The sequence below is a fragment of the Brassica napus genome, chromosome C4 (genome assembly GCF_020379485.1).
Source record: "Brassica napus cultivar Da-Ae chromosome C4, Da-Ae, whole genome shotgun sequence".
NCBI lineage: Eukaryota > Viridiplantae > Streptophyta > Magnoliopsida > Brassicales > Brassicaceae > Brassica > Brassica napus.
This window is the reverse complement of record NC_063447.1, coordinates 49739264-49856390: the sequence shown is the minus strand read 5'-3', so window position 1 is coordinate 49856390 and position 117127 is coordinate 49739264. Positions and strand designations below refer to the sequence as shown.

The 117127-nt window shown below is 34.0% G+C and overlaps 14 protein-coding genes, 1 non-coding gene and 1 pseudogene across 23 annotated transcripts; 11 read left to right on the top strand and 5 right to left on the bottom strand.

Moving 5' to 3' along the window:
• Positions 1-9796: 9796 nt before the first annotated feature.
• LOC106449905 (transcription factor LRL1-like) lies at positions 9797-13017 on the top strand. Of its 2 annotated transcripts, XM_013891570.3 has the most exons (6): positions 9803-10253; positions 10358-10528; positions 10679-10744; positions 11095-11160; positions 12034-12090; positions 12386-13017. In XM_013891570.3, the coding sequence occupies exons 1-6, from the start codon at positions 9957-9959 to the stop codon at positions 12773-12775; spliced, it is 1047 nt and encodes a 348-aa protein (XP_013747024.2). In that variant the 5' UTR covers positions 9803-9956; the 3' UTR covers positions 12776-13017. The 2 variants fall into 2 exon arrangements, with proteins under 2 accessions (XP_022556907.2, XP_013747024.2); XM_022701186.2 differs by lacking the exon at positions 11095-11160 and having other exon boundaries at positions 9797-10253.
• A 3470-nt stretch (positions 13018-16487) lies between these two features.
• Positions 16488-19113, top strand: LOC106449903 (F-box/kelch-repeat protein At1g64840-like). Its single transcript, XM_013891569.3, has one exon. It carries the CDS (start codon positions 16949-16951, stop codon positions 18131-18133), a length of 1185 nt encoding a protein of 394 aa, XP_013747023.2. The 5' UTR covers positions 16488-16948; the 3' UTR covers positions 18134-19113.
• Positions 19114-22307: 3194 nt separating this feature from the next.
• On the top strand, positions 22308-23763 carry LOC125586358 (F-box/kelch-repeat protein At1g64840-like). The gene has a single exon (XM_048756385.1). It carries the CDS (start codon positions 23193-23195, stop codon positions 23619-23621), a length of 429 nt encoding a protein of 142 aa, XP_048612342.1. The 5' UTR covers positions 22308-23192; the 3' UTR covers positions 23622-23763.
• Positions 23764-34077: 10314 nt separating this feature from the next.
• Positions 34078-34440, top strand: LOC106448599 (glutathione S-transferase T2-like). The gene has a single exon (XM_013890464.1). It carries the CDS (start codon positions 34078-34080, stop codon positions 34438-34440), a length of 363 nt encoding a protein of 120 aa, XP_013745918.1.
• Positions 34441-36362: 1922 nt separating this feature from the next.
• LOC106449902 (F-box/kelch-repeat protein At1g64840) lies at positions 36363-38278 on the top strand. Of its 2 annotated transcripts, none has more exons than XM_013891568.3 (2): positions 36363-36583; positions 36895-38278. In XM_013891568.3, the coding sequence occupies exon 2, from the start codon at positions 36911-36913 to the stop codon at positions 38051-38053; it is 1143 nt and encodes a 380-aa protein (XP_013747022.1). In that variant the 5' UTR covers positions 36363-36583; positions 36895-36910; the 3' UTR covers positions 38054-38278. The 2 variants fall into 2 exon arrangements, with proteins under 2 accessions (XP_013747022.1, XP_013747021.2); XM_013891567.3 differs by having other exon boundaries at positions 36374-36679.
• A 7434-nt stretch (positions 38279-45712) lies between these two features.
• On the bottom strand, positions 45713-47829 carry LOC106449901 (cytochrome P450 705A1). Its single transcript, XM_013891566.3, has 2 exons — positions 46804-47829; positions 45713-46562 (listed from the first exon to the last, which is right to left on the bottom strand). Exons 1-2 carry the CDS (start codon positions 47719-47721, stop codon positions 45885-45887), a joined length of 1596 nt encoding a protein of 531 aa, XP_013747020.1. The 5' UTR covers positions 47722-47829; the 3' UTR covers positions 45713-45884.
• Positions 47830-55836: 8007 nt separating this feature from the next.
• Positions 55837-59047, top strand: LOC106446633 (probable LRR receptor-like serine/threonine-protein kinase At2g24230). Its single transcript, XM_013888413.3, has one exon. The coding sequence runs from the start codon at positions 56347-56349 to the stop codon at positions 58900-58902; it is 2556 nt and encodes an 851-aa protein (XP_013743867.2). The 5' UTR covers positions 55837-56346; the 3' UTR covers positions 58903-59047.
• Positions 59048-60276: 1229 nt separating this feature from the next.
• On the bottom strand, positions 60277-63298 carry LOC106450126 (annotated as a pseudogene).
• A 3362-nt stretch (positions 63299-66660) lies between these two features.
• LOC106446632 (leucine aminopeptidase 1) lies at positions 66661-69371 on the top strand. The gene is made up of 10 exons (XM_013888412.3): positions 66661-66920; positions 67011-67422; positions 67504-67698; positions 67786-68011; positions 68083-68209; positions 68292-68387; positions 68464-68541; positions 68627-68687; positions 68800-68987; positions 69096-69371. Exons 1-10 carry the CDS (start codon positions 66870-66872, stop codon positions 69225-69227), a joined length of 1566 nt encoding a protein of 521 aa, XP_013743866.1. The 5' UTR covers positions 66661-66869; the 3' UTR covers positions 69228-69371.
• A 10631-nt stretch (positions 69372-80002) lies between these two features.
• Positions 80003-85387, top strand: LOC106446629 (DNA-directed RNA polymerase 3, chloroplastic). The gene is made up of 19 exons (XM_013888410.3): positions 80003-80895; positions 80974-81162; positions 81240-81373; positions 81479-81548; positions 81634-81692; positions 81835-81952; positions 82041-82154; positions 82237-82368; positions 82440-82856; positions 83043-83093; positions 83192-83262; positions 83371-83455; positions 83534-83686; positions 83775-83849; positions 83950-84039; positions 84148-84195; positions 84289-84403; positions 84498-84601; positions 84860-85387. The coding sequence occupies exons 1-19, from the start codon at positions 80101-80103 to the stop codon at positions 84968-84970; spliced, it is 2931 nt and encodes a 976-aa protein (XP_013743864.1). The 5' UTR covers positions 80003-80100; the 3' UTR covers positions 84971-85387.
• A 232-nt stretch (positions 85388-85619) lies between these two features.
• LOC125586356 lies at positions 85620-86908 on the top strand. The gene has a single exon (XM_048756384.1). It carries the CDS (start codon positions 85918-85920, stop codon positions 86374-86376), a length of 459 nt encoding a protein of 152 aa, XP_048612341.1. The 5' UTR covers positions 85620-85917; the 3' UTR covers positions 86377-86908.
• A 305-nt stretch (positions 86909-87213) lies between these two features.
• LOC106446628 (50S ribosomal protein L35, chloroplastic) lies at positions 87214-88682 on the bottom strand. Its single transcript, XM_013888409.3, has 3 exons — positions 88185-88682; positions 87916-88032; positions 87214-87414 (listed from the first exon to the last, which is right to left on the bottom strand). Exons 1-3 carry the CDS (start codon positions 88434-88436, stop codon positions 87337-87339), a joined length of 447 nt encoding a protein of 148 aa, XP_013743863.1. The 5' UTR covers positions 88437-88682; the 3' UTR covers positions 87214-87336.
• A 5153-nt stretch (positions 88683-93835) lies between these two features.
• Positions 93836-93942, bottom strand: LOC125586723. Its single transcript, XR_007323259.1, has one exon. It is a non-coding gene; the product is annotated as a small nucleolar RNA R71 (small nucleolar RNA).
• A 684-nt stretch (positions 93943-94626) lies between these two features.
• On the top strand, positions 94627-95663 carry LOC125586158. The gene is made up of 3 exons (XM_048755978.1): positions 94627-94833; positions 94889-95275; positions 95337-95663. Exons 1-3 carry the CDS (start codon positions 94627-94629, stop codon positions 95661-95663), a joined length of 921 nt encoding a protein of 306 aa, XP_048611935.1.
• A 3737-nt stretch (positions 95664-99400) lies between these two features.
• Positions 99401-103466, top strand: LOC106446627 (QWRF motif-containing protein 4). Of its 5 annotated transcripts, none has more exons than XM_013888406.3 (6): positions 99401-99726; positions 101170-102469; positions 102544-102663; positions 102729-102845; positions 102915-103112; positions 103190-103466. In XM_013888406.3, the coding sequence occupies exons 2-6, from the start codon at positions 101234-101236 to the stop codon at positions 103301-103303; spliced, it is 1785 nt and encodes a 594-aa protein (XP_013743860.2). In that variant the 5' UTR covers positions 99401-99726; positions 101170-101233; the 3' UTR covers positions 103304-103466. The 5 variants fall into 5 exon arrangements, with proteins under 5 accessions (XP_013743860.2, XP_022556904.2, XP_022556903.2 ...); XM_022701183.2 differs by lacking the exon at positions 99401-99726 and having other exon boundaries at positions 99744-101374; positions 101465-102469; XM_022701182.2 differs by lacking the exon at positions 99401-99726 and adding an exon at positions 99745-100950.
• Positions 103467-103920: 454 nt separating this feature from the next.
• Positions 103921-105751, bottom strand: LOC106446626 (translation initiation factor IF3-2, chloroplastic). 3 transcript variants are annotated; one of them, XM_013888405.3, is made up of 8 exons: positions 105343-105751; positions 105189-105248; positions 105061-105113; positions 104913-104962; positions 104785-104818; positions 104633-104705; positions 104461-104553; positions 103921-104379 (listed from the first exon to the last, which is right to left on the bottom strand). In XM_013888405.3, the coding sequence occupies exons 1-8, from the start codon at positions 105655-105657 to the stop codon at positions 104131-104133; spliced, it is 927 nt and encodes a 308-aa protein (XP_013743859.2). In that variant the 5' UTR covers positions 105658-105751; the 3' UTR covers positions 103921-104130. The 3 variants fall into 3 exon arrangements, with proteins under 3 accessions (XP_013743859.2, XP_048612340.1, XP_048612339.1); XM_048756383.1 differs by having other exon boundaries at positions 103921-104189; positions 104232-104379; positions 105061-105248; positions 105343-105728; XM_048756382.1 differs by having other exon boundaries at positions 105061-105248; positions 105343-105728.
• Between the last annotated feature and the right edge of the window lie 11376 nt (positions 105752-117127).

Sequence of the window (117127 nt, the reverse complement as noted above, 5' to 3'; positions counted from 1 at the left end):
CGGCTCGTCTCTCACTCAACATTCTCTGCATAACCGGGTTTCCCACGGCCATCACGTCTAGCAAATCCTCAAGAGAGTCTAAACTAACCTGCTGGCTATCCATTTGAGCCTTCTGGCTATCCATTTGATTCATCTGAGCAGTCTCTTCATCCCTCCTCGAAGTGTATGACGAAGTTGCCCTTGCAACTTCGTTAACAGAGCCTATACCGACTATCCGTCCCTTCTTTTTAGGAGCCACCTATAAAATCAAAACATATATTAATATAGTTAATTATGTTAAAATATTTAAAATAATGTAAACTAAAATTTTAAGTTACCTCTTCGAAGATTCTGTCGACCTCTTGGGTGGACAATGTGACTGGTAATCCATCGGGAGACTCCTGGGTTAGTTGCGTCTCCCGTTCTTCAATCCGACCAGCCACTGTTTGGAAGAGTTTCTCAGATGCATGATCCACAAAAACTCCGTCGGATGTGGCGTGAGTCATCTTGAATAGGTCAGACAGAGAAGGTAAGACTCCCGTCTTCTCGAACTACAAAAAAAAAATTAAATTAAATATTATAAATTATATTAATTGAATATTTTAAAATATATATTTAAAACAAAACTTACAGCTTCTAGACGGACTCCTGCATGAGGTTTTTGTCCGGTTCTGTGAAGCATGGGCAAATGACCATCTTTATCCTTCGTCCTTCGAGAAGCCGAGCACGAATTGGCCTTTCTGATCGAAGAGGGGTGCTCCCAATAGGCGATGAGGCCATCCCACACATCCGTCGTGAGCTCAGTGGGCTTTCCCTCATACCCGTAGATCTCCCACTTGTCCTTCCAATCAGAGACTGTGTTGCAGAGGCGTATCTTTGCCTTTGCAACGAATTCCGCCTTCACCCTCTCGGTGATTCCCAAAGACCAATGCCACTTTTGCTGAAACATAAAAATTTTGAAAAAATTACAATTAATAATAAATATTAAAAATATATATATATATATATATATTAAAAGTGAAAATTTAATTAAATTTAAAAATCTTACCGCAAAACATTTAAACCACGTGATCTTAACGTGATTTGGTGTCTTGCTCCAGTTCGGGTATGCCCCGTCGTAGTAACCCTTAATCGTCGCCGAAACGCTCCGGCTAACACGGTTGTTAGCCCCAAACCTGAAAAAAAACAATTTAACCGTTACAAAATAAAAATTAATTAAATTTTAAAGTAATAAAATTAATTAAATTAATAAAAATTAATAACTTACCAATAAGTTCCTCGGGGTCTATCGGGGTCTAGAACATCCAAACCCTCCCGTCCAGGCTGGGCAAGCAAATCCTCCACCGTATATCTCGCGAAGGGAGCATATGAAGGCACACGCAAATCCGGATGAACTGCACCTTCTGGGACAGGCTCAGGTGCAGCCGCTGGAGGAGGAGGTGGAGGCATCTGCGGTGGAAGAGGAGGACTCGAAAAAACTCTCTGAGAAGTCTGAGAGTCTGGAACTGCATCGGAAGACGATGGACCGGAAGAAGATGTACCGGAACCATCGCCAAACAACTGGGCATAAGTAGGTGCTGCTGGTTTCCTTCTAGGAGCCATCTAAAAAAAATTTAAATAAATTTAATCAATTATGACGACATAATTAAAAAATTATTCCGTTACCTAACTAATCACCTAAACTATAGGATTCCGTCATCTAACTAATCACCTAAACTAATTATCTAAATAATCACCTAAACTAATTACCTAACTAATTAATAACCTAAACTAACTTAAAAAAAAAAAAAAAAAAGGAGGGAAGAGAATGTACCTTAGGGAGAGGAGAGGAGTTTAGGAGGAATGGACGAGGCAGCCTCGTCTCGGCGTCCCAATATATAAAAAATGTTTCGTCGTAAACGCGACGTAACATTACGACGAAGTTACCAGGCCCGCGTTTTTTCATTTACGACGAAGTTACCAGGCCCGCGTTTTTCGATTTACGACGAAATTACGTCGAAACATCGGTTTACGACGAATTTACAAGGCCCACGTTTACGACGAAGTTACCAGGCCCGCGTTTTTCCATTTACGACGAAATTACGTGGAAACATCGGTTTACGACGATTTTACAACGCTTAACCCTAAACACCGAGAATGAAATCCCTAAACCCCAAAGTCACATATCATCTAACATCATATCTCTTCTTCTCTACTACTTTGTGCTCTTTCTCCAACATAAACTCTAAAACCCTAAAACTCCAAATATTTTTTTTTTAAATTAACACAAATACATATTATATAAAACAACATTTGTTACACATACATTAGGATGGTAAAAAACAATATTTCTTTAAACATACGTTACAATAGAGAAATACAACATCAGAGACATATATTACATCACTCTAAATCGTTTTCGTTCTCATCAATATTACATCACTCTAAATCGTTTTCGTTCTCATCACTATCATTACAATCATCATCGTCGCTTCTCTCGAACTCGTCTTCACGTGCTTCATCTGTCGCATCTTCGGGAATATCTTCATATTGAAAGTTTTGCGGGTCGATCAAAAGGATTTCATCAGTTGGTTGTTCTGGTACCTCAACTTCATTGATAGCGTCTTCTTCTTGCAAGGGCGGTTCTTCTCCAGCGACAATGCGTCCACGAGGTGTAATTTTGATAGCAGCTAACCAGTTTATCCCGGAAGTTCGAAGCCGAGGATAAGGAAGGAAGCTTACTTGCTCGGCTTGTGAAGCTAAAATGAAAGGCTCAAATTTGTTGTATCTTCTCCCAAAATTGACATCCACAACACCAAATTTGTTATACCGAATCCCTCGGTTCACAACAGGATCGAACCATTCACATTTGAAGAGGACGCATTTTAGCTTCAATAACCCCGGAAATTCCACTTCAATAATCTCCTGCAAGATCCCGTAAAAGTCCGTTTCACCTTTCACACATATTCCGTAGTTACTCGTTGCCCGATGTCTCCCATACTCGTATGTGTGAAAGGTAAATCCTCGTGTGAAATACATAGGTGATGTGGTGACCTTTGCAACTGGACCTTGAACCAATTCGTGAAACCATACGGGATAATAAGGATCGTCATAATCAACCTGCCAAAAGCAGTTATTCTTAATTAATATTGAAGTATCAAAACACTTACTTAATTAATCAATGTATGAGATATATTACGTACCTGTGATTTTAACCACTTGACAAAGTGCTTATCTTTACGTGTGTCCACATCAGTTGCAGATATTCCTGGTATTGCTTCTTCAACTTGAGATACAAACATGCTGCAAATTAAACAAATAATCAAGTCATACATAATTAACTGCAATTCATATAATTAACATTCACAAAAATATTTACCTTTCAAAGTAACGGGTCACTGCATCCTCGCAGTTGAGCAGAATATAAGTGTGGGCACTATGTTTATCCTCTTCACATGACCACCATACTTCTTTCGTTTTACCACCAAACCGTGCAATTTCGCAGAAAATGTCAGGAACACCATCAATTGGATATGATGTCGGTACTCCACCATCATCATATCTTCTAGGAACTCTTTTCCTCGTACGAACAGTTGGAGCAAAGTAGTATGATGTGAAGTTAGATGTTTCGGCTGTCAAACTTCCCGCAACTATTGAACCTTCCACCTTTGCAAGATTTCTTGCTTTCCCCTTCAAATGTTTCATCTGTCGCTCATACGGATACATCCATCCGTTGTGAACAGGTCCACGAAGCAATGCTTCATACGGTAGGTGGACAACTAGATGCTCCATGACGTCAAAAAATGAAGGAGGAAATATCTTCTCCAGGTTGCACAATATGATCGGAATGTTATGATGAAGTTGTTCGATGACTTCTTCCTTGAACGTACGTGTGCTGAGATCTCTGAAAAAAGCGCCGATGGCTGTATATTGCAAAAGTAATCAAATTAATAACATTTCATAACATATGTATATATATTAACGTTTTATAATTACCTGCAAGTGCTTCATGGACATTTGCTGGAAGGAGCTCGGCAAAAGCAAATGGAAGTAGTCGTTGCATAAACACATGACAATCATGACTCTTCATTCCGGAGAACTTTTGACCTCGTTCAACACATCTTGACAGATTTGAAACATAACCATCAGGAAACTTAACTTCTGATGCAACCCAGTCAAACAAGGTTGTTTTGGCTTCTGATGACAACCGGAAGATGGGAACAGGAACGTTTCCATTGCTCTTGATATGTAACTCACTTCTTGAGCAAATATCAGGTAAGTCCATCCTTGACTTTTTGTTATCTTTTGTCTTCCCAGGGACGTTAAGTAATGTATTCATGATGTTCTCAAAAAAGTTCTTCTCAATATGCATGACATCCAGATTGTGGCGTAAGAGAAGATCCTTCCAATAGGGTAGCTCCCAAAATATACTCTTCTTATGCCAATTGTGAGACACACCATATCCATCAGGCATATTTCCAGGAACATGCCAATTTCCTCCAACTTTAACTGTTTCCTGAGCTCCGTAATAATCAATGTCTGCTTCGATCTGCTGGCCGGTGAGATATGGAGGAGGACCGTCTCTGACAATTTTTTTGTGCCGAAACAATGTCTTATTTCTTCTGTACGGATGGGCAAGTGGAAGAAAGCGACGATGACAGTCAAACCAACAACTCTTCCTACCATTCTTCAGTTGAAAAGCATCCGTCGATCCAAGACAATATGGACAAGATAATCTTCCATGTGTTGTCCAGCCAGACAACATCCCATAAGCAGGGAAATCACTTATCGTCCACAGCAGAACTGCTCGCATCGTAAAATTGTTTTTCAAGGAACAATCGTACGTCCTCACCCCTTCTGACCACAATTGCTTTAGCTCTTCTATCAACGGTTGAAGAAAAACATCAAGAGACCGTTTTGGATGCTTCGGCCCAGGGATTAATATGGTCAAAAATAGAAATTCTTGTTCCATGCACATATCCGGCGGTAAATTGTACGGCGTAAGAATGACTGGCCACAAAGAATATTGTCTACCAGACATTCCAAATGGACTAAATCCATCGGTGCATAACCCAAGATAGACATTCCGAATATTTGTAGCAAAATCTGCGTGTACCTTGTTGAAATGTTTCCACGCTCTTGCGTCTGATGGATGTGCAACCTCACCATCTCTCTGGACATGTTCCGCATGCCACCTCATCGATGCAGCAGTCCTCTCAGATTGATATAATCTTTTCAATCTGTCTGTAATTGGTAGGTACCACATCCTTTGGTACGGTACCCTATTCCTCCCACGGCCTTGCGGTTTGAATCGTGGTTTTTTGCAGAATCGACACTCTTCTAACTTGTCATCTTCTTTCCAGTAGATCATGCAGTTGTCGATGCAAACATCAATCATCTCCGAAGGCAACCCAAGACTATAAACCAATTTCTGAATCTCATAATAAGATTCAGCAGACACGTTGTCTTCTGGCAAATACTCTTTAAACAACTCCGCCCATGCATCCATGCAATTCTCAGGTAAATTATGATCCGTTTTAATATTCATCATCCTAGCTGCTAGAGACAATTTAGAGAGACCTTCTCTACAACCAGTGTAGATTGGTTGATTTGCAGCATCTAGCATTTCATAAAACCTTTTTGCATCCAAATTAGGTTCTTCTACATTTCCAGTTCCATCAGCTATTGTTGTAGTTGTTTCTAAAAATGCATCACTAATCATATCTTGAACCCTATCATGATCTACCATCTGCTCATGATCTTGATGATAATTATATTCATTATGCAAATGATTCGGTTCTTCACTATGATGACCATCCTCAAAATTATTATTACTACTACTAGCTTCATTTCCCCCATAACCCTCTCCATGTTGATACCAAATGTAGTACTGTGGTGTAAATCCTCTGTTTACTAAATGCTTCCATACAGTTTCACTACGTGCAAATTTTGAATTCTTGCATTTCCGACAGGGGCAGAACATCTTACCGCTTTCCTGTGTGATCGGTGTACAGCCCGCCTGGTGCATGAATGTCTCTAGCCCGCTCAGAAATGCGTTCGTCACCCTCCCGTCGGAATCTTTGTGCAAATACATCCAACTTTGTAACTCGTAAATACTACCGCCACCGGCCATTTTTTTCTTAGATTTTTTTTGAAATCTTTTTTTTCTGATTTTTTTTCGGATTTTTTTTCTCCCGTTTGTGTGTTGTGAGGAAGAGAGTTGTGGGAAATGACATATATATAGAGAAATTTTCGAGTTGGGTAGTTGAAATATAACAACGATTTTACAAGGAATATTTTACATGGATTTTACATGGTTTTAACATATTATTTACAACGACTTTACGACGAAATTAGGTAAGTTAAAGCACATTGAATACACGTTTTCACCTAAATATAACGGTAACATGCTTCGTTGTAATGTCGATGTAATGATTACGACGTATTTCTCATTCCACGTACATTCGTCGTAAACTTACATGGAGTTTACGACGAAATCAGTTCGTCGTAAATTTACATGGCGTTTACGACGAAAGTTATATTCCTTGTAATTTCGTTGTAAAGACCATGTAAATTTACGACGAAATATTTTCGTCGTAAATGTTCGTTGTTACGGGCACGTTTTCTTGTAGTGAATATTTGTGTGTTTTAATCAAAACAACACTTATAATTTGAAAAAAATACGGAAATAAGAGTCTTTCAATTCAAAAACTTGTGCTAATAGATTCGTGGATCTAGATTTGGTAAAGATGATAATATGTTACAAAATTTAAAGCATATCAACAAATATGTTGCATTGGTTTCCTCACAAACTTAATCAAGTAGGACTCATTTCATTTTGTTAAGATGTCATATTATAAATTCAAAAAACATCTATTATAACGATTTTGTTTTCACCGATTTTAAACCTATAAGGCGATAACACGAACGGTGGGAAGTGACGCTGACGCCAACACGAAGACTCCATATGCCTTAGATTATTTTTGTTAAAGAATGTCCCGCACATTGTTGGTTTATAAAGTACGACATGTATACGTATTTCGTATGTGTATGTGCACATACGTAGGCATATATGAAACGTAGATAAGCATATATATTTGTTCAGTTATAAACATGAGAGAATCGTGACTTGGAAAGATTATTCATTGAATTTGGTCGAATGCGTGAACCAGTATATATATATTTATATATGCGTGTGTGAGCGCGCATGAGTGTGGCTGATATACGTGTGTGTTACGTGAGGACATGTTTATTGGAGGTTCTTAGGATGTGGTTCTTGACGTAATTTAAGAACCGTCTCTTAACTTTAATTAAGAAAAACTAAGAACCGTTTCTTAAATATTTTTAAAGAATGAAAAACTTCCTCACCTATAATTTGTTTGATGATAAATAATTCATATTGTGGCAATGGAAAAGGAAAACAGCAATTTTCAGACTACAGAAATGTAACGCTACAAACTAAATGTATAAATGGATCCAAAGAGAAAGTGATAAGAACCCGGATACTGATTCACAATATGTATTTATCAGAATCTGTTTAATCTTTAGAAAAACTTGTTATTTATTTGAAAATAAAGAACGGTGATTGTGGCACACTTTAAATAATATCTAGTTTTACGTAGAAAATTAGTTTGATGTCGTGATTACTTATAAATATTTCCAAAAGATAAGTTACTAAATAGTCTATATTGATACTGAATCTCTTTTTTCGTTTAATATGGAATTTCATTTATATTAGTATCATATATATTGTGATTATAAATTTCAAATAGCATCATCTCGGGATAGGATGTTTGTAATCTTGGGGACAAGGCAAAAACAGAAGAATTTCTAGAGAACACTTATATGATAGGATTGAGAATCAGTGATGAATGTACCAAATCGAGTTTTAATAATCTTAGATATTTTCATCGTGAAAAGATAAAATATGTGTGTAGTTTATTCCATTTAGTATATATAGATGAAATATGGTTAGTTTTTCCCTGTAATGTTGAATATGAAGAATTCGATGTTAGATTTTTGAAAGAAACTCGAGGAGTATAAAAATATTGAAATTCGCAGAACAAATTTAAGTCGTTAATAGACTATCTTAAGATATAAAAACAGATGGAAACCAACTAGAGAAGAAAATATTTAATCTTTTGCTATTTGCCGTGTTATACATTATATGTTTTTCTTTTCAACTGTTATACATTATACATTAGTTATACATCCCTTATATAAATTAAAATAGAAACATTGTAATAAATACGTTCACACTAAACTGAAAACATGTCACATGTAAAAACATTATAATAAATGCGTTCACACTATAAAATAGACACATGTCAAATGTAGAGAGTTTTTTAGCCAAACGCTACATAAATATGTTCACACTATGTACTTTACGTTTTTTAATATAAATCTCACATGCATTGTTCTTATTTACGTTATTTTTACTCTTTACGAATAGAGCTGGACAAATTATTCATAAATTTTGATTCGATTCGTTATCCGTTTTGATTCGAACCGAAAAATCCGGATATCTTTTACTCTACGAAGCAAATCAAATACTAAAATAAAATATCCGTAAAAAAAAAAAGCAAATCACAAATATCAATATTTATAGGAACGGATATCCAATTTGATCCGTTATATGCATATATTTAAAGAATTATATATAAGTTAAATATTATAGTTTATATAAATTTGACAATATTTTTTCAAAAAATAATTTCATTTTAAGAATTTTATTTTTCATGTATTATTTTGAAAAATATGTCATTTAATATTGATTAACAGTATCTTTACATATTTATCAACCATCTTTATATACTTTTACATATACATACATGTGTACATTGACGTGAGCACCTTATAACTAAGTATTTACCACAATTGAAATATCTAATTTTTTTGGAAGTTAAAATATTCTTTTTCTTAATGCTTCTTTCGCTATCGACCAAATTGTAGTAAAATAATTTGTCTTAATAATTTTCTTTTCTTTTTTAACTATTATCCGTTTAGAAACTATAATATGAAACCATTGGTTCGACATCATGACTATCTAAGATTCATAATATGAAAACAAACAAATAATAGTAATTTTTAATTATCACAGGAAAGAAAAAAACCAAAAACATCAAACATTTTAACCGAACAAACAAAATAAATACTGATTTAAAATGATAGGTATATTTTAGGAGATTAAAAACAAAAAAACAACCTAAAACCGAACCGATATCCAGATTAAACAGATTAATGTCTCCTTATTAAAAAATGACAAAACTAATAATCACATTCTGCGTAAGTCGCAGGTTATTACCTAGTTATATGTTATATGTGAATATCTTCTTCAACGACTATTTGAATTTTTATCAAGCTGTAGGAAAGAATAATTAAGATAGTCTATAAAGGTAAACCAAAGTTAAACGGAAATTAAAGGCAATGATAGTCATCTATTAATCATCATACAGTATGGGTTGCTAACCAGAAAAAGAAGTGTTTTGATTCTTCTTTTCAACCAATCACAAAAATGATATTAGTTAATTTTTTATCATTATTTTTTTCAATCCCTAAACCTTTTAAATAATAGTTTTTTTTCGGTAACAACTTTAATAATGTTGTGAAACTTAGGATTTAAATCCGTAAGTTTCTGTGTTATTTATGTTATTTCATTAATCATAAAGTGTTTCCTTTATATAGGGGATTACAAGATAGATAAAAAGAAAGATTACAAATTATAAACATAAAGAAAAAAAGAAATCCAAATCATACAAAGAAAAGGAAATTGAGTTTCTTTTTCTCCTAAACCATGTAGCCGCCTCTCTCTCTTCTCAATAGACCGACTCTCTCTCATCTCTCTCCTGCGGATGGGCTGGTTTATGGATCGGGCCGGTTATGGATATCCATCAATTGATTTATAACAAATAAGAGTATTAACCACATTTCTCTTTATAATAGTTAAGCCCAACCTCTCAACATTTACAACTCCTTCCTCCTAAGAAAAAGTGTGGAAGATGCTGGACTCCCTTCTAACTCCTTCAACTTCTTCCCATATGCAAACTTCGGCGACTACTTTCGACCACGAAGACTTCCTAAACCACATCTTTGCCTCCGCTCCATGGCCCTCGGTCGACGAAACTCATGCTCCTCAGCCTCCTCCCTCTGATGTCTTCGTGGACTCGAGGAATCAACAGATCATGATGATGCCTTTATCATCTCATCATCAAAACGACAACGTTGATGGCTCCTCCGCCCATGCTCTTTACAGTGGCTTCTCCGCCACCGGGTCTCGTCCTTTCCACATCCCTCAGGTAATAAACCTAAACAAATCTCTCTCTCTCTCTCTCTAGGTTTCGATCTTGATGGATTTTGTTTTTGGGCAACCGATCTTGATGGATATTTATGATGAATTTAGGGGTCGGGAGGTGGACCGATGCACCAACAAGGCCAAACGCAAAGGCAACCACAACAGCAAGCGAGTGCGTCCACAGATACTGGTGGTACTGCGGTGTCTCCGTCCCAGAGTAGGACTAAAGTCCGAGCTAGGAGAGGTCAAGCTACTGATCCTCACAGTATCGCCGAGAGGGTTCGAACTATTTTTTAATCATTTTTTATCCTGAATGTTTTTCGTTGCATTAACTCGTATCTGTTACCGAGAAAGGCGTAGACATTTTTAAATTTGAGAAGAAAGTTTAAATCTTTTTTACTATTTTCTGAAAATTGTTTTATGGGGCAGTTACGGAGAGAGAGAATTGCGGAGAGAATGAAAGCTCTTCAAGAACTTGTTCCTAACGGCAATAAGGTATTTTATTTAATTCAGTTTCAGTTTTTTTTTTATATATAAAAGAGAATCGATCATTTAAAAACTAATTCACTACTCTGATTGAATATGCATGATCCAATATCATTTTTATGGAAAATTACAATTTATCCCAAAATTGGGGTTTAGCAAGTAAAATTAGTTTTTTTTTTTTCATTCTCATATAATTGGTGGTTTACACTAAATATAAAAATATCAGTCAAATGATTAAACACTGATCAGATTATTAATTAGGCTACAATAACAAAGCTAATTAATGCAGTAATAAATGTGTTAGGATCTCAGTTCTGACAGATTGTTTTTTGTGTATTTACATAAATAATAATTGGCAGACAGACAAGGCATCGATGCTCGATGAGATTATAGATTATGTTAAGTTCTTACAACTCCAAGTCAAGGTGAATCTCTCTTTTATATTTCTCTTACACATAATTTCATTTGGTTTCATAGAACAAGATATAATCTTTTTTTTTAGAAACTAAATTTACGATTTATCATAGTCACTTCAGTATTGATGGAAGATTCTTTCTTTGTCTAGTAGTAGTTGACATATTAGACAAAAAGAAAAGCTGACGTATTTACACTATTTACATAGCAGTTAATCAAATATGGGCCTCTGCAACTAAAATTCGTTATGCTCCCTCTGCTTTAATTATTATTCTAGTTTGTCATCTACACTCCTTGCTTAATGTCTACAGTATAACCTCTATAAATTAATGTTCGATAAATTAATCTTCGATAAATTAATAAATTTCACCGGTTCTAACTTGGACCGGTTTAAAATTTGACATAAATCGATAAAATAATAAGATAATAATTTTTTAGAAAATTTTATGTAAATATATGGTCTCATTAAAATTATAAATTAATAATTTATATTTATACACTATGGAATTATCTTTATATTTTCTTAACAATTAATATATTTTGATGAGATTTAGTAATATTATATCTAAAAATACATTTAAACTCTATGCAATATATATTATATACACCAAATATTATAATAAATTTAATATAAATTTCAAATTTTAAAAAATAACAATTAATTTATATATACTAAAATCAATATTTTTCTTATCGTAGAATAAATATATCTTAAAATAAAAAATCTAAATAAAAAAACTTTTGTAAATTAATATTTCTATAAATTAAATAAATTTTAAATTCTCAATATTATTAATTTATAGCGGTTCTACTGTATTTCTTTAGATTAAATAATAGTGAGTCGGTGTACTAATCCGGTTTTGAATTAAATTATTGCGTTTTAGGTACTGAGCATGAGCAGATTAGGTGGTGCTGCTTATGTTTCTTCTCAAAGCTCTGAGGTAATTAATTTCACTACAGCTCTTCCTTTCAAAATATCTAGTAATTAGCATCCAAGTTAATGGAGATAATTAAGAAATATATCATATAAATTTTGCCTAACAGTGCATTTCTCATATAGTTAGATATGTTCTGCGTTACGTATATTTTTGTGAAAATAGATGTCTTGCAAGAAGTTCAAAACAGCGAAAAGACTAAAGAGAAAACATGCGTGCCAACTATAACTCCTTAGGGTTTCATCTTTTTGTCTTTATCTTTTAATTTTATTTTGAAATGTCTTTATTTATATTTTTTCAGGCAGGTGGGTCCCACGGGAGCGCGTCATCCGCCGTCGCCGGGGGTAACCAGCCTACCGGAAACTCCAACGACGGATTGACGATGACGGAGCATCAAGTGGCGAAGCTAATGGAAGAAGACATGGGCTCGGCGATGCAATACCTTCAAGGAAAAGGTCTTTGTCTCATGCCTATATCTTTAGCCACTGCCATCTCAACCGCCACGAGCCACACGCGTAACTCTTTGATCCCTGGAGCTGGCGACGTCGGAGGTCGCCCTTCTTCTTCCAATCTATCCGGCAAGACCGTACAGACAATGAACACGTTGAAGTTAAATAGCAACGGTAACTGCATGGCTGAGGGATCGTCGTCTATCGCCGTCAAAGAGGCGGTATCCATTTCGAAGCCGTGATAACCATTCTCTTTTTTACTTTTGCGGTTATGCAAAGAGATACCAAAACAAAACATAAAAAGTGGGTGTTTTGATGTGTACTCTCTCAACGATGCCATATTTCTCGTAGAGTTTTGGTTCTTTTATTTGCTACTACAAAACCACATTACATTTTCCCCTTTAAATACTTATGTTTTAATATAATAAGAGCATAATTATTGCTGAAACCGGTGGCACGGTTTCTTAGGAAACTTTTTTTGATTTTTTTTTGTGTGAAAAAAAAATTCAAAAACAAACCAATCGCGGGCCGTCACGTGTCAATGGGGTCCGCGAACAGTACAAGAAACACTCCAAAATTGGTCTTTATTTCATAACTTTGTGACCGATTCTTATGGTTTTTGTGGGGTCCATGCAATAATTTTTTTTTAGAACCCCACTAAGGTTCGGGGATAATGGTGGCCAAAAGTAGGTTAACGATAAACTACAATTGTCAAATATTATAAATAACACTAGAGCTTGACCCGTGCACCCGCACGGGTATTTATTTTTTGTTCTTATATATTCTAATTTCTGGTAATGTTATCAACTTGGTCTTTTGTGTTCATGTTGTAGATTAATATGTTATTTAGTTTTGACATTTGTGTATCATGTTCAATATGTTTAGCTTCCAAATTATTAGAAATTTTGTTTTCACGTTCTTCGGACTTTTATTCAATTTATTTTGATATATTAAACAACAAAATGTAAATATTAGAGATCTAGATATATTTTGTAAGTTTTATTAAATTACATTCCAAATATTTTGATTTATATATATATATATATATATATAAAGTTCATATCTGATCTATTTGACCTGCGCGCTGATGCAGCTATTTATTTTAACTTGTAAAATCATTGTTACCTTATAAACTATTGGTAATTACTGGATTTTATTAACTGTGATCAAACAATATTAGATTATTGTTTGATTATTATCGTATTGAATGTATTAGTATCACAAATAAATGATTACTAATACATTCAAGTATAATAATTATTTTTTGTTTCTACTAATTTTATATTGTGCTCAAACCCTAATATTTAAAAAGGTAATTTTCTCAATATCATTTTTTTAAGTTTTTATCACCAAAATGTCTTCAAAGAAGAAAAAGATTAAAAGACATTTGAGAGAATATTGTTTAAAGGAGGTAAAAAAGACTCTTCAGTGGTTTTTAATATATAAATATAAATTAATATAGGAAATTTCTCTATTTTACATGTATTAGTAAAAACTAAAACAGACAATTATAGAAAAACTAAAACGGGCTATTATTAGAAATTTCTCTATTTTAAATGTTAAAATTAGTAATTATATCTATATTATAAATGGACAACTTATTTTTTGACAAAAATATATGTTCAAATATTAAAAAGGAGTCATATTGATTTTATATATTAATATGTGTATTAAATGTTTTTTAGTTCGTATAAAACAGCTAGTAATACAAAATTTTATTCGAAATTTTCGTTTATGTCGAATTTATGTTACTCACGTACAAAATTATAATATTTTTTCAGTTAGTTATTGTAAATTATAAAAATGGATTATTTATTTGTACCTGAAGATTTTTTAAATTAAAAAAATTGGAATGGTATTTAGGAGTAATCACACATAGGATCTACGTGATCTAATAATGGTAATGTAGTTTATTTAGATGATAATAAAGTATTAATCATGTTTTAGATTTACATGGCAATATAGTTTTAATAATAGCGAAATATATGGCAAGATAATAAATACGTTTTTGATTTATATGGCAATGTAGTTAATTAAAGCGAAATATATGTTAGAGAATCACGTTTTGGATTTGCATGGCAAGATAATAAATATTATTTGTGTATGTGTTATATTTAATTAGATAATCTTAATTAAAAGGAGTGGCATGGAATGGTAAATATTGAGTAAAACTCAGGGTTAAGTACAAAATGTATTCCTATTTTAATAGATTATATAACTACATGATCTTATTGGTTTGTGTCGAACAAAGAACAAAGAACTTATGTTCAAATATATATTCGCAAAAATTAGAGTTTTAAGCGAACGATAGTTTAGGAAAATATATATGGGGTTAAATGAATTTTAGTATCAACAAATTCAAAGGGTTCAGGATTGAATCTCATACGGCCGGCGGCTCAGGGTGATGATGATTAAACTTGGATCCTCATAAAGAATGTAGAATTATCGGTTGTAATATCGTTTATGATTCTCGTAATTTGTAATAGTATATTTGACAAAATAAAATATGACGTAAAAATGAGTTTGAATACATAAAGTATGAATTAGTTAGTTTCCTCCTCCTGTGTTGCTTTTTTACCAAAACTCATGCGTTATAGGAGACTCTCTATGACAATATAAGTAGGTAATTATGACGTTGTATATTTTCTTAACACTGGATAATTATGATATTATAAATTATGAAAAATATTATTTCACCTTCAATGATTCTAGCTTTGTTATATATGAGGGTTTATGTCTGATTGTATCACATTAGCCACCCTATAAAATTCACGGTTAACGATATTCCTTTCACCATGCTACATATTTCTTTTGTTTTTGTTTTTAATTTATTAGAAGGTTTGGTCCGAAGCTCTAATTTCCCAAAACCCGAAACTACAGCATATAATATTAGTTTTGTCCCGGGGAGATTATTCAAACTGAGAACCTTTGACACAATGACCAGAATTCTTTCTAATTGAACTAATGATCTATGGTAATGCTACTGATCTCGAAATCCATACCTCCTGATGTATATCTTTATTGCTATTTGACATAGTTTATGGTTTCCAAGTAACAACTGTAAAGTTAAACCGTTGTCAGCAAACAAAAAAGGAAGGCCGATATTCTTCGGCTGAAACATACAAGCAAAAAAACTAATATAATCAAAACATTGTATATATCTGTGAAGAGAAATATGTAACTAAAACTTACATGTAGATAATTATGTTGTATATCTTTGTTGTAACCAAGCTTGGAAAACAAAACAAGGAAGGCTCGGCCGGATGCTATTCTTCAGCTGAAACATGCAAGCAGAAAACAAATATGATTAAAACATTGTATTTTTGAAGAGAAATATGTAACCAAAACTTACATTTAGATTACAAAGAAATGAATATGAAATCTGAGAATATGTAAAAATTAATGTTTCATAAATCATTAAGTGGCAACTAAGCGTTTTTATAAGAGATTGTTGATTAGACGGATGTTTAAATTAAATCTTTTAGCATAAAAAAATTATTTTGTCGAAGTCATATTTCCAGATTAAGCGTACGCCTAGACCGATTTAAGAACACTGGTAAAAACACTCATATAGTGAATATAATACACAAATGAAAAATGATTCGGCTAAACTAATTATAGGTGGTGTTAAGAAATTCACATAAATTAAAAATAATATTTATTTCCAAAATAATGTTTTTACTTTATATATATTAAGGATATTTGAAAGATTGAGTGAATAATTATAATGTTTTAAAATTAATAATCTAATTTAGTTTGTGAATAGTTATTTACTTTTTGAAAAGTTTGTTTCCTTCATATAATACTTACATATATTTTGTTTCGTTTTTGAAAGATTTTTTTTTTAATTCCAAATTTGTTTAAATTTCTTTCTTTATGTTAATATTAGTGGTAAAAAATTTTAATATTTAATTTTAGTTGATAGACTTAATATATACGTCTACAATCATGCCAATTACTTGACACCACGTATGACCTTATGTTAATTACTTACCCTTACTTTTTACGTAATAAGATAAGGTTGTAATAAACACTACATTTGACTTCCGGGTTACCAAAATAGCATGAGGGGAAGAGGGGAAGAAACCCTCCTCTTCATCAATAGCTACTTCTCGACCTTTTTTTTTTTGTTTAAGGAGAGATCTTGTCTGACTTCTAAGGCTCTAAGACTTTGGTCCAGTTTGTTTGGTACGTAAAACTAGGTTCTCTTTTTATCTTTTAGTATTGGATTTGATACGTTGTTTTCATTGTTTAATGGCAAATCTCATTGCTGTAGTAAATTCGGATCGGTTTTGGATCGTAGAGTGTTAAGATATAAACCATCTGTGCTCGATATGTTTACAATTTTAGTAAAACCCTAAGAATTCTATTTATTTATTTTCAGATTCTTTAATCGCAGCTTTTCATCAACAACCATGCTACAATCTGCAATAAAAAAGAAGACATCATCATCATCATCATCATCATCCGTTTCCATGATGCCAGACTGGTCTCGTCTGCCAGAGGAGCTACTGCACATTATATCCGAGAATGTGGAGGACTGTTTCGATATTGTTCATGCTCGTTCTGTTTCCAACTCGTGGCGATCCACATTTTCCTTTCCTTGCACGTTACGCCGCCAAAGTTACTCTCTTCCTTCCTTCGCCAACTTCCCTAGCGAAAGCAAAGACTTGTGCACCCTTGAGAAGATCCCTTTGTTCCTCTTTAGAGTCCAAACTCCTCCTCCTGCCTCTGCTTCTGAGTATTTTCTAGGAGGGATAGGCCGAGATGAGTCGGATCTGACAGAACTTCCATCTCCTCTTCAGTGTTCAGTGAAAGTGAAGATCCCAGGATCTGATCCAACTTTGATGAACATGCGTGACGGCCAGGTCTTCCCTCTTGGCCATCAGTACAGAATCAGTTGTGATTCTAAAGACTACAGAACCGTAGCTTTTCTTCAGCTAAACCAGGAGGGAAGAGAAGAATTCATTGTGCTTCTCGGCTTCGGTAGATTTTTTTTGGCGTTAAGAAGTTTTGAAATGAAGTGGAAGCTGGTTATGGGATTCAGAACTCCTTCATCTGACGATATAGTAACTTTCAGAAGCAGGTTTTATGTAACCGTTCGTGATACGAGTATGACTATGATGTATACTTTCAGGATAGATCCTTTCTCGTTGCGCATGACTCCCTTGATGCCCATGAAACCTGTGGGCTCACTAAAATATCTGGTGCCATGTGGCAATGATGACGAACTTTTCATGGTTGAGAAATTCCTCTGTTTTTCTAATGTATTAGATTTTTGTCGGTTAACATGCAAAGTGAGTAGGCTACAAGAGGAGACGGGTATATGGGTTGAGGTCAGTGACTTAGGAGACCGCGTGTTGTTTATTGGACGCTTTGGAAATGTCTCATGCTCGGCTAAGGAGCTTCCTGATGGTTGTGGTGTGAGTGGGAACTCAATTCTGTTCACAAATGAGCTAGACAGTGGAACATCCGTCTATAAATATGGAGTGGATACAGGAAGAGAGGAAGATGATATCAACTGTTGGAGTTTCTCAGGAGAGAATCGTGTGACTATCCTCAGTACATCTCCCGTGGTGAGTTTCCGTGTTGAACACTAAGCGGGTAGAAATTTTACATTGGACTTCGTCATATGTTGGTGTTGTTTTTTATTTGTTGAAAACAATGTTTTTTTTATTGGACTTAGTCATCTGTTGGTTCTGTTTTTAATACTTAAGGTTAATTTTTTCATGATTCTTGTTTTAGTATATTTTACTATTTTAGTTCTAAACGTTAGGGTAGGACGTCGATACTTGTTACTTGGTTTATCTGTGCTACTTGATTCGTACCCTTGAAAAATTAAGTGTTCGGCGTTGTTAATTCAAGTAATAAGTCCACGAAGTTTAATATATGCAAAAATAAATCAAGTATCAAGTATCACGACTTTTTCAAACGATCGGCCGTTATTTGTTTTATTACTTGGCGTTGGTGTTGGATCTAAAAATATGTATTACCCATTAAAATAATTTTTTAACTACTGCACTGTAATAAAAAATCAAAAAGAATATTAGTTTTAGGTATTTAATGACACACTAAAGAAAATTACTTGAACGAACTAGATAGAGTAACATGTATATGAAAATAAAAGTATTTATTCCAAATTTAACTATACTTATAAGTTTCGGTACATTTCATATTAAAATTTTAAATATAAATATCAAATATTACCAAACAACTTCCAAATATTTTAAAATAAAGACAAGTGCTTGACTAACAAAGTACTTGATTGGAACACGTACAAATACAAGCCACAAAAGTATCTATCTTATTAAAGTAAAAGTATCTTTAGAAATTGTTTGGAAATATGTATAGCAGTAAGAAAAAAAAATATAATATTGTTTGTAAATATGGATATCAGTATACATTAAGAAAAAAAGTAATAAGCTTATGTTATTAAAAAAAATTGAAAATTCATTATGTTATGAAAAACTATATATCTACCAACTTTAAAATATATGAAAATACCCCAATCTAATTACCTAAAAAAATCTTTTTTTCTAAAATAGTCATAAAACAAAATTTAAACTTTATATACATATTTCAAAACAAAATATTAATTTAAAATTGTTTTATATCAAAAATTGATTCAAAATATACATCTATTCAAAAATTGATTTTTACTAAAATATTTTCCAACAAAACATTATAAAATTGCTTTAAATTTATATCAGAAAAATACAATACATACCCCAATTTCAAACACCAACTTAAATTATGGTTTTATATTTCACATTAATTTTTAAATATATAATATATATGATTATTTATATGATGATACATATAAAATACTATTAATTTTATGATTACTTATATGATGATAGATATAAAACATGATTAATTATATAATGACACATATATGATATATAATGCTGACATGAAAAACAAATAGCAACATATTTTGAAAAATATAATATATTATACTTATAAGAAAAACAAAATAACATTTAGTAAAAAATAATAATATAACACTTTCAACTTACAACAAATATATATATTTATATAACAGATGAAGTAAACACCCGTGCGGGTGCACATTCCAAATTTAACTATAGTTATAAGCTTCGGTACATTTCATATTAAAATTTTAAATAGAAATATCAAATATTACCAAACAACTTCCAAATATTTTAAAATATAGACAAGTGCTTGACTAACAAAGTACTTGATTGGATCAAGTACAAATACAAGCCACAAAAGTATCTATCTTATTGAAGTAGAAGTACTTTTAGAAAGTGTTTGGAAATATGTATAGTAGTAAAAAAAATATAATATTATTTGTAAATATGGATATCAGTATATATTAAGAAAAAAGTAATAAGCTTATGTTTTTTTTTAAAAAATGAAAGTTCATTATGTTATGAGAAACTATATATCTAGACCAACTTTAAAATATATGAAAATACCCCAATCTAATTACCTAAAAACATCTTTTGTCTAAAATAGTCATAAAACAAAATTTCAACTTTATATACATATTTCAAAATAAAATATCAATTTAAAATTGTTTTATATCAAAAATTGATTCAAAATATACATCTATTCAAAAATTGATTTTTACTAAAATATTTTCCAACAAAACATTATAAAATTGCTTTAAATATATATAAGAAAAATACAATACAAACCCCAATTTCAAACACCAACTTAAATTACGGTTTTATATTTCACATTAATTCTTAAAAATATAATATATATGATTATTTATATGATGATACATATAAAATACTATTAATTCTATGATTACTTATATCATAGTACATATAAAATATGATTAATTATATAATGACACATATATGATATATAATGCTGACATGAAAAACAAATAGCAACCTATTTTGAAAAATATAATATATTATACTTATAAGAAAAACAAAATAATATTTAATAAAAAAATAATAATATAACACTGTCTACTTACAACAAATATATATTTATATAAAAGATAAAGTAAACACCCGTGCGGGTGCACATGTCAAAATATATAACAGTAAAAAAAAGAATATAATATTGTTTGTAAATATGGATATCAGTATATATTAAGAAAAAATTAATAAGCTTATGTTATTAAAAAAATTGAAAGTTCATTATGTTATGAGAAACTATATATCTAGACCAACTTTAAAATATATGAAAATACCCCAATCTAATTACCTAAAAACATCTTTTGTCTAAAATAGTCATAAAACAAAATTTAAACTTTATATACATATTTCAAAACAAAATATTAATTTAAAATGGTTTTATATCAAAAATTGATTCAAAATATACATCTATTCAAAAATTGATTTTTACTAAAATATTTTCCAACAAAACATTATAAAATTGCTTTAAATATATATAAGAAAAATACAATACAAACCCCAATTTCAAACACCAACTTAAATTATGGTTTTATATTTCACATTAATTTTTTAAAATATAATATATATGATTATTTATATGATGATACATATAAAATACTATTAATTCTATGATTACTTATATGATGGTACATATAAAATATGATTAATTATATAATGACACATATATGATATATAATGCTGACATGAAAAACAAATAGCAACCTATTTTGAAAAATATTATATATTATACTTATAAGAAAACATAATAATATTTTATAAAAAATAATAATATAACACTGTCTACTTACAACAAAGGACGGACATGTCAGTAAACAGATGATGTAAAAATGAGTTGAGTACATAAATTATGAATTAGTTAGTTTCCTCCTCCTGTGTTCTGATTTTTACCAAAACTCATGCGTTCTAGACGACTTTCTATGACAACATAAGTAGACAATATATTATATATTCTTTTTTTAACATTAGATAGTTATGTAGAATTATTGTTTTACATCAGACAATTCTATCTATCTTATGAGGGTTCACGTTTGAGTGTATCACATGACTTGTCCTATGAAATTCACGTTTATTGATACTTTTTGCGTCTTGTTGTAGATCTTTTCTAAGCATTTTCTCCATTCATTTTCATAATTATGTCTTTTATAGAACTCGGAACCCAAACTTCATGGTGTATATATTTGTTGCTATTTAACTTAGTTTATGGTGGTCAAGTAACAAATGCAAAGTTAAAACCATTCTTAGCAAACAAAAAAGGAAAGCCGGATACTATTCTTCAGCTGAAACATGCGAGAAGGAAAACAAATATAATCAAAACATTGTGTATATATATATATATCTGTGAAGAGAAATATCTAACCAAAACTTACATGTAGATATGTTTTATATCTTTGTTGTAACCAAGCTTGGCAAATAAAACAAGGAAGGCCGAGTCGGACACTATTCTTCAGCTGAAACATGCAAGCAGAAAAACAAATATGATTAAAACATTGTATTTTTAAAGAGAAATATATATGTAACCAAAACTTACATTCAGATTACAAAGAAACAAATATGAAATCTGAGATTATGTAAAATTTAATGTTTCAGAAATCAATAAGCGGAAATTAAGTGTTTTATACGATATTACTGATTAGGCAAACGTCTAAATTAATTCTTTTAGCGTAAAAAAAAAGATCATTTCGTCGAGGTCAGATTTCCCAACTAGGCGTACACCTAGACCAATTTAAGAACACTGGTAGAAATACTCATCTAGTGATTATAATACACAAATGACAAATGATTTGACTAAACTAATTATAGGTGGTGTTAAGAAATTCACATAAATTAAAAATAATATTTATTTCATAACATAATGTTTTTATTTTATATATATTAATGATATTCAAAAGATTGAGTGAATAATTATAATATTTTCAAATTAATAATTGCTGAATTATCTAATTTAGTTGGGAAATATTTATTTACTTTTCTAATAGTTTGTTTCCTTCATATAATACTTACATATCTTTTGTTTCCTTTTTGAAAGATTTTTTTTAGTTCCAAATTTGTTTAAATTTCTATCTTTATGTTAACATTATATATAAATCTAAGTGATAAAAGTTTTTAATATGTAATTTTAGTTGATAGACTTAATATATACGTCTACAATCATGCCAATAAGTTTTTTTAATATGTTAATTACTTAGCCTTACTTTTTATGTAATAAGATAAGGTTGTAATAAATACTACATTTGACTTCCGGGTTACCAAATTAGTATGAAGGGAAGAAACCCTCCTCTAATCTACTTCTCGACTTTTTTGTTTATATTACAGAGAGATCTTGTCTGACTTCTAAGTTTCGAAGACTCGAAGAGCATGTTTATTCGGGGTCATTAGTGAGGTTCTTAGTGCGTGGGCTCACACAAAACCCTTAAGGATCAGTTACAAAAACTACTAATTAAGATCTGATTTTAGTGAGTTTCTTACATTGTTCGCGGGCCCTACTGATTCGTGGCGGCTGGTCCAGTTTGTTTGGTACGTAAAACTAGGTTCTCTTTGTATCTCTTAGTGTTGGATTTGATAAGATGTTTTCATTGTTTAATGGCAAATCTTATTGTTGTAGTAATCTCGGATCAGTTTTGGATAGTAGATTGTTCTGATATAAACCATTTGCGCTCATATATGTTAAAAAATTTAGTAAAACCCTATGAATTCTAATTTTTTTTCAAGATTCTAGAATCTGCAACAATAAAAGAAGACATCGTCATCATCATCCGTGATGCCAGACTGGTCTCTTCTACCAGAGGAGCTACTGAACATTATATCAGAGAATGTGGAGGACTGTTTCGATATTGTTCATGCTCGCTCTGTTTCAAACTTTTGGCGATCCACATTTTCCTTTCCTTGCATGTTACGCCGCCCAAGTTACTCTCTTCCTTCCTTCGCCAACTTCCCTAGCAAAAGCAAAGGCTTGTGCACCCTTGAGAAGATCCCTTTGTTCCTCTTTAGAGTCCAAAATCCTCCTCCTGCCTCTGCTTCTGAGTATTTTCTAGGAGGGATAGGCCGAGATGAGTCAGAGGATCTGACAGAACTTCCATCTCCTCTTCAGTGTTCAGTGAAAGTGAAGATCCCAGGATCTGATCCAACTTTGATGAACATGCGTGACGGCCAGATCTTCCCTCTTGGCCATCAGTACAGAATCAGTTGATTCTAAAGAGTACAGAAGCCTAGCTTTTCTTCCCCTACACAAGGAGGGAAGAGAAGAATTCATTGTGCTTCTCAGCTTCAGTAGATTTTTTTTGGCGTTAAGAAGTTCTGAAATGAAGTGGAAGCTGGTTATGGGATTCAAAGCTCCTTCATCTGAAAATATAGTAACTTTCAGAGGCATGTTTTATGTAACCATTCGTGCGAGTATGACTACGATATATACTTTCAGTATCGATCCTTTCTCGTTGCACCTGAGTCACGTGTTGCCCCTGAATCATGTGGGCTCGCTAATATATCCGGTGCCATGTGGCAATGATGAAGAACTTTTCATGGTTAAGAAATTCATCTCTTATTCTAATGTATCAGATTTTAGTCGGTTCACATGCAGAGTGAGTAGGCTACATGAGGAGACTGGTCAATGGCTTGAGGTTAGTGACTTAGGAGACCGTGTGTTATTTATAAGACAGCAGGGAAATGTCTCATGCTCGGCTAAGGAGCTTCCTGATGGTTGTGGTGTGAGTGGGAACTCAATTCTCGCTACAAGAAAACATATTTTTTACTAGGGCAGTATTCGTTGTAAATTCGTCTGAAAGATGTTTCGTTGTTAAACGTCCATCGTAACGGAGGTTTCGTCGTAAACGACTCGTTACGTTTACGACGAAATATATTCCTCGTAAAGCGCATGGAAAGAATTCGTCGTAAACGACACGTAAGATTTCGTCGTAAAGCCCACGTAATGATTTCGATATAAAGCACACGTAAATACTTTCGTTGTAAATCACTCGTAAACATTTCGATGTAAAACCCTCGTAAATCTTTCGATGTTAATCACTCGTAAACATTCGATGTAAACTCCATGTAATGTTTACGAGGAGTTTACATCGATTCTTATTATATTATTATTAATTAGTATATAATAAATTTTAATTTATATTTAATATTCAGAATTTAAAATAATTTAAATTTTAAAACGAAAAGAAATTGAAAAACATATTTTAAAAAGGCATTTAAAAGTCATACAATAATATTTAAATTCATAATACAAACAGAAATATAAAAAAAAACTACATATCCTCGAAGTAGTTGATGAGGTTGCTCGGCTGTTGACGGGTTGGATCGGACTTTTGGGGATCTCGTACTGGAAACCCAAGAGCGGCTCGTCTCTCACTCAACATTCTCTGCATAACCGGGTTTCCCACGGCCATCACGTCTAGCAAATCCTCAAGAGAGTCTAAACGAACCTGCTGGCTATCCATTCGAGCCTTCATCTGAGCAGTCTCTTCATCCCATCTCGAAGTGTATGACGAAGTTGCCTTTGCAACTTCGTTAACAGAGCCTATACCAACTATCCGTCCCTTCTTTTTAGGAGCCACCTATAAAATCAAAACATATATTTATATAGTTAATTATGTTAAAATATTTAAAATAATGTAAACAAAAATTTTAAGTTGTACCTCTTCGAAGATTCTGTCGGCCTCTTCGGTGGACAATGTGACTGGTAATCCATCGGGAGATTCCTGGGTTAGTTGCGTCTCCCGTTCTTCAATCCGATCAGCCACTGCTTGGAAGAGTTTCTCAGATGCAGAATCCACAAAAACTCCGTCGGATGTGGCGTGAGTCATCTTGAATAGGTCAGACAAAGATGGTAAGACTCCTGTCTTCTCGAACTACAAAAAAAAATTAAATTAAATATGAAAAATTATATTAATTGAATATTTTGAAATATTTATTTAAAATAAAACTTACAGCTTCTAGACGGACTCCTGCATGAGGTTTTTTTCCGGTTCTGTGAAGCATGGGCAAATGACCATCTTTATCCTTCGTCCTTCGAGAAGCCGAGCACGAATTGGCCTTTTTGATCGAAGAGGGGTGCTCCCAATAGGCGATGAGGCCATCCCACACATCCGTCATGCGCTCAGTGGGCTTTCCCTCATACCCGTAGATCTCCCACTTGTCCTTCCAATCGGAGACTGTATTGCCGAGGCGGATCTTTGCCTATGCAACGAATTCCGCCTTCACCCTCTCGGTGATTCCCAAAGACCAATGCCACTTTTGCTGAAACAGAAATTTTTTGAAAAAATTACAATTAATAATAAATATTAAAAATATATATATATTTTTTTTTTTAAAGTAAAAATTTAGTTAAGTTTAAAAATCTTACCGCAAAAAATTTTAACCAGGTGATCTTAACGTGATTTGGTGTCTTGCTCCAGTTCGGATATGTCCCGTCGTAGTAACCCTTAATCGTCGCCGAAACGCTCCGGCTAACACGGTTGTTAGCCCCAAACCTGAAAAAAAACAATTTAACCGTTAGAAAATAAAAATAATTTAAATTTTAATGTAATAAAAATTAATAACTTACCAATAAGTTCATCGGGGTCTATCGGGGTCTAGAACATCCAAACCCTCCCGTCCAGGCTGGGCAAGCAAATCCTCCACCGTATATCTCGCGAATAGAGCATATGAAGGCACACACAAATCCGGATGAACTGCACCTTCTGGGATAGGCTGAGGTGCAGCCGCTGGAGGAGGAGGTGGAGGCATCTGCGGTGGAAGAGGAGGACTCGAAAAAACTCTCTGAGAAGTCTGAGAGTCTGGAACTGCATCGGAAGACGATGGACCGGAAGAAGATGTACCGGAACCATCGCCAAACAACTGGGCATAAGTAGGTGCTGCTGGTTTCCTTGTAGGAGCCATCTAAAAAAATTTAAATAAATTTAATCAATTATGACGACATAATTAAAAAAATATTCTGTTACCTAACTAATCACCTAAACTATAGTATTTCGTCATCTAACTAATCACCTAAACTAATTACCTAACTAATCACCTAAACTAATTACCTAACTAATTAATCACCTAAACTAACTTAAAAAAAAAAAGAGGAAAGAGAGTGTACCTTAGAGGGAGAGGAGAGGAGTTTTGGAGGAATGAACGAGGCAGCCTCGTTCTCGGCGTCTCAATATATATAAAATGTTTCGTCGTAAACGCGACGAAGTTACCAGGCCCGCGTTTTTCCATTTACAACGAAGTTACCAGGCCCGCGTTTTTTGGTTTACGACGAAATTACGTCGAAACGTCTGTTTACGACGAAGCTACCATGCCTGCGTTTTTCCATTTACGACGAAGTTACCAAGCCCGCGTTTTTCCATTTACGACGAAATTACGTGGAATAGATTTAACCATTTACGACGATTTTACAATGCTTAACCCTAAACACCGAGAATGAAATCCCTAAACCCCAAAGTCACATATCATCTAACATCATATCTTCTTCTCTACTACTTCTTGCTCTTTCTCCAACTTAAACTCTAAAACCCTAAAACTCCAAATAATTTTTTAAAAACTAAAGAAATACATATTATATAAAACAACATTTGTTACACATACATTAAGATGGTAAAAAAACAATATTTCTTTAAACATACGTTACAATAGAGAATTACAACATTTGTAACATATATTACATCACTCTAAATCGTTTTCGTTCTCATCAATATTACATCACTCTAAATCGTTTTCGTTCTCATCACTATCATTACAATCATCATCGTCGCTTCTCTCGAACTCGTCTTCACGTGCTTCATCTGTCGTATCTTCGGGAATATCTTCATATTGAAATTTTTTGCGGGTCGATCAAAAGGATTTCATCAGTTGGTTGTTCTGGTACCTCAAATTCATTGATAGCGTCTTCTTCTCGCAAGGGCGGTTCTTCTCCAGCGACAATGCGTCCACGAGGTGTAATTTTGATAGCAGCTAACCAGTTTATCCCGGAAGTTCGAAGCCGAGGATAAGGAAGGAAGCTAACTTGCTCGGCTTGTGAAGCTAAAATGAAAGGCTCAAATTTGTTGTATCTTCTCCCAAAATTGACATCCACAACACCAAATTTGTTATACCGAATTCCTCGGTTCACAACAGGATCGAACCATTCACATTTGAAGAGGACGCATTTTAGCATCAATAACCCCGGAAATTCCACTTCAATAATCTCCTGCAAGATCCCGTAAAAGTCTGTTTCACCTTTCACACATATTCTGTAGTTATTTCGTTGCCCGATTTCTCCCATACTCGTATGTGTGAAAGGTAAATCCTTGTGTGAAATACATAGGTGATGTGGTGACCTTTGCAACTGGACCTTGAACCAATTCGTGAAACCATACGGGATAATAAGGATCGTCATAATCAACCTGCAAAAAGCAGATATTCTTAATTAATATTGAAGTATCAAAACACTTACTTAATTAATCAATGTATGAGATATATTACGTACCTGTGATTTTAACCACTTGACAAAGTGCTTATCTTTACGTGTGTCTACATCAGTTACAGATATTCCTAGTATTGCTTATTCAACTTGAGATACAAACATGCTGCAAATTAAACAAATAATCAAGTCATACATAATTAACTTCAATTCATATAATTAACATTCACAAAATATTTACCTTTCAAAGTAACGGGTCACTGCATCCTCGCAGTTGAGCAAAATATAAGTGTGGGCACTATGTTTATCCTCTTCACATGACCATCATACTTCTTTCGTTTTACCACCAAACCGTGCAATTTCGCAGAAAATCTCAGGAATACCATCAATTGGATATGATGTCGGTACTCCACCATCATCATATCTTCTAGGAACTCTTTTTTTCGTACGAACAGTTGGAGCAAAGTAGTATGATGTGAAGTTAGATGTTTTGACTGTCAAACTCCCCGCAACTATTGAACCTTCCACATTTGCAAGATTTCTTGCTTTCCCCTTCAAATGTTTCATCTGTCGCTCATACGGATACATCCATCCGTTGTGAACAGGTCCACGAAGCAATGCTTCATACGGTAGGTGGACAACTAGATGCTCCATGACGTCAAAAAATGAAGGAGGAAATATCTTCTCCAGGTTGCGCAATATGATCGGAATGTTATGATGAAGTTGTTCGATGACTTCTTCTTTGAACGTACGTGTGCTAAGATCTCTGAAAAATGCGCCGATGGCTGTATATTGCAAAAGTAATCAAATTAATAACATTTCATAACATATGTATATATATTATAAAATTATAATTACCTGCAAGTGCTTCATGGACATTTGCTGGAAGGAGCTCGGCAAAAGCAAATGGAAGTAGTCGTTGCATAAACACATGACAATCATGACTCTTCATTCCGGAGAACTTTTGACCTCGTTCAACACATCTTGACAGATTTAAAACATAACCATCAGGAAACTTTACTTCTAATGCAACCCAGTCAAACAAGATTGTTTTGGCTTCTGATGACAACCGAAAGATGGGAACAGGAACGTTTCCATTGCTCTTGATATGTAACTCACTTCTTGAGCAAATATCAGGTAAGTCCATCCTTGACTTTTTGTTATCTTTTGTCTTCTCAGGGACGTTAAGTAATGTATTCATGATGTTCTCAAAAAAGTTCTTCTCAATATGCATGACATCCAGATTGTGGCGTAAGAGAAGATCATTCCAATAGGGTAGCTCCCAAAATATACTCTTCTTATGCCAATTGTGAGAGACACCATACCCATCAGACATATTTCCAGGAACATGCCAATTTCCTCCAACCTTAATTGTTTCCTGAGCTCCGTAATAATCAATGTCTGCTTTGATCTGCTGGCCGGTGAGATATGGAGGAGGACCGTCTCTGAAAGTTTTTTTTGTGCCGAAACAATGTCTTATTTCTTTTGTACGGATGGGCAAGTGGAAGAAAGCGACGATGACAATCAAACCAACAACTCTTCCTACCATTCTTCAGTTGAAATGCATCCGTCGATCCAAGACAATATGGACAAGATAATCTTCCATGTGTTGTCCAGCCAGACAACATCCCATAAGCAGGGAAATCACTTATCGTCCACAGCAGAACTGCTCGCTTCGTAAAATTGTTTTTCAAGGAACAATCGTACGTCCTCACCCCTTCTGACCACAATTTCTTTAGCTGTTCTATCAACGGTTGAAGAAAAACATCAAGAGACCGTTTTGGATGCTTCGGCCCAGGGATTAATATGGTCAAAAATAGAAATTCTTGTTTCATGCATATCCGGCGGTAAATTGTACGGCATAAGAATGACTGGCCACAAAGAATATTGTCTACCAGACATTCCAAATGGACTAAATCCATCGGTGCATAACCCAAGATAGACATTCTGAATATTTTTAGCAAAATCTGCGTGTACCTTGTTGAAATGTTTCCACGCTCTTGCGTCTGATGGATGTGCAACCTCACCATTTCTCTGGACATGTTCTGCATGCCACCTCATCGACGCAGCAGTCCTCTCAGATTGATATAATCTTTTCAATCTGTCTGTAATTGGTAGGTACCACATCCTTTGGTACGGTACCCTATTCCTCCCACGGCCTTGCGGTTTGAATCGTGGTTTTTTGCAGACTCGACACTCTTCTAACTTGTCATCTTCTTTCCAGTAGATCATGCAGTTGTCGATGCAAACATCAATCATCTCCGAAGGCAACCCAAGACTATAAACCAATTTCTGAATCTCATAATAAGATTCAGCAGACACGTTGTCTTCTGGTAAATACTCTTTAAACAACTCCGCCCATGCATCCATGCAATTCTCAGGTAACTTATGATCCGTTTTAATATTCATCATCCTAGCTGCTAGAGACAATTTAGAGAGACCTTCTCTACAACCAGTGTAGATTGATTGATTTGCAGCATCTAGCATTTCATAAAACCTTTTTGCATCCAAATTAGGTTCTTCTACATTTTCAGTTCCATCAGCTATTGTTGTAGTTGTTTCTAAAAATGCATCACTAATCATATCTTGAACCCTATCATGATCTACCATCTGCTCCAGATCTTGGCGATGATTATATTCATTATGCAAATGATTCGGTTCTTCACTATGATGAGCATCCTCAAAATTATTATTACTACTACTAGCTTCATTTCCCCCATAACCCTCTCCATGTTGATACCAAATGTAGCACTGTGGTGTAAATCCTATGTTTACTAAATGCTTACATACAGTTTCACTACGTGCAAATTTTGAATTCTTGCATTTCCGACAGGGGCATAACATCTTACCGCTTTCCTGTGTGATCGGTGTACAGCCCGCCTGGTGCATGAATGTCTCTAGCCCGCTTAGAAATGCGTTTGTCACCCTCCCGTCGGAATCTTTGTGCAAATACATCCAACTCCGTAACTCATAAATACTACCGCCACCGGCCATTTTTTTCTTAGATTTGTTTTTGAAATTTTTTTTTTCTGATTTTTTCTGATTTTTTTTTCGTTTGTGTGTTGTGAGGAAGAGAGTTGTGGGAAATGACATATATATAGAGAAATTTTCGAGTTGGGTAGTTGAAATATAACAACGATTTTACAAGGAATGTTTTACATGGATTTTACATGGTTTTAACATAATATTTACAACGACTTTACGACGAAATCAGGTAAGTTAAAGCATATTGAATACACGTTTTCACCTAAATATAACGGTAACATGTTTCGTTGTAATGTCGATGTAACGATTACGATGTATTTCTCATTCCACGTACTTTCGTCGTAAACTTACATGGATTTTACGACGAGCATATTTCGTCGTAAATTTACATGGCGTTTACGATGAAAGTTGGTCTCCTCGTAAATGCGTTGTAAACACAATGTAAATTTACGACGAAATACTTTCGTCGTAAATCTTCGTTGTTATGGACACGTTTTCTTGTAGTGTATGTTCACAAATGAGCTAGACAATGGAACATACGTCTATAAATATGGAGTGGATACAGGAAGAGAGGAAGATGATCTCAACTGTTGGAGGTTCTCAGGAGAGAATCATTCGTCGTAAAATCCATGTAAGTTTACGACGAAAGTTGGTCTCTTCGTAACTGCGTTGTAAACACCATGTAAATTTACGACGAAATACTTTCGTCGTAAATCTTCGTTGTTATGGACTCGTTTTCTTGCAGTGTCTGTTCACAAATGAGCTAGACAATGGAACATACATCTATAAATATGGAGTGGATACAGGAAGAGAGGAAGATGATCTCAACTGTTGGAGGTTCTCAGGAGAGAATCGTGTGACGATCCTCAGTACATCTCCCGTGGTGAATTTCCGCGTTGAACACTAAGCGGTAGAAAGTTTACATTGGACTTGGTCATCTGTTGGTGTTGTTTTTATTTCTTGAAATTGAAAACAATGTTTTCTATTGGACTTACTCATCTGTTGGTTTTTTTTTATCAGTTAAAAATATTTTATTTTCATGATTCTTGTTTTAGTATATTAAAGAGATCTCAAAATCATGAGAGAATTCTCTCAAAATATCTCCAAAAATATAAAATTATACATTTTAATAACATATTGCTTTAATAAATGTGCTTACACAATGAAATATGAACCTGTAAGTAGACCTTGTCAACTTTTTTTTTTGTTTCATGGCTGATCTTTTTTTTTCAGTTATTTTTATGGATTGACGTTTGAGTTCATTTCAAATTTTTTTAGTTTTTTGGTGTTAAAGATTTAAATGTCATTTGGATATTTTTAAAATTTTAGTTTATGTTCTAATCGAACTTTTGTGGGTTTAATTTGAGTACATATTTAAATTTATGTAAAAATATCAACTCAAAGTTCAAAAATAGAATAATATACAGTATATAAACTTGAATAGTGTATGACCAAATACCAAAAAATTAACATGAAAATAGGTTCATTTTGAATATTTGAATGGATTTCTGAGTATTTTTTTTACAATTTTCGATTATTATTTGTGGTTATTTACTTGTTTTAGATAGTTTTTAGATATTTTCAGGTATTTTAGATGATACTGAATATCTTTGATATTTTCTAAATATCATATCTAGAATAATTAATATATTTAAACACGTATTGTGATTCGCATATTTTGAGTATTTTAAATATTAGTTTAGATCGAATTTAGTAATATTTTGGTTTTGATTTAGATTCGATATAATTTTTTCGGATGGATCATATTTGGTTTACTAAATCCGGGTACTTTGGTTACCAAACCCTAGTTATTCCCGATAAAACAAACGTAATAATATCCCATATAAATAAATAAATAAATATGTAATAAAATCAGACTTGCAAAATCTCAAAGAATGTGGAACACTACACTACACCTTTTTACTACGCCTGGAAATTTTATCTTCGATCCGGATCGCCGGGATTCTATCCGGATCCAGATCCGATCCGGGATTAGATCCGGATCCGATCCGAAAATCCGGATATCCGGAGGGACTAAATCCGGATCCGGATAGTAAAATGTTGGATCCGTCAAAGTCGGATCCGGATCTGAATATTTTAATTTTTTAGTCCGGATATCCTGATCCGTAAGTTTTATTAATAAATATTTCAAAAATAGCAATATCTATATATAAAAATTAATTTTATTTAATATATTTTCATTTTTATAATAGTATATATAAATTTTATGTAAATTTTGTAATATTATACATAGAAATAATTAAAAACATTATATATATTTTTATTTTTAAATTATTGTTCATATTTTATATATATTAATATTATTTTTTATTTATTTTAAAATGACGGTCTACATTACAGGCAACCATGGGTTATGGGTGTGCAAGAAGAGGTTGAGAGGCACAAACAGAAAGTTCTCCGCCATGAGAACCTTCTTAGAGAGTGTGAGGCACTTAAGGTGAGTTTATATTTTTTTCAGTATCATAAAATTGGTGTTTGTACTATCTTTCTAACCCATGTGTTTTGGTTTGTCTTATGTCTGTTCAGGCACAGGTTAAAATGTTGGTAAAGCGGATGTCTGAACTTGAGCGACTCCTCTGAGGTTAGTCTTTAAACTCAACCACATTAGTTTCCTGGTTAGAGAACATAGCTGTTTGAATTGAAACGGATAGTACTGTCGGTAACTGTGTAGTTAGGAAAAAATAACTTTGAATCACACTTCATTAAATAGACCCTAACTGCAGTTTGCAAACTAAAACTTCATTAAATTGTCTCTAGCTGTTCTGATAAGACAGTTTTCTACTAGGATTCAATGTAGAATCCCTTATTTAATCCTAGTAGAATACTAGTAGAGAATCACACTTCATCTTAAATGGCAAGCTCCTCTAGTTTTGTTAATCTCTTAGCGAGCCAAGGGTCAGTTGACCATGACTTTGCAGAGACTCCTTTGTTTAGTACCCAATCTCCGCAAGAGTCAAGTGTCAAAGAAAGGAGAAAGTGGTCTGTGAAGTAGGATTTAATCCTGATAGGTGCTTGGCTCAAAACTAGCAAAGATTCAATCGTCGGTAACGAACAAAAAGGTGATGCCTTCTGGAAGAGGATTGTAGAGTACTACAACTCTAGTCCTCTCCTGGTTGGGACAGTGCCAAGAGAACTAGGGCAATGCAAGCAAAGATGGGCTAGGATCAATGATTTGATCTGCAAGTTTGTTGGCTGCTACGACACGGCATTGAGGGAGTAGAGAAGCAGTCAAAGTGACAACGATGTGATGAAGGCTGCCTTGGATATCTTCAACAGTGACCAGAACATGAAGTTCAACTTGGAACATGCGTGGAGGGAGTTTAGGCATGATGTGAAATGGTGTTCCACCTATCTGGAGAAGGACAATGATAAGCGCAAAACTGCGGATACTCTGGTTGCAGAACCAAAAGATAGACCATTAGGGATTAAGGTTGCGAAGGCTGCGGGTAAGAGGAAGAAAACTGGAAAAGATGAAGAATTAACCAAGCTTGAAGGGCTGATGGAGATGAAAAAGAAAATCTCAAGGCAAAGTTTGCTTGAAAGTTTGCTTGCAAAGCCTGAGCCACTGTCTAATATGGAATTAGCACTGAAAACGAAACTGTTGTCATGATGGTTTGTTAGCTTTAGTTATCTTTGTTTGCATGATTAGTTTGCTTTGAGACAGTTCAACCAATTCTCCAAGCTTTCCTCTTGTTCAATTACTTCTCAAATAACTACTTATCAAGTAATGTTTTTTTTTTAAACTCTAAACATGATTCTAAAACCTGATTAGTAATTTTTTTTTTGATTTTTTTAACTCTAAACATGATTCTAAAACCTGATTACTAATTTTTTTTTTACTCTAAACATGATTCTAAAACCTGATTAGTAATTTTTGTTTTTAACTCTAAACATGATTTTAAAACTTGATTAGTAATATTTTTTTTAACTCTAAACATGATTCTAAAACTTGATTAGTAATTTTCTTTTTTTAACTGTAACCATGATCCTAAAACCTGATTAGTAATTTTTTTTTATTTTTTTAACTCTAACCATGATTCTAAAAGCTGATTACTAATTTTTTTTTTTTTTGCAGTATGGGAGATGAAGTCGATCGAAGGTTGAATGCGACATTGGATAAGGCTGTCGATGAATATTTTGAAGACACATACAACAACATCGTCAAGAACCAAACAAAGAAACAAAGCAAACGTGCATATGTCGAACGAAACCGCGAAGAGGGCCATACAAGACTATGGAATGACTACTTCAGTGAAAATCCTACATTTCCGCCTCATTTATTCAGACGGCGTTTCCGCATGAACAAGGCGGTATTCATGCGTATTGTCGATCGCCTCTCAGAAAATTTTTCATTCTTTCAACAAAGAAGAGATGATGTCGGAAGATTAGGTCTATCTCCACTACAGAAGTGTACGGCAGCTCTTCGTATGCTTGCTTATGGTTGTGTTGCTGACGCCGTTGACGAATATCTCCGACTTGGTGAAAGCACATCACTTTCATGTTTAAGCAATTTCACAGAAGGCGTAATACAATTATTTGGAGATGAGTATCTACGAAGACCCACTCCAGAGGATCTTCAGCGAGTACTCGATATTGGAGAGATACGCGGCTTTCCTGGGATGATAGGAAGCATCGACTGTATGCATTGGGAGTGGAAAAATTGCCCAACCGCCTGGAAAGGACAGTACACACGTGGATCAGGAAAGCCAACAATTGTCTTGGAGGCTGTAGCTTTACAAGATCTTTGGATATGAAACGCTTTTTTTGTTGTCCAGGTACCTTAAACGAAATTAACGTCCTCGATCGATCTCCTGTTTTTGACGACATTTTACAAGGTCGAGCTCCAAGGGTACAATATGTGGTCAACGGGCACCAGTATGATTTGGCGTACTACCTCACAGACGGCATATATCCAAAATGGTCAACATTTATCCAATCTATCTCAAACCCTCAAGGTCCTGAAGCAGAGTTATTTGCTAAAGTTCAAAAAGCAACCCGAAAAGATGTGGAGCGTGCTTTTGGAGTTTTGCAAGCTCGATTTGCAATAGTGAAAAACCCGGCTATTTTGTGGGACAAGAGACAAATAGGGATGGTTATGCGAACATGTATCATACTGCACAATATGATAGTAGAAAATGAACGCAATGGATACACTCAGTATGATACATCAGAGTTTGAAGAAGGAGACTCGAGTAGAAGTTCACAGGTGGATATGTCATATTCTCCGAAGCCTTCAAGTCTCCGTACTATGCTTGACATACGGAGTCGTGTTCGTGACCCGCACATACATGGACAATTGAAATATGATTTGATTCAAAATATTTGGAACAAGTTTGGTAATGATGAAGATGTTTAATTATTGTATGTTTACATTTTGTTTTTCAATAAATGAAAATTTTTAATTTCAAATTTTAAAATTTAAAATTTCTAAGATTAAAAAAAAAAAAATTTAAAGACTCCATATTGGATAAACCATTGGACCTATAATTATGATAAGAGTCCTTAACTATTAAAAAAAAAAATTATAATATAACATTCCAATGGTGGGTAACACCGTTGGAGTTCATCAGCTTACTTTTTTTGGAAACACTACTGAACTTTGACTTACGGTAACCAAAAGAAGGCAAATGGGAATTGCCAATCACGAGAAGAATCTATCTCTCCACTCCATAAATAGCTCCTTCTCGATTATTGGTTTATTTACTGAAGTGATCTGTTTTTAGCTTTATTAGAATCATAAACTTCTAATCCAGGTACGAAATGATTCTCTTACCAGATCTAAGAACTGGATTTTATACTCTGTTTTCACTCTTTTGTTGGTTAATGGATCTCGATTCTTGTTATAGTCGGTACGTATCAGTTTTAAACTTTTAGTATTTTTTTTTGTTCAAAGAACCTGGATTTAATACTTTGTTTTCATTGTCTGGTGTTAATGTTGTAGTGAATTCGATTAGGTTAAAATAATAGATTGTATATTTGATAAAATTAAATAATAGACTTTTATGCGATAATTCTTCTTTGTTAATGTTTTGTCATATGATAATTCTATTTTTTTTTTCTTTAGTTTCCAAGAGATCGTCATGTCATCAATGATGCCAGACTGGTCTCTCCTACCGGAGGAGCTGCTCCATTTCATATCCCAGAACGTTGAGAACTGTTTCGATGGTGTTCATGCTCGCTCTGTTTGTACCTCGTGGCGATCCAACATTCCGTTTCCTTCTTGCCTGTTACGCACAAGTTACTCTCTCCCCACGTTTGCCCAGTTCCCTCTCGAAAACAAAGGCTCATGCACCCTCGAGAAGATCCCTCTGTTTCTCTTTAGAGTCAAATCTCCTCCTCCTGCTGCTGCTACGTCACCTTGTGAGTATTTCTTAGGAGGGATAAGGCGAGATGAGTCAGAGCATCTTATGGAGCTTCCATCTCCCCTTCAGTGTTCAGTGAAAGTGAATATCCCAGGAAATGATCCAGCCTTGTTGAACGTGCTTGACTGCCAGATCTTCCCTCTGGGTCATCAGTGCAGAATGATTGGTTGGGATCTTGAAGAATGGAGGACGACAAACTACAGAGGTGTGGCTTTTCTTCCACTAAACAATGGAGAGTTCATTGTTCTTCTCAACTTCACTAAATCATTGTTTATGTCAAGAAGTGATGAAATGAGGTGGATACAGCTTAAGAAATTTTCAGATGCTTCGTGCGAGGAAATAGTTCCTTTTAGAGGCAAGTTTTATGGAACCATTCTCAATAGGGATCTTTTCGTAATTGATCCTTATTCGCTGGACGTGACTTCGTTGACGCCTTTGCAGCCTCTACGCTCGGTAAAGTATCTGGTTCCATCTGGCAATGATGATGAACTTTTCCTAGTTGAGAAAATCCTCCCTCCTACTGGTGTGTTAGATTTTTGTCGGTTCGCATGTAGAGTGAGTAAGCTAGATGATGAGGCTGGTAAATGGGTTGAGGTCAGCGATGTAGGAGGCCGTGTGTTGTTTATTGGATATCCAGGAAATGTTTCGTTCTGTGGTAAGGAGCTTCCTGATGGTTGTGGTCTGAGTGGGGATTCGTTGTTGTGCACCGGTGGGCCAGGGAATGTCACTTACTCTTATAAATATGGAGTAAACACAGGACGCGAGGAAGACGACCTCAACTTTTGGAGGAGATTCTCAGGAGAGAACCGTGTGACGATCATTAACACATCTCCTGTGGTGGCTCTCCAGGTTGAGCGCTAAGGCTGTAAAGTTTTACTTTTTGATACCTTAAGTCATCTGTTGGCATTTCCTATTGGTTTTTCTTAAAGATTTTTGTCATCTTATGGTACGGTTATATGTGGAAAGGTAGATCACTCGGTGTTCTAGTTTTAATGTATTTTTGTTCTTAAACTATACCCCACGATGTCAACACAAGACAGCCATATGTAAACTATAATTTAAAACTCTCATGAACTCTCAAAGCCGTGTCTGACTGTGTTCTTTGTTATTTGACGCCAAAGTTCTTCAAGTTTGCAAATGTTTAAAGAAGTATGTTGTCTTTCCAAAAACATATAAATACTTGATTTCAGGCATATGCATACAGCCACCTTCCATCAATTAAAAGGACCAAAGTTTACTCTACAAACAGCTATACCGAGTTGGCATTGTCAGAGTCAAGAAAAAAAAAGGATCTCCGACAAATCTTTTGGAAACAATGACGGGTAGAGGACTTGGTCTCAATCTGAAAGATAATAAGCCAAACGTTGAAAGTGTTTGTTAAAAGTAGAGATGGCAAACGGGTTTTTCCGTCCCGGCCCGTCTCGTTCCGCAGGGGTCTTCAATTCCAGTAGGTCTTTGTGCGTCGTCCCCTTTGGTACCGCGGTCCTGTTAGGGCATGACCAATCCCGCCCCGCAATTAACATGGGTTTTTGCGGGCCGGCCCACGGTACACGATATAACTTCATTTCCTGCAAAAACAAGTCACAACATTAGCAATTCTTCTTAGCATGTAACTTCACTGGAATTAACATACGCTCGTCTTGTTCTAAAAGAACGGAAGAATTGCAGTAAAAATATATATGTAAGTTGAATTTGAAACCATATACCTCTTCAAAGTTTTTGAGCTCTAGAATCTTTGAACCCCGACCCGATCATAAGGATATTTTATTGAAGACGAAAACCCTGTTGATTTGTGAAGAGTCTTGTTCCACCATGAAGCCCATACCCTTATTGTGGTATAGGACCAGCCTCCCATCTTGAAGAAGACACAAACCATGAGTCATTGTCCTTCTCTACGTCCAAATCAAAGAGAATGCTAAAAATCCTTATTGAAGCATAGTTTTAAGCACGGTATTTCCAAGTCAAAGCAAAGACCACATAATGTAGCTTGTGAATAGATGAATGATACAGAAAATAAGCATCTTCTTACAGTTGCTGGTGGTGTGCCCATACGACAGAGATGGTTGTATATGGACATTTACTTTCTTGTATCTTATCAAAGGAAGGCTGCAAGAAAACAAAAACAAACACTAACGAGAAGAAACAACTTGAACCTTTAAAGGATCAGACACATAACGTCAAAGAAAGCGATCTTTGTTTAGTGCTTGTGTGATCAAGCATTTGGAGTTAGTGGTGTGCTCTAGTGGGAGTTTTAGCTTAGGATTGTGATTATCCGAAATAATATAATAGCAAAAAAAAAATTATTTAACGGATTGTACATCATCACTTTTTTTATAGGAAAAAAATCAAAATCTAACGGTGAGATTTGCTTCTAGGATATAATCTAATGGTTAAGATTTAGTTTAGGAACAAAAGAATAACGTCGAGATGTGACGGTGAGAAGGTGCTGCAAGTGTGAAACAAACTAAGCTGGATATGTTAGCATCTAAATTTGAGAATTTAAGGATAAATGAAGAGGAAATTGTGGCTCGGTTTAGTGCTAAGTTGTGTGACATTTTGAATGAATATTTTTCACTTGGAAAGCAATACAATGACAAGAATTTGGTGAAGAAGCTGAATAGAAGCTCATATTCTGCATGAGATGACTTTTGATGAGTTTGATAGATTCTTCAAGCGTTTGATAATAAATTTACTTTATAAATATTTATATACGTACATGAGCACGGAAAAATTATATATTTAACCTTTGTAAATTAAAAATATTACTCAAATATGTCGTTATTAAGAATTTTTGTGTTATTAAGAATTTTTGTTATGTTTCCTTTTTCTTTATAGTAATGGAAACATGGTTAAAAAACTTAAATATAGACTGTATATATTACGTGAATTCAAGAAGAAAATTTCACAAAAAAATATGTATAACAAAGGAGCCACTTTCACCCAAAAAATAAATAAGCATCTTAAATAACAGAAATATTTTTAAAAGGTTCCCTTTTTGGGTTCATATATATATATATTTAAAAGGTTCCCTTTGAAAAAAAAATTAAATAACATAGGCATCTTATATTTATTTTCATACAAGATGACAAAACAAATTATTTTAAATTGCAAAACGACTTCTAATTTATAGAAAATGAAAGAAAAATATTAACTAATTTTTATTATGCTTCAATCATTTTATAAATATTCATATTAATGTATGAGACTATAAAGAATTATTAATTATGTTAGCTAATGTTACTCCGTACCGAATTGAATTTATTTCCAAATGATCTAAACATACAAATCTCATTACGATGAAAGTATAAATTAAATAAATGATCAAACCGATCATCAAAGTCATAAATATAATTAATACATAAAAGGATCATAAAACCGATCATAAATCACCAAACTGATCAAATTGATTTAAATGATAATATATTATTGTTTATAATATTTTTTATATTTAGCGGTTGCACATGTAAATAAAAAAATGACTTAAAATTATAGATAAAAACATAAAATTAATTAATTTTATTTAAGTTTTATAAAATATTTAAATCCATATATATCAAAAACATTATTGGTTATCAGCTATTAGATTATAAATAAATATATAGAAATATATATATATATATATATATGTATATATTCTCACGAAAAAAACTAATTAAAGTACATATAATATAAGTATAAGTAATTTTCTTAATAATAAAGAAAAAAATATTTAGTTTGAATATTTATAAATATATATATGCACAAAAATCAACTAAATACAATTAATAAATTAATAAAATATAGAATACAGGAAATTTTGATTTAGTTCAAAATGCAAATATTAAATTTAGTTTACCTAAAATAACTAAACCAATCGATTTTTTTATACCATAGTCATATGTTCAAATAATATAATAACATAAATATCCAAAATAATTTTTACTTATTTTCCTCATGTGTATTCTAAACAAATTTTAGTTAGAAAAATAAAGTAAAATACTAAACAATTTGTATAATTTCTGCATATTATAAATATTACTAGTTCGTCTACTAATCAATCTTCTAGACATGAGATATTTTTGCCTTTTTAAAGTACCATTGATTCATATATTCATTATTATAATTTATATAAATCAATTAATCATTTTTAAATACAAAAAATACATTCGTTTCTTTTATCAAATTGTTTGTAGATGATTTTTGTTTTCATGAATGGAGCTATCAAAGCCATCTAAACATATGTGGACGTCTTAGGGAATATTTTTTTGGGCTCTTATTGATAGATAATACCAACATGTTAAGATATTTATTTTAAGTAAAACTAAATTTTGACCATTGCGACCACACAAAAAAAATATTCTAAGGCTCCGATTGGTGACATTTTCGGGAACACGAGGAACGAATAGGAAAAGAACGTATAGGAATAAAATTGCAGGAATGAAAATGAATGTTTGTTCCTTATCAAATTTAACAAGAAATGCTTTTGTTCTATATTTCTCTACAAAAAAAATGAATGAGGAGGAACAAGAAGGAAAAACTATTCCTTGTGAATGGTGATTTTTTTTGGGAATGATAAAGAATTCAGTGTTCCCTTTCGTTCCTTGGTCACCATTCAAAGCCTTAAGTATTTAATTTATGAGTGATCATTTTTAATTGGATCTTTATAATAAGTTTTGGCTGTTGAAACAATAAAATGATATATTAGATAACTCTCATTTATCATTTGACCATTTCCTAATGTATTTGTGTATGAAACATATAATTTAATATAATTCAGTTTTAAATACACAACTAGATTTTGACCCGCCCTTAAAAAGGGCGGGTATATTTTTTGTCTAACATTTTTTAAAAAAATTAATTTTTATATTTGTGTTTTAGTCATATTTGTGTTTTTTGTATAATATTTCTCTTAAATGATTAATAGGAGGTTTTAATAATTTTATTAAAATAGTTGTATCACACATATATCAATAAGTCATGTTCTTGTTTTAATAGAATATATATATTATTTTTTTTTTACATTTTTTAAAAAAAAATTAATTTTTATATTTGTGTTTTAATCATATTTGTGTTTTTATTTGTATAATATTTTTCTTAAATGATTAATAAGAGATTTTAATCAATACTATTAAATTAGGATCATGATCCATTGATATATGTTGTGTCCAACTTAAAATTTTAAAAATACATACTTAAAATAATGTAACTGCATCAAATTATATATTGTGGATGTAACCACCACTTTAATGGCAAGAAAATCGGGATCTACTTTTTCTAACGGCAACTAAATATCTTATTTAATCAATCAAACACACATTAAAATTAATTAAAAATGAGAAAAGTACGGGATATCTAATAATCATCTTATGTTACAAAAAAAAAAACTAATAATCATCTTTGATTTGTTCCCTACTAAGATAGTAAGATGGCCCATATCTAAATTTTTTTCCTGAGTATTTAGTTAACAATCATACACCCAAAAGCAAACAACATACATACCATCAAACACAATTCGAATTTCATTCCTGACTTCTAAGTGCTAGCTAAGTTCAGTTTAGTGACTTATTGACTAATTAACCTTTTATAAGATACGATTATTCTACATTTTTTAAAAAACAATATAGTTTCTATGATTGGTTAATTTTTGTTTTAAGCCAACCGTAAGATTAGTAATATAATGGGAGCAATTATAATTGTTATAATAAGGATAATACTAAGAAACAATATTATGTTGCAAGCTTTACAAATAAAGTTTATAACTAATTTGTAGAATGCTTAAAAATATCCGAGTGGGACTGAAATATTTAACCCCGAAAACCCGAAACTCCAACCAAACTTAAATGAGTACTCAAACGTCACCCCTAATTTTTATATAAGATATTGTATAAGTTTGGACATATTTATAGGAACCAAAGAACCAAAACCAATTGTGAACTTAATTCATAAATAACCAAGGGAATCCTATATCTCTAGAACCAAAAATTGAATTTGAACCGGAATCAAATCGCGAGCCAAATAGGTATCCATAGTTATTATTGAAGTTGGTATAGTTATTTATTTATTTGTAAACATAGTTATTGATACTATGAATATGAATGATATTAATTGTTATTGATAATATATATAAAGAACGGTATCACGCATGGGGAAATCAAAGTATCTAATAGATGAAATTCTTGCTGTCAATGATTGTAGTCTAATATTATTTCTTTGTTTAGATATATAGTTAATGTATACGTAATTTTTTTATACTCAAAATAAAGCAACCCGAAATTATAGGAAGTAAAAGGGAGAGGAAGTTATAAAATATCAAGTCACGTTATAGATATATATGTTATATACTGGCATTTAGTTATTTAAAAAAGTGGATTATAAATAATTGGACCAAACATTATCAACTGGACATGTTCCTAATTTAATAGTATTGATTTAAAGCAGGTTATGATATAGGATTCACTTGGTTATTTATGAATTAAGTTCACAATTGGTTTTGATTCTTTGGTTCCTATAAATATGTCCATTATAGGAAGTAAAAGGGAGAGGAAGTTATAAAATACCAAGTCACGTTATAGGTATATATGTTATATAATGGCATTTAGTTATTTAAAAAAGTGGATTGTAAATAATTAGACCAAACATTATCAACCGAACATGTTCCTAATTTAATAGTATTAATTTAAACCTGGTTATGATATTCTATTTTTTTGCTTTTATATGAGTCACAAATTGATTTAAATTCTAAATAGTTCTAACACTAATCAAAAAATATAATTATTTTAAAAATTAAAAGAAATGAAAATTTAAAGTAGAAATGATGAAAAATTAAAGTAAAAAGAAAGGAAATTTAAAGTAGAAAATGTTTTTTTTTAAACTTTAAAATTTAAATTGTATATATTACTTTGCAAATTTAATATTGCTAATATACCAAATTCGTAAATTAAATTTTAGTTTGTATAATTAAATATATTTTAGGTATAATATTAGAGGATAATTTGGAATTGTTTTGTTTTTTAATTTTTTTTACCTGACACAGACACATATATATATAAAGTGGATGATTTTTTTTGACTTTGGACGGCACACCACGACACATATGGGCTCTGGTCATTTACTAGACGAAGGTTTTGGCAAAGTTGGCTACTTCCACAACCTAGAGATCCTCGACAATCACAACATTCTCCAGGCAGCTCAAGACATAGAAGTAAAAGCAACAAACATGAATTCTACAACATCAAAAATTTAACAATTGCATATATAATTCCACTGACATTTGTTAAATGCATGAAAACTTTGAAAATAAGAATTAATTTGCCTCAAAGTTAAATGAGATGATAGATAAGATAATGTGATGATTATAAAGTGTTTTAAAATAGATTTTTGGTTCATTGATCATGATTTTTTTTAATCGTTTGATAAAAATCAGGTATAATACATATTTTTAACGACTTAGATTAATATTAATGAATTTATCATTAAATCTCATGTTTTGAAAAATGCAATATTGAGTTTTAAATCTTCAAAGTATTTGGAGTTAAAAACTACCCTTTTAATTTTCTAATTATTATTTAGAAATTATAGCATTGTATAATATATATATATATATTCATACAATATTTATATTCGTGAATTCACGGGTAACCACCTAGTAAAATGTAAATGATATTATTTGAAAAAGAAAAAGAAAAAAAGTTATTCCTTAAAATAAAAATGAAAGTTACTTAAATTGCATTTGGAAGAACTTGGGAGCAAATTCTGGTTATGTATACAAGAGGACGTGCATCCAAGAAAAAATGCGTCTCTACAAAATAAGAAAACCGAGATCTTTGTTTAGTGCTTGTGTGATCAAGCAATTGGAGCTAGTCTTGTGCTTTGGGTATCGAAGTATTGGCTTACACACTTCCGAGTTTAAGAAAATTGAAGTCTAAGCTCTAGGGGTAGTTTTAACGTTGGATTAAGATTATCCTGAATAATGCTTGTAATAGAAAATGATGGTATTTTAGGAAGGTTGTATTTGATTTATGCATTAACGTATTGGTGTAATATATTTTCTTGTTCTAGTGAATTCGAAAAGAGAAAGACTTTGTTTCCTGTTTATTTATGCATTTTACTCTGATTTCACCGACAAAGTACTCTGAATCGAGTGAAGACTGGCTTTCGTTGATCGATTTAAGAACCATAAAATCCATAAATCAGTATTATTTCTTCTTGTGAATAGTCACAAGGTCACAAGAAACAATACAATGCTGTATAGAACAAAGCTAAGATCAGTGTGAATCTATATTTAATGTATGTTACGTAGCCCAAGATGGAAAGGATTGTCTCTGTTAACACGATATTAAGATTTCGAGGATAGAGTAGTATATCTTCCTTCCTTTGTGGTTGATTTGTGATACTTTCTTAATTGAGTACATGGCACTTTTGTTAAGTAAAATTACCATATACTAATTTACCCAAATATTTACTGAAAGTGGCAAATATATTAACAATAAGCTTTTTTTTTAATATTAACATCAAGATTTATTTTTTGTCACGATATTAACATCAAGATAAATAATATTTTTTTAAAAATAAAATGCAATGTTTTTTTTTGTAACAAGTATAAAATACAATGTTTAAGGAGGTATTTGCATAATGCATTCAACAACATGAACGTACAAATGCAAAAATAAGGCATGTAACATATGTAATAACGATCTTCTGAACTTTTATAGAGTTATATGTTTGTTAATTCAAACCGAGTGTAATCTTGACCTCCTGAATCAGAAGTTAATTGGTTCATATTTCGAGGACTAGGAGTGCACTTAAGTGGCTTAGCCAAAGCCATAAAGAATCTCAATCCTGAAGCTTCTTCCATGTTGACTTTATCTCCTTCAATTTCCCAGTCAAAGCACTGCACCATCACTCCAACCGCGGTTCCTACAAAAGTACTACCAAGATTTGATCCAGGACATCCTCTCCTTCCGGCGCCAAACGCGAGGAACTTCAGTGCTTGCTCTTTTCTCTCCTCCTCTTTCCATGATCTTGAAGATGTCAGAAACCTCTCTGGCTTAAACTTACAAGGATCTTCCCAAGAATCAGGATCTCTCATGATAGCATAAGAATTAACAGCAAGTGATGTTCCCTCCGGTATGTAGAACCCTCCTATCGTACAGCCTTCTTGAAACTCCCTTGGCACCACAGCTCCCACAGGGTGCAATCTTAGAGCTTCCTTGACTACAGCTTGCAGGTAAGGTAGATTTGTTAGATCAGTTTCTTGAACCAACCTATTTTTTCCCACCACTGAATCGATTTCTTCTCTTAGTCTCTCGAGAATCTTAGGGTTGTTGATGATCTCTGCCATTGCCCACCGTGTTGTTGAAGAAGAGGAGTCACCTGCTCCAACGAAAAGCTCCTGCATTAGCAAATTTTTTAATTTAGTATAAACATGGTCGGATCTGAGATTTCAGGGGTATAAACATTTATTTAGTAATTTTATCAAAAAAAATATTTTTTCATAATTTGGAAGTCTTTATTTATGTAAAAAACTTCCAAAAGTTTGGACAGGGGAGGGCAAAGCCAATATTTCATCCAGCTGTCCCCAGATGCGGCCTTGAGTATAATGGTATTTGTTTGATTCTCAATGAAAGTGTTACCGCAAATAACGCCTTAATTTGCTTCCTAGTCATCTTATATTCTGCGTTTTCGCCTTGATAAGATTCCAACAATGCATCCATAAACTCAGCACCTTGATGTTCCTCCACTTTCTCTTCGTATTTCGCAAGAATCTTTTCCAGATGCTCTTCAAATCTGTGTGAAACCTCCATCACGTCCTTTTTTAAGAATGAGATCCCTAGCTTCTCTAGCGGCTTATGAAACACTTGCGCCACACAAAACTTGTGGCACAAGGAAGTGAACGCGACTGATAGTTCACAGACTTTCCCACCGTCATTGTCCTCCACTGAGAAACTACTTCCCATGCTCATCTTTCCCAGCGTGTTGTTAACGAGTCTCATCGCTTCCTCGCCTATCTCCACGCTCTCTTTCTTCATGGCCTTATCCAGCAGGTTTCTGTGGAACCTCTCTAGCTCAACTAAACGGACGCCACGTGTTCGCTCTAGCGCCTGGGGACCGAGGGCCTTAGCCATGATGATCTTTTTCATGAACCTCCAGTAATCACCAGAGGGAGCTCTAATGTAGCCAGAAGAACCAAACACAATGCACTCATCGATAGCAATTGGACCACGATAGGAGACGTTCGTGTCGTGAGCCTTGAAGATCTCATAGGCCACTGTGGGAGAGGAGACGAGAACGATGGGGACGTGGAAGATGCGGAGATGGAGGAAATGTCCGTACTTGGATGAGATTTTCTGAAAACACTTGTGCATTGAAGAAGAGATGATAAGGTGAAGATGACCAACGATCGGAAGAGAAGGAGGGCTTGGAGGCAGATCAAAGCTGTTGTTTGGTTCCTTGTAGAAGAAGAAGAAGACAAAGAGAAAGAGGGTTGGGAAGAGGAATACGAGAGTAAAGATCAAACAATTTTGAATATCAAGGTCGACCATTGCTGTCATTGTTGCCCAAAAACGATGAGGAGGGAAATGCCTTAAAATGAGTTATATGAGAAGTTGAAATATCTGAAAGTATATATAATAGTTTATATAGATGACAAAATATATCTTTGTAATATTATCGAGGAGTTAGCTTTTTACGGATAGTACTTAACTTTAATTTTAACAAATGTTAGTTACCTTGATATTTGTAATAAATTTAAATTATTATGACTACTTTTCATTATTACTATTTTAAGTTTTTATTTTATTATTTAATAAGCTTTATTTTAAAAATTGGAAAATATAAGACAAAAAAAATACTCCATCTGTTTCAGAAAAATGTAAGTTTTATGATTTTCACACTTATTAAAAAAACATATCAGATTTTTAATTACCAATGCATTAATTTCTGTAATTAACTATTCCCCACAAATTTTAACCAATAGAGTTTTATTAAACACAATTATGTTTTTTTAAGTTTACAATTTGCAATTAATTTATGTTTTAAAAATATAAAAAATGTATCTTTTTGAAACAAAATTTTTTTCTAAATTTTTTTTATCTTTTTGTAACATTGATTCTCACCTGAAACTTTCTTAAATAAAAGTTTTTCAAATAATATCAGAAGTTTGAAACAATTTTTTTTTACTAAAACACGGATCTTCTGATTTTATTTGAAAAAAAAAATATTTTACAAGTTGCACTCATATTAAATTTTTCTGAGTACTATATAAGTATTACTAATGCATTAAATTAATTTATGAAGTATTTTTCTTCTTTTTATATATATATTGCATTTTAAAGAAAACATAGCCATTTATTGATATATATTATGTACTTATTAAATTTTCTTATTTTATTTTCTAAAAATCAGAATATTAATAGAAAAATTATAATAAATAAGTCATCAAAGTATTTATGTTATCAAAACTTTAATTTTTATTTTTAATCAACAATTTTTTTAATAATATAATAGATATTAAAACATTTAAAAATAGTTCCTTTATTTTTCATCGAATTACAAAATAAATTGTCAATAATGAGTGCCAATCACCTCATATCATTCTGTTTCTAAAAGTTATTTAGTTTTAGGTTAAGATAAACTTAATATCAAATAGTCAATTTAAATAATACAAAATTATAATTATAATTGTTGCTTAATCTCAGTTGTACATTGGCAAACTGATGGAATCAAAAAATAAATTGTTGGTTATTATTGTATTATGAAATGACCGATGAACTTTCAAATGATAGTTATTTTGGTATGCTTGTGGAACTTCAAACCGATCAACACTTCAATTTTTTATCTTAACTTTGTACCAAACCTATATATATCACGTTACATAATTTTAAAAATATATATTTATAAATCAAAGATGAATAACATATATATATGTATATGAAATTAAAACTGTTAATCCAAATTTAACTTTATTAGAATGTGAAACAGTTGTTGTTTAATCTAAGGAGCTGATGTAATCTAATATACCTCAAAACAAACACAAAACAGATTCGAAAAATTATACCCAAAATCAAATGTTTGATTAAGATATCATAAAAATACTTACACATCTTCTTTATAATTATCATATATAAATTATTAAACTACTTAAGAATTATTTATTTTATATTTTTTCATATTCATGAATGAGTTTTCAAAATATTATAATTTATGTTTGTTAACAACTCTGAATTGATCAACATTTATTTCTTTATTTTTCCAAGCAGCTTATTTAAAATTATATAGAATTTTATAGAAATATATTTATGAATCTAAAACAAATAACAAACTAAATGCTGTTAATAACATTAAGCCTAAAATTAATCAGGTTTTACTATAATCAGAACAAAAATGTGCTTCAATTTGGAATAATAGATGTGAACTATACATGAAAGTACATTTTTAATTAAATTAACAATAAATAACTAAAAATAATATTTTCATAAATTTAATATATATAAATTAATAAATTATTTGAAATTTTAATATAAATAAATATTATTTTTGTCTATAAAAAGAAATATTAGTTTATTATTAAAAATTAATTATTTTATTAATATTTATACGTACATGAGCATAGAAATGTCACCTAGTAATAGTATAGATCAAATATTGCTTGTATAAAATACTCATGAAAAATTGAAAATTAATAGTTCTAAAATGAAAATGTTATGAAATTACAAGAATAAATCAATCACAAAGTGACAATGGTAATCATTTATTTTTACTAAATAAATAATTAATCTAAATCTTCACATGTGTAATACATAAGAAAACTTGATGGTGTTTTTTCATTTAAATATAAAAAAAATTATCGGATGATAAAAATTCATTCATGCTAATCTTCTAAGATATAACTTCGTCTATATTGTATTGTTGTAGTAAAAGCTACGTATTTTATATATGATACAACTATCAAGTTCGTTAGTGTGTGTTTTCTGAAAGTTATTAGAAAGATGAAGAAGAGAGCAATGGATGGAATCAACCCATCTCCAGACTTTCACTCATCTATCACTTTAAATATCATTCAAAAGGTATGTTGATTAAAGTAGTGCTTTCTCAACCGACACATATTAGAAGATAACGTTTTCTAGGTAATACGTTTTCTAACTAACATATACGTAGGGGAAAATGTATCATGTTTATTACGAGTTTACTAAAAACAACAAAGAATTAGATAGGGTGTTTCCGTAATTAACCATGATTATTAGCTACAAAATTTGACGTTAGCAACAAAACAAAAAAGAAAATATTATTATACCAAATCTATGACACAAAAATATTGTTATAACAAAATCTATGATAACTCTGTAACAATCCATATCTATCTTACTACGGATGGGGGTTTATAGACATTTTATAGCTAAATAGCTACATTTTATACAAAAAGTTGTCGTCAAAAGTTTATAGCTAGCAAGGTATTACTATTCAGAAGTATTTATTAACCAGGATTAAGATTATTATTTTTTCTAAAAGAAAAGATTAAGATTATTCATTTCTGAGCTGTGTGCGGGTTATATAGTTTCAGGCTTTTCATCGTAGCTAAGGAGAAAAAAATTGTAGACGAGGAGTTCGCGCAACAAGGTGAAGCATTGTGCATTTTTTTTCTTTTGTTTTTTGGTGCAAAATATTTTTTTTTTATAAATCCTATCGGCTGATCCGGCCAGATCCGGGAGGAATGCATTTAATGCTATAGAGTGGAATGGCTACCTCACTGTTTGGTTCGAGTTTGAATACCATCCGAATAATATCAGGGATTGAACTGATCATCTGTTACGATCCACCATATAAACCACATGGGCCGAAACCCAAGCCCAAACTAGCCAAGTAACGATAATTTAGTTCTCAAGGAAAATCAAACCTAGAACTGATGTGGGTAAACACCAAGCCGCAAAAGATTATCACTGGACTACCATTACTTGGTTCAAAGTGTTTATGTGAAGTAAAATATAATGCGGGTTGATTTTATTAATCTGTATAGTTATAATAAAAAAAAATTCTTATTTTGGATATTCAAAGTATTCGAAAAAGTTTGTCGAACATGCAGAATATGAAGAATAATCAAAGTTTAATGGTTATTACATTAGTTATGTACTAAAATGTTTTTTGTCCAAAAAAAATGTACTAAAATATTTAATCCCCATAGTAAAGATTCTAAAATAGACCACTATGCTATCATGATATTGAGCTCATTCCAACCGATGATGCTATACATAGATGGGATCAATTATGATTGTTACGAAGCGAGCAACTGAGTATCTTATTTATATCCCAGATTTTTTTTCTATATACATTTCTTCAATACGAGGAAGTGATAATGCGTGCAAGTTTAGACATGATTTTGCCGGAAACACAAAGAAGTGTTATGATTCATGTAAAAAGAGGCCATAATACATGTGTGGTCTTGTTGTCAAGCGAACCATCATTTCCCACTACACACTCAACTCAAGCCGTTTTGATTCTTCCTCCTCACACTTTTAACGTCGTTTCCAATTATAATTACTACTTATTGTATTTGCTTTCATGATCAATGTGTGTAGTTTACTCTTTTTTACAACGTCTACTTCAAACTGGCAACCCCACGCTTTTTCTACGTGAATTCATGACCAATTACAATCAAATATGATTTAGTGCATTGAGTTCACAATATGCATTGGTTATATTTGGGGCTATGAGAGAAACTAAGGTATGTGCAATCTTAGGAGAGAAACTAAGGTATGTACGTTAATACAAATCGTTTTGATATCTAATTCCATGGTGGATTTCTTTTTGAAGTAACCCATTTAGGATAAGTTTTATTCTTTCCGTTTAAAAGTAGTTTATCATTTTTATAACAAATGTGGTTTTACATTTCTGATGCAAAAGTATTAAAGAGGATTCTACCTTTTTTTTTTAACTTTTTATAAAATGAAGTTTATGAATTGAAAAAAAAATCATATATTTTTTTTGGTCAAAGAAAAAATCATATTTTATTTGACAAACTGTAAGATACATGCATGTTTTAATGAGAGTATGACTGTGAGAGATCAAGCAGCAACTGGAATTATGATTGTGACACTAGAAGTAATCGATACAAACTTAAAGCACCTGAATGAGAGATTGAGCATCTACTGAAAGAAGGGACACACGCCACACACCCAAGGCAAAGTGGATCCACGATCAACCGACCAAGAAGCCATTTCATCCTTTCACCCGAAGCAAAAGACCATTCCTTTGAAACAACATAGAGGCCCGCTCGAAGACCGTCCTCAAGTCTAAGCTAGGACACTCTTCCAAAATCAAGAACCGGCCTTAGAGGGGATAATATTAACCACCAAACCTTAGCATCGCTCAACTTCCACAACCCCACTCCTCTTCAAAGTCAGCTAAATGAAAGGGTGCAGTATCACCACTTCAAGGCCTTGCTACTTCTTTTTGAAGCTCTAAGAGCCGTGAACACAATAAAACAAAGAGACTCCTTGCATGAACTGCTAAGCATGCTACTCAAACTCATGGACAACAAGATGGGCTAGCAAGAACTGAAGTCAAAGAGACTTGATTTTAGAGGGAACATAGCTCACGCCTCCACGCCACATTCAGAGTCTCCGTGAACATAGATCACAAGCCAAACACATACAGAAATGAGCATTCCACCAGTTAGATGGCAAGAAGCGACTATAAAGTCTTACCGTAAGCGTACGCATGCAGCAACGCAAAACTCATGAACGATCTCTAAATCTTGTAGAAGAGACGATGGAGATTGCATCTCCATCGCTACAGCTACAACTCTCACCCAACACGACGGATCGAGTTGTCGAGATGATCGAAAAGGAGAGAGCTTCACCGAGGAAAGCGACCACTGCAGAGAAAGATGGACATGGAGGGAGTGGCAGACGAACTTGCGTGTGGAGAACGACGAAAGATAGGATTCATGGAGCAGACTCACATTTCTCCTGTCGCCATGTCTAATGCCACTGTTTAAAAATTTTAAGTAAATTTTATCACATTTGAATTATGTCACACTGCAAAATCTCATATCAATGCGAATCTATTAAATTTTTGACATTTCCATGTGAATCCATTTCATTTGTGAGAAATAATTATCATTATTCCTATAGGTAAGAAAGTCGCAGCTTGCTAAGAAAGACGTAAAAGAAAAATAACAACCGGCAATCTAAAAAGGTAAAGAGAACATACTTTGTACACACCTTTAATGGCATGACATGTTAAACCATCAATGGAGATAGATTTTACAATAAGTGCTAAAGAAGATCTTTTGTAAAAAAAGAAGAATAAAGAACTTTTATCTGTTTCAAAAAAACAAAAGAACTTTTATTAAGAAAGTGTTTTCTTTTGACTCCAAACTTGGTTAGATGGCAAATTCACCCTATAAACATTCATAGATGAACCTAACCGTAATAATTGCATGTTATCCACTTTTAGTCGTATTAATAAGTTTGAAATATCCAAGTACAAAAATAGAAGCTGGAAATCTTTTCTCACGCTTTTGCAAAAAATGGTCATAAATTAAACATTTTTGGCTGAAATTGTATATGATTATTTATCTACAAAAATACGTTTACAAAAATAATTTCAATAAAAAAACTATCTAATCTATTTAAAGACAAATATACTATGAAATCAACATTTAGTGTTAAAAAGATTTGATCATTTCAACTATAAAATATCAAAGCCTAAAATAACATGAGACCAATATGAACATATATTTTCGTAATATATATTTATATATATAATATCTTAAATCAATCTAATATATATTAAATTTATATCACATTACTTAAAAAACTTAAAAAATCTCAACATAATTATTTTAAGTTTTCATAATATTAGATTAGTAGACGTTTTGGCTCCTCAATAGCTAGCTCCTGAAACTAGTATGTTAGGACCAGTTTGAGTTTTTAAATGAAGTTTTTGATGACAAAAAAAAGAAGAACATAAAGATCCATGTTCCAGCATATCTAATATATTCATAATTCCAAACTTTAACAACACATTAAATAGTTATACATATAAATTTTAATTAATATAAAATTAGATGTTAATTTAAAAAATGCGCGTAAGCGCGTGGATCCAATCTAGTTTAAGATTATATCACTATCATTTACATTTTTTAATCAAACAAAATTTTAGAGACCAAATAAATTGAAACATTTTCACCAAAATGCAGGTATGTGTCTCAATGGTGTCTAAAGATGTTTTACACAGTACTTTCAAAGATTAGTGTACCAAAACCTTAGAGTAAAGACTCTCTGTTTTAGAGTTTGCAAAACTCTAAATTTGATGTTTCAAATTATTTTTCTCCAAAAATAAAACTTCAAACCTGACTTCAAAATTATATATATATATATATATATATATATATATATATATATATATATACACTATGTTCTTTATATTTGTTATAATTAATATAAATTCAAAAAAATTTATAAATAACTAGCACATATATAAAAATATTATAGTAATATTAATTAATAAAATCTTACATCAAATGTATAAAATTATAAATAGAAATACATAACTAAATATTAAACTACAAAAAAATACCACATTATTCCATAAAATTATTTCCGTCATTCTCCATCTTTGGGTACAAAAAAAGTTTTGGACAATATTTTGGAAATTTTGAAGGTTCTTGAGCAAATTTACCAGACTATTAGTGTTATTGTAATATTTAATTTTTCCTAATAGTTATGTCTTCATGTATCTTATTTAAGAGTTTTTTTATTAAGTTTCTTTTATAATATTCTTGTTTTCTAATTATAGTCTTGAGATATTATAAATCTTATTTTAACTTTTTTATTTAATTTTATGTGTAAAATGTTAACTCATAATTTTTTTTGAAATATTTATGATTTATAAAAAATAAGGATTAGAACGATAAATGAGAAAATACTTAAGAATCATAAATGTGATGTGTAATTAATTATAAGGATCAAAATGCAAATAAAAAGAGGAAACTTCAAATTTGAAGTTTTCATTCCTCAAAACTTTATATTTGAAGTTATAGAGTTTTTTTAAAGATGCTTTTAGAGCAGGTGTAGTGAAGGTATGAAGAAGAAATTCTCACTTTTTTAATACTCTTTCCGTTCCCGAAAGTAAGATTTTATAGAGTTTTTTCTTGTTCCACAAAAATAGATTTTTTATATTTTTAAGATATTTTTGTTTATTTTTTAGAAACATTAATTGTGAATATTTGAACTGATTAAATTTTATTAGTGGATGATTATTGTAAAGTGTATTAAAAATTAAATTGTAAATTAAATTGTAAACATTTATTATATTTTTAATAAACATGAAAACTTTAGAAAATCTTATTTTCGGAAATGGAAGGGGTAATAAAATAAAGAGAAAAAGTAAAAGAAATGGTAAGAAAAAGAGGAGAGAAGTGCAGAAGCTATTGTTCTTCAAAAAACTTACAAAAATAGATCAGGGACTCTTCTTTTACATGTTATCTTTTCATTGATCTAATAATTTTTGAATTTAACATTTAATTATACAAATTAATTAAATGATATTATATGTGAAAGGTACTCTTCTAAGAGAGATTGTGTCAATGCTGATGCTCTTGAATTATTGAAAAGAAAATTAAACTTTCTGGCTAGAGGGAAAAAAAAAAACAGTTGAAATGGATTCACCTAAAAGATTGACAAAAACGGGTTTGCGGTGAGAAGAATCAATGACTTTCAACTAGAAAAAGAAACCAATGATACTGTTTCTGAAATCCGAGTGAATGAATTCTCTCATTTATGAAAAAGCTTCACCCCCTTTCTGCTCCTAACTGTGTCCACACCTCTCTCTCTGGTATTTATTAGAATTCTCAATTAAAATAGATTGTCATGTCACACTCAGAGGAAGCTTAATATTATATTAAATTATTAATCTACTCAAAGTTTACATATATCCATGATGCTAGGCACTGACAAAAATGCTCCTTTTTCTTGATTTTATGTCCTTTTGGTTTCTCGTGTACTTGAGAAGCACCACATAGTCAAGTAAACTCTTTTTCTATCTCTATATCTCTCTCCTCATCTTGTCTTCAACTGCTTGAGCTTTCTGGGTTTTTGCATGAAAGACTTTAAAGTAGCTTTAGTGAGATTCTGCTTTCTATAAACTTTTCTTGGGAGAAAGAGAGATTTTATCAAATGGGTTTTGGTTTCTGGGGTTATGCATTGATTCTTCCTCTGTTCTTGAAGCAAGTTTATTGCCAAGAACCAAACACAGATGGTTTCTTTGTCTCTGAATTCTTCAAACAAATGAGTTTAACCTCTGCTCAAGCTTACAACTTCTCTGCTCCCTTTTGCTCATGGCAAGGCTTGTTCTGTGATTCCAACAATGAGCATGTGACTGTGTTAATTGCCACTGGGATGGGTTTATCTGGTCCAATCCCTGACACAACCCTTGGCAAACTCAGCAAGCTCCAGTCTCTGGATCTCAGCAACAACAGAATCTCTGCTTTGCCATCTGATTTCTGGAGTCTGACCACTTTGAAGAGCCTCAACCTCTCCTTCAACCAGATCTCTGGCTCTTTCCCCAGCAATGTTGGCAACTTTGGGCAGCTTGAGTCCCTTGACCTCTCTCACAACAACTTCTCAGGTCAAATCCCTGAGGCTGTGGACTCTCTTGTCAGCTTGAGAGTCTTGAAGTTTGATCACAATGGGTTTCAGATGTCTATCCCAAGAGGACTTCTTGGCTGCCAGTCTCTTGTTTCCATTGATCTCTCCTCTAACCAGCTTGAAGGGTCTCTCCCTGATGGGTTTGCCTCTGCATTTCAGAAGCTCAAAGCTTTGAACATAGCAAGAAACAAGATCCATGGCAGGGACAGAGATTTTTCTGACATGAAGTCCATCACTTCTTTTAACATCTCAGGGAACCAGTTTGAGGGTTCAGCAACAGGTTTGTTCAAGGAGACTCTTGAGGTGGCTGATCTCAGCAAGAACCGGTTTCAAGGTCATATCTCTCAGGTAGATTCCAACTGGACTAGTTTGGTTTATCTAGACTTGTCTGAGAATGAGCTCAGTGGAGATATCTTCAAGAATCTCACACTACTAAAGAAGCTTAAGCACTTAAATCTAGCTTGGAACAGATTCAACAGAGGGGTGTTTCCTAGGATCCAGATGATCTCTGGTTTGGAGTATCTCAACTTGTCTAACACAAATCTCTCTGGTCACATACCAATAGAGATCTCAGAGCTGAGTGACTTGAACACACTTGATGTTTCTGGAAACCATCTATCAGGAAACATCCCTCTGTTGAGTATCAAGAGCCTCGCGGCTATCGATGTTTCCAGGAACAATTTGACTGGAGAGATACCAATGCCTATCATTGAGAAGCTCCAGTGGATGGAGAGTTTCAACTTCTCTTACAACAACTTAACGTTTTGCACTGAAAAATTCTCGCCTGAAACTCTCACCAGATCCTTCTTTGGCTCTACAAGCAGCTGCCCTATCGCTGCAGACCCTGCGCTCTTCAAGAGGAGACGCTCAGCCACTGGAGTACTCAAGGTGGCTTTGGCGGTGACGCTCTCCGCCATGTTCTTACTCATAGCAGCTTTGGTTTTTGTAGCGTTTGGCCACAAAAGGAAAGTTAAAACCAGTGAAGCCAAAGATGTCTCAGTTAAGGAAGAACAAAGCATCTCAGGTCCGTTTTCTTTCCAGACAGATTCCACCACATGGGTGGCTGATGTCAAGCAGGCAAACGCGGTTCCCGTCGTTATCTTTGAGAAGCCGTTGCTGAACATCACCTTCTCAGATCTCTTGTCTGCGACTTCCCATTTCGACAGAGACACTCTTTTAGCAGAAGGTAAGTTCGGTCCGGTCTACAGAGGCTTCCTCCCTGGTGGGATCCATGTAGCTGTAAAAGTTTTGGTCCATGGCTCGACTCTTAGCGACCAAGAAGCAGCTAGAGAGCTGGAGTTTCTTGGGAGAATCAAGCATCCGAATCTTGTTCCGTTAACTGGATACTGCATAGCTGGTGATCAGAGGATAGCTATCTATGAGTACATGGAGAACGGTAACTTGCAAAACCTGCTTCAAGACCTGCCGTTTGGAGTTCAGACAACAGATGACTGGAGCACGGATACATGGGAAGAAGAAGGTGACAATGGAATCCAAAACATAGGGCATGAAGGTCCGGTTGCAACGTGGCGGTTTAGGCACATGATTGCGCTTGGAACGGCCAGAGCATTGGCCTTCCTTCACCACGGTTGTTCACCGCCAATGATCCATAGGGATGTGAAAGCTAGTAGCGTCTATCTTGACCAGAACTTGGAACCGAGATTGTCTGATTTTGGTTTGGCTAAAGTCCTTGGAAGCGGATTGGACGATGAGATTGCCAACGGCTCGCCCGGTTATCTCCCTCCTGAGTTCTTGCAGCCTGAGCAAGAACTGCCAACGACAAAATCTGATGTATATTGCTTTGGTGTTGTTCTGTTTGAGCTGGTCACAGGGAAGAAACCTGTTGGAGATGAGTATCTTGATGAGAAAGATACAGACCTCGTGACTTGGATTAGAAGTTTGGTTAGGAAGAGTCAAGGATCAAAGGCTATTGATCCGAAAATACAACAGACGGGCTCAGAAGATCAGATGGAAGAAGCTCTCAAGATTGGGTACCTTTGCACGGCTGATCTTCCTTCAAAGCGCCCAAGCATGCAACAAGTAGTTGGTCTTCTCAAAGATATTGAACCAAAGCCTAATCAATGAAACACCAATCCTCTGCAGATGTTTGGTTTCTCTTTTAATGTTTTGATCTTCCTTGAAAAATCTGTTTTGCTCTTTTCTATGGTTGCATGTGGGCTTTGTTTGCTTTGTACATCTATCTATAAAGAACTTCTTGGTTCACATAAAACTTGTGCTTACAGTGAGATCATGAATCTGTATTTGATCACAATCAAAGGAATATACTGACTTACAGATTCTACTTCAAGGAATAGAAACAGAGGAAAAGAACTGCAAATTAGGAAGACGCCAGGACAAAGCAGAGAAGGCGAGCGAGGAAGATGCCAGAAGAGAAGAAGTTGATGCAGGGAGGTAGGCGTAATATTAAAAATAATATAAAAATATAGTTACACATCTGAGACGAAGAATTGAACTAATGCAATAAATAAAACCAATCCGATTTGATTAATAATAATCTAAAATAACTATACTTCACTTTGAAGGAATATACTAGATTTTGATCCGCGCTAAAGCGCGGATTTATTTTCTTTTCTTTTTTCAATTGACAAATATTTAGTAAATGGCATATTTTATATATTTGTGTTTTATTTTATAAAAGCCTTAAAATTTTTATTTTTTTTATCGTGTTTCATTTTAAATGACTATTTATGTTTAAAAAATTAAACTTTATTTTTTTAATGAATTAAGTTGGTATAACTCTAATAAATTAATTTTATTATGTGGTTAATATTTTTAATAAAAATAATTATATACTTTTAATAAAGATTTATACTTTTCAATGAAAAAATCAATTTTTTTTTATGAATGCTTAAATTATATTAAGAAAAGAAAAAAAATAATTAAGAATGGTTGAAAAAAAATTATTTGAACTTGGATTCAATGGCCCAAAGGAAAAAAAAAATGTGAGAATTGGATCTGATTTCTTAATCGGCCCAAATGGCCCAAGAGAGATCTGATGTGGACAGTGGGCTGGATACGAAAAAAATGGCCCAATATAGATGTGTTATTAATATTACTTGATTGCCCTTAATGAAACATGCAATGTTAGTAAAGAAAGGGTACACTAAGGTAAAAAGGACAATAGGATCCTGCTTTAATAGTATAGATGTAACTTAGTATACCAACGAAATGAGTAACTGGATTAATCCAATTTTTTATAACCAAAATCAAAGGTCTGATAAATATAAAAACATATTATTTCTATAGTATTAATTTACTTATTTTATACATATAAATTAGGAGATACTTCAAAAGTATAAATAAACAAAAGTGAGAATCTTAATTAATTTTTAAATTTTATTTATTTTGTAAAATATATATGCCCGAGATTTCTTTTTTTTTTTCATCCTATGCATGAGATTTCAAAATGTTATTTTTATATTCTTTTATGTAATTCTTAATCGATACTTTAGTTTATTTTGTCTATTTGATACTCAAAAAAATATTATGTTATACATAATCTTACTAAAATATATTTCTATTTCTAAAAGAACAACTAACCTAAATGCAAATAAAAAAAATTAATTAAAAATATAATTTATTTAAAACAAAGAAAAACATTATGCTTGAATTTAGAGAATTGGATGCAATCTAATATATCCAAGTGATAACACACCGAGTAGATATTAAATATACAAAATCACATGTCTAACTAAAAAAAACATATTATCAATAATATAAACCAAACATATAAATTATACAATTATCTAAATTAAAATTAAAATATTTATCAACTACTATAACATAATTATTTTATAAATATTTATATTCGTGTATGAGCACGAAGAAATTACCTAGAATGATGGTTGATGGCAATGGTTGAACTGTTGACGCTACCACATTGGATAACCATTCTGCCAAGGAGTGTTCCACTGGTTGAATTGAGGCTTGGATTGATTGAACTGGTTCATGCCTCTTCCACGGTACTCACTACTCACTGACTGATAAGTTTGACTCATCTTTTCGAACTTGTCATTTCTTTCCTGTCAAATCGCAATGATTCCGGACTTCCGGTGAGAGAAAGAAACTGTGCATGTAGGGATCACGAGCTTTAGGAGTTGACGGATCCTTAGTCGTCAGATTCGCTAAACTAGCTATTAACGGCTGAGATCTTAAGGTTGTATTTCTACTGTGATAGATTGTAACGTAACCATTGATCGGTATATCAAAGGTTACGTTTATGTTTATGTTTATGTTTTTAGATATTGGCGATGGTTGTTATCTCATCTTATAAAACAGCTCCGGCCTCATTTCACATTTGACTTCAAAATAGATTTTGAAATAAAAAATGTTTTACTCTATTTTTGAAAAACTGAAGTTACATTAAAGATACTCTTATTAATATTGTTGGACCTCTATTTAAAAATTGAATAAAAAATGGTTTGTAAATAAATGTTTTGCGAATTTTAATCAGAATTTCAACAGTACTGCGCGCATGTAATAAAAGGAGAGTTTTGTCTTACAACTTAGAAGTGACGTGATGAAATGTTTAGTACTTAAGAGCTATAAATGTAAGAGAAATGTTGATTCTTAAACAGAATATACTGTATATGGTAATCTGTTTGGAGTCCATCAACAGATTTTTACAACGTTTCAGAATTCAAATTCCTCTATCTCATCATTCCGCCAATTCTTCTTGAAAAAAGCATGTAATCTGACAATGCCATATGCTTTTTCGCAGAACTTGCAATCGACATTTAAACACGACATGATCAATGCCTCACTCTCGAGAAGAATGGTTTCAAGTTCACGGCTACAAATTGTATAGCCACATCTCTGTATAAATCTACAGTGCGAGAGGTTAAGGATCGTTAGGTTTTCGAGGCTTGTGATTAGAGGCAAAACTTTGCGAATATCAATGATGTCGCAAATACGCAAACTCAGATTCTTGAGGTTTGGAAATAAACGAACGATTTCCTCAACTTTAACTTCAGTAAGGCGCCAACCCATAATTTTCAAGTTGGTGAGGTTTATACAGCTCTCTCCGCTAGCTTGAATCGTGTGTGTCCAGGTTAATGATGCGTCAATGATTAACGTTTGGAGATTCTTCCATTGCCTGAATGCAAATTGATATGAATTCTCACTTAAGTGGCACCATTGTGGTAAGGCAAGCTTTCTTATGTTTGGCATCCTAAAAAAAAAAAAAAAAAAGTAATGAGAGATGAGGCAAACCGGGCTTGTAATTCTAGCTTTGGTAGATTTACCTTTGCGCAGCGATGATGAGATCCTCATCAGTTAAGTAGGTATCATAGTTGAAGAATAGGTTGATGGGGACAGTGCTGCTGAATTTAGTGCTTTCAAACAAAATCTTATTACAACGTTACACATGTTCGTTTGCCTTTTCATCTTCGACCCGGGAGTTTGGTAATCGAGGATGGCTGAAGTCCACACGTTGGAGATTTGCGAGGTTGATTGTTTTCCAAAGAGATTTTTCGTGAGATGCAAGGAACCAAGAGATGCAGACACGTGATGCTCCCATGGTAACATCTATTACGTTGAGCTTCTCGAAAATCTTGACCAAAACATCTCTATCCATGTTTTCCCATTTCAGGTTTTTTCTTGATCTCACCACCATCACATTGCAGCTACATAAAAAAATACATTTAGATGAAATATGAAAATGATGGATTTAAATTTATAAAGCAAGTGAAGAGGAGAAAAACATTGAACAAAGGAGAGATTTCATTGTGAGTTTCCATCTATGGGCTCTTCTTGGACCATCTAATCTCTTCATCTCAATGCACGTTAAAGAGATTTTTTTTTATAAAAACTATTAGAGATATTTCTAAGGAGTAAAGCAAAACAACGAGTGAATTTATATGAAAATCAGCGTGGAAAAAACTTCTACACACAACAAAGAGCAGCTTGATTATGTGTAAAAGGTCCACAATAACTCGTTAAATATATCATGTGCAGCCCATAAACTATAATCATACACACCAAACCTTTTGTCCTCCTCACACTTGACTTTAAGAAAAACTAATTAAAATAAATATTTTATCTTATAATAAATTATATTTTTCTCGATTCAGTAAACAATTATATCTTTGTTGTAAAGTTTCAAAGCTGTATATTATGTTGTTGTTCTCGATTAATTTGCAATTACTTGCATCCATAACATTTTCTACTTATACCCGCATATTAATCAAACTTAGTTACAGGAGGCAAAAAATCCAAATCAAAAAAATCAAACCGAATGTGATCAAAAAAAGATAGTGCCGAACAATATTGGTTAAATATCCGAACATATTCAAAATTTTGGTATCTAGAGACCTGAAACTACTGAACCCGACTCAAACCGAAGTATTTTGATACCCAAATGTATTTGAAATAGATTTATATACTTAAATATATTAATTATTTTTAGAATTAATATAAAATATTTTGAAGTTTTCTAAAAATAAAGAGTTATTCTTGGGTCCACCCCCTAGGGTGAACCTCTAGGTTTACCAGCCAATATGATTTTTTATTTCAAAGTCTATATCTTTTAAAAAAGGAAACAAAATATTATCAAGTTATATTATGTTTTTAAAATAAAAAGTAAAACAAAAATACCAGCTACAGAAAAAAAAATTAAAAAAATCTTTTTAACGTCGTCAGCAAAACACTAAACCCTAAATCCTAATCCCTAAACCCTAAATCCTAAACTCTAAACCCTTGGGTAAACCTAAATCCTAAACCCTTGGGTAAACCCTAAACCGTTGGATAAATCTTAAACTCTATATAAAAACACTAAACCCTAAAACTCTAAACCCTAAATCCTAAACCCTAAACCCTTGAGTGTTTTAGTATTTAGTGATTTTGATTTAGAGTTTAAGATTTATCCTAGAGTTTAAGATTTATCCTAGAGTTTAGGGTTTACCCAAGGGTTTAGGGTTTAGGATTTAGAGTTTAGGGATTAGGATTTAGGGTTTAATGTTTTGCTGACGACGTTAAAAATTTTGTTTTTGTAACTACTACTATTTTTTATTTATTTCTTTTTACCTTTTAATTTTAAAAAGATAATATAATTTGACAATATTTTGTTTTCTTTTTTAAAAGGTATCGAATATGAAATAACACAATCCTATTCATAGGGGGTGAACCCAAGAATAAGTCAAAAATAAATGTCTAAATTAAATAGCTAAACAGTACTCAAAACATAAAAAAACTTAAAATAACTATTATATATCCGAATATTTATGCCAATCCCCATTTTAGTATTAAGTTTAGGTATTTTAGAGCATGTTTATTGTAGGTCTCTTAGGTTGGATCTTTCAGCGTAATATAAGATACGGTCTCTTAGCTTTTAACTAAAAAAGCTAAGAGACGTCTCTTAAAATACGCGAAGAGCAATCTAAGAGACCTGCAATAAACATGCTCTAATTAGCATGCATTATTCAATTTTATATTAAATATATTTTTTATTTTCAAATGATTGATAAATTTAAGGTATATATGAATTATAATTTTTTTAAAATAGTTTAAATAGGTTTTCCGAACCTACAAAGATCCAAATCAAATCTGAACCAAATTTTTTTAAAATAGTTTAAATAGTTTAAATAGGTTTTCCGAACCTACAAAGATCCAAATCAAATCTGAACCTTAGAGCAGCATTAACGCAAGGGGAGAGAGCGTGGGTTCTAAATTTTTTTTTTTTTGTCCGATTTAAAAAAAAATAAAAATAAACCAATCGCGGACTGGCATGTGTCAGTGAAACCGTGAAAAAAAGGCAAAACCCTCACAAACTCACTTCTTACTGAAGAAGTACAAGAGACGAATTTTAAATAATGGTAGATCCCGCATGATTTTAAATTTTATTTTTTTGGAAAGGCCCGCCTTAAGAGGCACCGTTATTGAAGCTCTCAAGGACCTAAAAACGTGATATGATTCCAACTGAAAACGGAATCCACGGTATAAACTACTTATATCATAACCCTTTTTGTTATCCTATCTTTGTTGTCCATATATACATATATATATCAACAAGACTATGTAGACTTTGTGGTTTGTGGCGTCTTTGTTTATTTGTAATCACATAATTACAGCTGATGAATTTATAAATATGTACTCGATGTATTTCAATATGTTTCGCTGTACATCTTCGTAGATGAAATATAGATAAAGCAGCATATATGTTAATTCTGAATGTTTTTTTTTTTTTTGATAAACCCTATCAGCTGATCTGGTCGGCCCTGGAAAGAACGCACTTTGTGCTACAGAGTGGAGTAGACCGAAAGCGTACCACACTGCCTGACCCGAATTTAGAATACCTTCCGACTAATGTCAGGAGATGGACCAATCATCTGTTATGGCCCACCATGTAAACCAATTGGGCCGAAGTCCAAGCCCAGACTGACCAAATAGTGATAATTTAGTTTCCAGGGGGAATCAAATCCAGTACTAATGTGGATACACACCAAGCCCCAAGAGATTGCCACTAGACTACCACCACTTGGTTATTAATTCTGAATGTTAGTATTTGAAAATGGCTAAGTAAATAGATTTTGTTTATTCAATAGTTACATCCATCAGACTAGTCGATAACCACATTCATCATCACGTTAGTCAAATTTTGGTCCAAATTACCTATTTGTTATCACCCCCAACACAATCACTAGGCTGGGAATGTGAAACTATTAACAGAATCTTTGGCTTTCTCTTGAATTAGATAACTTAGGTTTAAGGTTTAATCATGAGTCAGTTTTTTTTAGTAACACAATGGTTGAGGAGGTTCTGAGCAGATGAGGTGGAACGATAAGGAAGGCCATAAGGGTATTAAATGTAAATTAATAAAATTTATTTTTATCTCAGTATTATAGTCTATAAATACCTAATCACCCAAAGCTCACTTGACTCAGGCTTCCAAGTCTTGTAAACAAGACAGACAAAGAGATACTGCATACTAATGGCTAATATGCCAGGTTCATCGAAGCTCCTTGCGGTGATGCTTTTCTCATTCGTGGCGCTTTTCGTAATCTCCCAGGCTCGAACCTTTCCTACTGGTACGTTTCCACATACATCATCATACAAACATATAATATCAAATCAAATTTTGATGAATCATTGGTTTCGTATCAACAGCGGCAGTATTATTAGGTAATATGGTTATGACCTGTATACAGGTAGGAAATTAACTGATTATCCGCCTAAAACGTATGGACCTTATCCTGTTCCTGTTCCTACGCAATGTTTCTACCCACCTTATTGTCGTCCATGAGAGAATTTGGTCACATGAATTATTACCAAATAAAATAAGGTGATGTATTGTGTATATGGGTTATGGGTATTTACAGTATTGCAGTTTGTAATGAATAAGTGATATTTATGTTTCTTTTGTTGGCCATCATGATGATATCTCTGTTTAATGAACCAAAGTTACCTCCAGTGCCATCCCGAACTTTTCCGAGGCTCAAAACATGTCAAAGTAATGTGGCCCATACAATTATATTTTAAAACTGTTAATGAAAAACTTTATGTACAATTTAGTTGTGAACTAGCTCGAAGCATTGAACAAAAAGAAACGACTCAGAATCTTTTGAGACTGTAGCCACAGCTTCACCAAGGCTTTGTAAACGTTCCATAAATTCTGTTTTTAAATTAAAAAAAACTTACAAACAAAATGTTTTATCTATTATGAAAGCCTTTTAACAACAAAAAATAATGTTTTATTTATACATAAAAGTCCCCTCGAATCCGTCCATATATGCCACCTACGCATGGGATGAGCAGCTCCTCACCTAACTCTTAGGAAAAATCTCACGTGCGCGAATATAGATAACTGAACTAAGCAAAAATTAAATTTACTTGTTCCGTTACAAAGACGACAAATCCAGAACCGGGTCGGATAAAAAGACCCGTATTAAACGGGTCGGATACTAAATCCTCGTTAAAGATAAACACAACTTCTCCTTCTATATAATACGATTTGCTCCGACGCCTGTGAACGTCCGTCACTTTCACTTCCACTTCCACTTCCACTTCCTCTCTATTGTTCATCAACAGCCAAAGCCATGCCTCACACTCTCGGTCTCACCAAACCCAACTCCACTGATCATCCCAAGGTTAGTCTCGTATTCCCTTTCGTATCAAATGATCCACCGTTTAAGATCCGTAGATTTGATCGACTTAGATCGGTTTTTTTTGTTGAGCAGATCTCGTTCGCTGCGAAGGAGATCGATGTGACGGAGTGGAAAGGGGACTTACTCGTTGTTGGCGTGACGGAGAAAGACTTGACTAAAGACGATGGTTCGAAGTTCGAGAACCCGATCTTGAACAAGCTCGATGCTCACACGATTGGACTTTTAGGTTTAGTCTCATCGGAGGAAGATTTCGCTGGCAAACCGGGTCAGTCAACGGTTCTTAGGCTTCCCGGTTTAGCAACCAAACGAATCGGTTTGATCGGTTTAGGAAAAACCGCTTCATCATCATCTCCAGCAGCTTTTCATAGCCTTGGTGAAGGTGTGGCTACTGTCTCAAAGGCTTCTCAGTCAAGTACTGTTGCTGTTGCTCTTGCCTCACCTGAGAGTGAATCCAAGCTTAGCTCTGCTTCAGCTTTAGCTTCAGGTAAACAAACGCAAAAGTTCGAGTCTTTGTAAGTTCTAGTATCGAGTCTTTTGGGTGCTTACTGTTGACTTGTGTGGACAGGCGTGGTGCTGGGGCTATTCGAAGACGGGAGGTATAAGTCTGAATCAAAGAAACCATCTTTGAGCTCTGTGGATATCATTGGGTTTGGAACTGGACCTGAAGTTGAGAAGAAGCTTAAGTATGCTGAAGATGTTTCTTACGGTGTGATTTTCGGGAGAGAGCTCATTAACTCTCCTGCTAATGTGCTCACTCCTGGTATGGATCATCAGTGTCATGTTTTATGTAGTGTCTGTGTTTCAGTGAGTTGTACTGACTCTGATATGGTTTTGTGTCGTTTTTCAGCTGTGCTAGCTGAGGAAGCAGCAAAAGTGGCTTCTACGTACAGTGATGTGTTTACAGCGAACATCTTGAACGAGGAGCAATGCAAGGAGTTGAAGATGGGATCTTATCTAGCGGTTGCTGCAGCGTCGGCTAATCCTCCTTTCTTCATTCACCTTGTGTATAAACCTTCCAGTGGCGATGTTAAGACCAAACTTGCTCTTGTTGGAAAAGGATTGACCTTTGACAGGTGAGCATTCCACATCTGCTTTGTATTGGTCTCTTGTTTCTTGTTGTTGATTGAAAGTTTTTTGTTCTTAGTGGTGGCTACAACATTAAGACTGGACCTGGCTGCTCCATTGAGCTCATGAAATTCGACATGGGCGGTTCAGCTGCTGTTCTTGGTGCTGCTAAAGCCATTGGTGAGATTAAGCCTCCTGGTGTTGAGGTAATCTTCTTCTCCCATCAAATTCTTGTGGGGATAAGTGTATCTCATCATGACAACTAACCATTTGGTTTTCCACAACCAGGTTCATTTCATCGTTGCAGCCTGTGAGAATATGATTAGTGGAACTGGAATGAGACCTGGAGATGTCATCACAGCCTCAAATGGAAAGACCATTGAGGTATCAGAGAATATTTACTATTTTGAGTTTTTTACTTTGTATGGCGTTGCTAAGTTGTTGGCAATGGTGTTTTCAGGTGAACAACACAGATGCTGAAGGTCGTTTAACACTTGCTGATGCTCTAGTGTATGCTTGTAACCAAGGCGTTGACAAGGTATTGCGTCTGTTTCTTTTTTTTTTATTGACAATAATAGTTAAGAGGAGATTGTTTTAGTCGAATATTGTGAAATAACTTGCAGATTGTTGACCTCGCTACATTGACCGGAGCCTGTGTTATTGCTCTTGGAACATCAGTGGCAGGTACGTTAGCTAAATAGCCATAAAGAAACCATATTGACTTACTTTTGAGTTGGTATTCTTTGATCAACACTAGTTCGTGATGGTTAATTGTTCGGTGCTTTTCACTTGGCAGGGATCTACACACCTAATGACGAGCTTGCAAAGGAAGTGATTGCTGCGTCAGAGAAGAGTGGAGAGAAGCTGTGGAGGATGCCATTAGAAGAGAGCTATTGGGAGATGATGAAGTCTGGATGTGCTGATATGGTCAACACAGGTGGGCGTGCGGGAGGTTCCATCACCGCAGCTCTCTTCTTGAAACAGGTGAAAACAAATAGTATTGTTGAAGAATATATAACATGTTACTGATATAAAATAATTGGTGAAAAATGACAAGAGTGATAATTTTCGTGGTTTCTCTCTCTCTCTCAGTTTGTGAGCGAGCAGGTGCAATGGATGCATATAGACATGGCTGGACCGGTGTGGAACGAGAAGAAGAAGTCTGGGACTGGGTTTGGTGTGTCCACTCTTGTGGAATGGGTGCAGACCAATTCTTCTTCGTAGAGGATGAGATCAGATGTTTCTCGGGTGTTGAACTGGTTGGTTACTGGTTTTAATAAGGTGTCATAAGTTATTGTGTTTTGGATGTTTCTTACTTGCTCCGAACAGTAACATTATCAGATGTTGAATAAAAGGTGTCTTTTGCTTTGTGTCGTGCAAAAAAAAAAAATCTGTCTGAAATTTTCTTGCTTCTGAATCTTCAACATTTTGTCCTTTCACTAGTTGGACTAGTTTTAAGGGAAGTGCGACCTTGTTCTTCATTTACGGTAAACCTAGAATAATTCCTGAAACTATTTGGTTTCAGATCAAATTATGTAATTGTTCTAGAAAAATCAATAAAAGATAGGCAAATCTCCAAAATAGCACATTTCTAAGTTTATATCACAAAAATAGCACTCAAAAACTAAAATGACCAAAATAGCACTTTTCTAAGTTTATCGTTTGAAAATTTTAATTTTTTTTATTTTTCAAAATTTGAAATCTTATCCCCAAAACCTCATTTCTAAACTCTAAACCCTAAACCCTAAACCATAAACCCTAAACTCTAAACCCTAAACCCTAAACCCTAAACTTTAAACCTTAAACCCTAAAATCTAAACCCTAAACCCTAAACCCTAAATCCTAAACCTCACCCTTTAACTCTAAACCCTAAGTTTGTGACTTTTGATAAAACATTAAGTGCTATTATTGTGACTTTTGACCTTGAGTGCTAGTTTGGGAACATAAACTTGATTTAGTGCTATTTTTGTCTTTTTCTCATAAAAAATCCTATAATATCATTGACGAATAAATAGAAAATGTCTACACTTGTTATTATAAGTTTTTAGTTTCCAATTGATAATATTTATTTTCAATTTGTATATAATAAAAATATGAGAAATACCCAGATATACTTTAAAAAGATTTTATCACAAATATAGGGTTAAATACTTAGGATTTAAGGTTAATGGATGGCATTTTGGGATTGTGGTTTAAATTTTTTTTTTTAAATTAAAATTAAAATTTGAATAAAATTTTAAAAATAGTTTGAAAAAGCATTGTCGAATTTTAAAACAAAAAATTTGAAAAAAAATCGAAAAGAAAAGTTTCAAAAAAAATAAAAAAATTGATAAAAAGTTCGAATTTGAAAACATATAATTCGAAACTATAAAAAATTATTTTTTGTTTATTTATATTTATATATCTAAGATATAAGTGTCTTTTAAATGAAATATTTTGGTCATTTTCCTACTTGAAGACTTTTTGTGACAAAAACTTAAAAATAACATATTTGAGAGAATTCCTTAATAAATATATAGATTTCAGAATTTTTTAATATTTTTTAAATACAAATCACAATGACGTTAGTTTCTATAAATATATATTATAATTAAAATTAGAGAAAAATTGCGGGGGATACCTATGATTGACAAAATAATTAAAGATATAGAGAAACCTGTTTAAAACACTGTTATCATTTCATATTCCCCATGATGTTCCTGATTTAACTTTGTGCCTCGATTCACACTCTAACATTGGTCTGGAAGTTCGGGTAGTCCCTCGGATTCGGGTCGTATCTTTGGGTTTTTTGGTTTCATAGTCTTCCTATGTCTCGTACTAAAATTTTATTAGTACAGACGGATTCAGTATCATATATATCAATTTTTAATGTGACCATTCACATTCTGAAGACAGAAAATCGGTAGTAAAGTTGGGAGGTTAAACCTTCTACTTAAACCCACCGATTTGTCTGAAGGATGTCTGATTCATAGAAATATGATTGTGTCTGATTCATAGAAATATGATTGATTTCTTCAGAAATCACACACCAAATTGAATACATATTTAATAGTCTGATGAAGATAACGACATAGACAAAGGTAGCATGTGTCTGTGCGTTAGTCTCCGGAAGTGTTTGCTGCTTTGGAGGCAGAGCCAGAACAATATATATATATTCCTATGGGTACGTGAGATTCTTCAACACCTGTTTCTCTTCTTTCTTATGGCTGCTTCTGCTAAAGAGCTGTTAGAACTTGAGGAACCCTTTGGTTTCTCGTGTTGCTGCTTTGATTGGTCCACTGTAGATAGACTTTGGATTAAGGACGTGGTGGTTGCGCTTATGACAACACCTATTGTTTTACCTCCAACTCTTGAAGCTTGGGGATAAGCTGTACCTTAGCTGTTTTCTATTCGTCGCATTCCCTTGCCACTTCATTAAAAAAGAATTGATAAAGAGAATTGTGATATCATGGAAAGTCAATGATATTGATAAATGTATCTTTTTCACACCCGAAAAACCAAATCAAAGGCTTTGGTTCTATAGCTTATTGAAAAAGCATCTACATCATTTATTTCATACGGTAATCATATTGGTGGTTAAATTAAATAGGAATCAATTAACAATGACATCCATCCACCTCGGAATGACTCTTGTACTTTCACTTTAGATAAACTGTGTATTCAAGTAGTTGATATTTTGGATCGTGTAAGATGTGATATGTAGTTTAGAATATGAGTACGATATGTTTTTAAATTTGTGTGAGTCACAAAAAAAACAATTAAAAAAGAAACAGATGATAGAAGCAACTGAAATATTGACTATGAAATTCATTAATATTTTATTGTTATGATTTATATAATATTTTTAATTTTCATTATTAGTGTGCTTAGAGTGATAGAATGTCCAAAATCTATCTACCATAATTAAGAACAATGCCCAAAAGGAAAAATGTCCAAAAAGAGTAAGAAATTTCAGTGTAGTTGAACAAAATAAAACAGCAAGATCTTTGACAAGAAAATATCAATGTCCAACCAAATATCAATGTATTTGACCAAAAATAGTAATGGCCAATCCAACAAACTCAGTCAATGTGGCTAGTCCATAGACAGTATAAATATAATCTCATTTGGACAACTCAACTCCAAATATCACCAAAACTGTTTATATAAAAACCTTTAGCCTTGTAACTGATCCAGAGTGAAAATACTATGAAACTCTTCACTATCTCCATGATGACCATTATGGTTATCTCGATAGTATTTGTCCAAGTACCATCCACTACTCAAGCAAGACCGTTGGAGATAACAGACAATCAAAATCATTTCAAAAGTCACGTCTTTGAATAGCTTTGTGTCTACGGTATTAGTTGAACACAGTGTTGATGGGTATAAGAAAGATATCGTAAATGTTCAAGCAAAAATATTGAAAAATATTGATGTTTTTTCCCCTACAGATCCATGGAACAGTTCTGGTATAGAAAATCCAAAAATGGATGGGCATGCGCCTATAACGCCCCGACTGTCCACAGCTAATGGGCCGTCCACGCCCGCTCTCTCGGCCCGTGGACCCATCTCATTCCAGCGATCGGTCCGTTAATTTTTCTAAAGGCTCGAAATCATTGTTTACTGACCCAACAATCACCATCCGACCTTTTTTCATGCTTTGGCCCTCACTCGCACGCTATCGCGAATCACTTTCCGATAGGTCACCCATCTTTCCATTACTCCAGCTCAAGCACGCTTAGCTCTGGAGTTCTTTCAGGATGTGCACCGGAAAAGGAGCTCAAGCACGCTTAGCTCTGGAGTTCTTTCAGGATGTGCTCCGGAAAAGGTAAGTCAACTTTGGTGACATAGGTAGCCAAATAAATTCTCTTAAGTATTTTCACATATCACAACTCGGGATGTTACAATTCACTCCCTCTCAAAGAACACAACGTTTTCGTTGTGCCCCACGACAGGTCTCAATATGCCTCTCAGGTCAGAACTGAAATGGCTAACCAGCTCTGATACACTTGTAACGCTCCGACCGCCCACAGCTAATGGACCACCCATGCCCGCTCTCTCGGCCCGTGGGCCCATCCCGTTCCAGCGCGGTCAGTTAATTTTTCTAAAGGCTCGAAATCATTGTTTACTGACCCTGCAATCACCACTCGACCTTTTCCCATGCTTTGGCCTCACTCGCACGCTATCGCGAATCACTTCCCGATAGGTCACCCATCCTTCCATTACTCCAGCTCAAGCACGCTTAACTCTGAAGTTCTTTCAGGATGTGCTCCGGAAAAGGTAAGTCAACTTTGGTGACATAGGTAGCCAAATCAATTCTCTTAAGTCTTTTCACATATCACAACTCGGGATGTTACAGCGCCACAACTCAGTATTGATGCTTTTCTCCTTACAGATCTAGGAAACAGTGCTGGTATAGGACATCCGAAAATGAATGGACATGCACCACGGTTCAATATTGATGCTTTTTCCCCTACAGATCCAGAGAATAGTCATGGTATAGGACATCCGAAAATGGATGTACATGCACCACAGACACAGTGATTACTTCAAAGTAGCAAGGAAACTGAAGAAAAATGATGAATCGACGAAAGATTTTGCGCCAACTGATCCAGGGAACAGTCCTGGTATAGGACATCCAAAAATGGATGTACATGCACCACGGCTCGGTGTAATTTAAAAGTAAAAAAGAAAACTGAAGAAAAACGACTGAGCTAAAAAAATTTTGCGCCAATATTCATTAAAAATAAAATGATGTAAATCTTCTTTTTATTAAAATAATATAAATCTACTGTTGAGATTGGCATGAATTTTCATTATGTCAAATCAAAATTTTCGATATTAAAATGTTCAATTTTAGAAAAATGTGAAGTTGTTATTTAGAGTTCTATAACTTTATGAGTTAAATATAGTTGTTAGAAATACAAATTTTATACTATTACTTGTAAGACTACAATTATATTTTTTTCCACAAATAATATTATTTTAAATAGTATAAATATTTATTTTATTTTTTGATAATATAGATACTCAAATCTAATAAAATAAACTATTGAGATTTTTTTTGAAACACCCATAAGTTGGATACAACTTTTAAACAATACATTCAATCAAACATATCTTAACATTTGCGTTTAAGTTTTAATGTTTATTTTTTAGTGTTTAAATATTTAAGGGAAAGGGTTGGGCTTACACTTTTATAAATGATTATTGAACATTTATAAATGATTCAAAATAGTTAGTTTAATCTCGCTAACAAAAGAAAAAGAGTTAGCTTAATCTCTTATCACAATTTAGGGTATTCATGAAAATAATTATTCTTTTTAAGAAAATCAACAATGGTATCAAATTTGTGGTAAAATTAAAACTTCCTTTTCTATAGTACTCTTTTTCATTTAAATTATTTATTTATATTCAATCAAAATTGTGAATAATCAATATACAAAGAATTGAGAAGCAAAAGCTGAAGATCTTTAAGAAAAAAAACTAAAGATCTTCCATAAACATGATACAAAGTAAGTGAAAACAAATGCGCTAAAAAGTTGTTTAGAAGATTTGTTTCTTTTTTAATTATATTCTAAAGTGGCTAAAAAAATACAAAGCTTTCTTTTTTTTTTTGTTGTGGAGACTGGAAATATGAAATGTAGTTTTTATGTGTGTGTGTTTTTTTTGAGAAAGGACTTTTATGTCATATGCTAGAATTTATTCATTGGAGAGTTGGTGCAAAATATTTTTTGATTAGTTGTTTTTCTTCAATTTCCTTACTACTTTGAAGTCATCTCTTAGAGCATCTCCAAAAAGGAACTATATTTTGAAGTTTCCAAAACTCTATATTTGAAGTTTCAATGTGTTCTTCTCCAAAAGTAAAACTTCAAACCTAACTTCAAAATTATTTATATTTTACACTATGGTCCTTATATTTTTCATAGTTGATGTAAATTCATAAAACTTCTATAAATAACTAGTACATATATATAAATATTACAGACATATTAATTAAAAAAATATTACACTAAAATATAAAATTATAAATAAAAGTACATAGTTAAATATTAAACTGCAAACAAATAGTACATTATTCCATAAAATTATTTCCGTAATGCTCACATATATGATCAACTAGTGCATTTCGAAGTAAAAAATGATTCTCTTTATTTTTTATTTGTAGATTACGAGCCAAAAATTGTTGATATCGGATATCCTCATAATATACCCGCTGATAGTTTGATATCATCAAACGAAAAAATCCTTGATCTTTTAAACGAAAGTACAACAAGCATGGAAAAAGGTCATGGGATGATTGAATTACGACTGCAAAATGAAGCAAAAAAATAGTTTTTAAAGAAGTAAAAGAGGAAAATAAAATATTGCTAAAAAACTTAGCTTCTATCGATGATGTTAATATTCGTGAATACATTCGATCTGAACAAGAAAGAATCGTACGAAAAAGGCGTCAAGAGCAACAACAACAATCATCTTCGGTTACACAAAATTTGTTTGGGCAATATTTTGGAGATTTGAGATGTTCTGGAGCAAATTTACCAGACTATTAGTGTTGTTATAATATTTAAACTTGAGTAATAATTATGTCTTCATGTGTCTTTTTAATAAGTTTTTATTATGGTTTTTTGTAATATTCTTGTTGTTTAATTCTAGTTTTAAAATATTATAAATCTTGTTTTAAAATTTTTATTTAATTTCATGTGTAAAACTTAAATTTATAAAACAAATTTGAATATTTATGAGATATAAAAATTTTAAGGATTAAAACAATAATAAAAAAATATTTAAGAATTATAAATATGATGTATAATTGTAAGGACCTCAATACCAAATTTTACCATGCTCTCACAAATCAGCGTAGGGTCCGTAATAAAATAGTGGGACTCCATGATGATTTAGGTAATTGGATCACGGAGGAAAATGAGATTGAAAAGGTGGCAGTGGATTATTTTGATGGTATTTTTAGCACCACAAACCCATCAGACTTTGATATTTTTTTGGATGAGATAGTACCGTCTATTTTCCCCCAAATGAACCAGATACTATTGAGAACAACAACAGAGGATGAGGTCCGCCAGGCTCTATTTATGATGCACCCAGAGAAAGCGCCAGGGCCGGATGGAATGACAGCCCTATTTTTTTAGCATTCCTGGCATATTGTTAAGCATGATGTGGTCGAAATGGTGAATAATTTTTTGGTTACGGGCAACTTGGATCCACGGTTAAATATTACTAATATTGGTATGATCCCAAAAGTAGAAAGGCATACAAGGATGATGGAACTACGACCGATAAGTCTATGCAATGTGGGCTACAAGATTATATCGAAAGTTCTGTGTCAGCGACTGAAACTTTGCCTTCCCCGATTAATTACAGAGACTCAATCGGCTTTTGTGGCAGGTATATTAATATCAGATAATATTCTTATAGCGCAGAAAATGTTTCATGGTCTGAGGACAAATAAGTCATGTCAAAATAAGTTTATGGCCATTAAAACAGATATGAGTAAGGCGTATGATAGGATTGAGTGGAGTTTTATTGAGGCACTCCTTAACAAAATGGGTTTCGATCCTCATTGGATCACTCTAATGGTGGAATGTATCTCCTCGGTTCAATATAAGGTCCTCCTAAACGGCCAACCGAGAGGCCTTATAACTCCCCAGCGAGAGCTACGTCAAGGGGATCCTTTGTCTCCTTATTTATTTATAATGTGTACTGAGGCTTTAATTGTGAATATTAAGAAGGCGGAGAGGGAGAAACAATTAACCGGTATGAAGGTAGAGAGAGCTTGTCCGGCAATCTCTCATTTGCTATTTGCCGACGATAGCATTTTCTTTTGTAAGGCGAATAGAGAAGAATGTCAAACTATTCTTAGGATTTTAAAAGAGTATGAGGCTGTTTCAGGGCAACAGATTAATTTTCGGAAATCCTCAATTCAATTTGGACACAAGATTGTAGAGTCCAGTCGGCAAGAGTTGAGAGATATTTTGGGTATTCAGAATCTATGAGGAATGGGATCTTATCTTGGGTTACCCGAAAGCCTTGGGGGATCTAAGGTTCAAGTGTTTGGATTTGTTCAAGAACGCTTGAACAATAGGGTTAGTGGATGGACTTTTAGATATTTTACTAAAGGGGGAAAGGAGGTGATCATTAAGTCGGTGGTTACGGCTCTGCCAAATCATGTCATGTCTATTTATCGATTACCAAAAGCTACAGTTAAAAAATTAACGAGTGCAGTAGCTCAATTTTGGTGGAGTCCAGGAGGGAGCACAAAGGGTATGCATTGGAAATCATGGGATAAGTTATGCATCCCTAAGGATAATGGTGGTTTAGGTTTTAAGGATCTTATGGATTTTAACACGGCAATGCTTGGAAAGCAACTGTGGAGGCTGACTGAGTAGCCAAATACTCTTTTCTCGAGAGTTTTTAAAGGACGGTACTATAGGAATGCTTCACCCCTTGAACCGATCTGATCTTATTCTCCGTCATATGGCTGGAGAAGTATGACTTCTGCTAGATCTCTGGTTTGTAAAGGACTAATTAAAAGGGTGGGAACAGGTTCATCTATTTCAGTATGGAATGATCCTTGGATCCCAGCCACTTGCCCGAGACCAGCAAACAAAAATCTTCACAATAGTTACCCAGATCTCACAGTGGATTCCCTCATTAATTTGGAATCCCGAACTTGGAATCTTGAGGCAATTAGGGCTTTGGTGGATCCTCATGATGCACAAATTATTGAAAGTATTCCCTTAAGTAGAAATCCGATGGACGACAGGAATGGATGACATTTCACTAATAATAAAAAATATTCGGTCAAATCGGGATATCAATTGGAACGGGTTTATCCTGATAAAGAAAAACCACCAGAATTTTATGGACCTACAGTGGATACGTTAAAAGCTTTCTGTTGGGAAGTGCAGTGCCCGCCGAAGTTAAGACATTTCTTATGACAACTCCTTTCAGGCTGTATAGCGGTAATGAAGAATCTTCAGGGGAGAGGAATACAAGGAGATATTTGTTGTACACGATGTGGGGACCCGGAGGAATCAATAAATCATGTATTTTTTGAATGCCCTCCAGCACGTCAAGTATGAGCATTATCTAAGATACCATCAAATCCAGACCTTTTTCCTACTTATTCGTTTTTTTGTAACATGGATCATCTCTTTTGGAGAATTACTCCAAAGATGGACGATCACCAATTCGCGTGGATATTATGGTATATATGGAAAGGTCGAAACAATAAGGTGTTTAGTAATCTTGATATGGATCCAAGGGAAACACTTCGATTAGCAGAACTGGAATCGACACTTTGGGCTGAAGCACAAATAGTCACTGATCAAACAAGGGAGAGCCAAGTACTGACCATACACACATTAGAAGCTACAGGACGTTGGTGTTTTATTGATGGTTCATGGAAAGAAAATGAACTATTTTCGGGACAAGGATGGTATAGTACCTTACCGGGTTTTGATGGTTTATTAGGGGCAAGGAATGTAAGGGCGTGTCTATCATCTCTTCACTCGGAGGTGGAGGCGTTGATTTGGGCAATGGAATGTATGAAGAACTTACGACAGTTTCAGGTTACGTTTGCAACGGACTGTTCTCAATTGGTGAAGATGTTTTCGGAACCAGAAGAATGACCAGCATTTGAAAGCTACCTAGAAGATATTAAGCTTTTACGAAGAAGCTTCCACAACTCAGATATCATCTATGTACCCCGAACGGAGAACCTACGGACGGATAGCTTGGCACGTAGTGCTAGGAAACAACCGTCTTTCGTCGTTCATATGGATGCGGAGTTGCCGATCTGGTTTACAGAGTCAATATGAGTCTGTAAATGTCTTGTTGTCAAAAAAAAAAATTTGTAAGGACCAAAATGCAAATAAAAAGATGAAACTTCAAATTTGAAGTTTTGAAGTTTCTTTTTGGAGAGCAAAAAATTCTATATTTGGAGTTATAGAGTTTCTTTTGGATATGCTCTTAGCTGTGGTACATGTATATTGATGATTTTTTTATGTGTTTTGTACATTCTTGTTTTTTTTTAATATATTTTTCTTCATTTCTATTTTAATCGGTTCAAAGTTTTTATATAGAATAAAACATATATGGAAACATATATTTTTTTATATTACTCAAATTTTTTATTTTGTTAAAACTCTTAGTTTAAGAAATGCCAAATAGGTGTCAATCCGCAGTAAGTTGTGGTATATATATGTACGGATCCGTCTTGCTACTGAACTGGACGTAACTTATAGATTACATCTTGCTATGACATCTCTAAAGAAGAAAGAAATAGACGGATAAACAACATGAGTTTTGATTAAAGTTAAGTTTATGTTTGGTTAAACTGATAAACAAAACTTTGGTTAACAGTAAACCAATTAAAACTATAGTTTGTAGATAAGTAAGTTTCGAACTACCCGTTTATGGTATAAATTTGTAACTTTTAAATTAGGCATTTTAAATAATTTTTAATTCAAAGAAACTTAGTGAAAAGTTAAAGCATGAGTAATGGTGTTTTCTTAATTTCTGGATAATTTTATTTATTTTTATCAAGAGAGTTTGTGTGAGAGCACACCCTTACTCGACAAAAAAAAAAAGAGTAATGGTGTGCTCTCACACAAACTCTCTTGATAAAAATAAATAAAATTATCCAAAAATTAAGAGAAAGAATGTAGAAGTGCTCTATGCCAAGAACATGGTCTAACAAATATATCATCATTTTAATGGTTTATTCTTTTAAAAAAAAAATCAATTAAACATCATTATTTAAGAGCATGCTTAACAACAAACCATTGTTGATGCTCTTATAATTCTATGAACATATATACTAGTTGATAGTTTTTTTTTCTTTTGATCAAAAACTATTTGATAGTTTTCGTAGGAAAATATATAGCCTGTGATATTTAAAGAATTTGTTCATGTTATTTTCATTAATATTTATTGTTTTTAAAAAAGAGAGATACTTCATTAAAAACAAAGTATAAAAACAAAAGAAACAAAAGAGTGGAGGTTTTAGAGAGGTTTGTTGGATTGTTTCTCACAAAAATTTCTCTCATTCTTCAAATGTTCACTAGACCTTATCTTCTACCTCCACTTTCCTTCCATGGCTCCTTCCCCTGCGGCGGCTTCTCCTTCTCTCTCCTTACACCAAACCCCACACTTCCATCACCAAACTTCCCTAATCACCTGGCTTAAACCTCCTCCTCCTCCTCCCTCCTCCGCCCTCTTCCGCCGCAAAACCCTTCCAATCTCAGCAGCTTCCTCCTCCTCTTCCACCTCTCTCTCGATCACCGACAAACCCACCTCCCATTTCCACGGAAACCTCATCGACACCTTTGAGAGTCACGACCCCACCACTAAAGGAGCCACCTTGATCGAGGAATCCGACGAAAGGAACGAACTTTCCGCAAGGAGGAGGCTCTTCACGCAAGACCCACCATGGATCTCCGCCCTGTTCCTCAAGGGTCTGACCAGAACCGTCGACCAGACTCTAAAACTCGAGAAAAAAGACATCGACAAGAGAAAGTTCGATTCTTTGAGGAGGCGGCAGGTGAAGGAAGAGACCGAGGCGTGGGAGAGGATGGTCGATGAGTACAGAGAGTTGGAGAAGGAGATGTGCGAGAAGAGTCTCGCTCCCAATCTACCTTACGTGAAACACATGTTCCTGGGTTGGTTCCAGCCGTTGAAAGATGTGATCGAGAGGGAGCAGAGGCTGCAGAAGAACAAGAGCAAGAAGGTCAGAGCGGCTTATGCGCCCCACATCGAGCTTTTGCCTGCTGATAAAATGGCGGTTATTGTGATGCATAAGATGATGGGTTTGGTTATGTCCGGACATGAGGATGGGTGTATCCAAGTTGTTCAAGCTGCTGTTAGTATCGGCATAGCAATAGAGCATGAGGTATGATATGAGTTTAGTATTTTCAAGTAAGGTGTGTGAAGCAGTTATGTATGAGAGTTTTGGTTTGATTTTTTAAAGGTGAGGATTCATAACTTCTTGAAGAGAACTCGGAAGAACAATGCAGGGGACTCACAAGAGGAGTTAAAGGATAAGCAGTTGCTTAGGAAACGTGTCAATAGTTTGATTCGTAGGAAGAGGATTATTGATGCGCTAAAAGTGGTGAAGAGTGATGGTATCAAACCATGGGGGCGAGCTACACAAGCTAAGGTCTGTGGCGTTTTGAGTGGAATTGATAATATTTTGCAAAATGTCGTCTTCATGGGTGGACTCATGTTGATTTTCAGCTTGGAAGCCGTCTGCTGGAACTATTAATGGAAACAGCTTATGTGCAACCTCCCCTGACCCAGTCAGGAGACTCTATACCCGAGGTTCGGCCTGCGTTCAGACACAAGTTTAAAACGGTGACCAAATATCCAGGGTAATGTTCATCATCGTACTAGTGTGATGCTTACCTTTCTCTGGTTTGTTCTTTTTACTTAATTGTTTTGTGTACACTTATCACTTGGAAATTTTGTGTTTGTAGGTCAAAGCTGGTGAGGAGATACGGAGTTATTGAATGTGACTCGCTCCTGCTTGCAGGACTGGATAAATCTGTGAGTTAAGATCTTTCTTTTCTGATTTAAAGATGTGACATTCTTGAGCTATTAGGTGATCTTCCATTGTTATTGTCTCATGCAGGCTAAGCATATGTTAATTCCCTATGTTCCGATGTTAGTACCACCAAAGAGATGGAAAGGGTATTGCTTTGATCAATTCTTTCTTCTTTGGTTCTAGATTTTATACCCTTACTTATGAATCATTGCCTGTTATTGAGAACCTCATACTCCCACGCTATCTATAGCCATGTGTTCTCATTCTTACATATACATTTTTCTTCAGATATGACAAGGGTGGTTACTTGTTTTTGCCTTCCTATATCATGCGTACTCACGGATCCAAGAAACAGCAAGATGCGCTTAAAGATATTAGTTCCAAGACTGCTCATAGAGTATTTGAGGTACATTGGTGTCTTTGCTCTTATATTTTCTGTTTTGTTTCTGTCTGGTAATGTTATACATTAATGTTTCGAAATGTAACTTGATCAGGCGTTGGATACACTTGGGAACACCAAGTGGAGGGTCAATAGGAAAATACTTGATGTGGTGGAAAGGCTATGGGCCGATGGAGGCAACATTGCAGGCTTAGTTAATCGAGAAGACGTAAGTAAATAGACATCTTATAGGATCTGGAATGGTATGTGTTTGATAATGTATGTATTCTCCTTTTTTTTTTGTTTCTTAGGTTCCCATACCAGGGAAACCTTTGTCTGAGGATCCAGAAGAGATCCAATTGTGGAAATGGAGTGTTAGAAAGGCGAAAAAGATTAACAGAGAGAGGCATTCTCTAAGATGTGATGTTGAGCTCAAGCTTTCTGTAAGATTATCCCTCTTTTGTTTCGTCTTGACTTGCTAGCAAAGATATGGACTGAAGATAATAAGTTTCAGGTGGCTAGGAAAATGAAAGACGAGGAAGGATTCTACTACCCTCACAATCTCGACTTCAGGGGCCGTGCATACCCAATGCACCCTCATCTAAACCATCTGAGCTCTGATCTTTGCCGTGGAACCCTGGAGTTTGCTGAAGGACGTCCACTTGGAAAGTCAGGCTTGTATTGGCTGAAAATACATTTAGCGAACCTCTACGCAGGTGGTGTCGAAAAGCTTTCGCATGATGGGCGTCTTGCTTTTGTGGAAAACCATTTGGATGATATAATAGAGTCTGCTGAAAATGCTGTTCATGGGAAAAGATGGTGGTTGAAGGCTGAGGATCCTTTTCAGTGTTTGGCTGCATGTGTTATTCTGGCACAAGCCTTGAAAAGCCCTTCACCTCATTCTGTAATCTCCAACTTGCCTATTCATCAGGTAAGCACCATAAAATTTAACTAGGCTCTAGTCTTTTCTTTTTTGTTACTAGGCACTTGGTTTCTGTATCCGGTTGAATAAAATTTCAATTGGGTTTCACTCTTTGCATTGAACTGTAAAACAACTCTATTAACGTTTTCTGTTCATTCGTTAGCTCTGAATCAACTCTTCATTTGTAATGTGCAGGATGGGTCTTGCAATGGTCTACAGCATTATGCAGCTTTAGGAAGAGATAGTGTAGGTTCTCTTGTGAACATTTATGATCTGCCTTTGCTCTTGTTTGGTGTCATATTTAGTCTCATATAGTTTTCTTCTTGTAAACTGGTATTTCTCAGTTTGAAGCTGCAGCAGTTAATCTAGTTGCGGGAGAAAAACCAGCTGATGTCTATTCTGAAATTTCATTGAGGTATCTTATTAGCAATTAATTTTGTTAGAATCATGCCATGTGTTGCTTCTAATGGTACCCTTTCCTCTTTGTTGTTCTCTCTTTTCTTCTTCGCTTGTGGTGAGATAGAGTCCATGAAATAATGAAGAAGGATAGCAGTAAGGATCCTGAGTCAAACCCAACCGCCGCATTGGCAAAGATCCTTATCAATCAAGTGAGTCTCAGTTGTTTTTATACTACCACAGAAAAAGGTCTTTCTCGATGAAACTAAGTATTATTCTTCTGATTTCAGGTGGACAGGAAGCTGGTAAAGCAGACGGTAATGACGTCAGTATATGGTGTGACCTATGTTGGAGCGCGTGAACAGATAAAAAGAAGATTAGAAGAGAAAGGTGTTATCACTGACGAGAGAATGTTATTCGCTGCTGCTTGCTATTCTGCAAAAGTAAGAAAGAGTAACATCATTCACGCGAATAATATTTTTTTTTCCTAGTTGTATGTTGATTTTATACTATAAACATTAATCCTCTCAGGTGACACTAGCAGCCCTTGGAGAGATATTTGAAGCCGCACGTGCCATTATGAGTTGGCTTGGTGATTGTGCTAAGGTAGTACAGTCTTGTAACTTGTTATTGTTAACTCTGATACTTTACCTTGGTAGGTGAGAGACCTAATAGATATTTTGTTTTTCTCTTGTGAATGTTACAGATAATAGCTTTAGATAATCATCCAGTGCGATGGACTACGCCTCTTGGACTTCCTGTTGTGCAACCTTATTGCAGAAGTGAAAGACATTTGGTAAGTGTTATCCATTCTGAATCCCCTCAAGTAAGCTATATGCATCATCCCACTGGGAGAGCCAATAGTTTTGAGTAGTGGTTTTAACTATGGGCACTGTGGCTGCAGATAAGAACATCTCTTCAGGTTTTGGCTCTGCAGCGAGAGGGTAACACGGTAAAGCGTATTTGTTCTCTTCTTTATGAGCACTGAGTAAGATTTCACTTGTTGTATGATCTTTGGAGACTTAAAAAGATTTTTAATTGTCAGGTGGATGTTAGGAAACAAAGAACAGCGTTTCCTCCAAACTTTGTGCACTCGCTGGACGGCACTCACATGATGATGACTGCTGTTGCATGTCGAGAGGCTGGCCTAAACTTTGCAGGTTAGTCCCTGTTATTTCAACTAAATGGCTTGCTAAAAGAAAAAGAAAAACTGAACTGGAATCTCTTCTTATTCAATGGTTTTTTTTTTGGCAGGTGTGCATGACTCCTACTGGACGCATGCATGTGATGTTGACACAATGAACAGAATACTTAGAGAGAAATTCGTTGAGCTTTACAGCTCACCAATCCTTGAAGATGTAAGTTTTCGATAACTCTATCTCTCTCTGGTAGATAGAAGCTTAGAACTGAACATGATTTTACTTTATTCACTGATTGAACAAATGATTATGGATTCATCTATATATTATCAATAAACAGAGATTTCTTTATAAAATATCAACACTAATGATGATGTTCTAGTTAGATTACTTCTTTCTACAACTGGATTAAGGATTTGGATGAAACTTTTTTTTTGTGTTAATTACAGCCTCGTTTGTTTTGTATTCTTGATACAGTTACTCCAAAGTTTCCAAGAGTCATACCCGACTCTTGTGTTTCCTCCAGTACCAAAGAGAGGTGATTTCGATTTAAAGGAAGTACTCAAATCACAATACTTTTTCAACTGAGTCCTGCACGTCTGGAAAAGGATCAAGTTTTGGCTCAGGGATCTACATCCATCACCTCAGAGGACGACATGGAAAGAACCAGAATCAGCACAAAAGGCTCTTGTTTAAGAGGCTTTTAAGACAAATCTACTCAGGCAAATTCAAGGCAAATCATTGAAGAAGTTTCTAGCTCTCATCAGGTAGGTCATAGGTAGTATTAAATAATGGATGCAAAGTCATTGCATCAAGCATGTTATTTGGGAATGAGAATAGGTTTAGTTTATGTTGTATGTCATTGGTACTGTTGTACAGGAGAGAGAATTTCATATAGAAACAAGAACTCAAAAAAAAAAACAGAAGGGCACCTAGTTTTGTAGTAACCTCTGTGTGATTTTGTAGCCAACTTTTTTGTCAAAAGATGAGACTTCTTTCCGGGAACCATAAGCTAATGAATCAGTTGTGTAGTTGTCAGGCACCTAGTTTTGTAGCAACATCTCCCCTCAGAAATCGCTTGACCGGTTATGCATAATCATACAGGAGAGGAACCGGTTTTAAAAACTCTAGTGAAAATTAGAAATTGATCAGCAAATGTTCCATTGTCTGTTACTCTAGTCTAGTGCAACTTACTAACATACTTGTTTCACAAGAAAGATGGGTATAAGAAGCTAGTGGTCAAAAATATATATTTCCTTTTTATAAATATACTGTCATAATGATATGCAAAAAGGAAATATCACTCGAGCTAGATTTCCTATTTTAATTTGTTATCGGTCGTTACGGATGTTTCCTTTTTTGTAATAACTCTTTACTTTCCATAATTAGGCTCGAAGGTGAATAATTTAGACCTTATAAATAAACCTCTAACCCTCTCATTGTTTCTCACAAATCACTCGTTCATAGTTTGCAGAAAATTACAACAACATATCGAAGAATTTATCTTTCTTTATCATCACATCTCTCTTCAAGATATGTCGATTGTGTTAAGACACCGGTTCCTTGTCACAGACCTTTTTGTCGTTCCGTTTCACACAAGACATGGAATCGCTTTTCACTACATCGCTCGTAACTCTGTTTTACATATTCATCAAAAGGTTCCAATCGCCGCTTTGAAACGCTCACCAAAAGCTCCTCTTAAACCTTCAAAACCCTTGCAAACTAAACCGGGTCCGGTTCAAGCTCTGAGCACGATCGACACTGTGCTGCCGCTGAATCAAGAACAAGAACTGCTTGGTGGTTCGATCACAGTGGGTGCTGCTGCTCCATCTGAAACTAAACCTGATGGGGAGCCGTTTAAAGCTCCGAGCACGATCAAGACTGTGCGATGGCAGAAACCACAGAAAGAACGGTTTGCTAGTTCCGTCACAATGTGTGCTGCTCCATCGCCTAGACACGTGCCGGTTCCAATGTTCTCTCTTAGAGATAATTAATTAAGGAGTTCAAGGTGTTTATATTTGTTATCTTTGTTACAGTGGAAAATCTTTCTTTTACTTTAGTGTAGTCATGAGTGCTCTCAGTAGCTACTGTCAAAGGTCCACAAATCATAAACAGTATTCTTCTTCTTTTTCAAATCTTTGTACTATTGTTTTTTATTTACCTGTCAGTGTTTCCAATATGAGTTCATGGAAACGTTCTGCATATAAACTAAATTACTGAATTATCAGTTTGTCATCGTCTCTTCTCCCCTCTTTTGGGGATAATATTGGAAGTCGGTTTTAAAAAAATCTTTGTAATTAAATAATTTTGGTTATTTATAATACTTTCTGAGTATAAAATTGATTTACTTCTTTGAAAAATAATTGATAGAGTTCTTATTTATCATATATAAAGAATCTGTACATATACAACACATAACTAATTTAATATTACTATCTTACAAGAATCTCTCAACACGATTAATTTATGAGAAATTATTTGAAATAGCACAAATTAGATACTATTTTTTAAGATGCATTTAATTAAAAAAACTATAATATTTGGGTTCAGAGTTTAATGATTATTTCTTAGGATTTAATATTAATGGTAATCAAAATTTCTCTCTAGAATGGAAAAAAGTCTAATTGTTTTTATTTGGTTACCTTTTCAAATGAAGTACTAAGTTAAGTTAATTACATTTTTATTCATTCACTTCATGTTTTTGCTTTATTTTATAATAGATTAAGAAAACATTTTAAATACACGAAAAATCAACAGATTGATTTAACGGTTGACTTTTTATGTATTTGAAAAGATTTGGTAACAAAAATTAAAGTTTAAAGTAGATAAAGAAGACACAAATGCCAAACTCATTGAACAAATAATCACAAAACAAAAGTATTTTTTTTTAATCACAAGTTAGATTACAGAATGAGAAATACAGGTAAGAAAAAGGAGCATCCCTAGGCTTTGTTTTAAGTCGCCTTTCGATTGACTTTCAGGTAAGGAAGAGCCCCGATGACGTTGTCATAGTCGCTCCTGCTAACTTCGTGCTGCATTACGCAAGACAATAACATAAATACAAACAATGTAAGAGACTAAAAGGGAAAAAGGAGAGAGCAGTAAAGTTGCTAATGAACAAAGCCAAAACAAGTACACTTGGACTTGTTGTCATGAAAGTTGATGCCATTGAAAAGATTTCACGTTTTTCTGATGGAATGGAAGCGAGTGTAGTGATTCTCAAAGCCATAATTTTCATATTCTACCACTAGCTTTAATCCCCAGTTTAAGAGATTCAGAGAGAAGTGCGAAGAGCTAAATACGTAATGAAGCTCAAAAATATGAACGATTTATTATGAATATATTAGCAGCTAAGTACCCGACTAGATAACTAGCTTTAGCTTTTGCTAAGATCTAGTTCTTTTCCTAGTGCTCAAACATTTAACGAAAGACACTCACAGCTAACTGCTAAAGCCTGAAACAAAAGAATGCACAAAACTATAAACCCTTCAAGAGCATGTAGAATCAACCATGAACCTAAACAAAGCACGAACCATTTTGGAAAGACGCAGCTTCCTCTTGTTGTTCTTCTTAGCTAACAAATGCTGCTTCCCTGATCTCCTCCTCACTATCTTCCCCCTCCCCGTTACTCTAAACCGTTTCGCTGACGCCTGTCAACAACAAAGACCAAAGATTGCTTTAAGACGCCAATCACCAAGACCCAAGAAAGAGATAGCAATCAAAATCCAAACTTTCGAACTCAACAATTCTCAGAAACGCAGAGAGAAGAGGAGAGAGAGGGAAAAGGAAGGAAGGAAAGGACCTTGTGGGTCTTCATCTTATATCCCTTATGAGCGAAGACGGTAAGAGACCGAAGCCTTTGAGGGTTCTGAGAAACGACTGTGGATATCTTCTGAGGAAGAACCGCACGAAGCCCAGATATGCAGTGAGTCGAGGCGAGGCTCGAGGAGCTGAATCGAGCGAATTGAACGGACCCGTGAGTGGGAAACTTTGGGGAAGAAGAGCGTGGAGGAGAGAATCTGAGGATAACGGAAGCCATGGAGAGAGATGCCATTAGGGTTTGTGCTCTCTCGGCAATCTTTTTTTTTTCTGCAATTCACTCTGATTGTGAGGGAATGGGGAGGAAGAAGATAAGCTTATTTTGCCTTTGCCCAGAGAAGAAAGGATAGGAATTACGGTTTTCTCCGGTTTATACGGTTCAGAGGGTGCAATTAATGGGTAAACCGGGATCAGCACATTTAAAAATGGTTTTAACTTTAATCTTCAAGGCTAATAAAAGGTCTCGAGACAATTTTTGATTCGTTTGATTAATGTTTCTGGTCGAAGACACACTCGCAAGTCATTAACCTGTTCTTTATCCTTTTTTTGTGGACATATATACGTTTATCTAAAATATACATCTCACCGTTTTTTGGATCCCTTCACTATGTGTGATGAAGGCGTTTCCAAAGATATATCTGACTATGGTCCGTACCGTACACCAGGTTATTGAGCTTTCGAGTCAAAATTCACCGGCTGTTACGACTTTTTGGTAGGTGAGAGGTGATGGTGGTAACATGGTCCAGTGAGGCTTCCATTGACACACCTTGTTGGATGCTTGCGGGTCTGCCTCTTCTTGCTGATATCAATACTCAAGAATGTCTTAAATCATCTGCCAAAAGGGACTGTATCTTGGCTTATATAAACAGTAGTCTAGCACCCTGGATATAAATCAAAAATAATCAAAACTTTTTCTTTTGGGGGTATTTTTGATGCGTTTCATGAATGCTTATTTGAAACTATATATGAATGGTTTTTGGGATTTAGTCTTGTTATTCAAATTTTTATTTAATGGACTCTCTTGTAGAGACAAAGATAGATATCACATAAGATCCTCTGTTATGTCTCCTTCATAATCTCCAGTTCCTACTGTTTCCTTGTGATTTAGGATTTGCCTATATGGCATCCAATGTCAAGTTGTCAACTTCATTATCCTCTTTTTAAAATTAATAAAAGGACAGTTTGTTTTCTCCTCATACTGAAACATGGATCTCTTATTCTAGTTTTGCCTGCTTGCATTAATAAACTTATATATCTCTGCACTTATATCCTCAAAAATTATAACCTGACCAATGTTTAAAGGATTTTTTTGGAATACAAAACAATTTGACAAGTTGGATTCTGGATCTTAAATTCCATAGTTCTCCTGGACAAGTATTTGCTAACGATCTAGATTTGATTTATAAAAATCAACAGCAAAGGGGGAACTCAGTTTCACCATTTTATAGGAAAATTCTAAAAATGATGATCGAATCCTATTGGATTCATTTCAGTTAAGACATTATGAAACTTGATAACTGAATCATGATCATCTACTATAACCACTTCCTAGATAATACTGTCTTACAAAATTGAAGTCATTTATATTTTGGTTTTGCTTAGAAAGAAAGTTACCGACTTCAAGTGATGTGGTGGTTCTCGGTTGCAGTCGTTGATCGTCGCTGTGGGGCGCTTGGAATTGCTCACATCCCAGCATTGCATAAGTTCGCTTGAACTTGTGTGGTGGTGCAACATTTCTTCTCTTTCAGGTTATGAGGCTCGGGTTGGGGCTTGGCGGTGAGTACGACCCGTTTTTCTTGGATAGGTGCAGCTCATTAGTGGCTGTTCTGTCCCAAATAAATGCTCGGTTCGTCGAGGCGTGTGCTTGGCCTCGGGCGTGGCTGGCTGTTCGTGTTGGTGGATGCTAAGGATGCCTGCTGCGAGCTGTTCTTGGTCGGACCAGATCTTTAAGAGCAGATCATCGGAGAGACCAAAATTACCAGGTTCTGTCTTTCGGTTTAACTGTGGCATGTCCTTTTGCGGCAAGCAGTTGTGGCGTTTTGGTTGAGACCTCTGTTTAAGCGGCTATTGTTTCTTGAGTCGGTCCAAGTTTAGACTAGATCGAGTTGTGTTTAAATTTTTTTTTTTTTCTCCGCTTCTTGTTGTCTTTGTATTTCTGTAAAAAATCTGAAAATTGGTAATAATATCTTTACATTTTTACCAAAAAAAAAAATAACCGACATTTAAAAAAATATTCCAGGAGCTTCTAGGTTAAACACTATGATTCATTTAGGTCTAAAATCAAAATATTAATTTCTTTATAATTAATCAACATTCGATCATGTCATTGCAAACTTCATTTTCGGTATTTCTTAGTTGAACTAATAACCGTTTTAAGGAAAAAAAAAAGTGAACGAAGTAGAATGTAAAAGGATATCGTATGAACTAATTTTGGATGATATGATGAATGGAACAAATTAGATCCAACGACTTAATAAAAAAGGAGTGGAAACATTGGACAAGCATGGCATATGCAACAACTAAATGGTGGTCACAGTATAATCATGCTAAGCACATGAATGCTCATTATTTGGTCTTTGCTTATATACTTAACAACACACCAAACGCCAAAAAGAACGAAGAGTAATCTAACTTAGCTCACTTTCGTCAATTTAAAATTGAATTGGTTACAGTCGTAGTTATTATCTTATAGAAAAATCTCATAACAATCAGTATATACATTACTTTGTTTTTTGGGTCTAAATAAATTAATTTGTTAGTATATAGCTTCATTATTACTCTAATCCAAAATCCATGAATGTGGTTAGGTAAGCTTGTGGATTAGTATACACTATTTTGTTCTAATGTTTTTTTGACTCAAACTTCCATTTTTACACTTGTATACATTCAATTATTTTTCTTTCACTATTTACCCATGTTTAGAATACTCATATATTGGTGCGACAACAATACTCAATAAGGGTCTACATATAACACTTTTTATTTAACTTTTTTTTTTGGTCAAAACTTTTTATTTAACTTTTAAGTACTGGTATCAGTGATAAAGTACTAACCAAAAGAACTAGTGAAATGAACTTTGTGACTTTGGCCCATAATGAAATTAGCAATGAAAAGGAAAACAAAGAAAAGAAAATGAATTAGGTAAAACCTTAAACGAGATGAGTTCATTTCTTTCCACTTAAGAGAAGTAACAAGAAAGGAAAGAAAACCTTTTGCAAATAAAGAATGGTGGAATCCTTGGCCGATGGCCGGAGTTCTCTATAGCTCCGACATCGGCTTGTTTAATTCGTTTGCTTATTTTTCTTTTGTTTGCTTTATTTCCAGGCATTTGGTTTGTTTGATTGACAATTTATTTTAAATCTGATTAAAAAAATTATTGTTCTTTTGTATGTTTTTTCCAATAGATTTGGTAAAACAAAAATTTTGGTTCAATTGAATCATTTAGAAAAGATAATTGATAGATCTACTGTGGATGGTGGCGATGGGTCTTACCGGCTTCAATCGTTGACGATTCTTCATTTGATGGTGATGGAGTTCTTGCTGCAAACTATGGTTACTTCGAAAGACAGTATGAAATTTTATGGAACGGTAATCTCTTTGACTCTATTATTTTCAATAGAGCAATATAAAGAGTTGTCTTATCTCGATGACTTCTATTGGAGTATTAAAAAGAGAATGACAATCATTCTCAATTTAGTCTGAAGTGTGGTGTTTTTGGATTATTACGAAGATTATTGATATATGGTGTTTTTAATACCATTATATGTGTGCTTTGAGCTAATTCTCAGTCTTAATTCGTGTTTAATTGATATCATTCCAGGTTTGGAGCAGGTGAAAGAGCAAAGAAGAGAGATTCAGGAAGTCAGATGTCGTTTTGAAGGATTCGATGCGGAACAGCCATCTAGAACAACCCGAAGGTTGTTCCCGAAGAGAACAAGCGCCTGACTGTTCCCGATCATTAAGGAAACTTCCTATTCTGGAAGTTTGCCCTAGATTTCACTCTCTCTTATCTCTTCACCACCAGCGCCTCCATATAAAAAGGCATATGCTATCATTTCTTTTTGGGGACGCTAGTTTTGCAAGAGACCTAGAACTATTTTCTTTGGATTAAGCAACTTGTAAGGGAGACGGCTTCATCCTCACGAGAAGATCATTCTGAACCCTTGTCTTTCTACTTTATTTTATATGCAGTATTATTCAGAAACCATGTCTGTGTCATCCTGCTTTATGATTGAGTAGTAGGCTAAGCTTGCTTAGGGTTGTAGGGTGTTAGCCGCATGAACTGAACACAAATAAGTGATCTTAACTGTTCTTCATTCATATTGTTCTTACTGCTTACATTGAATTGATCATTTAATGTTCGATTTCTGATTTAATCACCTAGCTAACCGCTTAGGAGATAAATTGACATATATTGAATGAGCTTTGTATCCCTAATCAGCGAGAGTAGATATTAGGGTATTAAGTGAACTAATCGTATCTTGTCTCTAAGGCTTGTTATCGTGTTTTGTTCCAAGTGAGAACTTAGGATTCAAGACCGATCTGCAAAGGGAGCAAGACCACGATAGTGGATTGTTCTAGCCGAGTGATCTGAGTTCTAGACTGCACCTCATTGCACTTGAATAATTGTTCAGTTTTGCATAGACACCCGATTAATGACTCTAAACCGGCTTCATTTAAATCGAATTTGAACCATCTAGGTATTCTAGTTACTTGCGTCACAATTAATTCTCAAAACTCTACTTGTTTCTCAGCTTATTATTGAACTCATAAGAGTAAAGAGTAAACTGGTCCTCTGGATTGAATCTTAAATATTACAATTACCTCTGTTAACTTGACAGTAGCAAGGATTCATTTTTAGTGTATCAAGTTTTGGCGCCGTTACGACGGGGACTAAGCTTTTACCTTTATTTTTCGGTTTAATATTTAGTCTGAGATATCTAACTTGCTTTATTTCTTTGTTGGAACAGATGATCCAAGTGCATGACCAGTAGACATACCTGGAGCAACGCACAAGGACCACTACATCAACTGACCAACGACAAACTCACAAGATTAGAAAGACAGAACCGTCAACAGCCAAGAACAACCGACACCAACATGGGTGATCACGACAATATGGATGACCTTACTGCTGCATTGGCACTCATTCAACAACAAATGCAGACTCAGCAACATCATATGTTGCAGATGCAGCAGACCATCCAAAATCAGCAACAAGCTGCTCAGGAACAAGCAGACGTGAACGCCGCGCGAGAAGAGCATGGTGCTTTTATTGGGGAGCGAAACCTTCCGCGGAACTTCGCTACTAAGCGCTCCCCCATCAACCCTCCACCCTGTACTCGACAAGATTATGAGATCAAACCTGCACTGATAGGTCTGGTATAGAAGAGCACGTTCAGCGGCCTCACTTCAAACATTCCAATGGACCACATAGAGGCCTTTGAGAGGATCTGCAATTTCTCTCGCTCTAATGGAGTGCCACCAGATTATGTCAAATGCACGTTCTTCCCATTCTCTCTTGAAGGGAAAGCTTCTCACTGGTTGCAATCTCTCCCAACCGGTTCTCTCACCTCATGGGACCAGGTTCGATCAACATTCCTGAGCCACTTCTACACAAAGTCCAAAACCGCGGCTCTACGGCACATAATCTCCAACTTCAAGCAGAAGTCTGATGAACCTTTTCATGAAGCTTGGGAAAGGTATAAGGAATACCAGAGAGAGTGCCCACACCATGGGTTTGATGATAATTATATATTGGAGGTGTTCTACGATGGAGTGAGTTATGAGTTCTGAAACACCCTTGACTCTTCTAGTAACGGAGACTTCATGACTCAAACCACACCTGGTGCGTTTGCGTTGATTGAGAACATGGCATCAAGTTCACTGAACAAGAACAAGGAGCATGACCGCTCGAAGAGTGTGAACAACATAGATGATCTCGCTGCGAAGGTGGACCAACTGCTTAAGGGAAACCAAAGCCAAGTGTTCATAATAGAAGAAGCAACTCCTGAGAAGAGTGCCGGTGACCTGGCGTTTGAAGCTGAATTATCAAGGGACGATCAGCAAAAGGTGAGCTACGTGAATGGGCAAGGATAACAGCTCAAAAACTACCACCCAAACCCTAACGTGCGGAACAACCAACAGCTTTTCTGCCTAAGCAAGATAAACCAACTGATCCTGCACGGAGTAACCAAGGTCAGTATGCCGGGTATCAAAAGAACTACCAACCCCAGGCTTATGTTCTAAGCCAACCGTAGAACAACACACCCCAGATGCAGAAACACCAGAACCCTCAACCAGCTACCTCCACTCCTATCGTTGCTCCGCAAGATGAGACAAAGGTCATGTTGCAGCAGCTGCTCTAAGGACAACAGCTCCAAGGGAAAGCTCTGAACCAGGTTACTACCGAGATCAATACCAGAATGAACCATATGTTCGGAGATTTGAGCACCATGTACGATAATGTCGCGAGCCATATGAGACAGATGGACATTCAGATAGCTCAGACTGCTGAGAGCATCAAGAGGCAGCAAGGTACTCTACCTGGTAAAACAGACAAAAATCCTAAGGAGTGCAATGCAGTTCAACTGAGGAGCGGAAAGTTGCCGGAGAAGAGGAGGTTCACCTCGGCTGAGAAAAGGAAGCAGAAAGAGTCATAACAACTACCAGCCGATACCCCGACAGTTGAGAGGAATACGGAACCAGCAGTTGGAACAAGTTCGCCAGGACCAGAACAAAGCTATTCGCCCGATCCCAGAGGTTGTTCCTCCTCGCGAATACATTCCTAAAGTCCCTTACCCTGTTCCAGCAAAGGCCACTCGTAAGGACAGAGAGGAGATGAAGTGCAGGAAGATGCTGGAGGACCTAACCGTCCGACTCCCCTTGATGGATGCGATCCATATGATGCCCTCCATGCGCAACTTTATGAAGGGATTGATCTCAGGAAAAATATCAGAGGAGAGCGAATTCATGACAGTTTCCAAGGAGCGCAGCGGAGTGCTTCGGAACAGGCAGATAAAGAAGCAAGGAGACCCCGGCAAGTTCGTCCTCTCTATCCAGATTGGGAAGACAGTTTTTGCATGCTCCTTGGTTGATCTTGGATCCAGCGTGAACCTCATGCCTTACTCTGTAGAACCTCAAACCAACTATGTCCTTAGTGTTCGCGGATAGATCAGTCAAATCCCCAGTTGGTATACTAGAGGATCTCCAAGTAAAAGTCGGAAACACTTATGTTTCAGCAGACTTCGTTGTTCTGGAGCTGGAAGAAGAGTCTAAAGATCCTCTCATCTTGGAAAGACCATTCCTATGTACTGTTGGAGCCATCATTGATGTGCGACAAGGGAAGATTGATCTGACTCTTGGGGACATATTCATGCAATTCGAGATGGATGAACTACTAAAAAAGCCGATGTTAGATGGGCAGACCTTTGAGGTTGATGAAGGGATTGACCCGCTGTAACCTCGCGAAGGAATGATCGAGGAGATTCTTACAGAAGACCCACTTGAGCTTGCACTAGTAAGAGCTGATGCCGAGCAGAGTGTCGTAAACATTGATGCAGACGGGTATGCCAAGATGCTTGATTCCGCAAGGAGTATGGGAAGAATGGTAGCAAGTCTAAGTCTGGGGGAGGCAAGCAACAGGGACGAGAACACTCCTGCTGGAGCGACCCCTACACCGAACTTGCATGTTTCGCCGAAACAACCAGATGATCCCTAGAGCGAGCTTAAAGCTCCCAAGGTTGAGCTAAAACCCCTTCCCAAGGGGCTCAGGTACGCTTTTTTAGGTCCGAATTCCACCTACCCTGTCATTTTCAACGCTGAACTAAATAATGTGGAAACTGCATTGCTTTTGTGTGAGCTTAGGAAATATCGTAAGGCATTAGGATATTCACTAGCTGACATACCTGGCATTTCACTTGATTTATGCATGCATAGAATACACCTAGAAGATGAATCAATGACTTATGTCGAACATCAGAGGAGGTTAAACCCGAATCTAAAAGATGTTGTTAAGAAAGAGATTATGAAACTTCTTGAAGCGGGTGTGATCTATGCCATATCTGATAGTAAATGGGTTAGCCCTGTTCATGTAGTACCTAAGAAAGGTGGGATCACTGTTATCACAAATGAAAAGAATGAATTGATCCATACTAGGACAGTGACAGGACATCACGTGTGCATTGATTTCATAAAATTAAATGAAGCAGCCAGAAAGGATCACTTTCCACTCCCTTTTATAGATCAAATGCTTGAGAGATTGACTAACCACCCATATTACTGCTTTTTAGATGGTTATTCAGGTTTCTTTCAGATCTCTATCCATCCAGACGATCAGGAAAAGACGACGTTCACCTGCCCCTATGGAACATACGCTTATAGGAGAATGCCATTCGGCTTGTGCAATGCACCAGCAACATTTCAGCGCTGCATGATGTCAATTTTTACTCACCTGATTGAAGACATTATGGAGGTTTTCATGGACGATTTCAGCGTCTATGATAGCTCCTTTACTGTCTGTTTGTCTAACTTGTGCAGGGTACTAAAAAGGTGTGAGGAGAAACATCTAGTGCTCAATTGGGAGAAGTGCCACTTCATGGTCAGGGATGGGATTGTTTTGGGGCACAAGATCTTCGAGCAAGTGTCTGACTGTTCCCGATCATTAAGGAAACTTCCTATTCTGGAAGTTTGCCCTAGAGTTCACTCTCTCTTATCTCTTTACCACCAGCGCCTCCATATAAAAAGGCCTATGCTATCATTTCTTTTTGGGGACGCTAGTTTTGCAAGAGACCTAGAACTATTTTCTTTGGATTAAGCAACTTGTAAGGGAGACGGCTTCATCCTCACGAGAAGATCATTCTGAACCCTTGTCTTTCTACTTTATTTTATATGCAGTATTATTCAGAAACCATATCTGTGTCATCCTGCTTTATGATTGAGTAGTAGGCTAAGCTTGCTTAGGGTTGTAGGGTGTTAACCGCATGAACTGAACACAAATAAGTGATCTTAACTGTTCTTCATTCATATTGTTCTTACTGCTTACATTGAATTGATCACTTAATGTTCGATTTCTGATTTAATCACCTAGCTAACCGCTTAGGAGATAAATTGACATATATTGAATGAGCTTTGTATCCCTAATCAGCGAGAGTAGATATTAGGGTATTAAGTGAACTAATCGGATCTTGTCTCTAAGGCTTGTTATCGCGTCTTGTTCCAAGTGAGAACTTAGGATTCAAGACCGATCTGCAAAGGGAGCAAGACCACGATAGTGGATTGTTCTAGCCGAGTGATCTGAGTTCTAGACTGCACCTCATTGCACTTGAATAGTTGTTCAGTTTTGCATTGACACCCGATTAATAACCTAAGCCGGCTTCATTTAAATCGAATTTGAACCATCTAGGTATTCTAGTTACTTGCGTCATAATTAATTCTCAAAACTCCACTTGTTTCTCAGCTTATTATTGAATTCATAAGAGTAAAGAGTAAACTGGTCTTCTGGATTAAATCTCAAATATTACAATTACCTCTGTTAACTTGACAGTAGCAAGGATTCATTTTTAGTGTATCAATTATCTCCCTTGAGATTCAACTATTCCATAAGCAAATATGAAATTTTTATATGAAATTTTTTAGTCATCCATATGCAAATTAGATGTGTGTTAGTTTACTTTGGATCCCTACTATTGTATCAATTTTCTATTTTTGTTTTGTTAATTCTCATTGTTTAGAACTCTTTGCCTAGAAAGCTTAATAATATTATTCAGTGTCAAAAAAAAAAAAAAAAAAAAAGGTGGAACTCTATACATGTTGTTCAAAATAAAAACCAGTCTAATCACTCTGACAATTATATTGAAATTTTAAATCTAAAACATGAACTTTTTCTACTTTTTCTTCGACGATTATGAAAATTTAATCATAAACACAACTACGTCTTTATATATTAATATTACAAAAGATTGTATTTTTTGTTGTATCCCTTTGATATCATGATTCTATTATGAATGTATTATAAACTTTAGAAGTAGATGTTGATCCGTACTGAACATAGAAAAGTTTCTCATTCAAGTGAACCAGCCTATCTCCTGTATGGGGCTTACACAGTGGTTGGAACAAAGATATTGGAAAGGAAAAATGCTTCGAAGATGAACTTCTTCCCAAACCGTGTGGGTGATTATTATAATTTTTCACACATAAATATTGTTTTACATGATTAATTGTATATAATTTTAATATATATCATATTACTAATTGTGTAATATAACATTTTAAAAGACAACAATTTTATAGTTCACATACAATAATTTAATTTATTTGTTTTGAATTGTCAATGATAGCATATTTTCAATCATGTGATACAAAATTCTAAATTGAAAGTCTTATTAGTTAAAGATCAAAAATTTAATTGAAAAGTATTATATTAAATTAATATCACAATATTAATACAAAATTGTACATTAGTTTAATTATAATTACAAATTAATTAGATATTTAAAATGTTTGTTTTAGTTAAAATGAAACATACATTTATTTTTTAAATAAACATGAAATTAATTAAATATTTAAAAGCTTTGAGTAAAAAATGAAATGTACATATATGTTATAAATAAATATGAAATTAATTAAATATTTAATATGTTCATTTTAATGAAAAATAAATAAATATTTATATTGTAAAAAAAAAGATATGAATTTTTTTATTCAGATACAATTTCAGAAAAAAATATAGGAATATCTATTTAATTTAATTAATTACCCATGTAGTCATGTACCATGGTTTTACTTGGTTTTTATTACCCAAATAATTTTAAACCTAACCAAACCAAAATTCGTTTTTATATTAATATGTGTCTCTTCTGTTACTGAGTTCAAGCAAGGAACAAGGGTGATGGCTTTGACTGATTATAAGAACAATGGGACGACGTTGAATTAGAGTTTTTAATAAAATTTGTTTTTTTTAATAAAAAAATGAATGGTTTAGTTTAACCGGTTTAAAATTATTTTGTAAATAATAAACCAACTAAAACCATGTTACATGGGTAATTAAGTTTCAAATGAGAAATATATTTGAAACAGTTAATCCGAGGAGATTTAACACGAAATCATAGTTTGAAGGGGATCTTATGCTATGATTTCGGTGGGAAATACGTCGTGCAAAACTAATAAGAATCACTATCATCAAACGATGTTTTGTGGGGACAGTGATTAAAAAATAATATATAAAATAAAAAAAAATCAACATTTTTCTCTTTGGGTTACCATAATAATAAAGGGTACTTAAGTTGAAATTTGAAAAGAGGAAAATTCAAATAAGTTCTTTTTTTCTCCTCTGTTCTCTTGTTAGAGTTTGAAATTCAAAACATTTTCTTAGAGAAAGAAACCTCCCCCAAGTTGGCGTTCAGCGTTCTCCATTTCCGGTGAGGAGTTTTACACTTTCCAACCTGGTTTTAACCCAAACTACGTTCGGATCGTTGCTTTTTGATCTGGGCGATCAATTATTGCTCGTCATCATTCTGGATTTCCAGGTTAGCTTCTCAGAGTTTCCACTTCGAATCTCTAAGTGTGTTAGCTTCGATTATAAGTATATGTTAATTTCTGATTTTGCTTCGGACCCTAATTTGATAATATATGATTTCTAAATTAGAAACGGTCGATTATTGTTTCCTTTTCTGGCGTTAAGAGAGATTTAAATGAAGGAAGAACAACTCTTAACATTTGCAGAGAAAGTTTTTGGTAAATTAAATAATGAATTCTAAATAGTTGCGATCGATAAAACTTGTCTGCTTCATGAGAGACACAACACAAGCCCATGTTAATAAAAAATAGAACTACTATACATTTTTTTTTTTGGATTCTTCTCATTTCACTATAAACCAAGAAAAAAAAATAAGAAGAAAACTTCAATTTTCTTGGGAAAATCAAGGTTGATGGCTCGAAATATCAGTATTTCACATGGTCAAAACATTAACTTATATTTTAATTACCAAGAATCAAAGTGGGTTTTTGCTATAATCATCTGCATTGTTGTCACTATTTACTTCAAAGTTTCACCTTTTAACTTAAGAGTGGACACTGATTCTTCTAAACACGTGGTCCTCTTTCTCTCTTCCCTTTTGCAAAACACATATGAATCTGCTAATCTGGTTATTTTTATTATTATTATCAGACTATTTCAATAATGAATTATTAAAAATTTTAGTTCAAGGAAACTTCTTTTTTGTGAACTTTGAGATGGTTTTTGATTTTCATGCAAAGAGGAACAAGAAGAAAGGTGGGTCTGTGACTAAAAACAGAAATCTCCATTAATTTGTCCAGCCCATCTCTGATCAGACCATGTCACACCCGTGACAGTGACACTGATATATAAACCTTATTTGCTCACAAGTTTTAAAGTAAACGTCTTTTGATCTTAAATCAAGAATATCTCTGTTTATGTGAAAGTGTAATTAAACTACTACTACTAGTACTAGCTAGACCTGCCTTTCTCTCCCTCTCTGCTTTCTTGTTTGACAGTTTGGTTTTATAGTCCTAGGCGCAGCTTTTCTTATCTTTTTTCACTCCTAGGGCGCTCAAGCTGTTCTTGTTGTCCCTTTAACTTTTCTTAGGGGACCCCTATCCTACTATAGAACCTCACTTTATTGTGTTATATGAAGCAAGTCAGCTTGTCGCACGGACCAAAGATTTGTCTTTTTCAATCTCCATGTCTTGATCTCTTTGGATTTTGCCTTCTGCTTTGGCTTGATCTTGATGTAAAAAACCATCTTAAAAACACCTAGAGATCTTGCATTTTTTAATTCTATGTTTGACTTGGATTGCTTTAAAGAGATTCTTGATTCTTGATCCTGAGTCTCGGTTGTAAATATGTAATCTTTTCCTTTCTTTATCACCTGGTTGTCTAAATATTCTCTATGCTTTTCCCCTTCTTGCCCATCTGTAAGGTATCTCACTTTTCTCCTGTCTTATTGCAGAATAAAAGGGGAGGCATTAGCTGCTGAATCAAATCAATGCAAGCTTGTACTTGTTATAGCTTGAATGGAAGTTTTATGTGGTTCTAAAAAAGCAGCAATGGCAAAGCAGCTACAGCAATCTGTCACCGATACTACAAGATCGCCTCTTGTTCCAGCGGAGAAGAACAATGCAGTTGCTGCCACGCGCCGGTCTAGAACAATGGAGGTCAGTTCAAGATACAGATCACCTACTCCCACTAAAACTCGTAGATGCCCTTCACCTAATGTCACTAGGACTGTGTCTTCAACCTCTCAGTCTTTATCGAAAAGAGCTGTTTCAGCAGAAAGGAAACGTTCTTCAACGCCAACCACTCCCACTAATCCGTCCACACCGGTTAGTGATGTATCTATAGATTTACCTGTTTCTTCTAAGAAATTATCTACCGGTCGTGTACCTCAAGGGTTATGGCCTTCTACTATGAGGAGTCTCAGCGTTTCATTTCAGTCTGATTCACTCTCAGTTCCTGTTGTTAAGGAGAAACCGTTTGTTACTTCTTCTATTGACCGCACATTGAGACCGTCTTCAACCTCTGTCTCAAGGAAACATACGAGAAGTCCACTGAAGGGTAAGAATGTGACTGCAGGTCAATCAGAGAATTCGAAACCTGTAGATGATGGTCCTCATAGTAGGTTAATACAACAGCATCGATGGCCTAGTAGAATGTCTATGAACAGAAGCTTGGATCTTGGTGATAAAGCGGTTAGGACAACGTCTCTGTCTTTGTCCAACAAAACCTCTAAACCTTTGCAAAAATCTTCTAGCGACACGGCGAGGTTGTTGTCCGCTTGTGAAAATGGTGGACTAGTAATGTCTCCAACAAATTCAGAAAATGGTAGTAATAGTTTAAATAGGCTATTGTCTGCAAGTTCATTAGATAGAGCAACTTCAGCTAGGGTGCACCCATTGTCTGCTCCTGGATCACGCGCAGCTTCTCCAAGCAGATCCTCATTTTCATCATCATCATCATCATCCTCTCATTCTCGAGGGATGAGTCCTTTGAGAGGCGCGAATCTCTCTTGTGTGAGATCGTCTACACCGCCACCAAGAGGTGTAAGTCCTTCCCGATTAAGACAAACCAACGCGTCTACAAGCAGCCCAACCTCAGTTCTCAGTTTCATGGCTGATGTAAAGAAAGGAAAAAAGGCAAATTATATAGAAGATGTTCATCAACTGCGCTTGCTATATAATAGATACTCACAATGGCGGTTTGCAAACGCTCGAGCTGAGGGAGTCGGTTATATTCAAAGGTTAATCGCAGAGGTAAAATTACTTACAAAGAAGTTTCATTAAAAGTTCTTAGTGTGAAGTGTATTTTAACAATCTTGAGTTAACAGGAAACTCTATACAATGTCTGGCATGCAACATCAGAGCTAAGAGATCATGTGACAACTCAAAGAATCTACCTCCAACAGTTGAAGCTAGAAATTAAGCTTGAAGACATCTTAAGTAAGCAGGTAAGTCTTCTCTCTTTGTCTCTCTCATCAAACAGCATATGTGACCTAAAAAAGTGTTTCAACAGATGGGTTGCCTTGAAGATTGGGCCATACTCGAGAGAGAACACGTTACTTCTGTAGCTGGTGCCATAGCAGACTTGGAAGCAAATACTCTCCGCCTTCCACTAACTGGAGGAACAAAGGTATTTGGTTTTACCTTTTCATAGAGTGATTGGAGACTTTGGATCTTAGTAACGCTCTTGTTATCAAAGGTGGACCTTGGAACTCTGAAGTTGGCTATGTCCTCAGCACTTGATGTTATGCAGACTATGGGATCATCGATCTGCTCTCTACACTCACAGATGGAAGAGATGAATAAGCTTGTTTCAGATCTCGCTGTTATAGCTGCAAAAGAAAAATATATGCTTGGCAAATGTGAAAATCTATTGGCATCAACTGCAGTCATGGAGGTAATGAATCAAACAAAAACAGAAGAATCTATATTTTTAACACTTTAACCGAGAGTTTTTTCATTGTGTGAATCCAGATAGAAGAGAGTAGCCTCATGACTCATTTGATGCAAAAGAAGCAAGAAGAAGTAAGAGATGATGCAGAGTCTCCATTGCTGCCATTAGGCTCATTTAAGTGCCTATGGACATAACACCACTCTTGAAGTTTCCACGGCTAACTCTTAAAACGACTTGTAAATTGCTCGTTTTTTGGCACCAACCTTTTTCCATTTTATCCTTAACTTGTAGGAAAAACATGTGAAATAGATGGTTTAAAGAAAATGAAGAAGAATGCATTTTAGCTTTTCATCTTTACTACTGCTACGTACATAATATATAATCTCAAATAGTTTTATAATCAGTAAGTTAATAACTATGTAGATAGTGAAAGATTTGGGGCAGCTTGGTTAATACCATCACATCTGGGACAATTATGTAAATAACTATAGATCTAAGGGACCAGTACAAATAACTATATATACAAAATTACCTCATAACTGTAGTTATGTGTATACTTAAAGATTTGGGGTATGTAAATAAGGAAACATGTATGGCAGTTTTATAATTATATAAAGATATGGGGTGTTTTTTCTAGTACTTTTATATATGAACTATTCTGATAATTATCAGAAAAATATGGGCATGTTTCTAAATACTAAAAATATTTGTAAAGACTAAAAGATTACATAGTCAAGAAAAACCAGTAAAGTCTAGCTTTACCATCAGAAATTACTTATCAACGAATATACATTCTTTGGCCTTGTGTAAATGAAAACAAAGAATTGTGTATAGACTAAAACTGATTAGTCATACAAAAAGATTCCAGGCAAGATCAGAACATCATTCAAGTAGGACTAATTCTACTGATTACAGTTCTCTTGAGACATGCTAGAAAAGTAAATATACAAAACTTTACTTCAACTCTCGAATCCTTGACCTCACGATTTAAACTCCAAACTCGATTTGCAGACAGAAATTTTTATGGAGGCGTCGTTATTTCTGCAGCTGAAACTTCATTTTCCGCAGCCGAAACTTCATTTTCTGCAGCTGAAACTTCATTTTCTGCAGTCGAAACTTTATTTTCCGCAGGTAAAACTTCATTTTCTGCAGCTATTTTCTTCTTCTTTCTCGAGGAGGGTTCTTGTGGTTTCTTGATCATTTCTTTGTTTGGAACCAAGATGATGAACAAGTTTCTGTCCCTAAAGTTTTTGCTTTCTTCAGTCGCAAGCTGCAGATGCGGAGCAAGTTTCAGAGACGCAAATGATCCATAGACTTGTATGGTGTAAAAGAGAAGAAAATAATATGTTACCTCTCCTACTTCGGTTTGAAAACGTCTGAGGAGTTCGATAGCAATATTTCTGAACTCGTTTTCTCTTCCTTTCATGCTCACAATCACCTTAACCTGAGTGCATAAACAAATATATAAATTGAATGGTACAGAACTATCTCGCAGCTTATGAAGACCATGGGGAACAAACAACCTTGTCACCATCTTGCAAGAACTTTTGGGCAGCTTTCATACGTACAGAATAATCATGCTGATCGATGTTATAACTGCCGAGACAAAAAAAGAGCACAACCTTTAAAGAGAAGTAGTAGTCAACAAAACTAAAATGCATGAACAATAGTTTACCCCATTTTAAGCTCCTTTAAGTCCATGCGAGTGGCTAACACAAATCAACACAAGATCAAACAAATGAGCTATTAGCTATTATTAGCATCTATCTCACCAACTCTAAAACAAAGAAGAGAATTCAATACTTTTCTTCTGTTGATCCTTCTTCTTCTTTTGCTGTTCATATCTATATTTACTGATAAAGAAAGAAAAAAACATCATTAAGTTAATATTATGCCTTGTTCCGTATATGTAAGGAGACATTTCAATAAATATTTAAAGATGAATATTCACCTGTAGTCCATCATTTTAACAACAGGAGGATCAGCATCAGGCGATAGAATCACCTGAAAACGAACACACCAAGAAGCTAAAGCACCACAAGTGAAAAAACATTGCAATGGAATGTTAGTTACACATACCAAATCAAGCTCAGCATCTTCAGCCCTTCGAACAGCTTCGTCTTTAGACACTAGCCCAAGCTAAAAAAAAACAAACACAAAAACTGCAACTTTCATTGGTCTGTTTTGTCTGAATCAAATCTTTAATTAAAAGGAAAAAAGGAGTAAGCTTTACCATGTTCTGTTGCCCATCGATTAGCCTCACAGTAGCTGACCTAATTGAGGCGATATCGAGCGCTTCATCTACTTCTGCCTCTTTCGGCCTGCCTCTCCTTGAGTCTCCCGAGAAACGATATCCTCCTCCGCCTCCACCACCGTAACGGCAAGTGACGGCGAGCCCACGGCGAGGAGAACTGGGAATTGGCAGTTCGGCGGTGGAGAGACGGAGACCGTAGAGTTTGGAATCGATAGATGAAACGGAGAATGGTAACGTTTTGGTGATTCCGGCGAAAACGGCGTTGAATCCTACGGTGCTGGTTATCCCAGCCATGGCGATTTTTACTTTGAAGCTTCGAATCTGCAAGATGCTCTTATCCAGAGAAAAAAAATGCAATAGGTGGAAACTACGTCGTTTTAAAAGTTAATGCTCGAAAACAAGTTTTCGGCTTACAAGGATATTTTGAACAAAATGACCCAATTATGACGCTAAGCAGGGTTTATTGGTTCTATGATTTTAATGGATTTGAGAATTCTTCTAGGATTTAAGAAATACCTTAATTCTTAAATCAGACATATAGATTTCGAAATCAAACATACAGAATTCAAAATCAAAATAATAGATTATTAAAATCAATCAAATGAATTTGCAATAAATTCAGCTTTATAATAAAACAAAGTATATAAAAAGTAAAACACATTCATATATCATACGTTTATAAAATCTCTCCACATATCTGTTGCTATTGTGACTCTCACTTGATTGACATGTTCTCTTTGCTGATCCTGAGTTACAAGAATTTCTTCATCATTGTTATTAACTTCTTCAACATCTTCTACATCCTCAAAGTCTTTTTCTTCAGAAAAATTATCTGTTCTACAAAACTTTCGAAGAAAATTATGTAACCCAACACACGCAAGTACGATCTCTGTTTGTGTCTTGTAAGGAAAAGGGGGTGCAGATTTAAAAATTAGAAACCGAGATTTGAATATACCAAAAGTAAATTGATCAAAGTAAATTGATCAAAGTTTTATTTTCTTCAGGACTCCATTGAATATATGAACCTTTTTCTCATTCTTGCGATGGGTCTTGTGTTTCTTGATGTGATTCTCCCATTGATGCTTCTGGTTTTAGGGTTTATGTGTTTGTGTGTTTATAAAATTCTGTGTGTATAATGAAGATTATATATAAATCATGACGCATGTATTATGGAAAACGGAAAATCAATATAGAAATAATAGAAAATAAAAAAAATCAGGAAATATAACTTTTTGTTCAAAAGAAACAACATACTCCTACCAAAAAAGAAACGATGACATATTCTACTGAAAAATGAAAGTTGGTGTTATAATAGAATATTGCATGATGAAAGTGCCATGGCTTATTTGAAATTTTTGTTGTATACGTGAGATATTGGACATTTTTTGTTAGAGAAAAATTTATAAGACAAATCCATTCAAAATAACAAGCTATAACTCAATATTTGTTTCTTTGTATTTTATTTTCTAAAACACTTATAAATCTATTCAAATCCAAATTCAAATCAAATGGTTAATCAAATCCTTACTATTGAATAACACCTAATTTTGAAATCTATTTTAAAATCATAGAACCAATAACAATGAATTTGAATACATATTTTAAAATCATATAACCAATAACACTAGATTTTGCTTGGATTTTCAAATCCATTAAAATCATAGAACCAATAACATATTAGATAAGCCCATTACTAAACATTTTCGTTTGGTAATGTTAGGAGTTTTCAAGGCTCCTAAGACAAATGTTGTTGTATAAATGATTGTCGAACCAGTTTTGAGGGATATCAAAGCACCGAGAATGCAAGTACTCACTTAATCTAAGTGCAACCAATGATTTAGATGGGTTTCAAACTACTACTAATACTAGAAAGCAATTACAGAATGATACTTTCTTGACTAAGGGAAAAGAGAACTCATGGGCATATGGATTAGACATTGGGTGATCAAGTATCAAACTAAGGATGGCAAATGATCAATCAAACTATCGACCTTAAGCCTAGACACAATTCTAAGCAAGCTCTATGTCTAGATGAATGCTCATTTGCTAACATATCTCAAACATCAAATGTCTTTGGTTGAATAATGTGAAAGCAATCATTACTAACAAGTCTATTAGCTATCTTAGCACCTTTAACAACAAATGTCTTTGGCAAAGTATACTAAAAGCCTAGGAGAGTTGTCTCAGGCATTTCATCAAACACCTTTTGGGTGAGAAATGCCTATTGATCAACTTTTGAGTGACTAACTCAGAAGATGCATTATGAATACTCTACTAGCAAGGAACAAGAATGATCTACACTAAAACATCCTAGAACTAACCTAATCACCCTTGATCTCCCTAACCCATGAATTCAAAAGATGATTACTCACTAATCTCCATGATTCCTCTTAAACCCATATTGGATTTCGGATTAATCATGTAGAGGAATAAATCAGAAATCAACAAGAACACAAGATGAAAGCAATGCAATCTGAATCAAAAGAAGTTTTACTAGTTGTTCTCCAGAAAAGAGAGATTGTTTGCCTCTGGTGGCTTACCAAAGTACTTAACTTAGGTTTATGCAATGTAAAACAACAAAACAAATGACCAAAAGGCCCCTGAAATAACATAAAAATCGTCCATGCAAAACACGCGGAGCGACCTAGCATAGCCGCTCCAGGAGGTCGCTCCCGACGCGTTTCTTCGTGTCTCGCCCCGTCAAAACGCGAGCGGCTTGAGCTGGTCGCTCTGGCTGGTCGCCCTGGCTGGTCGCTCTGGCTGGTCGCTCTGGCTGGTCGCTCTGGCTGGTCGCTCTGGCTGGGAGCGACCTTGGTAGGTCGCTCTGAGAGGTCGCTCCAGGATGCTCGATTTTGGTGTCTCCGGACGAGAGGACGCGAGCGACCTTGGTGTGTCGCTCCAACAGGTCACTTTGAACATCGGGAGCGACTTCGGCACGTCGCTCTGGGAGGTCGCTCCAGGGTCAAATCTGTGTGTCTCCGGATGTGAAAACGCGAGCGACTTTGTGCGGTCGCTCTGGGAAAGTTGCTCCGGGATGTGGTGCACAGCGACTTCATGTAGTCGCTCCGGAAAGTCGCTCCAGGCAGTGCTCGTCCAAAGATCACTCTAATCACCTCATTTGAGCTCCAAATGCACCCAAATGTCTCCAGGAACTCCATGTGGTACTCCAATACCTAATAGAGACATATATATGCAAAATGCAACCTAGACATGGCTAAATCCTAATCTATATGATAAAAATGCACATGAATAAATGGATAAAACAATGTAAATATGCAAGATATCATTTGGTTTATAAGTTAGCTGGGAGATCATTTAACACAATAACCATTTGTTTGCATTTTTATTATAACTAGGTGGTTCCCCGCAATTTTGTCGTTATAAATATTGTATGAAAATTATAATTACATTTATAATTTTGTAATTTGAATAATAACCATAATTACTAAATTAAACTTTAAGTTTTAAATATTTGAAAATCAAAAGTTTTGGTATTATATAATTTTAGAAGAATTTTGAAATGCATTGATAATTATATAAATTTTAGTTTAAGTTTCCAAAAGTCTTTTATGACATAATTTGTGATTAATAAAAATCCAAAGATTAATGAACAAAAACATTTTTTATTTTGCGCATTATCTTGTTTACCACTTTATTTTATTTCGATGCAAATTTGTTATAAAGCTTTCATAATTTTGTCAAACCACAAATCATTTTTTCACACATTGTTGATTTATTGTTTAACATAAAGTTCACAATTTGTTAACCAAAAAAATTCATCCTTAATTTTCTTTAAACATCGCACTATACTATCTTATCGGACACCGATTCATTTGACCAATATTTTCATTAAAAATAATCATAATTTAGATATTTTAAGTAGTATAACTTTCATTAAAAAAATAATTTAATACATCTTATTTTAATTAAATTTGATTAACTAACTATATATCAGAAAATAATATCTATATATTTAAATAACGTGATATCATTATTTTAGATATATATATTTAATATTAAGGAGAAATTATATGTTTATCACTTTCATGATACCACTTTTCATTTTTACCACCACTAAAAAGACATTTTCAAAAATACATTCTTCGTTAAGTACCAAAAGACTCTTATGCACTTGTTCTTTATATATATAATAAATAAATATTTAAATAAATAAAAATCTAAAAAAATAAAAAATAATTTTTTTAGTTTTTTTCGAATTATACTATTTCAAAATTCAAACCCTAAACCCTAAAACTCAACTCTAAACCCTAAAACATCAACTCTAAACCCTAAACCCTAAACTTCAACTCTAAACCCTAAACCATCAACACTAAACCCTAAACTATTAGCACTAAACCCTAAACCCTAAAAAGTAAACTCTAAACCCTAAACCCTAAAAAATTAACCCTAAACCCTAAAACATCAACTCTAAACCCTAAACCTTCAACTCTAAACCCTAAACTCTAAACGCTAAATCCTAAACCCTAAAACCCTAGAGTTGATGTTTTAGGGTTTATATTTGAAGGTTTAGGGTTTAGGGTTTACGTTTAGGGTTTAGAGTTGATGTTTTAGGGTTTAGATTTGAAGATTTAGGGTTTTAGGGTTTAGGGTTCGAATTTCAGAAAAAATAGGGTTTAGGGTTTAGGGTTTACGTTTAGGGTTTAGAGTTGATGTTTTAGGGTTTAGATTTGAAGGTTTAGGGTTTAAGGTTTAGAGTTGATGTTTCATGGTTTAGGGTTTAGAGTTGATGATTTATGGTTTAAATTGATGTTTTAAGTTTAGATTTAGGGTTTAGGGTTTACATTTAGGGTTTAGAGTTGATGTTTTAGGGTTCAGATTTGAAGGTTTAGGGTTTAGAATTGATGTTCCGGGGTTTAGGGTTTAGAGTTGATGATTTAGGGTTTAGAGTTGATGTTTTAAGTTTAGATTAGTTAATCATAAGTTTTTTTGGTCAAAGTTAATCAAAGGGTTATAAATGTCTTTTAACCTTTATTAAAGATAAAGTTAAAAATGGTTAGTGTAAACATGAAAAGTGATATTTTGAAAATGATATTTTTGGCAATTTCCCTAATATTAATGTGTGATTCAATAGTTTACTACATCAAAATAACATGTTTTTATTTTTATATTTTTTTAGTTTTTTATAATATATTGTAAAATTTATTGTACCGTAAAAATACATATCGTTATTAATTTTCTTTTACATTCAATTTAAGTTATATTTTCTATATTCGGCCTTATAATTTTAGAACTTATCATTTATATTGATTTTCTTTAGTCAAATTATCTTCATTCTCTACAAATACACAAAAAGAGTTAAATTGCATTTATAGTAATACGTAAAAAACATGTATTTCGACAAACAAATAAAGTGAAGTACGTAAAACATAAAATAACCAAAAAATACAACAAGCAAGTTTTATTATTCTTCACTCGTGTTTTTAAGTCTTCTTTCCTTTTTCCTATTTAAAAATAAGCACGTCAATTTTATTATAATCAAAGCTATATAAATTATATGAATATATTATTAACTCTAGTCTATCTATCTATCTCTACTATATAAAAAGAACTAAATTGAAGCAATTCTCGGTGTGCCACATAGGACAAAATATTCATAACCAATCATTTGTCCATGTCATCAAGGATGTTAAGCTGTTGGGCCACAAATTTGTACTACGTAATAGGCCCATTAATTTTAATGACCAGTTTGTTTTACTTTCTTTTTCCTATAACCTAAGTTGTCACGGCATCTACAGACCCTCCAAAACTCATCGTCTTCCCATCTCCTCTGTATAACGCCTGCGACGGCAACAATGATGAATCTAAGCTATCCTCCAGACAAATCGGAGTGTAACTCTCCACATCTCTCCTCTTACTCAATGATGTCATTGCCTCTTGAAGATCCCTTAATTAATCACTTAAGTGAAACGCATCCCATCTCTCTCCTTTCCCTATTGAGACTATATATATATCCCAACCCAACAATCTCTTCCTCAGCAAACGCATCCCAGCACTATGGCAAATCAAACGGCAGTCGCCACCGTGCAATACAAGCCATTCTCCACTTTTGTTTCAGCAGGACCAGGAGACTCCAAGTTGATGTTTAGGCTAATCCATTTCTGGGAAGCTTGCAATAATTTCAAAGGAAGCATCCTTATCGGAACCAAGTACATGACAGTCGATTTCTTTAATGATCATCATCCACATCGGCTCTCTCATGTTCCCTTTTCCCACTACATTCTTAGAGTTCCCTGCTGGCGAGTTCTACCGAAAATTCAGTGAAACGTGTAGTAAGTACTCACTTATCTTTTACCTCCATTTAAACCATGATTAACTCTACGTTCGGATTCTCATTTCTTAAATAGATAAAGCTACTTAAGCTTGATTTAAAGATAGATGGAGACTCTAAAACTGATAGGAATCAAAGGTTCGTAAGTTTCTAATCTTCTTATGACATCTACGTTTTGCGGTTGCTTAGGATGGTTATCTCTCAAAAAGACATGATTGATTACCACGAACATGCCGGAGAAGCCTCAAATTCACACCCGCCTATGCTCGATGCAATGTCAAATGAGTTCTGGGAACAAAAAATTGTGAGGAAGAGTAATGGAGCGGAGATCTACAAACTACAGAGGAACGTTAAGAAACGAGACAGGTTAGGTTTATATAAAGATGGTTTCGAAAGAGAAAAGGCGTGTGTTTTTAAGCTAAGACACAAGAATTTGGTAAGATTTTTAGCAGTAACTTGATCGCTTTGGTTACAGAATCGACCGGTGGGGAAAATATTAGAGACTTACGCTCAATTCTTCATTGGCTTCGTCATGGAGAAGAAGATTAGGAGTGGTTATAGGAGTTGTAGAAGGTATGTTTTATCTATTCGAACAATGGCATGGGATTATATTTGATCTGAATGCAAGTAGTGTTTTGTTATCGTTGATGATCAAGAACCATTGATTTCTCAATTCAAGATTGGTGATGAAACCTACTCATTAAGTAATAATGGCTCTTTCTTCGAAAATATAAAATACAAAAATTTCAAGTTACGTGTGTTTTTGTTTGTGTTATCATCTACAGATATATTTAACTTTGGATTGTTTATCTTGGAAAGGATTACAAATCTAAAACCTGGTGAGGAACAAGAAGATCCAGAAATGAGGTATGTTGAGTATATAAGAGTTTATGGTCGGATAACTTAGAGAGAGAGTGGTTGATGACAATATGAATATTGAAGAGAGAACGTTGGGGAAAATTAAGCAAGTAATTACACTTGGACTTATGTTCATTGACAAATCACCGTCAAAGCAAATCAAGCTTCTACGCAGATTTATGACATGGTGTTTCTTCGTATGAGTCTAGCTAAAGGCATCAATCAGATATGTAATTAGGTTGTGTGTATTGAAGAATTGAAGCTTTACTCTTTTGTTTTGATTTTAATAGATAAGATAGCTCTGTTACGATTTCAAAACATATTTTGTATACAACCAATAAAATTGTACCTTACTTTTTAGGTAAGATTTGTACGTACACAAATAAACATATCTGTTAGCTGGTTTATTATCAGTCACCATTTCCAGTCCAATGTAATCTCTTTTATATAATTAATAGGCAAAACCATCTGTGGATACGTAAAAGGTTCTAACGAGGCATCTAATGAATCTAAGGTTATAGGAAAACATGGATGTGCTGACATGATGAAGAGTTTTGCTCAAGTTTGCGGGATCAAAACTTCTTCTAAAAACACACGTACGTATTATTTATATAACTAGGCAATGAAAATATGAAAAAATGTCAGCATACAAAAATAAATGCTGTAAAATTCCGAGATAAAAACATTTATATTAATATGCCTATGATCAATAAAAAATAATAAAATTTGTACGTATACAAGAGAAAACAACAAAATATACATTTAATTGTTAAAAGTCATGAATTTGAATATTATTATTTTAACATGAAAACTCAAATATTGGAACAACACAACATGTATACACTCACCAAATATAATACTATACAATACTATGAACTGGAAACCAATCAAACAAATCTGTTAACTATGAGCAATAAATAAATCAATTTAATATTTTCAAAAAATCACAAATAAAATCAACCAATTCTTAGCCATATTTGTGATTTTTGGTATAAAATAATGTAAATTAAACTTTAAATATTTTTTTTAAAAAAATAAATTTAAAATTTATAAGATACTAACCGCGCGTAGCGCGGAAAATGAATCTAGTATATATAAAAGAGTGTTCTTTCATTTTTCCTTGCACCACATATAATTCCACGTAGGAAAATCGTTGCTTGAGAAGGCGACACATGTCCAACGCCTATGAACGCAGCGTATCATGGGCAACCATTGTTGACTTTTTCGTGGTGTTGTTGACATTTAATCGATGGTATGTTGGCTTGGATCGCGTATTGGTGTGCTTGGGTTCCGAATTTGTGATATTTATCCGGCCCGTTTAAATGGAAGTCGTAATTGTCCTAAGCAAATCTATAATATTAAAAGAGAATCATTCTGAAAAAATCTAATTTAAAAGGTTGTTTGGACCTATTTATTATTTGTGGTCCTACAATTAATTACTTTAACTATACGCCATTAATTATTCTAACTATAGTCTATATATGATATCCAAATTGTTTCATACACCACCACGAACTTATGTTATTGCTGGAATGCTTATGTGAAAGTTTTGGAGATGATATTTTACAACACTATATTAGTCGTCGTCATATTAGTGCTTACGTTTCATGTTTTAATAATTCCGACTGTTTGTATGGCTCTGCCACCGTATTCGAGAGCTCTCCCTCTCCAGCTCGTGCCTTGTAGCACTATATATGTGTCGATCATATCTGATTGTTAATGAGACACTTTGTTTCAAAGGGGATTATTATGGGTCGATTTAAATCGGGTCGTATTCGGGTCCGATCGAGCCGACGAAAAGACAGAGAAAGAGAACCGAAAAGGAGATAAGAAACAAATCCTCACCAGAACTCAAATCGAAGAAGAAGAATTTCCAACATCAAAATCTTATTCACAAAAAAAAACTTTATTTACCAAAAAGTCTTTTTCACTAACAATAAACCTTTATTTATCAAAACAAATTTTTTTTTCACTAAAAAAAAACTTATAATAAACCTCGCTTATGGAGGAAAATCAGGGGAAAATCATGTACGATGAATACGGTGGATTCAACAGTTCCAAAACTTATAATTTTAAATGCATAACATAAATACAATGCATCCACTTTATATGAAAAATCAAATATTTTACTTTTTATTTACTATTAAGTATATGAGAAGTTTACTTCAATTTTTTAAAAAATATTAGGAGGTGTTATTGGTTTATATATTTTGATTGATTTAGAAATCCATATAGTATTTATAAATCTAAGTAAAATATGCAAATCCGGAGGTTTTCCCTCGGATTTGAGTCTTTGTATTTTTAACCAAAAAATCCAAACAAATCCATTCAAATCTAATATAAAATCAAATATATTAGTAAATCCGTGCGGTTGAATAACACTTGATTTGATATAGAATTTATGAATCATTAAACCAATAATACATAATTTTAATACAGATTTGAAAATCATAAAACCAATAACACTAGATTTAGTTCGGATTTTCAAATTCATTAAAATACAACAATCAATAACCCCTACTTATATGATTTTCTAAGTTTTTCCTGGATCAACCGGTGTTGGTTCACAGATTAGTAACATATTTTTGGTATTTATCAAATTTATAGTACTAAAAGAATAAAATTCTTAAAAAATCTAATTATGCAAGTTTGTTGGACTTATTCATTAGAAATTTAAATTATATCATTAAGAAAATCTTATTTAATTTCTCCGCAATTATATCATTTAAACCTCAAATGCGGGAACCACCCACACACTATCATCTCCATATCCGTTTATATGTAGTAGACCTATTAAGTTGGTAAATACACAGCCATTATTAAAGTTAAATATGTTGTTGCTTTGTTGAGTTTACATGTCGTAAAACATTGACCCTTCAAGAAGTTATATAGATTTGTTTTATGTTAAACAATACCAGATGTGTCGAGCTTATAATATAATAATATATATTTTTTATTTATTAGTGAATTTTAAAAGTCAATCTTACACTATATTTTTAACATATGTAAACATTGTAAAATGAATAATTTCTTCATATTTGTTTTTGAAATCGCGCACTATATCAAAATGTATGCATGGATTCTTTTTATAGATTATATAATAGTTAATTTTTGTCATTTAAAGTTTTCATTTGATATTTTAAATACGAGAGTATGCTGATTTTAAATTACAGTATAACCTTTTTTTTAAAAAAATTATATAAAAATTGATATATAGGTATTGTTTAAAAGTTTTGAAAACAAAAAGTTCAATAGGAAAAACTTAACCTTATAAATATTTCATAAATATTCCAAAATATAAATATCTTAACAAACAATATACTAATTTCTATAAAATCGACAACTTAACAAATTAATACCAAACTTAAATCATATATATACATTTAACATAAATTATAGAAAAATGTTTAAAACATAAAAAAACTACCAATACAAAATGGGTTAGAATATATAACAGTTTTTTTTAAATTATATTATTAAAAATAAAATCACGTAAAATAAGTTAAAAAAATGGGTTAAATAAATAAATGTGCGCGTCAAATTATAAGAAATCTTCTAAATTTTAGTCTAATTTAAAATAACATAATAAATCATATAAACAACTTTAACGTAGATTATAAAAAGTTTTAAAATATATAAAGTATGAAAAAAATATTTTTATTACATAAATAAAATTTTCAACCGTATATTAATCCCGCGCTTTTAAGCGCGGGTCAAAATCTAATTATTATTATTAATATCTCAGTTAATTGTTACCGTAGAGCCTTCAGTTTCTATACATACGGATTTGAAAAGTTTATGTCTAACAAGACAAACATTTGGTGAGACAGAAAACATTACCTCGGGTTGAACCACTCATTATTTCATACATATCTAACAAGACAAACAGTTTCTCGGTGATCTCTTACCTTAAGAAATAGCCTCACTTGAAACTATTTACAGTAACTTCACCAAAATTTTGGGCAGGCAACAACACAAGTTTTCCAGGTCACATAGGGCATGCAACATTGAGTATATAGTTGCAGAATTCTTTTACACAGTAAATAAGAGTTTTCCAGGTCACATAGGACATGCAACAACACAAGTAACTGCGTGTAAAAGAAGGAACAATTAATGGATCTATCAAGGTTTTTTTTTTTAAACAAATGGATCTATCAAGGTTTTGTTTTTAAGATGTGTTTGTACATATATTCGCATTTGGCTTCTAAAACATTTCGTTGCATACTCTAAACAACATTTTTACTAAGTTTCTCCACGCCTAATTTCTCAAGGTTCTTTTCCAGAACTGCCACACGTGTACCTCTAATAGATTATAAAAAAAGTTGTACGATTGCATAAACAAAACAGACAAAAAGTTTTAAACTTCATTGCAACAAAAACAGATTATTGCTTACTGCAATAAGAGATGATAAACTTTGAGCAGGCCTGATCCCAAAGATCTGTTTTGTTTTAAATGGGCATTACATAATACGAATATAAAGATTTAGAAAGGTTCAAAGAAAAAGCTTTATCAAATGGTAGTTCACATATCGGGATAAGAAACATAAAGGTTAAACAACAAATAAAGTAATTAGATGAGTAATGTTTAAGTAATCCACTATATAAAAAATTAATGGG

Excerpts from the sequence above, each read along its gene's own strand:
- LOC106449905 (XM_013891570.3), top strand. The coding sequence starts at position 9,957 with ATGCTGGACTCCCTTCTAACTCCTTCAACTTCTTCCCATATGCAAACT. Across the intron at positions 10,745-11,094 it reads TTGTTCCTAACGGCAATAAG|ACAGACAAGGCATCGATGCT; the intron begins GTATTTTATTTA and ends AATAATTGGCAG. Across the intron at positions 11,161-12,033 it reads TCTTACAACTCCAAGTCAAG|GTACTGAGCATGAGCAGATT; the intron begins GTGAATCTCTCT and ends ATTGCGTTTTAG.
- LOC106449903 (XM_013891569.3), top strand. The coding sequence starts at position 16,949 with ATGCTACAATCTGCAATAAAAAAGAAGACATCATCATCATCATCATCA.
- LOC125586358 (XM_048756385.1), top strand. The coding sequence starts at position 23,193 with ATGCCAGACTGGTCTCTTCTACCAGAGGAGCTACTGAACATTATATCA.
- LOC106448599 (XM_013890464.1), top strand. The coding sequence starts at position 34,078 with ATGAAGGCTGCCTTGGATATCTTCAACAGTGACCAGAACATGAAGTTC.
- LOC106449902 (XM_013891567.3), top strand. The coding sequence starts at position 36,591 with ATGATTCTCTTACCAGATCTAAGAACTGGATTTTATACTCTGTTTTCA. Across the intron at positions 36,680-36,894 it reads CTCGATTCTTGTTATAGTCG|TTTCCAAGAGATCGTCATGT; the intron begins GTACGTATCAGT and ends TTTTTTCTTTAG.
- LOC106449901 (XM_013891566.3), bottom strand. The coding sequence starts at position 47,721 with ATGACAGCAATGGTCGACCTTGATATTCAAAATTGTTTGATCTTTACT. Across the intron at positions 46,563-46,803 it reads AAATTAAGGCGTTATTTGCG|GAGCTTTTCGTTGGAGCAGG; the intron begins GTAACACTTTCA and ends TTGCTAATGCAG.
- LOC106446633 (XM_013888413.3), top strand. The coding sequence starts at position 56,347 with ATGGGTTTTGGTTTCTGGGGTTATGCATTGATTCTTCCTCTGTTCTTG.
- LOC106446632 (XM_013888412.3), top strand. The coding sequence starts at position 66,870 with ATGCCTCACACTCTCGGTCTCACCAAACCCAACTCCACTGATCATCCC. Across the intron at positions 67,699-67,785 it reads TGCTAATGTGCTCACTCCTG|CTGTGCTAGCTGAGGAAGCA; the intron begins GTATGGATCATC and ends GTCGTTTTTCAG. Across the intron at positions 68,388-68,463 it reads CAAATGGAAAGACCATTGAG|GTGAACAACACAGATGCTGA; the intron begins GTATCAGAGAAT and ends TGGTGTTTTCAG.
- LOC106446629 (XM_013888410.3), top strand. The coding sequence starts at position 80,101 with ATGGCTCCTTCCCCTGCGGCGGCTTCTCCTTCTCTCTCCTTACACCAA. Across the intron at positions 82,155-82,236 it reads GCTTAGTTAATCGAGAAGAC|GTTCCCATACCAGGGAAACC; the intron begins GTAAGTAAATAG and ends TTTGTTTCTTAG. Across the intron at positions 84,404-84,497 it reads GGCTGGCCTAAACTTTGCAG|GTGTGCATGACTCCTACTGG; the intron begins GTTAGTCCCTGT and ends TTTTTTTGGCAG.
- LOC125586356 (XM_048756384.1), top strand. The coding sequence starts at position 85,918 with ATGTCGATTGTGTTAAGACACCGGTTCCTTGTCACAGACCTTTTTGTC.
- LOC106446628 (XM_013888409.3), bottom strand. The coding sequence starts at position 88,436 with ATGGCATCTCTCTCCATGGCTTCCGTTATCCTCAGATTCTCTCCTCCA. Across the intron at positions 88,033-88,184 it reads ATAAGATGAAGACCCACAAG|GCGTCAGCGAAACGGTTTAG; the intron begins GTCCTTTCCTTC and ends TGTTGTTGACAG. Across the intron at positions 87,415-87,915 it reads AGCTGCGTCTTTCCAAAATG|CACGAAGTTAGCAGGAGCGA; the intron begins GTTCGTGCTTTG and ends TGCGTAATGCAG.
- LOC125586158 (XM_048755978.1), top strand. The coding sequence starts at position 94,627 with ATGAACCATATGTTCGGAGATTTGAGCACCATGTACGATAATGTCGCG. Across the intron at positions 94,834-94,888 it reads AGAAGAGGAGGTTCACCTCG|TTGAGAGGAATACGGAACCA; the intron begins GCTGAGAAAAGG and ends ATACCCCGACAG. Across the intron at positions 95,276-95,336 it reads CTATCCAGATTGGGAAGACA|AACCTCAAACCAACTATGTC; the intron begins GTTTTTGCATGC and ends CTTACTCTGTAG.
- LOC106446627 (XM_013888406.3), top strand. The coding sequence starts at position 101,234 with ATGGAAGTTTTATGTGGTTCTAAAAAAGCAGCAATGGCAAAGCAGCTA. Across the intron at positions 102,470-102,543 it reads TTCAAAGGTTAATCGCAGAG|GAAACTCTATACAATGTCTG; the intron begins GTAAAATTACTT and ends TTGAGTTAACAG. Across the intron at positions 103,113-103,189 it reads CATCAACTGCAGTCATGGAG|ATAGAAGAGAGTAGCCTCAT; the intron begins GTAATGAATCAA and ends GTGTGAATCCAG.
- LOC106446626 (XM_048756382.1), bottom strand. The coding sequence starts at position 105,657 with ATGGCTGGGATAACCAGCACCGTAGGATTCAACGCCGTTTTCGCCGGA. Across the intron at positions 104,819-104,912 it reads GAAGGATCAACAGAAGAAAA|CCACTCGCATGGACTTAAAG; the intron begins GTATTGAATTCT and ends GATTTGTGTTAG. Across the intron at positions 104,554-104,632 it reads TCTTGCAAGATGGTGACAAG|GTTAAGGTGATTGTGAGCAT; the intron begins GTTGTTTGTTCC and ends TTATGCACTCAG.